This window comes from Erigeron canadensis, chromosome 8 (genome assembly GCF_010389155.1).
Source record: "Erigeron canadensis isolate Cc75 chromosome 8, C_canadensis_v1, whole genome shotgun sequence".
NCBI classification, from domain to species: Eukaryota; Viridiplantae; Streptophyta; class Magnoliopsida; order Asterales; family Asteraceae; genus Erigeron; species Erigeron canadensis.
In genome coordinates, this window is record NC_057768.1 from 42,335,826 (window position 1) to 42,453,298 (window position 117,473).

Here is a 117,473-nt window from a genome sequence, read left to right on the forward strand (position 1 = left end):
ATAAATTTTTCAAGAAAAACAAACCTTCTTTGAAAAAGGCTCCACTCTCACATCCCTTGAAAGCAGCTTCATTACCAAGAAAGACTCCAAAACAAAAGGTAATCATTACCAGACCAAGAAACTTGCCTGACAGCTGCAAAAACAAAAACCCCCAGACTTCTACAGTCCACACCAACTTATTTCCCAACACTAAAATGAATCTTCAACAACAACCCAAGGATCGAAAGTTTTCTGGTTACCCTAAACAATCTCTAACCACACCTAGGTGCACTTTAAAAGTGTTTAGAGATGAAGCTGTAGGAATAACTAGATACCAAGATCAATATGGTTGGTTTTCTTCCACTCCAAAGAAACGAGTGTCTCTTGTTCATCACAAACAGTCTCCTTCTAATTCTAAAACTGTTCATGTTTCAGGTGACTTATGCTTAAACTGTCGAAGTGTTTGGCTTCCTAAAGATAGACATTTACATGCATCTAGGAGAGTCAAGTCTGATAAAAAGTCACCTTCTGAGAAACAAGTTTGGGTTCGGCGTAGGACTAGTTCTCTAGATAGTTTCAAGTCGTGTAGGACTAGCTCTGATTAATTTTCATCCTTCTCAAAACATTTTAATTTTCATATGTTTGTAATTTGTATTTCTTGTTTGAACTCGCTTATGTGTGCCTTTATTTTTCAATAAATGATTACATGTGTTGTGTGCTTGTTATGCAGTTTATGAATATTTGGTCATAGTATGTTTTTGTTTTCATAATGCTATATCTTCCTGTTATCTTACTTCTTTATGCATCATCCTCTTACCAATTATGGACCCAGTTTAAAGTGGGGACCTAAACCCATACTTCTTGTTTTTACAGGAATTCCTTATTTGTGTCTGGTATATCGACTCCGGATGTTCCAGACACATGACTGGCAATAAATCTCTTCTTCGGAACTTTGTTGAAAAGTTTTTGGGCACAGTTCGTTTTGGCAATGATCATATTGCTCCTATACTTGGTTATGGTGACATTATTCAGAATGGGATCACTATCAAACGTGTTTCATATGTGACAACGATCTTCAAGTTCTTTTTAAACGATATGAGTGCAAAGTACAAACTGAAGATGGAATCGATATTCTCACTGGGTCCAGAGATGACAATTTATTTACCATAGATCTGAATTGCATTCCTTCTCCTACTTCAGAGATTTGCCTTCTGTCAAAAGCTTCAGCACAACAATCTTGGTTATGGCATAAACGTCTTTCTCATCTTAATTTTCATTCTATCAACGCCCTTGTAGAAAAACAACTAGTTGATGGTCTACCGGACTTCAAATATGACACCAATCATGTTTGTTCCGCATGTGCCGTTGGTAAACTTAAGAAAGCGTCTCACCGACCAAAGAAACACTTGAGCACTGATGCCCCTCTCCATCTTCTCCACATGGATTTATGTGGACCTATGCGTGTTCAAAGTATCAATAAGAAACGATACATTCTGGTCATTGTTGATGACTTCTCTCGTTATACTTGGGTTTATTTTCTTCATGAAAAGAGTGACGCACCACAAGTTATCACCGACTTCATAAAACGAACTGAAGTTAACCTTCAATCTACAGTTCGTATTATTAGCTCTGACAATGGTACCGAATTCAAGAATGCCACTCTTGAAACTTTCTTCAACTCAGTTGGTATCACTCATCAATTTTCTGCCGTGCGAACACCTCAACAAAATGGAGTCGTTGAGCGTCGTAACCGTACTCTTGTTGAAGCTGCAAGAACTATGCTTGCTCACTCTCGTCTTCCCCCTTACTTATGGGCCGAAGCTATTGCTACAACATGTTTTACCCAAAATAGATCCATCATCAACAAGAGGTTTGGTAAAACTCCATATGAAGTCATCAACAATAGAAAACCAAATGTGAATTTCTTCCATATCTTTGGTTGTGTGTGCTATGTTCTGAACGATCATGACAGCCTTGGAAAATTTGAACCAAAAGGGGATGAAGCATACTTTATTGGTTACTCTAGGGAATCAATTGCTTATCGTGTGTACAACCGTCGCACCAAGAGAATTCAGGAAAGCATGAATGTTAAATTTGACGAACTTTCAGGAATGCTTCTTGAACAAAACCGTTCCCTTCCTCTTTCTCCACAAACTTCCGCACCTAACTCTGTCTCCCCTCTGATGAACATCTTTCCAACTCCGACGCCCGCCGAGTTAGATACCGTGTTCGACGAATTCTATCATGATCATCCTTCTCCAACACTTCTGTCCTCATCCATGTCTGATAATTCTACCACAAATATCAATCAACATGAGAACTCATCTTTTGATCAACAAAGTTCCTCTCCCTTGTCTATCTCACCAGTGGTAACTCCTCCACAAATTGCAAATTATCCCACCCCAATCGCATCATCTTCTTCTGACTCTACAATGGCTTCTCCACCGTTTGCCTCATTTCAAACAAATAACATTGGATCTGAAACCATGATTCTACCTGACGAACCTACATTTGAGCAAGTTACTGAACAACACTCTCAAGGATTTACCAATTCTGATGAGGACAATGCACCGGCTGCACCTCTTCCTCACTCCCGAAAGTGGTCACGTTGCATGCTTCCTCATCTGCCTAGTCAAATTATTGGAGATCCTAATGCTGGTCGGACCACTCGAGCTGCTTCCGCTAACGAATGCTTATTTGTCAACTTCTTAAGTATGGTCGAACCTAGTAACGTCAAAGAAGCATTACAAGATCCCAATTGGGTGAAAGCCATGCAAGATGAATTATCCCAATTTGAGCGTCTTGAAGTATGGAAATTGGTTCCAAATCCGCATTCTCACAAAGAACCAATTAAGACAAAGTGGATCTTCAAGAACAAGAAAGATGAAGGTGGTGTTGTTGTTCGTAACAAGGCTCGCCTTGTAGCCAAAGGTTTCTCTCAACAAGACGGTGTAGATTACGATGAAACTTTTGCTCTTGTTGCCAGAATTGAGGCCATTCGTATTTTTCTTGCCTATGCTGCTTTTAAGAGCTTTACAGTCTATCAAATGGATGTCAAGTCTGCGTTTCTCAATGGAATCTTGAAAGAAGAAGTCTATGTTGAGCAACCTGAGGGCTTCGTTGATCCAAAACATCCTACTTATGTCTACAAGTTAGATAAAGCTCTTTATGGTTTAAAACAAGCTCCTCGTGCATGGTATGATGCTCTCTCTACTTATCTTCTGAAATCTGGATTCTCCAAAGGTACCATTGACACCACCTTGTTTATTAAAAAGCAAGGTAATGATATTCTGTTAATCCAAATCTATGTTGACGACATCATATTCGGGTCCACTAATCCTACATATTGCAAAAACTTTGCTGCTCTTATGGTTAAACATTTCGAAATGAGTATGATGGGTGAATTAAACTTTTTCCTTGGTCTTCAAGTTAAACAATTGTCAAACGGTATTTTTATTTGTCAAAATAAATACATTCTTGACATGTTAAAAAAGTTTGATATGTCTCACTGTCAACCGATTGGGACACCCATGGAGGTTCGTACCAAAATTCATGCTGATTTACATGGAAAACTATTTAACCAGAAATTGTATCGCGGTATGATAGGATCCCTCCTATATCTAACTGCTAGTCGCCCGGATATAATATTTGCAACATGTATGTGTGCTAGATTTCAAGCTAACCCTATGGACAGCCATGCTCAAGCTGTTAAATGGATCTTTCGGTATCTTAAGGGTACTATTAACCTTGGTTTATGGTACCCGAAAGAAACTGGTTTCGAATTAACGGCTTTCTCAGATGCAGATCATGCAGGGTGTAAGTTAGATCGCAAAAGCACTTCTGGCAGTGTGCAATTCCTTGGTGACAAGTTAGTTGGATGGTCTTCAAAGAAACAAACTTGTGTTTCTACCTCAACAGCAGAAGCTGAATATCTCGCTGCTGCTAGTTGTTGTTCTCAAGTTCTGTGGATGAAGACACAGCTCTCTGACTATGGTTTTAAGTATGAGCGCATTCTGATTTACTGTGACTCCAAAAGTGCAATTGCAATTTCTTGCAATCCTGTTCAGCATACAAAGACAAAGCATATCGATGTAAGGTACCATTTCATAAAAGATCACGTCGAAAAAGGTAACATCGAACTTTACTTTGTCCCTACAGACTACCAACTTGCGGATCTTTTCACTAAACCCTTAGATGAACAAAGGTTTAATTTTTTGAAAACCAAGTTGGGTATGCTCGATCTTCAAGCTTAATTGTCATCCTGTCATGCTATCTATGTTTTTCTTCTTTTTCAAACAATTGATGTATGTTTCCGTGACTTTACATGCAATATTTGAGGGGGAGAACAAGGGTAGATTGCATGCTTCTAGGGGGAGTAAGTCGATTTTATCCATTAATCTGTATGCATGTTCCTAGGGGGAGTTTGTATTCATCTATGCTTTGCTTCTGATTCTGTGTTTTCCAAAAAAAATTTCCCATCTTTTCCAAAAAAATTTCAAATCTAACCTATCTTTTCCATATTTTTCCACACAAAAAAAAAAAAAAACCGGAATTCTCAAAAACCGGTTTTGACCACTATATAAACCGGTTTCGAAGTCATTTGACCCTTTCGCAAAATTTTCTAAGTCTTCTTAACCTTCTCAAAAACCGGAATTCTCTCAGTCAAAACCGGCTTTCTCAAAACAAAATCCCGATTTTAGTTCTCAAAACACAAACCGGAATTCCCTCTGTCAAAACCCGACATTTTTCCCTACAAAACTTCGGAAAGAAACCCGGTATTAGTTCCCCTATTCTTCAAAACCGGCATTCAGGTTATTCCATTTACTTTTACCGGTTTTCTCAATTTTCAATGTTGTAATACCGATTTCCTATTGTTAAATGCATTTTTACCGGTTTCCTAAGTTTCAATGCATTAGAACCGGTTTCCTAATTTTCAATGCATTAAAACCGGTTTTTCCACTATTTTTCAAAATTGTTAATATATGTCTTCTGTGCATTTGTGTTTTATCTTTCAGGGGTGAGATTTCTCGTTTACGTCATTCATTACTGTCTTTCATCTTATTTTACGTACTCGGGTATCTTATTTCCTCTATTTTCATTTACTTTACTCAATGCTTAATTGTCTTATGTGTTTTTTATGTGATGCATGCCTATGTTATTATTTGCATGATTTTATGTGCTTATCTTGCTTGGATGTCACTCTAATAGTATTTTAGACTTCGCAAGTGCATCGATATCTAGTTTCGACTTGATATCTTGATGCTTTGCATCATACCGGAAATCAAAAACACCGGTATGCGTTCTTAAATTCACAATTTTATGAAAAGTCACTCTGCTCATTTTTTTTAATTTTTCAATTTTCAACCAATACTCAATAGTTTTTGTCACATTTTCAAACATTTTTTCTTTCACTCTACCAATAAAATTTTTCTTACTCTCTACATAAAAATTGTGTGACCTCAAAATACTTCTATTTATGAACAATTTGATGATCATAAACTCTCTTGGGTCCGCAGACACTCTTGTTACCATCTCTCTTTGTGTACATTCACTTTCTCGATTATCCATCTGTTTTCCTTAAGAAGCAAGGTATTGAACGCCTTGATGTACTACCTTTACATCTTTCGTGAACAACAGATGCATAATGATCATTTTTTTTACCACTATTCTACTTTTCATACATCGGGTTTCCTTTAGAAGCAAGACATTGAATGCCTTGATGTACTGTTTTTTGCATCTTCTGTGAAACAAGGTGTCTGACTAGTTCTTTTCATAAAATCTGTTTTTCATAATTATACATTGATTTTCCATAAGACGTGAGGTATTGAACGCCTTGTTGTACTACCTTTACATCTTTTGCGAAAATCAGTGTATAATCAATCTTTTCTAACCTTGGAAACGATGTTTCCCATCCGTCTACTTGTTAATTTCAGGATGGAGTTTCTTAAAGATGGAGCCACAGAACAAATGACGAATAACCTTCGTCTTATGATATCGTTTACTTGTCCATTCGGTATCATTCCAGTTATGCTCACATATCATCCACTGATCAATATCTTCACTATCACGGCCGAAGGCATTGAAGAAGAATTATTATATCAAATGTGGCGGACAATCGAGTATGTTCCTACAAGAGGAAGAGCTCGTCCATTCTTCTGGTTCTCCCTTCAAACAACAGATGATGCTTCACAGCAATTCACATTCAATCTGGATGATTTCCGAAGAATCCTTCGCTTTCCAGCTGTTGATTCAAGACCGGGAGAATCGAGCTTTGTTGAAACTCCACCAACTCTTGAGATGCTACATAGAGTACACGAGTTGGGTTATGATGGTGACGTCGCTGCTTTAAGAGACATTAAAAAAGGATTTTCATCCAATGTGGCATACTCTCTCCTCCATCATCAACAACTGCTTGTCACCATCAAGAAAAGGTCAAGACGACTTCACCAAGGCCACTCTAACATATCTTTTTGGAATCGCGTTCGATGTCTATCTAGTTTTTGCTGCCATTGTTTTTGATCATCTTCGACTCCAAGTTAACGGTAAACACACTGCTAACAAGAAATATATCGCGTTTATCCGTTTCTTGTCTGTCATTATGCAGCATTTTGTCAACACTCACAGCAACATCAAACGTTTTCCTGCTTCAAGACATGTAGTTATCTCCAGCTTTCGTCATATATATACAAACAATCGCATTGCTCACATCAATTTCATGTTAATTTCTGAATCTCTGCTCAGCCAAGTGCCCGTAGATAATCCTGATCTCAGGATTTACAGAGCGTACTTAGCCGAGCGTATGGCTACTCAAAATCGAGGTGTGCCCTCCCCACGCTCGCATAGGTCACCAAGTGAGGGTTCTAGGTCTCGAAAAGGAAAAGAGGGGTTAGAAGATGACTCTGCACCTGACTTATCTGTTCCTTCTTCTTTTTCTATTCAAATTCCTCAATCTTCCGCACCTTCACAAAAGAAACGAAAAACTTGGCATCACTCAAAATCAAAATCGAAAACATCTTCATCAACATTCTCTGTTCCTTCTCCTCTCACTCCTTCATCTTCTTCCTCTGATCCTATGTCATCACCTTCTCCTTCTTCCACTAACGTTATAAGATCTTCTCTTCAACCAATTCCAAAGGAATCACATGATGAACGCTCTTCCTCTGATCACAACAATATTAACGATCAAATTCCTTTTTGTGATAATGTGTTGGAAATTCCGGAGGTACAAGGTGGTCCTGAGGGAGGGGTTGAAAAACATACTGGAGAGGATGAGAGGTCAGGGCTAGGAATAGGGCAAAAAGAAAACGATGGCCCTCCGATAGTTCAAACATCTGGCCAGGATGACACCAGTAGGATAGAAGCCAAGGATTCCCCACCCTCGCCTGTTTCACTTACTCGCCACTCTGGATTCTCTTTACAGGATCCAGTTTCATTTTTGCACAGGCACCAACCACATCCACTATCAATTCCTCACTCGGAGGATGTCGATATTGAAGCAGCAGGGACTTTTGCCTCTCTCCCACTTTCTTTTTCTCACACAATTGAGTCTAGATCGCCTAAGTCACATGTGTCTGAGCACGCACATCCTTTGGATGTTGCAACAACAGACCGAGAGTCGGTGATTCCACCTTTTCAAGGAGTGTCTGGAAGTCCTGCTCATGATAATATGACAGGCGCTGGGGATACAATTCCCAGTACAACGGGCAATCTTGGAGAACCCGGAAGTCCCACCATCCGGAACGTTGAGCCCGACACTTGTGTTGAGCCAACTAGTTCTGAAACAACCAATGTAGAGCAACTGCTTCATAAATCATTGGGAAGTCCTGGTGGCCAATACCATTCAGGCCACACTCTAAACCCTACGGAGCCTACAAGTGTGCAAACGACATCTATGTCGGCCGCTCCTGCTCTTTCAACTCAACCGCCACCAATCGGTGTGCTCCATTCTCCTATTAATAAAGGAAAAGCCCCGGTCACTTCTCCATCCTCCTCTTCAACTTCTAGCCCTCCTCCAAATCCAGATGGCATTAGGCTTAAAGCTAATCCAGAAGAACGCCAACTATTTAAAGAACTTGAAGCTGCTGGACTTCTCCATCACATAAATCCACAACCATCTCCACCACACTTGTCACCTCCCGCTTTCTCATCTCATCACAACCATTCTCCTCAACACTTATCTCCTCAACATACTCAATCTCTTCGCTCAAATATCAACACCATGTATGGTGATTTGTATGCTGCTCTTATCTCTCTTGACAATCACGCCGATCCATTTGATAAAGCAATCCTTGCAACTCTCCAAGCTCGCTTCGACCATCAACATCAACTCTTGCTTCTAAATCAATAAGCCGAACAAGAGAAGCTTCTTGCTTTCGCTTAACTTGAGGCAGCACTGAAAAGAATTACTGAATTAGAAGAATCTTGCAAAGTGGCTGCAGTCGTCCATCGTAGACGTGATGAACCTGATGATCAGGATCAACACGAGGGGGAGAATAGAGAAGATGCGACGACTGAAGTAAGGGTTAGTGCTGAAACTGATGTTATTGGAAGCAATAAAGTTGTTGGAGATGAAGCTCAGTCTAGAGATGCTCCTAATGATGAACAAATGGATATAGAGCTCACTGAAGTAATCAATGTCGTTGAATCTGTGATCGGAACAAGTACTAATACTGAAGTTATACTTGGCTCAGCTGATAGGGATGATGCTATATCTCGAGAACTCAATATTGATCCCTCTGTGATTGTTGAAGATGTAAACGATGAAATTCAAGATGATGACACATTTGAAGTTGGAGGCAATGATGTTGATCCAAATGATGAAAATGATTCTTCTGACGATAATGACCTTCCACCTCCTGGCTTTGATAACTATCCAACTGTTCCTCAACCCAATCCATCTCTTAACCAATTAAACCTTCGCCAACTTATTCACCACCTTAATCATCCCCAATTTCAAGATCACACCAGAATTCCACCCATTCAAATTAATGAAGGAGGTTTTCAAGCAAATCAAAGAAGTAGAGTCAATTATCTTACACTTCATCCTCATTTGTTCAAACTGACTAAGTTTCTTGAAGAAAAGGCCTCTCAGATCTTCTCCCATAGAGAAGAATTAAAAAGGATCGACATTGACGAATTAAGGGCTCGTAGAGCATATGATGTAGAGCTTCATAGGGCAAAGTATTTGAAAGATCTTGTCACTGCCAAAAACATCAAAGCCAATAAAGAATGGAAGAAGCAGTTTGGTTTAAAGATTGTTGATGTTGTGGGAATTCACTTCAAAGAATGGCGTGATCCTGGATTTGCAAGACCTCCTGGCCTGATCTGGTTAGTGGTTCAACGTGAGGACAATCGTCAATATATGTTTGGGGAAGCTCGCTTCAATTATCTTTCTGCAGATGATCTTATCTTCCTTCTTCATTACTTTGCTCGAAAGCTTATTCAACCCGATCCTGAAAATCAAGAGGCTTATTATGCAGTTAAAAGGTACATGGATAGTCTTATTCTTAGCCAAACTCAAAAAGACTTCCAACTGGCCATTGAAAAGAGAAGGAAGAAAGTCAACCTCACCATACCAAATCAGAGAATTCATGGAATCAACTTAGAAAATTTCAGCAATGGTACAGTGTTTGACAACCCAAGAGGTTTTGTTTTTGAAAGCGATCAAGGTCATAAGATTTTTATAAGACTAGACGAACTTGCCAAATATTCTGATGGAACATTGAAGCTGTGTTTAGCCATGTTTGAAAGCCTTCATGAGTTTGAAGAAACTGAGAAAGAAAAAGGAAGAATGACCAAGGTTATTAATAAGATCAAATCAAGACTGGATCACAGAGAAAGATCAAGACAAATCTTAGCAGCCAGACTTCCAAAAGAACAAAAAGGGGTCATCCACGTTCCAGAAGGCACCTGGGTCAGATATTCACCAAACAAAGAACAAGGAATTCATAACATGCCTCCCGTTAACTTTGCAGACAACATTATCGAGCCACCTAACCGCCCTGAGGATCCAAAGTCTCTTTTTGTGCCAAAGAAGTTCTGGAAAGAATCAAAACATAAATATGAGAAACGTGTGTTCAAATCTCAGGCTGCTTCTCAAGATAAACCTGAATCATCCACAAAGAAAAGAAATAGACGTCAAAGGAAAAAGAAAAGAGCTCACCAATGATCATTTACAAAACAGCACTAAGGGGGAGATTGTTAGCTTTATAATTTGTAGTGCGTGTTTTGTATATTAACATTTGTCTTGTCCTTTATGTTTATTATGTTATGGTGAAGGGTTTATCATGTAATTAGACTTGTACTTGTTTGTAATTATCCAAGGGGTTTAATAGCAATTTATGTGGCTATATAAACCTCCACATGTAATGAAAAGTTAACCTTTTGATCAATTAATCTTTCATAGTTATAATACCTACTTTCTCTCTAAATACCTACTTTCTCATTTCACATAAAGGTTCAATACACATTTTAGCATAGTTTACACTGGTATATAGTTAAAGCATAGAGATTATGTAAAATTCAGGGAGGACTATATATGTTTATCGAATTTAAAGGTTTAATTTATATATTTTTTTAAAATGACAGTACATAAGCTTAGATAAAGTCTACAGTACGAATGATTTTCCATTTTTTTTCTTCTTATATCATGTGTTTATGTAGCCATGTTAAGTAAATGTTTATTTTGTTGTTTTCTCCTTGTGGTGGATTTCACCTTCTGACTAAATATTTTTGATGGCAATAAAATTTCGGTTGTTCCGAAAAAAAAATATATATTTATCGATTATTATATATAAAGCATTTAGAATACCAAATATTCATAATATAAAATATAAGTTTTAAACTCCCAAAAAAATTAAAAATAACAGTAAGGCATACAATTATCACAAAAAATATAAAAAGTAATTAGCCCACGGATTCAAAGTTGAACTAACCGATTCGAAGCGAGTTTAAAACATTGTTACATTACATGTTACCTAGTTATATAAGTAAATAGTGCTATGAAAATAAGTGGGGGCTGACTTGAGTATTCAATAAGGGTGGACGGAACGCCCTGAAGAGGAGACCGGTACCCATCTGGTACCGATTTGAGCACCGTGCTGACCCCGGTACCGGTAGGGTAAGGAGGGTATTGGTGACTATGATGCCAGTTTTGTTGCCGCTCCATTCGACCGTTACACAATAAAATAAAATTAAAAAGTAAAAAAGAAAACCATAGGGACCCACATGCAAGCAACGACTCACTCCCCTTCTTCTCTATTCTTTCTTTCTTTCATTCGTTCTGTTTTTTTTTCAAACAACAGCAGCACACACACATATATATTTATCAAACAACAATCATGAACCCTTTCTTTGAAAATCCTTTATTTTTTGAAAACGGCCCAACACCCTCAAATATGAAATCAGCCTCGAGTTCATCCGACGAGACGAAACGATATATTAATCTCTTCACAAGAAAGGGTTCATGATTGTTGTTTGATAAATATATGTGTATATATGATAATATATATGTGTGTGTTCTGTTGCTGCTTGAAAAAAAAATAAACAGAATGAATGAAAGAAAGAAAGAATAGAGAAGAAGGGGAGTGAGTCGTTGCTTGCATGTGGGTCCCTTGATTTTTTTTTCCCTAATGGTCGAATCAATAGGCACCACAACCGGCACCACGGTCGCCAATTCGCTCCCCACCCTACCGGTACCGAGGGGTTGGCGCGGTGTTCAATCCGATACCGGATGGATACTGGTCTCCTCCCCAGGGATCTCCGTCCAACCTTAAGGGTAGTACGAGCTACGGCTCTCCTAAATTTTTGTAGTATAAGCAGTTTTGAAAAATGATGTATTTTTTATTGGTGCTACAAGTGTAATAATTACAGAATACCGGTCAATGTAACTAACTTTAAACTTTCAAAATATTTTCTTATCAATATAAGTTATAAAGATGTATTTCTACAAATAAACTTGAGATGAATACGACCAAATGCGCAAAAAACTCTTTAAACCAATGAAAAATAGAAAAAAAAAATCCAAAAGTATGTTACGAGTTACATTCGATCTTGATTAAGCCACTGGATACAACAATAAGGACGTTAGACATAAGCGTCATTTATTATGTACTCCCCTGTCCTATATTAAATGTCTAGTTTTGACTTGTTAAGTCTTTTGTTTGCAACTTTGACCATTAATATATTTGTTTGTGTTATATGTTAGTTGATGAAAGTTATATCAATGAAAAGTACATTGAAACTCAATCCGTCCATATATTTTATATGAAGTGTTATATAATATAGACAAATATTTTTACAGTCAAAGTTTAAAGTAGAATATTTGACAAGTCAAAATTGGGCATTTAATATGGGACAGATGAAGTATAATACATGGGATACAAAGCTACTAAGGGGGTGTTTGATGGGAGGGAATCATAGAGAATGAAAATGTAATAGAGAATGGAAATAGTGAGAAAGAGAATGAGTATCTGGAAAGAGAATGGATTCCGTTGTTTGGTACCAACAGAGAATGAATATATATAAAAAATGAAATTTTAAATAATAATACATTTATTACATATAACATTTAAATTTTTTTTTTTTCCTTTTTCATTCTCACTCATTCTCTACAATTTGTAGAAAATGGAGAGAATGGAATTGATTCCCCTTTCTCCTTTCTCATTCCCTTTCTCTTTTTTCCATTCCATCATACCAAACACCCCATAAGGGTGTCTCATCAAAAGTTTTAAGGGGTTCTAAGGCTGGGTGTAGTAAGGGGTTCCAAGAACCCCCCTTCTTGCTTTTTTTTGTGCCACGTGTAGTTCCATTGAAGTTGGGGGATTCCTTTTGGAGTGAGAGGTTCCCCATAGCCCCTAATTATACAAGTTAAAAAAAAGGACCAAATAAGGACCAATAGGAAGCTAGTAAAGCTGCAAAGTGTGTGTGGTCCCAAGAAAAAGTAAGAAGAAAAGAGGCTTCCATAATCGAACCAGGACAATTTTTTGGCCCGGAAAGCCCCTGGGGGAGGTGTAGCAGGCGTTCCACGCACTTTTTGGGAGTTCCCTGAGAAAGAGACGCTTCACTCCGCGTTGCCCAAATATTTTTTTGTGGAGGATGTGATTTTTTTTTTACTCCCAACGAGAGTCATGAACACCTTGCTTAGAAGGTAGAAACACCACTTCTTAACAACTCTTTACTACGGAGTAATATATAAAACAAACTTTTCTCCCCATTTCAACTTTCCTACTTTTAAAATATTAAAAAAACCTTTTACTAATATAACTAACACTATCTATAATGCTACCGAATACCCAATACACCTAATTAATGAAATTAATTTACAAAATATACCCCTAATTTTTGAAATAGATACACTACCCTTTTTACATTAATAACCTACACTAAACATCGTCGCAAATCAGTCGTCGCCACCTTTATATGTCACCGTCATCATCTCGCTACCACCATCGCTGTCGTACCGTAGGAGTATTTGTCATGGTACTTTTAAAAACTAAAAAGAGATAACTATTCCACCTATCTTGCGCGAGCACTAAGTCACTAACCACTACTAGCCTCAGTAGCCCCACGTTTTACATAACTAGGCCACATTTCATAAATCAAATACAGTCCATTTTTCCTATGATTATTACAAATGAAATTTAACTAGTTAAAGATAAAATCATCACATATTCACTATCACACTTTTCTCAAATATTGTACCACCAAAATCACGTTATTTATAAAATAGTGCGTATATACTCTATACGGAACCACCATTGCGGATATGTAGTGTTCATTTTCCTTCTTAACCTTCATCTTCTTTTCCATAATTAAGTTAGTCTTATCAAACGTTTATTTTCCATAATTAAAATATCGAACGTTTAGGTGTCACCATTGAAAAGACCATGGCTTGATCCCTTCTTTTCAAGATCTTTTGAAATACATACAAATAATTTAACAATCACGTAGTAACCAAAATCACAATGAAAAGCATAAAGAGGTTAACATTTTATCAATATTATTAGTATATGATGAAGTTTGTATTGATTTTCCGAACTTGCTGCAGTCTTTGGTTAAGCTAATGACTACAATCGACGGCTTAAATGCAACAACCATTTGGGACCTCAGGCCAATCAAGTGTACTTGGCAACACCACAACCTCCTCAAACAACAAAATTTCAGCCACTCATGACTCATGTACTTTTTAACCGTAGGTTTCATGCCAAGACAATAATAATTGTTCAATGATATATTCATAAAAAATTTATACCATTTTAACTTATAAAATAAAATATCTTAAAAATATTACTACATGCATCTATAATGTATCTTGCCAAATTTATACACCAAATAAGTGCATAAAATTTTTACATGCTAAATTACAGTTTTAGATCCTTCTATTTTTTAGAATTATTTTGTTATATCAACTTAACTATTGTCAAAGTTAACTATTTTATTACTTAATTTTATCTAATCTTATACATGGTTAATTAAAACAAAGAAACTTGGTTTAAAACATAGTCAATATGGTATAAGTTTTTAAAGATCTCAATGAGGTGGATTTACTCATACACTTTATAATGTAATTTAATTATCATAAGTTAGTTATTAAATGATTAAATGAATTATAAAATGTGGTGTGATGAATATTACCGTACATCAAATATGTATGCTTAATTGTAATTAGATGCACATTGTTTGATTTTCTGGATTGACAAGTTGTAGGTTTTTCTTCGAATTATTTGTAATGACTTATGGTCTATATTTTGTAGTCTAAAGTACGTGCAAGACTTTATTGTTATATGATAAGATATCCTCTGATATCGTATACCGACTGACTGTTTTAAAAAAACATTTATATAAAACACGTGGATATAGTTAAATATATCCTATTGAGTTATTTTCACCATTAACATATTTAATTATTTCGAGATATTTCACCAACACAAAAATAAACATAGTTTTTATGCTCTCACGAGTTAGACAATCAAAAGCTGATAATTGATGAAGCCGGCAACTAGTCACCAATATCATACTTAATAAAATTAACAATTCTAGCTAGTAACTTAAAATGAACTGGTAAGTTGTGTCTACCACAAGTTTGGACTATCTATATTATTATCATATAAAAGTTATAGACCTCATTTTAAAAGAGTATTTTTTTAACATATACGAAATGATCGATATATCACTCTCACAACTTTTAAAATACGCAAACCTATTTTCTCTTTAAATCAAAATATTTACACTATTTACCGTTGTTTACACTATATCAGTAAACGCCTTTTTTATTTTGCCCTCAAAAGTTAATTAAATGAACAAATAGAATTTCCATTTGTGAGAACTACACCTGCTTCCCCATTTTAAAAAACACGGGAAAATAAAAAAAATATCTTTCTTAACAGAAAAAAAAGGGACATTACAACAGAAAAATATTTAAAGAGTTGGAGGCCACAATTAATATTGATATGTAAAAAATAAAAATATAATAATAGGGTGAGATACATGTAAAACATAATAAATTAAAGATACAGAGTGAGGAAGTGTGTGTGTGGTGAGAGACTAAAGAGGGATAAAAATGGAGACTGCCATTTGCGGTCGACTCGCTCCTTCTCCTAATCGTCGTCTTCTTCATTCCCATCCAGGTCCGTCTATATATATATTCATCAATTAATTATTTAGCTTCTTTGATCTTTTAATTTATTTTATATGTTATGGTTTTAGTTGATTCAACATTATTCTGTTTATTTGATCCACAACTATGTTAGTACTAATCATTAAAATTTTCGCCTATGTAGCAATTAGTAAGTTTATGTTTTTTAATATGTGTAACTAAATACAAATCATCACTAATTCTTTCTTTAACCATATTGGTAAATGGTAATCTAATCTAGGGTTTTGAAATACCTAGTCTGTTCTACTAGTATCGCCTAGCCGGTCTCCCGTTGACCGGGTCCATGGCCAACATGAGAGATATCATGGGGCGGATTTGAACGCCGGACATGTGCTTTTATGCTGCATGTCCCTCGCCAATCTGTTACCATCCGAGGACAACAGGGGTTGGTTATTATAAAAGTAAGTATGGAAGTAATTCAACTAGCACGATGATTTATAGAGTATAAGTGTAAACATTGTGCACAACTATGTTTGTACTAATTATTTAGCTTCCCTTATCTTTTATTTTATTTTATATGTTGTGGTTTTAGTTGATTCAACATTATTATGTTTATTTGATCCACAACTATGTTTGTACTAATTGTTAACTTTCACCTATATAGCAATTACTAAGTTTATGATTCTAATTTATGTAACTAATTACAAAATCATATTGGTAAATGGTAATCTAATCTAGGGTTTTCAAAATAACCTAGTCCGTTCTACTAGTATCACCCCGTTGACCGGTTCCATTGCCAACATGAGAGACATCATGGGGAGGATTTGAACTCCGGACATGTGCTTTTATGTTGCATGCTCTCGCCAATAGGCTATCTGTTATCATCCGAGGACAATATTATATATATTTTATAGTCCTATTACCCGTAAGATGTACGGTAACTAAATAGATTGTATTATAAAGAAATTCGGATATGCCTCATACATGTGAGTATGAAATAAATTGTGGTTAAAGTAAACCGATGAGAAACTAGCTTAAAATAAACAATAATGATAAATATAAGATATGTTTAGTTAAAGTTTTGGATTTACCTTAAATTTTTAAAATCACATCAAAATCGGAACTTGTAAGCATAGAGGATGACAACAAATAGCCTTGTGATTTCGGATCGTAAACTCAATTTTTTGAAGTCTTCATGTTATTAACTTATCATCTACCAATAAACTAAAACAGGTTTGACATATTATTAAAACAACATGTGGCGTAATCCTTGATCGACACGTATCCTTTTTAATTTATTTATTTTATTGAATTAGCTTTTTTAATTATAAATATATTCAAATTCCTTATTAGACTTATAGTTAAACTCTAACTTATGACTTATTAATAACACATTCAATTTCCCTATTAGAATTATAATTCAACTCTAACTCTTGGCTTATTAATAATACAAAAGACATAATAACCGTATTTGATTGATCGTTTTCCCATTAATAAATTGTCATTTGTTTCCTCAATTATTCAACTCTTATTATTTATATTACTTATAATAAGTTATTAACATGAAAACTTAAAAATTTTGAGTTTACGATCTGAAATCACAAGGCTATTTGCCGTCATCCACTATGCTTATAAGTACCATTTTTGATGTGATTCTAAAAATTTAAGGTAAATATAAACTCTAAATAAACATATATTATATTTATCATTACCGTTTTTATTATAATTTAATTTCGATCAGCGGTTTACTTTAACCATAATTTATTTCATACCAGTGAATGATGTATGAGACATATTCAAATTTCTTTTTGATACAATTTATATGACTACCGTACATCGTACGGGTATTAGAACTAGTAAGTAATATAAGTAATATGAGTTGAAGAATTGAGAAAAAAAAAGAGACAATTTTATTAATGAGAAAACGATCAATCAAATTATAATAAGGTTATAATGTGTTTTTTATCTATAAGTTAAGAGTTAGAGTTTAATTTTAACTCTAATAAGGAAATTGAATCTATATACAATTAAAAAAGCTATTTAATAAAATAAATAAATTAAAAGGACACGTGTCGATCAAGGATTACGCCACGTGTCGTTTCAAGAACATCTCAATCTTGTTATAGTTTATTGGTAGATAGGGGTTGATTATTATAAAACAAGTATTGAAGTAAAACAACTAAGGTAATATCTTGACCTTTGGATCATGATAAAATTGATGCATGATGATTCATAGCGTACAAGTGTAAACATTGATGCATGACGATTTTCATGATGCACAACGATTTTTAGTTAAGAGGAAAAATTATTTTATCTATTTTCCTTTGATATGAGTAGTTGTTTTATTTTAACCAAACCTATATACATATATACATACATAGCTATCTCTGTTAATAGATTTATATCTTTTTTTTTACTGTTTCCATCATTTATAAACTATGGAGTGTTTTATAATATTACAGGGGACAGATACTTGATTCATAAACAAACTACAAAATGGATCACGGCTATGACGATGGCACCTCCACGCCTCGAAAAGGGTGCCGGGGTCCTTGATAAACCCATTATAGAAAAAACTACTCCTGGCCGAGAGTCCGAGTTTGACTTAAAGTAATACTAAAGCAACTTTTGTTTCCCTTTACAGGTTTTGAATATATGAAAATGTGTAAGATTATTGATACTCTTTTTGTTTCAGAAAATCAAGGAAAATGGCTCCACCGTATCGTGTCATGTTACACAATGACAACTATAACAAGAGGGAGTACGTCGTGCAGGTGTTGATGAAGGTTATACCCGGAATGACTGTTGATAACGCGGTTAATATTATGCAAGAGGCGCATATCAATGGATTGTCTGTGGTGATTGTCTGTGGACAGCCAGATGCTGAAGAGCATTGTACACAGCTGAGAGGTAATGGGCTTCTAAGTTCGATTGAGCCTGATGGCGGAGGTTGTTAGAAAATGTAAGATATAGCTCTCAAGTACATGGTTCTCGAGTAACTATGATGGTTGTCGTTTGTAAGTACTAGGATTATGATGATATGTCAATAATTAAAAGAACACATATAATGAATGATATGCAACATGATTACCAGACGATATCTCAATGTTGGGTCAGACTACAAAAGATGTATAGTGTACTTTGTTGTGTTGATGGTGTGTTTTCTGTCATCACTTATGACCAGTAAATATATTGCCATTATCTAGTACTTCCCTTCTTTAAACTTTAAATGTTTGTGGAGACTGCTGAAATGCAGCTGTCCATGGTGCTTGTTTGATTGATGTTAATCATGTGTTATAGTCTCCACTCCTGATGCCCTTACGAGGTTGGTATGCCATACGTTAATCTCTGTTGTGGAAATGGAGATGGTTAACATAGTTGTCAAATTAGAGGAGGTCCCAAATTGTTCATGCCCCGTTGAAAAATACCATGTTAGTTGAGTGAACATAGGATGATTTGGCATCAGACCATATTAGGGATACGTTAGCTATTTAGTATGGCAAAAGGCATCTATATCGCAGACATCAAATTTTTATATGCTTGGTAAACCTTATGCTTCTTCAGACAAAGTATATACCTATTTTAGTTTTAACAACTAAAATTTGGAGTGAATTTGTTTCTTTTAAGATGGGACAGTTTGTGGAGTGGCCTGAATGTGGTTAGAAGTTCAGTGTATTCCATGGAACATCAGTAAGCTCGAATAATAGAGGTTGATAAGCAAACAAGTTGTTCACCTACCAGTTGGTGTCATCCCTTATATATCGGTCACTGGGTTGGTAAGCATTATGAATGGCTTCAGAATATATATGGTGGTACGACAATAGATTGAAAGCTTTGCTCACACTTTTTTGTTTTAACATCTTGAAACAAAACAATTGATTCAAAAAGGATAATCAGTGTAACCAATGACTGGATCCGAAGTATAGAATGTGTCATCCTCATCCCTCTTATATATGCTTATTAAGTGGAGCATCAAGCTCAAATCTTTTACGCAAATCAGGATTTAGCCAAGAACCAACAACCATAGGGTCCCAAACTGATGGAGTATTCACTTTGTTCTTCCATAACTTTCATTCTAGGCTCAGCCATGTGGCAGTATAGAATCCCATATTTGTTTAGTGATTTAGCTATGTGAAGACCTAAACCTTCTGGGTTCGAGTCTCCTGAATCCATATAATCCAGAAACGGTGAAGAGCCTGATGCCAGCTCTATCTGCTCCAATCTCATCAGCGACAGTTTTCACTACATAATAGTTATTAGAGCTTCTAATTAAGTCGATTAAAATAATCTTCTGATTCAATCAGTCTTATCTCGTTCATGCTCCTCACCTGAGAAGCATTTCACTAACCACCTGAGGAGCAGTAACAAGTACCTCCCTTGGGGTCGGGTAGCTACAGTCACACACAGTTCCTGTACACAGTAAGACAGTAGCAGCAGTAGCTACTGTAGCGTAAGACAGTCACTCTCACAAGTATTGTTTAAACAATGTTCTATCGGTTTGACCAGGTTTAACAAGTTTGAAACATAGGGTAGATGGTCTAGCTACCCAACTGTAGCTGCAGTAGCTACACTGTACCTCCTTAGCCGGTAGCCAGTAGCCAGTGGGTAGGAAACCTTGCCCGCCAACTAAAAAGAGCAATTGAGAGTGGATTTCAGGTTACGATTCTGTAATTAAGCCCCATGCTTGTCAGTTCGGTCATTTACTTGATGTTTCAAAATCTGCTCAATTAGACAGCCATGAGCTGCATGAATTTCAACCCATCGAATTATGTACATGTATAATTAGATCTCATCTTAGAAATACAACGTAGATAAATTGGTCCAAGTTTTTAAAAGGCTTACCGGCTTCCATTGCCTTTCTTGCTGCAACCTTGTAAGCATTAGCAACTACACTAACTTCCTCGGTATTTAGTCTTCGAGGTGGTAGAAAATGAAACATAACTTCCCCATTGGGTTTCCCTATAGGACTGCATGGTTTATTAGTTGAAGAGTCCAGTTGTCCTCCAGCACTCGGCACTTGGGTCAAGACCTACCTTTCGAAATTAGTAAATCATAGGATGACAATGAACACTAAAAGAAACAAGCAAACTATCTGCAATGCAATAGGGGATTTCCTTAGTTGTGCTGCTAGAGCCTATTAATCTGGTAGTCAAATGAAGTTTAGGGAAGCACTGTCTTAATATAAGATTTTATAAACAAACAAAATTTTTGATCAAAAAGCCTCCCAGGGTGCCAGAGTTGACAAAAGAAGATGCCTCCTTTAGCATGAACATCCTCCACAATGGGTTTCCAGGCATCATTGTGCTCCTTTGACCAAGTTCCAGGAATAGCCGTAATACTTAAACCATAACAAAAAAGAAAAGTTTCTTAGCTATATAACTGCATAACTAAATATGAATTTAGAGAGTCAGATCTATGGATAAGTTAATTTGTTTTACGGAAATCACCCTTGTACAGCACTGGAAATGGTACTCGCTTCAGATATCAGAAAACCGCCTTTGGTCAAGTTCTTTGAGTGTATGTAATATAAGGTAGCATATGGTTGAGAAAAACTGTGATAGGATCTAAACCTTGTCACGGGCGTGGGGCGCCTACACCATACCACAGAACATCATATATCAGAAGTCAACTTCTAACATATGAGAATCGCTGACTGATCAATGACCAGACCAGCTGATCACTGATCAGCGACCAGATCAATGATCAGCTAAACAAACGGAGTTTCATGTTCATGCTCATTCGTTTAGATGCATCTGATCAAACATAAGAATATGAACAAACATATTTGTCGCTAAGAGAATAAGGTTTCTTAGGCTCATCCATTTAGAAAATATATGAAAGACCATGAACATATATGAAAAAACACAAACATACAATCACAAGACTTCTTATATTGCTTTGTTGAAAGACAGTACAAGTATTTCCCAAATGACCAACATAGATTTTAACTTATTTATCTACATCAACCATGAAAGAAACATGAAGACAAACATTTGAAACCGCTATATAAATACAAGCAATCAAACTTAGAACTGTGCTTTTTGCAATTATTTGTGACATTTGACAAATCAAACAACGGTTTCAAGGAAAGGATAATCGGTGTAGCCATTGACAGGATCTTTGGTATAAAAGGTGGCTCTTTGATGCTTGTTAAGTGGAGCACCAAGCTCAAACCTTTTAGGCAAATCAGGATTAGCCAAGAACAAACGACCATATGCTACAAGATCTGCCTGCTCTCCGGCCACAGCATCATTACCATCATCCTTGTCATACCCCCCAGCCGCAATGAATGTACCATTAAAAGCGCGTCGCATTGGTCCCAAACTGTCAGTGCATTTGTTTGCATATTTTTTTCTAGGCTGGACCATGTGACAATACAGGATCCCGTATTTGTTTAGTGATTTAGCCATGTGAACCCCTAATGCTTCTGCATGTGAGTCTCCTGCAGATTCCATATGGTTTGCAAATGGAGAGAGCCGGATACCAACTCTATCAGCTCCAATCTCATTTGAGACTTTTTCAACTACTTCAAGGGCAAATCTGCAACGGTTCTCCAATGAACCCCCATACTTGTCAGTTCCATCATTGGCTTGATCTTCTAAAATCTGGTCGATCAGATAACCATGAGCCCCATGGATTTCAACTCCGTCAAATCCTGAATATCTTTCATTAGAAGTTATTAGAAAATTTGGATCGGGCTGAAAATCTGATCAAACTTCTTGAAAGACTTACCAGCTTCCACAGCGTTTCTTGCTGCAACTCTGAAATCATCAGCCACCAGACTAATTTCTTTCCTGCTTAGTGTCCTAGGTTGTAGAAACCAAAAGAAAAAACCTTTGCTTTTGCTAGGATCATTTGGATCAAAACCTGTTTACGGAATTAGATTATATGAGATGACACAGATGAGCACTTAACGGACTAAACCTATTAGTATGCAAATTGCAATTCAGTATAAGCCAAGTTATGTGTTAGCTACATGATTATACTTTTGGAAAATACTGAATTCCAAATAAAGCAATATGATAACAAAAGCATTACTTTCATCAGAAACTTTCCCAGGATAGAGTAGTTGACAAAAAATGATGCCTCCTTTTGCATGAACAGCATCCACAATGGGTTTCCAGCCATCTATATGTTCCCGTGACCATATTCCAGGAGCATTCTTGTATCTTAAACCCAAAAAAAATATTATTTTAGCAGTAACTTTTTAAAAATCTACATTATTTTCCAAAAAACAGAAACAAAAGACCAAGAAATATTTATTGTAAAATTGTTAATATGTTTTTAGCAATCACCCTTGGGGTGGGGGAGATATGGAAGCTGCTTCAGCAATCAAAAAGCCGCCTTTTGTGGTCCTCTGAGAGTAATATAAGACAGCATTTGACTGAGGAGTACCATTGTAAGATCTAAACCTTGTCAACGGTGCCAACACAACCCTGCAGATTATTTTTAACCAAATATGAAGCCAAGTACTGCAAATTAACAGATAGACTAAACTAACATCTCTGTAAATCTACATTCGTGCGTCGATTGCAAAAGAGAATGAAGACTATGATACCTGTGGGCAAGTTGGAATTTACCCATTTTGTAAGGGGTCAGAAGAGGGATTTGGTCTTCCATTTCTCTTTGTTAATGGTACTGAAACGAAATGAGATTCTTCTATTTATAGGCAAAAAATTCTCTATAAGAAAGGCTCTGGACAACGAACTCATATAAAATGTGTCAGATTTAATGCACAAATTACAATTGACGAGCGTCATTCTTATTTATATTAATGTAAAGTTCGACTTCAAAAGTATAAATTGCCAGCAAGTGGAGAGGTGTGATTAGCGTGTACTCAATGATCAGATCCAGATTTAAATAAAGTTATAAACTAATCGTCATAAAGCATGTTGCACTTCAAAAATGTTCTCTATATGTCATCAGATTAAGACAATGTGACATCATGAAACTGATAATACTCTTCAAAGTCATATTAACATTATTCAAGTTTGATCAGGTCTGTGATAAAGTTGTATATTCATGTCTGGTAATCATATGTCATCAGATTAACAGAATTTGACATCATGTAACTGATAGTACTCTTAATTAACACATACATTATTTAATTACTCTTCAAAGTCATATTAACATTATTTGAGTTTGATCAGGTCTGTGATAACATTGTATATTCATGTCTAGTAATTTGTAATTTCTGATGACTACAAGAATATAGAGCTACTATGCAATTACATATGAGATTCTATAATTGTTATATCCCCTGACTAAACATCGAAGTTTGCAGGGCCTGCAGAGTAGCTAATCAATATCAGTGTATTGATTAAGTATGATCATTTGTAACTTTAATTTACTAATAATAAGATTACTTAAGGGTTGTCAATGGGCGAGAAAAACCTTCGATCTTTAGATAAGCACCTGCTGGATGGGTAAAAGCCATTCCTTGCATGTAGTCCTTCAAACTCTGTGTATAAATTTGAGAGGCCATCCTTCTCAAGCAAGAATATGTGATACAATAGTTTACCTGAATGTAGAGACAAGAAAAATATATGGAATTGCAACTTTTATTACGATTTTTCAACATTGGATTCAATATTTCTATCATTAGAATGTTTTTTTATCGATCATTAATTTAATTAGCTCAGATATGTGTATATCTTCTTCTATACATGCTTGAGGTATTGTCTTTCTGTCAAAAACCTTCTAAGAGTTCAACGTTATTATTAAGTATCCGTGTACTTGCCAAAAACGCCAAATCACACAAGGGAGGTGATAAAAATGGATTGAGATATCTTATGTTCACTCCAACATGACAGGTCTTCTTTTGAGTTTTTGTGAGAGGCAAAGAAAAAAGAGTGGGACCATTACTTAGCAAGTGGTGCCTCTTGTTTTTTATTAATCATTTCCTGGCCGGTGAACATGGTCATATCATGTTAGAGTCAACCTGAATGAAAGATTCAGGTAAAAGGGATTTTACCCTTTGTAAGCTTTTGTATAACAAACTCTAAAACCAGGCAACATAGTATAGTAATAGGTTGACTTTACAAAATGTTCATGCACAATAGTGCAACATACATCACCTATAGTTAAAGACAAACCTGAATGAAAGATTCTATTTTGATAAAAAAAAATATATGTATACAATGATATATGGACATTTAACAACCTTCTTATTAGAAATTGTTTGCAGTAGATGCTTTTTAGGATGTGAAAATTATAAAAAAGGTGTTGAAGAAATAACCTCCCCAAACAAATACTAGTAACATGAATGTACACACTTGATAACATCTTGAATAGTAAAACAAACATGTCTCTTTTGAACTACATGTTATCAAAAAATGGATAATCTGTGTAGCCAACAACCGGATCCATTATATATATTGTTTTTCTATTATACTTATTAAGTTGAGCATCAAGCTCAAATCTTTTAGGAAAGTCTGGATTTGCCAAGAACAAACGACCATATGCTATAAGATCAGCATGTTCTTCAGCAACAGAACTGTTATCATCATCTCTCTCATATCCACCAGCAGCAATAAAAGTACCAATAAAAGCCCATCTCATGGGTCTCAGACTGACAGAGCATTCACTGTGCTCTTCCACTACTTCAAGGGAAAATGTACAACCATTCTATAATGAAGCCCCATACTTGTCAGTTCGGTCATTTACTTGATGTTTCAAAAACTGCTCAATCAGACAGCCATGAGCTGCATGAATTTCGACCCCATCGAATCCGATACATATTTAATTAGATCTCATCTTAGAAATACAACGTAAATAAGTTGGTCCAAGTTTTTAAAAGGCTTACCGGCTTCCATTGCTTTTCTTGCTGCAACCTTGTAATCATTAGCAACTACACTAACTTCCTCGGTATTTAGTCTTCGAGGTGGTAGAAAATGAAACATAACTTCCCCATTGGTTTTCCCTATAGAACTGCATGGTTTATTAGTTAAAGAGACCAGTTGTATCCTCCAGCACTTGGGTCAAGACCTACTTTTGGAAATCAGAAAATCATATGATGACAATGAGAACTAAAATTAACAAGCAAACTATCTGCAATGCAAAAGGGGATCCCCATAGTTGCCTCGCTATGAGCCTATTAATCTGGTAATTAAATGAAGTTTAGGGAAGCACTGTCTTAATATAAGATTATAAAAAAAAAAACAAATTATTTGATCAAAAAGCCTCCCGGGGTGCCAGAGTTGACAAAAGAAGATGCCTCCTTTAGCATGAACATCCTCCACAATGGGTTTCCAGGCATCATTGTGCTCCTTTGACCAAGTTCCAGGAATAGCCGTAATACTTAAACCATAACAAAAAAGAAAAGTTTCTTAGCTATATAACTGCATAACTAAATATGAATTTAGAGAGTCAGATCTATGGATAAGTTAATTTGTTTTACGGAAATCACCCTTGTACAGCACTGGAAATGGTACTCGCTTCAGATATCAGAAAACCGCCTTTGGTCAAGTTCTTTGAGTGTATGTAATATAAGGTAGCATATGGTTGAGAAAAACTGTGATAGGATCTAAACCTTGTCACGGGCGTGGGGCGCCTACACCATACCACAGAACATCATATATCAGAAGTCAACTTCTAACATATGAGAATCGCTGACTGATCAATGACCAGACCAGCTGATCACTGATCAGCGACCAGATCAATGATCAGCTAAACAAACGGAGTTTCATGTTCATGCTCATTCGTTTAGATGCATCTGATCAAACATAAGAATATGAACAAACATATTTGTCGCTAAGAGAATAAGGTTTCTTAGGCTCATCCATTTAGAAAAATATATGAAAGACCATGAACATATATGAAAAAACACAAACATACAATCACAAGACTTCTTATATTGCTTTGTTGAAAGACAGTACAAGTATTTCCCAAATGACCAACATAGATTTTAACTTATTTATCTACATCAACCATGAAAGAAACATGAAGACAAACATTTGAAACCGCTATATAAATACAAGCAATCAAACTTAGAACTGTGCTTTTTGCAATTATTTGTGACATTTGACAAATCAAACAACGGTTTCAAGGAAAGGATAATCGGTGTAGCCATTGACAGGATCTTTGGTATAAAAGGTGGCTCTTTGATGCTTGTTAAGTGGAGCACCAAGCTCAAACCTTTTAGGCAAATCAGGATTAGCCAAGAACAAACGACCATATGCTACAAGATCTGCCTGCTCTCCGGCCACAGCATCATTACCATCATCCTTGTCATACCCCCCAGCCGCAATGAATGTACCATTAAAAGCGCGTCGCATTGGTCCCAAACTGTCAGTGCATTTGTTTGCATATTTTTTCTAGGCTGGACCATGTGACAATACAGGATCCCGTATTTGTTTAGTGATTTAGCCATGTGAACCCCTAATGCTTCTGCATGTGAGTCTCCTGCAGATTCCATATGGTTTGCAAATGGAGAGAGCCGGATACCAACTCTATCAGCTCCAATCTCATTTGAGACTTTTTCAACTACTTCAAGGGCAAATCTGCAACGGTTCTCCAATGAACCCCCATACTTGTCAGTTCCATCATTGGCTTGATCTTCTAAAATCTGGTCGATCAGATAACCATGAGCCCCATGGATTTCAACTCCGTCAAATCCTGAATATCTTTCATTAGAAGTTATTAGAAAATTTGGATCGGGCTGAAAATCTGATCAAACTTGAAAGACTTACCCGCTTCCACAGCGTTTCTTGCTGCAACTCTGAAATCATTAGCCACTTGACTAATTTCATTCCTACTTAGTGTCCTAGGCTGTAGAAACGCGAAAAACCATTTGCGTTCGCTATCATCATTTGGATCGGAACCTGTGTATGGAATCAGATTATATGAGATGACACGATGACCACTTAATGGACTAAACCTATTAGTAGTATGCAAACTGCAATTCAGTATACTTTTGGAAAATACTGAATTCCCAATAAAGGATTAATATGAAAACAAAAACATTACTTTCATCAGAGACCCTCCCAGGATACAGTAGCTGACAAAATATGATGCCTCCTTTTGCATGAACAGCATCCACAACAGGTTTCCAGGCTTCTATATGTTCCCTTGACCATATTCCAGGAGCATTCTTGTATCTTAAACCCAAGAAAAGTAGCATTTTAACAGTAACTAGTTAAAAATCTACATTATTTTCCAAAAAATAGAAATAAAATACCAAAAAATATTTATTGTAAATTCGTTAGTATGTTTTTAGCAATCACCCTTGGGACGGAGGAGATATGGAAGCAGCTTCAGCAATCAAAAAGCCGCCTTTTGTGGTCCTCTGAGAGTAATATAAGACAGCATTTGACTGAGGAGTACCATTGTAAGATCTAAACCTGGTCAATGGTGCCAACACAACCCTGCACAAAATATTAACCAAAAATGAAGCCAAGTACTGAAAATTAACAGATAGACTAAACTACTACTGTCTTACATTCACATTCGTGCGTCAATTGCAAAAGAGAATGAAGACTATGATACCTGTGGGCAAGTTGAAATTTACCCATTTTGTAAGGGGTCAGAAGAGGGATTTGGCCTTCCATTTCTCTTTGTTAATAAAGAATAATACTGAAACGAAATGAGATTCTTCTATTTATAGGCAAGAAATTCTCTAATAAGAAAGGCTCTGGACATCCAACTCATATAAAATGTGTCAGCTTAGATGCACAAATTACAATTGACGAGCGTCATTCTTATTTATTATAATGTAAAGTTCAACTTCAAAAGTATAAATTGCCAGAGGTGGGATTAAGCGTGTACTCAATAGATCAGATCCAAATTTTTTAAAATAATAAACTAATCATCATAAAGCATGTTGTACTTTAAAAAAATTCTCATGTGTCATCAGATTAACACAATGTGACATCATGAAACTGATAGTACTCTTAATTAACACATCCGTTATTTAATTACTCCTCAAAGTCATATTAACATTATTTGAGTTTGACGAGGTCTGTGATAATGTTGTATATTCATGTCTAGTAATTTGTAATGCCTGATGACTACAAGAAAATCGAGTAACTATGCTATGTAATGCCTGATGACTACAAGAAAAAACCTGCGATCTTTGGATAACCACCCGTCATGGTTGGGTACGTAAAACCTTGCATGTAGTCCTTCAACTCTGTGTATAAATTTAAGAGGGCATCCTTCTCAAGCCAGAATACGTGATATAATAGTTCACCTGAATGTAGAGACAAGAAATATATGGAGTTGCAACTTTTATTACAAATGCTTAACAATGGAATTATTATCTCGATCTTTAGAATGTTCTTTTCTATCGATCATTAAATTAGCTCACATATGTGTATATCTTCCATACATGCTTGAGGTGTTGTCTTTCTGTCAAAAGCCTTATATCTATCATGGTAGAACCTTATTTGACAAATATACAATGTGATATGGACATTGATGCTTTTTTAGGATGTGAAAATTAGAAAAAAGTTGTTGAAGAAAAATCTCCCCAAACACATACTGGTAACATGAATGCATACATTTGATAATATCTTGGATAGTGAAACAAACATGTCTATCTTGAAGGTGTAACTATTAGTAACCATGCATACTTTAATACAAGTAGATTGATAAATGCCATGAATTTTGAACTACATTTTTTCGAGAAATGGATAATCTGTGTAGCCAACAACCGGATCTGTTGTATAGAATGTTTTTCTATCATACTTATTAAGTTGAGCATGAAGCTCAAATCTTTTAGGCAAGTCTGGATTTGCCAAGAACAAACGACCATATGCTATAAGATCAGCATGTTCTTCAGTAATAGCAGTGTTACCATCGTCTCTCTTGTACCCACCAGCAGCAATGAAAGTACCATTAAAAGCCCGTCTCATGGGTCGTAGACTGATGGAGAATTCACTGCGCTCTTCCACTTGTTTCATCCTGGGCTCTACCATGTGGCAATACAGAATCCCATATTTGTTTAGTGATTTAGCCATGTGAAGACCTAAACCTTCTGGGTTCGAGTCTTCTGAATCCATATAATCAGCAAATGGTGAGAGCCTGATGCCAACTCTGTCTGCTCCAATCTCATTTGCTATGCTTTCCACCACTTCAAGAGCAAATCTGCAACGGTTCTCTAATGAACCCCCATATTTGTCAGTTCTATCATTGACTTGATCTTTCAGAAACTGGTCAATTAGGTACCCGTGAGCTCCATGTATTTCGACTCCATCAAAACCTGTATATAATATATTTTGTCAATATTAAAATTTAAATATTTGAAAACAGGCCCTCAAGAAACATCTTGCAAGACTTACCTGCTTCTATAGCGTTTCTTGCTGCAATCCTGTAATCATTAGCAACCAGACTAACTTCGTCTGTTTTTAGCTTCAGGGGTGGTAAAAAATTAAATGTAACTTCCCCATCGTTTTCAACTACTGGACTACATTGTTTATCAGTTGAAGAGACTGGTGGTTGTCCAGCATTCGGTTCAAAACCTGTTTCCAGGAACAGATTATCATATGTGTACAGGAATAGGACAATATTTGCAAAGGAGATCAAAGGGCATAAAAATAAATAAAGCCCATTAATTGTTGTGTAAATCAAAAGCATACTTTGATCTGAAGCCCTCCCAGGATGCCAGAGTTGACAGAAAAAAACGCCGCCTTTAGCATGAACCGCATCTACAATGGGTTTCCAGGCCTCTATATGTACTTTTGACCATATTCCAGGAGCATCTTTAAATCTTAAACCAAACCAAAAAAAACTCTTTGACTAAAATGACCAGCAGTGATATTACTTTATTTAATCATACCATCTTATTATATAAACATATAGAAACTACAAACTTGTGTGTGTGTGTATAGCAGTGTTATATACCCTTGGGCAGCACTCGATATGCAAGTGGCTTCAGAGATCAGGAAACCGCCTTTGGTGGTTCTTTGAGAGTAATATAAGATAGCATGCGATTGAGGAATACTATCGTAGGATCTACACCTCGTCAACGGTGCTAATACAATCCTGCAAAAATATTAGAAAACCAGATGTGTTCAAGTCAGCTTAATTTTACTAGCTAGTTTGTAGTAACTCCAAACATATTATTCTTGAATACATTTAGATTTACAAAAGATAGACTAGAACACCAAGTTACCAATGCAGAAAACACAAGAGATTGAAGATTAACAGTACCTATGTGCAAGTTGGAAATTACCCATTTTGTAAGGGGTTGAAAGGGGAATCTGGTCTTTTTCTTGGTCTTCCATAGCTCCTTAATTAATTCGCTATTATGAAATGTAATGACTAATGATGTCTTACCATTGACATAATGTGTATATACCAACACTTTAATAGCAAAAAAGGTGTTGAAGTACATTCATATTTTAATCATACAAAATAAATTAACAAATTCACATTATATAATAACCACTAATAATACTAAATAATAAGCACTAGTCCATACTACATACTGAAAAGAAGTATTATTAGTATTACACTAATTGATTTATTTACGAAAAAAAAAAAAAATAACTCTCAATGCCGTCTCCCACGGATTTTGGGTCTCAATACCGTCTTCGACGGTGTATGAGGGAGGTTGATATGTAGACAGTCTTACCCCTACCAAAGATAGAGAGGTTGCTTCCAGGTTCTACCATAGGTAGAAAAGGACCTTCAACCTTGCTGGGCATGAGGATCGAACCCATGACCTCTGTTTCTAGAGGCATGAGCTCCAACCACTGATCCAACCAAGTTGATTTATTTACAACAATTTTACGGATTTATACGGTGTCTAAGTGTGTGTTATAAAAGTTATGTTTTATTGTAAACAAATCAACAAATCAACATTTATGCTACCATTATCAATTCCTGATATTAAAAACCAGTATTCACTTATTTGTTGAAACATTGGATTGTGCGTATTTTAATGCTTCAACTAATCTTAATATTGTACCCTATCATACTTTTTGGGAAAACAGAAAAGTATTTTATACACATATAATAACATCAATATTAGTCTTCGTTAACAATCTCTTTTTTTTCCGTATTCCAAAATGCATGAAAAATAAAATCTTCATGAGATATCCTTTCGTTATAAATATTCATCACCAACCATCTAAACCTTTATATACCAATACCAATCTATGCCACATAATATAATATTTGTGGAAAAGTCTTAACATTTTAACTTTTAAAAACTATGAAATTACTATATATACTACATTCTTTAAGAATTTCTTTAAATTTAAATTGTATATTATATACAGAAATAAAATAAAAAAATATGTTATAATACATTGCACTTCTCACACAAGTCTCTCAATGTTGTAAGACCCAGATTTGAGTTTTGTTAAAAGGACAAAATTTTATCCCAATTAAATGTTGTGTCTTTAAGCAGTTTAATTGCGGTTTTTTCCTTCTACAACGTATTAAGGGTGAGGGGACTCTCTAGCACAAACCCGGTTAAAACAATGTAAGCTAAATCTCATGCATGTTATGAGCAATTAATCCACACATATCAAAAAAAAGAAAAATATGTAAATATATCAACACGTAATACTTTAAGTATAAAGAATGACATAATATATGTTATTGTATTTTTATTTTGGGAAAGAAGGAAACTTTTTTATTTCACGAAATTCTGATAATCCGATATGATTTCGGTGAGAGTTGATAGCAATCTATATCTATACTCCCTTATAAAGCAAACTAGCTTTAAGTCATTAAGAACCTGAAAAGTCTAAAATGTCCCTCACCGTCCTTAATACATCTTTCTATACTCATCTCTATAGTTGGACTAAACTACCCCTGAATTTATCTCATTCTTAAAACAAAATTCCGCCGCAACGTGCGGGTATTATGCTCGTTCCCTTATAATACAAACTAGACATTCTATTTTTAGAATCTCTTAATCTCTTAAAACATTTATAATATACATCTTTTAACTACTAAATTACCTTCATTAACTTCATAAATCACATGAATTATTTTATATTAATTATCTATCTTAGTCGCCGGCGTTCCCACTACAAGTCGCCACCGCCACCACCGCCACACCGTCACATTACGCGGGTATTTATCTAGTGGAACAAAATATATATTTGGACGATTTTACATTTTTACTCTTAAAAGATAGAATCTCACCTCCCAATTATTCCTTTGTTTATCAAGTCATTTTGTTCTCTATATTTTACAATAATAAAATTTAAGTTAGAAAATTACAAATTTTATTTAGTAGTTATATGTCTAAATCAACGGGACCTTGTTTCTGTATTTTATTTTAATACATCATAGTTTAACTATTATGTAACAAAAAGTCTAGTTATTTTTTTTTTTGTTTTTTTTTTTTTTTAATTTCTAGCTAGCCGGCTACCGAACAATTAATTTTATGTAGGCTTCCAACTTTTATTTTATGATTTCTTGCCGGCTACCGAACAAGTTCATGTTGACTTTAACTTTACCAGATTGATTTTCTGTTATATCAAAAACATATGGTTCACATTAATTCTGATTTTAATTTCTACAGTTTGTATTCTTATTTGGGTTAAAGGCATGAGAGTATAACTAACTATAAACAAAAGGCTATGTAATGTACCTATCTACTCGACTTGATATCTAGTGTAACCAACTTTGATTTTTTTGGTTATACAATGTAAACAACCGGCTAAAAAACAAGTTACAAGTTATCACTTTCATTTTTTATTTTTTTTACCTTAGATACAAAATTTATTGATCAAACCTCAAACCATATAAAAAAGCTAATCACACATTCATAGCAAAGAAAAGAAAAACAATCATAATATCAAAATTCAAAACAATCTTTCTCATTTTCTTCCTGTTTTTCTTGATCTAACTGATTCTTTACTTGTTGTTCGGCATCTTTTTCGGCTTGCAAAATCAAAACATAGTAATCTTCTTCCCCTTTTTTATTTTCACTTTCTTGATCCGGATTTTCTGTATTTATAGGTATCTAATCTGTATCTATCGAATAATGATCTGGGTTTTGTGTATCTTTGGATTTTTCATTTGGGTATCTTGAATCTTTGGATTTTTCATCTGGGTTTTGTTTTTCATAATTTTTCCAGCAAATCACCATTTTTTCGGCGAGAGTTGGATTCGAAAACTTTTGGTCAGGGTTTGTGCGGGATCAAATTTTGAGTCGGTTGGTGGTAGTTTCACGTCTTAATTCGAGGAAACAACAAAGTTATCGTGATTTTAATTTTTCCGGCGAATCACCATTTTTCTGGCGAGTGTTGGATTCGAAAACTTTTGGTCAGGGTTTGTGCGGGATTAAATTTTGAGTCGATTGGTGGTAGTTTCAAGTCTTAATTCGAAGAAACAACAAAGTTATCACGATTTTAGTAAGGATGATGATGATATGGATACAGATACATTACATATAACCGGATGAAAATCTATTGTAACAGGTTGCTTGCATTGTATAATCTAAAAAACAAAGTTGGTTACACTAGATAGCAAGTCGAGTAAATTGGTACATTACATAGCCTTTTGGTCATAGTTGATTACACTCACATGCCTTTATCCCTTCCTATTTTGTTTGGTAAAATCAAGTGTGTAAAGTGTGATATATATATATATATATAGAAGTGAGATATTTTGAGACCACCTCTTATTTTAAGACCAACTAGGACCATTGATTTTTGTACACCATCATGATCTACTACGATATACAAAACTTTTTTGTAAAAACACTAAGACTTTCCGGCGACGGGCCCACAGAAAAATCATGTGTAAGTTAACTTACACATGTATATAAATTGATAAAACAAATAATTGATACATGGGTATTGTAATACAAGTTAACTTACACATGGGTATTGTAATACAAGTATTAAATAAAACAAATAAGACAAGATTTTGACCTTTAGATCATAGATAAATTGATACACGATGATTCACGAAGCAATTGATGCACAATGATTTTCATGATGCACAGTGATCTTCAGAGTAGAGAAACCTATTGTTTTATTTGTTTTACTTTAATACTTGTTTTATTTTACCTAAAACCTAAAACCTAAAACCTAATATAGTAACATGTTATATTTTGAAGTAGACATTTAGATAGAGATTTAATAGTTAAGAATTACTTTGCTCATCTGAGATCAAACTTGACTCTTCTTTCACAACACTTGCAAAGTCGCTAGCATTGGTCATCTCAAGAAAAGGATAATCAGTGTAACCAACAATAGAATCTCCAGTATAAAACGTATCTCTGTTGTAGGGGTTGAGGGCTGCATTTAGCTCAAATCTTTTAGGCAAATCAGGATTAGCCAAGAACATACGACCATAGCCTATAAGATCCGCATGATCCTGAGCTATAGCAGCGTTACCATTTTCCCGATTGTATCCACCAGCAGCAATAAAAGTACCATTAAAGACCCGCCTCATGGGCACCAAACTATCAGACCATTCACTTTGTTCTTCAGTTTCTTTGGCTCTCGGCTCCACCATGTGACAATATAGAATACCATATTCGTTTAGTGATTTAGCCATGTAAAGGCCTAAAGCTTTTGGGTTTGAATCTCCAGAATCCATGTGTTTTGAAAATGGAGAAAGCCTAATGCCAACTCTGTCCGGTCCAATCTCATTTGCAATGGTTTCCACTACTTGAAGGGCAAATTTGCAACGGTTCTCTAATGAACCCCCATACTGGTCATTTCGATCATTGACTTGATCTTTCAAAAACTGGTCAATTAGGTAACCATTTGCACCATGGATTTCAACTCCATCAAATCCTGCACATATATATATTTATCAGATTCTATTTTGAAGAATCAACAGGAGAAACTTGGTCAAACTGAAGATTTACCGGCTTTCATAGCGTTTCTTGCTGCAAGCCTGAAATCATCAACAATTACAGTGATCTCTTCAGGTTTTAGTCTTTGAGGGGGTATAAATTCAAGTAGGATGTTACCATTGCTATCTATAAAAGGACTACATGGTCTATTTGTTGAAGAGACTGGAGGGCGTCCTATATTTGGCTCAAAACCTGATTTCACAATAATTTTAATTGTGTTATATCACGAGACAAGAGCATTTCTGCACAAAAAGGATATCTCCAAAATAAACATTCACGTTAAACGTCAAACTTTCCAAGATTTAGTATATGTAAAGCAGGTTTGAAAGTGATTTACTCTATAAAACTATTGAACTAGTGTTTTTGGTTTTTGCTACAAGTTAACCAACCTTAGCTTGTACAGGACATGAAATTTTTGGGACAATGTGCAAAGTACATCACCATACTTCCCTTCTGATGCAACCAAAGATTATCACTAAAGTCCAAATGTTTTGCATTTAGGCTATCTCCAATGCTAGAGACACCAGGTGTTCTTAACTTGCCACATCATATCTATACAAATCCTTAAAATCCTTTAATTTTATCTTCAACCATACAAACATCCTTACATATCCTTATATTTCATATACAAACAAACAAAAAGTACTATGGATATCCTAAGGATATCTACAAACATGTCATTAACTATAGACAAATACTTTGTAGACAAGCAAGGACGAACATGCTTCAGTGCCATGAACAAGGAAAGACAAGCAAGGATATGGAAGGATGTGTAAAAAACATCCCCATTGGAGATAGCCTTAACACAAATGCACAATAGAAATTGCTTTTGCAATAAGATTTTTAAGTATGAATCTCCAATAAAAAGATGATCACTACCACATTAATGCTTCTGTTTACTCGAACCCATATAATTCGACAGTAATATGTTGATACTAAGGGAAGGACACTCAATTTGCAGTAGAGGATAATAAAACAGTGGAAGAAAAGAATGTACTTTGATCTGAAGCCCTCCCAGGATGCCAAAGTTGACAAAAGAAGATTCCACCTTTCGCATGAACACCATCTACGATGGGTTTCCAGGCATCAATATGTTCCTTTGACCATATACTAGGAGTATCCTTAAATCTTAAACCAAACACAAAACTGTTAAAATTCATGAAGAGGTTGTAAACCAAAAAAAAAAGGTCACATAAGATGTATGCAAGACATATTCAAATGATTTTTCCAACATGTATACATTTAAAATGTCATCATTAGAAATACACGTTCATAGAACATCATATGAAATGTTCCAGAATATGTTATGGGGTACTCACCCTTGGGCAGCACTCGATATCACGGTAGCTTCAGCAATTAAAAGGCCACCATTAGTAGTTCTCTGAGAGTAATATAAAGTAGCATGTGATTGAGGAAAACTGTTGTAAGATCTGAACCTCGTCATCGGCGTCAAAACAATCCTAGTTAAGATCAAATAAAACTAAGCAGAATGAGACCATGTATAGGTAGCCTGTATAGCCGATGGGGCCGAAGATATGAATTGATGGAGTATCTACAAGTTGTAAGTTATGACTTCAAATATATTTGAAGGTTAAAAAGAGATCAAATTGAAGGGAAGGAACCTAACCTGTGATGAAGTTGAAAATGCCCCATTTTGTAAGGGGTCAAAAGAGGGACTTGTTCTCTTTCTTGGTTTTCCATTTTGCCTTTCTACTGAATCTAAAATGAAATCAAGCAAATCTGTAAATTATTTATAGCATTATGTTTCTTGATTAAAGAATTTGAACTTCTTGTGACAGGGAATTACAGAAAAAGGAATGGTGTTGGTAGGCCTAATTATTATTGGGAGCAAATTTCAACCAAAAGAAGCAATATATTTTAAGTGGTCTAGATCAATCACTTCATTTGGATGCAGCTTCACATATAAGTATCTACCTAAAACCCATAAATATATACCCCAAAGTTGCTGGATTTTTTTCTTCTCACCTAAATTCATTAATAATGGATTTGTCTTTCAACAAAATACAAATAAATACACACACTGAAATCCATTTACATAGTGATATGCCTCATGGGTTGAGTTTGCCGGAAAAAGAAGCTGGAGGAAACGATGGTGTTACCAGTGACGACCATCAACTCGGAAAAAGCACTACTGGAGTAGATCAAGTGAGATCGAAAATCTGCCATCGATGTGACAATTGACTTCTTTTGTATAATGTTGGTGGAAGATCGGAATATGCTTTATTCGTTGGAAAAATAAGATTGGATTCCGGTCAAGCCATGAGGCCGCCGCCGCACGCTGCTGCTGCTCTTTGGTTTTCTTTTCTTTTGTCTGTCATATGCACTGCTGATGTTCGCTGCAACCTTTACAATCAAGGGATCGATTGTTTCAACTTGATGGATAGTTATCTTGACCTTTGGATTGAAATTAAATGTCAAGATTTAAAGATAATTTTTAAATTTTGAACTTAATTTTAATAACGGTCAAAATGTGTCTAGTTATGTTAGGCAACTTAAGAGAACCCCTCCTAGTATCTATACTAGTACATAAAACAAATTACTCAAAACAAATTACTCTTCTTCCTATAAGCAATTAACATTTTAAAAATATCATATAATCTCTCTTCTTTATTTATTAATTTAAACATTTTTATCTATATACCTATAATATCTTTAATAAAATAACTTACAACATATATCTTTTAACCCTTAAATAGACATATCTATCTCTCTTACATCAATTAATTTTACATTCACCGCCACCACCACCACTACTGACGACGTCACTAGTACACCGTCGTCGCTATCACCATCGTCACTATATCGTGTGGGCATACATCTAGTATATATAAATACAATCAATAATATAAAAAATTAAAGTACATGCACTGATATGTAATTAACATAAATAAACAAATAGTTTACAGAGGCTAATATGTAAATAAATAAATGTAATTAACAATAAATAAAATATTTTAAAAAATAGAATAGATCAATAGACGTGTTGCTTTCTTCTTCATACATATACATACATACATATATATATAAAATTTTCTACGGATCGTAACTAAACAAAAAAAAACCATATTATTGTGGGTCCTCCACTTTTTTACAACCAATCAAAGTCTCTCTCCCCTTTCTCTCCCTTTTTCATTTCGTTGGTGTTCATACCGATTTTGATCATCTCTCTCATGCGGGAAAATGGTGGCGGCAATATACTTGCGCAACACCATTAGCGGTGAACCCAAACCTTGCTTCCAGTCCCTCTCCTTTTAAGATGGTTTATTGAGTTAATGACATAAAATGATCATGTGGTTTGTATAAATTCGTGGTTTGGTTTTTTTTTTTAATTTATTTTGTAAATTTCATCCTTAATTCAAGTTTTTGTTAACAGTTTACATCTTTTCAATACCATCAAACTCTTTTTATAAATTCAAGTTTTATTTGTGGATTGAGTTTGGAAAAAAGAAATGTATATTTTTTCATTAAATTTATTTAATAATGTTAAAGCTGGTGAAATCAAGAGTGATTATTTAGAGGTTTTTTTAAAAGAACATATTTTTTTTCTTTATAAAATTTAAAAAAGAGTACTCGCACGATACGACAATGACGATGGTAGTTGCGGTGGTGTCGGGGATGAGTAGTGTATTTACTGATGTAAAATGGATAATGTATTTCTTTTAGGAATTAAGCATAGATGTTGTAAATTAGTTTTATTATATTTTAAGTATATATTATTTGTATGTCAAGTAGAGATATTCAAAACAATGAATACGTTTTTTTTTTGAAAAGTAAACAATGAATAAGATAGAGATGTATTTTATAGTTATCAATTTATTAGTTGGAAAAAAAAGGAATAAACATGTATATTGTAAAATATAGATGTAGGTAGATATGAGTAAAATGATACTTGGAAAGGTGATAATCGTACTTATTATTTACTAAACCAGTGCACTAGTAATATATTATTTCTTTATGTTTAGTGTTGTTGATTTATAGTAAAAAGAAAACATAAGAGTATGTGGCATGAGAAATTTCATAAAAGAGACGTCTTTCGACATGTGGAGCCATGTCAGCAAACTTAGCATCTTGTAAGGGTTGGACAACTTTAGTGGGTGGGGGGTTATCAACAAGTGTCAGAACATGAGTGATGGAATGCTAGAATGTTTTATGGTAAAAAAGAAAAGAAGAAGAAGAAGAAAGAGCGACAAGTTGGTCAACGATTGTGCCCAACTGTGGAGAACAAAGACAGGGACCGAAACGCCTACAGATTTGATGTAGAAGGCGTCCTCCGGGCGTTTTGGGGCGGAGAAGGGGGGATGACATCTTGTACCGTATAGTTTAAGATGTATGTTATAGAAGATCCGTCTCATCTAGCTAGCTTTTTCAAAGAGAGGCAATCGTGATTTTTTAGAAGTAACATTAAAAATAAAAAACGTGATTTTAAAAAAAAAGTTTTTATCTATAAAAAAAAAAAAAAACTCAGTTTTAAAATTAATTACTATACTTTAAAAACTGTTTTTTAGTAAAAAAGTAAAAGTTTTAAAAAGTTTTCAATAATTAAGCCCAATATTTTAAACACATTTTTAATGAAACTGGACAAAAGATTTTCTACAATTTAAAAAGGTAGTTATTGGAAATGGATTGCAATTTGACACATGATTTTTTTTTCTTTTCATTTAACAAAGGCTTAAAATGAGCCAAGTGTTTTGATGAAACAACATGACCAAAAATAATTCTTTTTGTAAATTAAAACATAATAAATTAATGATAATAACAATGAGGGTGTTTTTAAAAACAACTTTAAAAAAAGATAATTAAAGTAAATAGAGTTATAAAATTATCATAAAAAATAGTTGAGAAATTTTAATATAAGAAGTTTAATTTTTTTATTTTATGTTCAATTTAATTTAACCCTTTTTTCCATATAATTACAAGAAAAGAAAGAATTGAAAATCACGTCGGCATTGAGCCACTCGGACGTGTAAGTATATAGTAGTATCGTGTAGTGGATAACAAAACAGATAAGCCACACATTTTGGACCTCTCTTGACCCTTTTTTATTTCCTTCCATTTTTTTCTCTCACACTCTTCCTTCCTTCTTTCTTTCTTTGTTAACCCTTTATGATTCATACTCATCGAGTATTCACATCCTGCATTATATTATAGTAAGATCAATGGCTGCTGTTGCTTCACTTTCTTGCTGTGGAGTGAATCCATCATCATCATCTTCTGAAACAAAAATTCGAGCCCAATCAATTTCTTGGTCTCGCTCCCTTCTTTCCTTGAAGCTTCTTCCTGCTACTTGTCTGCACCCCATAAACATTCACTCCACTTCTCGACTCGTTGTTCAATGCATGTCCTCTACTACTACTGGATCAGGCAAGTTTCCTTATTCTAATTAATATCCTTTTAATTTTTCCGCACATATATATATTGACAATGTAGCAGTAGGGTATGTATTCATTTTGGTTAATTATCGTAGAATATTAACAAAACCCCCTTTAGGTATTGCACATTATCTATATCTATACTACGAGTATAATATAAAGCAAATTTGGGTTTTTGGTGAATTTTAAGTTTCTAACATTTACATTAAAAACCAAATTACATCAATAACCTACGCTGCTCGCCACATTGCGCGGGTACTGTTCTAGTTGATATATACATTTTGAAATTGTGTTGTTATAACTTCTGCAACAACTGCTATTTAAGGTTTTTTGTTTATAAAAAAAAAGCTTTTCGTTTGTTGTTTTTTTGACTTTACAACTTACAAGTACCGATTAAGGTTTTTCCAAAACTTATATTAAAATAGAATGTATCAAAAATAAGTTATGAATAGCAAAGAGGATGAAAGACTTATAGTATATTGTTATTTAATGTTAGTATGTTACTAATGGTGTTAGTGTATTGGAACTATATGTAACACAACAATTGATGAACGTTAGCTAGCCGGAGTGTTACTTTTGATGGTTGTATGTATTTTTATAGACATTGGATTTGTAATTCAGTTGCACCACCTGTGTCCGAGACCAAATTGAAATTTCTGACTGCTTATAAACGTCCCATACCAAGTATCTACAACTCCGTCCTGCAAGAACTAATTGTGCAACAACATCTCATGAGATACAAAAAGACTTATCGTTATGATCCCGTATTTGCTTTGGGTTTTGTTACCGTTTATGATCAACTTATGGAAGGATACCCAAGTGATGAGGACAAGGAAGCCATCTTTCAAGCTTATGTTAAGGCACTAAATGAGGACCCACAACAGTACAGGTCTGTCACTAAATTCTGACCTCGATTCGGCTCACAATTGACATAAAGGTCTTTAATTTTGACCGGTTTTATGACTCAAGAATTTATGCCATGAACTGCAGGGCTGATGCAGAAAAATTGGAAACGTGGGGACGTGCCCAAAACCCGAGTACATTGGTTGACTTTTCATCTAAAACAGGGGAAGTTGAGGACGAGTTGAAGGATATTGCAGAAAGAGCAGGGGGTAATGGGAGTTTCAGCTACAGTCGGTTTTTTGCTGTTGGTTTGTTTCGCCTTCTAGAGTTGGCGAATGCTACAGACCCTACCATCTTGGAAAAGGTAGTACCCATTCTATCAATTCTCATCTGGCCTTTGAAAGTTAAAATTTTACTTCTATAAGTATGCGTCAGTTCTTACAATGCAAAAATATAAGTTCCCTTTTTTAAAGACACACCAAATATGAAATATGTGTAGGATTTAATCTTGACTTATTATAGTTTATATTTTATGTTCTTAGTCATAGGTTACTAGTTTGAATTGGCATAGGTTTGACCGGTTTTTAAGCAAGTTCACATTGGAGAGTGGTTGAAAAACGTGGTCAGACTACTCCTAATATGTAGGTAGAAATGGTCATTAGTTGATGGCTTTTGTTCCTTAGTACGTTAGATGTAAGTCTATATATATATAAATATATATATAGGCACTTGCTTTATTGAGTTTTGTACCCTTTTATTTGAATACAGAAACCTTTCTCATTTTTTCTATCTTTCAAGTCTATTCATACATATACATATATATTGTGTTATTGTGAGTGTGAGGCCTGTGATTTCCAACAATATGTATGTGTAATATGTGTGTTATGGTATAAGTAGGAATAGTACTAATGCAAGAGAATAGAATAACAATGTGTTTATAGTGTTAAGACACATCTCTACAGAAGACTTCTGCATAAGAAATGTATATTAATTTTTGTGTTGTGTGGTACTTGAAATTATTGGTTTCATGTAGAAATGAGTTGAACACACTGCAAAATAATAGCTTAACCACTAGAGATTACAAACAAGTATTCTTGACACTTCAAGAATTTATCTAATCCCTAACCACTAGAGATTACAAACAATGGATTCTTGACACTTCAAGAATCAAGCCAAACTCTAACCACTAGAATTTTGTTTACACCCACAATCACACTCACTAGTGTAATTTAATACAAATTTATATTACACCAATATTATCCTCACTACAAATTTGAACCCTCTTGCTAATGATATAAAGATTTGAGATATGAATGAATGTAACAATGATATAATCTGAATATGAGCTCAAGAGGTGAGGTCCATAAGCACCCAAGTGTTGAATATATACCAAAATCTCTCCTTGTAGCCGTTTGAACCGGGCGGCTCTTGACAGAGGCCGTCCTCCAGGACACAAGATCCGTACCCTAAACAAAGGCCGTCCTTCACCTGGTTATTCACAAAAGCCTTGTATTCCTCCCATGTTTGTGTTAGCTTGCAAGAAGAGAAGAGAAAGGAGATGATATGCTTTCTCAAAGTGGAAGTGTTTTGGGAAGGGGAAGTCACAAGGTAATGTATGATAATGGGAAAGATAAAGTATAATTTCAAATATATCTCCAAAAACCAGATCTTGACCAACCCAATTTTGACTCTTACTTGATTTTGACTTTCATTGACCTTCAACACTTAGAAATATTTTGGCCTCCAATTTTGGTGAAAAATCAAAAATGTTTAGATTTGGATTTTGACAATGGCAAACACCTTAGAATGATAATATAGGACTTAGGAACAAGTTTCGGGTCATGAACTTATGTAACGAGCGATTGGTAAATCTCGCCAAAATGGACAGAGGGGGGACGACCTTTGTTCTGCAAGAGCCGTCCCCTAGACAAGAGCCGTGCTCTATTATACTCAGAAAATTTTCGACCCTCAAATTTGACGAAAGACGAAAGTTCTTATTTTTGAAATTTGCCAATTGTAAACATCTTAGAACATCAATATAAGGTTATGGAGCAAGTTTGGTGTCAAGGAAATGTTTAACGAATGCTCGGAGAAAAACTACTATACGGGACAGAAGCGGACAGCTCTTGCAGACATAGAGGCCGTCCTCAAGAGCCGTCCCCAGGTTTTAAGACGAAATGCTACATTAAATTAAACTCAAACTTGACATTTTCATCGTTTTTGGTTCGGAATTAGCGTATGTATGCCCAGATCATTATTTATACCATTTTACACATTCCATATATTGATATGGCACGCCACACATTGATCTAATGCTATAGATAGTGCTACTTTGCGTCTTTGAAAATCGTTTTTAAAAAGGATGTTCAAGCATGTAAGAATATATGTATGATCAATTATATTTAAGGCTGGCAAATCGTGTCTTAACAGGTTCAGTGCGCACAAAATTCTCAGCTTTCAAACATGAAAATGACTCATTTAACACTTGCCTTTGATGATTTGAGTTTGACAGTTATTCGTTTTATGTATAAAAAAAGTTAAATGTTGAACTTTAAAATATTAAAAACAATTATTTTTAAAAATAGAAAAGTTGCATAGTACATTTTTTGCTTTACAGGTACCCAGTTGCATAGTACATTTTTTTTAAATATAATTTATATTTAACACTTACTTTCATATGGTATGTTCTCAATCATCATCAAAACTAAAGAGTGCATTATAAATGTTATAAATCTATTAAACCACCTATGCACCAACAAAAACGAAATAATCTTTGTTATAAAAGCTATTGAAACTGTGGAAACATTGAATTCGTAGCCCTGAGTGAAAGATTTTGGTCTTTACGTTTGGACTAAACTAACAAATTACAACAACTTCTAACCCATTTGGTTGAGGTTGTGTACAGAGTATGGCAATTTGGGTAATAGAAAATTGGGCAAATGGCTGAATGGATAACTTTGGCAAATGATTGGTTGTTACTTTTTTGATATTCTGTTTGGGTAATGGCAGAGTGGGTATCGGCAGACTGAGTAATGCATAGAATTGGATTTTATTAGTGTAGAGCTTTATGATTGTTTGGGTTGGTGTATTGAGTTTTGTATTAGTTGTGAATTCTGCTTGGCTGGTTTATTGGGGATGTCCTATGTTACCATCAAGTAGCTATTTTTTATAACTTTGATGAAGATTAATATATTTTCACCTTTTGGAAAAAAACTTCTGACCTATCATGACCTTTCCAGCCCGGGCAACATCTGGCCCATGGTGACTTTTCTTCTGGGCTGCTCCAGATTGAAAGCTATACCTGTTTAAAGTTTTTGTTTTTATTTTTCTATGTGGTATCCATGCGTTCAGTGTATATTTTTGCATTCTGCTAGATCTGCCCATATCGTTTATGAAAGCAAAACTGAAATCCTAAAATCAGACTTGAAAACTTTCTCGTCTTGGGTAGATTTCAGTCTATTGTTGTAATAGTGGGAGCTTGAATGATTATTGCTCCAATACAATCTGCTTAAACTCAAAGGGATTCAAAGATGCCAGTCACTTGCCCACTACTAAGGGCCGGTCCTCAGTTTTTCAATGTCCTGGACAAGACGGTCAACCTATGCCTCTACTAAAAAATTTAAACTACACAAGCTCCCTGTCTTTTAACTAGAAGTTCTATATTTCTTTTAAAATGATCACATAATGATTTAGAGAGTTATGACTGCTAAAATGTGACTCGCGTACCAAAACTATTAAGCAGTGGACGTTTGACCTGATGTTGCTCATAAATACTTACAAATTTTACTCAAGGATCTCTATGAGACAGGTTTATGATATTCAGATCTTGGTGTAGCGTTTGGCCTTCTGTTCTCGTTCGTCTAGAAAGCCAACGCCTTCACTGGCCCAAAATAGTAAAACATAATATATTTGGCTAGAGGGTTTATTTGTTATAATGCCTGAATAAGCCTAGTATAGCATACTTTGAACCAAAATTTCTGATACCCCAGGTCTTGTGATGTGTTGGGCCGTCGCCTGCTTGGCCTGATGCCAAGGGAGGCCTTGCCATGGCTAAATGTTTTAAACCCATGTTATCCAACTCGTCTTATTATGAACTTCCCTCTAAAGGGAAAGGAATTCATTTTGTTGTCATATAGCTTATACCCTTCCATCGTATTTGTGTATCCAACGTATACCAAGAAAAAAAGTGTTGGACTATTATTTAATGTTCAAGCCTGTGTACTTCTGCAGGCAAAAAGCTTCCAAATATTAGTCATTATGAGTCAATTAGGAAGTGTAATATAGTAGTTGATTCTTATTGTCCCTTGATAATTGGCATGGTTTATACATTTCCTCTTAAACTTAATCACCATTATTTCTATTTTGGCATTCCAGCTTTGTGCAGCACTCAACATCAACAAGAAAAGTGTTGATAGGGACCTCGACGTTTATCGCAACCTGCTCTCAAAACTTGTTCAAGCAAAAGAACTTCTAAAAGAATATGTCGAGAGGTATTTCATATACTTTTTATAACACTGAACTTTATATTTTGCCATTATTATGACTGTTAACAGCCCTTAATAAATGAGACGAGAATAGTTATGTATATTGAGCCATTATGTTTTCTGTTTACAGGGAGAAGAAGAAGCTGGAAGAAAGAAGCAAACCTCAAACAGCTAACGAAGCAGTAAAAAACTGTATAGCGGAAAACCTATATGTCTGAAGATGGCTTATACAGGCTAGCTAATAAAAACTTTTAAAGATTTGCTTACTGTAAATTGAGCTATCATATTTCCTTTTGTATTTAATACCATATTTTTCTTGATACAGGTATTGTGAATTTTTTTTGGTAAGCAATCATTATACAAATCCTAACAAATATGTACTGTGCATCTTGATTTGTATAAAACTATATATTGTGAATCGGTCTAATGATTGCTTACAATTTTATGTACCACATTTACATATGTAGTATATTGATGGAACGTTATCATATCCATGGAAGATTTCATTTTTTGTAGCAAGAAATTTTCCTTTGTGAGATCTTAGAAACAAATTAATGAGACTGGTACGGTTCACCGGTCTCGGTACTGGTACGAGATCAAGATTTTTTTTGTATTCCACTGATTCCAGACCCAATCTCGAGAACCACCAAAAATGGATGCCGGTCTTGGTTGCATTTGAAAATCGTTACCTGTTCTTGATACTGGGACGGGATCAGGATTTGGGGAGCTTATTCCTATATTATAATGATGATGCCGATGATGATTGATGATTTAAGCTAGTGTCGGGTCTCTATTGGGTTTGAAAGCTTGAATACTCGTATTAATTAAATGAGCATAGTACCCGTGCGTTGCGGCGGTAGAGAAAGAGAGCAAGGGCGGAGGGTTATAGAAAGTCGATGAGAATGTGTAATGATTAAAAAGAATGGAGAAATGAGATTATATAAGGGTTTTATATTTAAGTAAGGGTATTTTGGAAAGAAAAAAGTGTTAAATTTTAAGAAATCCAATACTCTTTATAAAAGAGTATAGATAGATATAGATATAGATATAGAAGTATAGATATAGAAGTATAGATATTTTGTTGCATATTATATCTGGGTAATAGGTGGTTGATTCAATTACAATGCAAGGAATTTTCCCATTTATTTCTGTTTGTGAGTTCAGGAGCCGAGTGACATATAGCTGACAGGGTCAGTTATAAGGTAATTTTGTTGGATCTATCTTGATGTGTGGTTCTAGACAAAAGTGTATGTTACTCTTCTAAACTTATAAATAACAATTTTTTGAGAAATAGATTATTTCAGAAATAAAACATATAAGTAAATAAGACAATAATTTTCCTTACATCATTAACAACATGTGAGTTTGTTTATACTTTATAATTGTCTTGTAAAAGAAAAAGAAGTGATGTGGCATTGAATCCATAAAAGATCAAAACCTTTCATTAAAAAGGACATAAAAAATGCTACAAACAAGTGAAACAACTGAACAACTAACTAGTCCATGGCTCCAAGCTATTGATTGATTTTTCTATTGGGCTATTTTTGTTGGGCCAAAACCATTTCTCATCTGGAAACTAAACTGAAATACCATAAACTTTAATGACTGTTTTTTATGTGAAATTATATATCCTCTTAATAAATATGATGTAGCCTCCTCCTAGAAATCTTAAAACATGAGTAAATCACTCATTTTTTTTTCTTCTAATATTATCATTTGATTCTAACAAGTGTTATGATTTCATTATTAGGGGATAATTTAAGAGGATTTATCATTTTCCTTCTTTTTATTCATACAATTCATTTTATTTGTTTTATACCTTATTCAGGTTATCAGACTAGGTCCTATCTCTTTTTTAACTAATACATATAAATGGCATTTAAAAAAAAAATTATAAGCTCTCGCCTCTGGCCAGAGGCGTGCCTAGTAGGGGGCAAGGGGGGCTAATGCCCCCTTCCAAATTTAGATTTTATTATGTATTTTTTAATTTTTCATAGATTTTAAAAATTTTACTATAGGTTTTTAACATTTTGACCCCTTCTAAATTTATATTTCATGAATTTTTTAATTTTGCCCCCTCAAAGATTTTTTTCTGATACCGCCTCTGCCTCTGGCTGTAAGAACTGAAATCTGTGTGCGTGATGACTGGTTCTTTTAACTTCGATAATTGATGGTTTGCGTTTTATGCATATTTAGATAATTGTGAAACGAAGTTAAATTTTATAACTTGGGTTCCACAATTTTTGTATAGATAGAAAATTAGAAATATAGATAAAAATATATAATTTTTTTTAACGGCAGATATAATAATCTAATACGGAATGAGTAATATATATAATAATGTTCATGCATATATGAATTAAAAACTAGACTAATGACGCAATGGGCGTTCTTTAGGGGTCAAATAATAATTACATTTTAATTAACATAATCTTTCTAGATTGTATATTAAATTATAGTAATGCAAGTCCATGCAAAATTTCCACACGTATGATGTCACCATACACACACGTATTTGCATGAAGTTCTACCACGCACGAAATTGGGGGTGCTTATGACAAATTTGATATATAAGACCCGAACTGAATAATATTCATTGTATGTAACGTTTTCTTTTAATTTAGGTCGATCGACGATCATGTGAATTGTATTTTATCTTTTCAAGTTACCACGTACAATTATGATGAGATATATAGATGTTAGATACTCCGTATTATGCATAATGCATGTCATTATCCGTTTGATTAACATATTAGAAGAAACCATGTATAATAACTGCATATATATATATATATATATATATATATATGGGTTGGATATTGTAAAATAAGTATTAAAGTAAAATAAATAAGACAAGATCTTGACCCTATGGTTAAATTGATGCACAAAGATTCACGAACTAATTGATGCACAATGATTTTCATGATGCACGGTGATTTTAGTGAAGAAAAAGCTATTGTTTTATTTGTTTTACTTTAATACTTGTTTTATTTTACCTAAAACCTATATATATGTATATATATATAAGTGAAATATAAGATATGTCTTTTTAAATAATGGTATGGAGGAAGATATATATAAAAAAAAATTACGATGTGCAAATTTTTAATAGCACTATAAAGTCTATAATGTTTCGATCTGAAAACATCATACCTTTAATATGCACTAGATTTTAGACCCGTGTTCAACACTGGACATGAGACTTACGATATTATTAATATCAGATTTTCATACATACAATTAACTATTTAAGTCATAAAAGCTTACAATTTTGAAGAAATACGATTCCAAGTGTTATACTTTGCAAGTTGTAAATAATTACATGAGACATATTGATGGATTTGTTTGCCATAGTTACTCCACAAGACAAACGTTACAATATTTTCTATATTATAAATTTTTTTAAAACCAGTTACACTCATAATGTGATATTAAACATACTTGTAAAAAATTAGAGGAAAATCGAGAGTTGTGATTGGTCAATAAACAAACTAATTAAATGATGAAATATTATAAAAAATATTCTCAAGTTGATGGGACTAAATATTATAAAAAGTATAAATTAAGTATTTAGGGCTAAAAAATATAAATTATTGATAGAAAACAAAAAAATGTAAATTAGTGAGACTTTTGCTAGAAATATTAATAATGATTATTAGTATTATGATGACATAAGCAAGAATCAATTTGACGAAATTGAGCGATGTGATTGGTCAATAAGTCATTAGTTCAACTGTTTTAGGCTCGTGTCTAATACACGGGGCTTATGATGTTATCAATATTAGCTTTTTTTTTTATTATAATTTAAAAATAATATACAATTTTGAGTAATAAAAATTGATCGGTATATCAACAATTTAAGTTTTATATTAAAATATTTTTTTTCAAATATATTCATCGAAGTTGTTCTTAAAATGCTAATATATTTACATCAAATTTTATTTGTTTTTAATTAATTAATTGTATGTTTATATGATAAAACATACTATTGGATATATATTAGTTATTATTCAATTGGATATATATTAGTTATTATTTATTGGATAAATATTAACTATTATTTTATTAGATATATATTAACAATTATTATTTATTTGATATATTAAAATTATTGGGTAAAAAGTGTAAATTTGTGATGGAAAACAAAAAAGTGTAAATTAAAGTTAAAATTGAAAACAATTGTCAACTTTAAAAAATCGAGAGTTGTGATTGGTCGATAAGTTATTAGAGCAACTGTGCTTTGGTATAATAAAAGATTAAATATATGATTAATTAAACGTCTTTTGGGAGCAATCTCTATATATACATCTTAATTAACATCTTATCGCTTTAGTCGATCTATATGATTAGATGTCATTTTTTTCTTAATAATAAGTTGAATATATATGTTGAAGGGATAATGACATCAGAATGTAACCAACTATGACCAAAAGGTTATGTAGTGTAGTGAACTACTAAACTAGCTATGTAGTGTAACCATCTTTGTTTTTCAGGTTATGTCATGTATGCTACCGGGTAACTTACAGTTATAATAGGTAAATGCCACATCACCCGCCACTTAAGATGCCACGTCATTTCATTCATCTTCTTTATTTACTGTATCTATATCTATGATATAATATATATAGATAGATTTATAATATAGACATAAACCAAGAAAAAGGCGGTGGCTGACAAGCCAAACATCTCGGCAGTGAGGTGGAGGAGAAGAAGGAAGACATGAGTTGACAGATCGATGGTGTTGATCGTACCAAGGGAGTTTCCGGTGGGGTGTGACCAGAGGTGAGTCTACGGTCAAGAAAATCATGTTGAAATCTAAAAAAAAAAAAAGGAAACTGCACTTGCTACCGAAATTATAGCACATACAGCTGCTTTCGGAAAATCACGTGACCGGAATCTGCACTTGCTACCGGAATCTGCTGCTGCTGCTGCCGTTGAAACCCGCCCTGTCATAACAATCCACATTCGAAACCTACTAAAACCAGCTTCGGCAACGATTTTAACTTTCCAACTATACAACAATACAGGTGTTCAATTGTTTCCCCCTTTCTTATTTTCCCTAAAACACTAATCAATTAAAAGCCCATTTATGTAAATCTATCATCATCATTCAATCAGAAAAAATTAAAAATCTATTTATGTAAATCAAATACAAATATACAAAACCTATTTTAAACCACCAGAGATTGGGATAGGTTCACCATAAATTGTGTAGAATGGAGTCACCGGAGATAGGGATCCTGTTCGTGAACTGGTGGTGTTATAGACACCTGAAAAAGAGCAACAAACAATTTATAGATCGGGTAAGATATGATATATATATACACACATATATGGAAGATATATTTATACATACACAATTTTAAAATTATGATATAAAGAAACAAAGATGAAGCATGTGGAAAGGAAGAAGAAATGAGTCGTCTGATTTGTTTCTAGTTTTATTCTTTTATTTATTGTCTCATCTACGTATTTTTATTTTTATATATTAATAAATAATTATTGTAAGTCCACATCATCTTTCTCACGTGAGTCAGCATGCCACGTGAGTGAGTTTTTTAAATGAACATAGAGTTGTAACTAGTTACCTGTTCTGCCGGTCACCCGTTACAGTACATAACCCGACAAACAAAGATGGTTACACTACAAAGCTAGTTTAGTAGTTCACTACATTACATAACCTTTTGGTCATAGTTGGTTACATTCTGATGCCATTATCTCTATGTTGAAATATATATATATACCAATATAAATCAAACACATATAAAGCGTTATATATATATATATATACCAATATAAATCAAACACATATAAAGCGTTTTTTTCTGTTATATTGTCAAGAAAATTTCTTTTAATATGAACTAGAATGGTACCTGCGCGATGCAGCGGTATAATGCCGGTGGTGGTAGCGGCAGTGGTGGCGGCGGCGGCGGCAGCAGAGAGTAGTATGTGTAGGTTATTGACTTAATGTAGTTTAGATGTATCTTACATTATGCATTAGCATGTGTATATTGTTAAATGAAGGGAGAAGTGGGCCCAACTAAGGTGACTCGATGTTACAGAGGGGTTTGACCTAACAGACTAAGAGGTAAGTCGATGAAGGGAGAAGGGCAGGATACCAAATGCTCCAAAGGAGGTCCCTGGCGGAGGACGTGCACAAGGGGCGAAAGGCATATGAGATTAGATTATGTAAACTATTTACTTAGACTTTTTAATTAGACTTGGTTTTTCTGTGATCTACGTATTGGTTTTGGCCTTGTGTAGAGGTAGACCTAAACCGAGGGGGGAGGTCGCACTAGGCTGACCCCAAAATGCTTGTTTGTCGGAGGACATGACCAGTGAGAGAGGATTTAGAGGACTAGAATTAGTTTAGGGGTTTGAGAGTATATGTAAGGAATAGGATTTAATCTAGCTAGGCAGCCTTAGTACTTTGTTTCATAGGGTGTTTAACACCAATTATCTTTCTTGCATGGTTGGTTCCATTTTTATTTGCATGTATACTTAGGTGTTTCCATATCCCTTGTTGGCTAGCATATATGTATTGTCGAACCTGTGATAAAGTATGTTAGGTTGCATGCTTACTACTCCCCCCACGCTAACAGACAGGTATTTCCTTCTTTGCTATCGGCAACTGTCAGGTATGATAACTAAACCCTTTACACTTTTCTACTTTCAGTTCTTTGTGGCCGGAGGTCCTTATGGAAGCAGTCTCTCTACCTTTGGGTAGAGGTAAGACTGTCTATAGCTCACCTCCCCCGTACCCTGTCTAGGGATTGGGTCTTTATTGTTGTCGTTGATGTGTATATTGTTGAATGTTGAAAGTTTAAAACATATTTCTTTATATTATAGTATATATGATATGTATGTGTATATATATATATCTATACTATATTATAAAAGAAATTGCCTACATGTTGAAAGTTACATGGGGAAAATGGTCTAAAAATCCCTTAATGCTTAAGTTACAGAATCAGTTTTTTTTAATTTTAAATATCTTTATTAACCCTTTAAATCAATTATTTTTACGTCAATTGTCTACAACACTCGCCGCCACCTCCACCTCTAACAATCGCCGCCACCTCCACCTCTAACAATCGCCTCCACCACCAACAGTCGCCGCCCTCACCACAGCGTCGCCGTCATGACAACTGCCGAATTGCGCGGGTACCGTACTAGTATATTTATTATAATGATCATAGAAAATAATACAGTGAGATTCCAAAGTGTGCCTAGCTTGGAAGACAACCATATATATTGCTACATATATCGGCAATAATCAGGGGCGTCTCCAAAGTGGGGGCATTGGGGTCAATTGACCCCACCCCAAATTTTATATAATTTAATTTTTTTTTATTTAGGGGTATATTTAGAAATTTGCCCACACAAAAAAATAAATAAATAAAAAAGTAAAATATATATCTTTATCAGTGTCACATACGGATTCCAATTTTCATTTAGATCTCAATCTTCTGATGATAGTAACTATGAGAGCAGATAATCTTTATTCTCCTTCTCCATAATATTTTCTTCTTAAACATATAATATTACCTTTATTTGTTCTATCTTAATAAAAAAATTTATATATCAATATATGTTTTTCCCAATTATTAGGTTTTTTTTTTCTTTTGACTTCAATTGAAAGGTGAACTGTGATGATTAAAAAGAAGGGTCGAACAGTCAAAGGGGGGTTTTGGTTTTGGAGAATCTGAGTATCTCACACAGAATACACTGAGCAATATATTATATGTTATCTTTTATTGATTTTATAGAACTTATTATTAAATATATAAATGAGTAGATATATTATAATATAATATTATCAACTAGACAGCTAATTATCTAAAGGTTGTGTATGAACTTGGATTGTTGTTTTAGTGCAGTTTATTTATTATTCTGTATTGATTTTTTAAATGTATTCTTTTTTATATTTATTGTTTTTACTTATGTGTATGTTTTATTGTTTATATTCTACAATAAATAGGTTAGTTTGGTTAGTGATGAATATATTTCTAGTTAAAATACCCATGACATATTCTGTACAAACACCAATTAATGAGAAAAGTTTGAAAAGGGCAGTGACAATTATACGATGAAGTTGTAGTTGAATCGTCATGTTCTCTTTTGGCATGGTTAAAGAAAATGTTGACATGGGTTGTCTAAGCTAGTGAACAGTTAGTGCTTTTGGTTATACGACGAATTGTAGTTGGATTGTTATGTCGTCTTTTGGGTACGCATTTTAGTTGTAATTGGATGGTTATTATTTTTGCCGTATATGAATTTATCGGAATTAGATCGTTATATCTAAAAAAAATTTTACCTACATAATGTTTTAAATTTGCCCCCTTATGATAAAATTTCTGGCTCTGTCCCTGGCAATAATCCAGCATTTATTTTTTATTTTTGATTTTAACAGAATAATCCAGCATGTGTTCGTTTTTCCTCAATTCATCATCATCCAAAATAATTGATTGAGAAATATTAATTGTGTTATAAATTTGTAGTTATTTGTTTAAATCCTTTATAATTTGTCGATGTTCTTCAATAATTAAAAACTTGGTATTTAATTAAGATGGATGAATGGCTAGCCTTGATCCACCATTCTAATTCTAATTAATTTAGCTATATTATCAGAAATATATAGTATGTTTTATTTAGATGTCCATGTCATAATATTGATAAGTTTAGATTTTAATCATTTTTTTTATTTCCGTGTGTCATTTTCATTAAATAAATCGGAGTGACACTAACCGACAAATAGACTTTCAACTCTTGTTGTGATGAACTATGTGTAGAGGAAAAGCAAGCCATACTACACCACTCTTAAAGTGACATCTGGTATCTTTCAAAACTTCCAAATATATGTATTCTGAATTATTAATTTATGTGGAAGAAAACAAGGTGCATAATGTGGAAACATGAGACATGCATGATAATATTTGTTAGTATTATCATTATATTATTAGTATTAGCTAGTATCATCAAATCTCAGTTGACCTGTGTTCCTTGGCCTATGACAGATTGACAGATATCGCTATAGGTTCTTTTTATGATTATTTAAGCTATACTTATTTTGCAAACGAAATATAGGCCATAAGTTTTTCTGAAAGTTTTTGTGTCCCATCAATTACTATAATTCAACAGTCCAGCTCTACGTACTTAAAAATTATAATCTTTCATCCTCTCAAAAGTTATAATCTTTCATCCATATATATATATATATGGTAAAGTTATTTTGAGAAACTTTTTTTGCGAGAACTTTTGAGAACTTTTCAAATCAAGCCCCACCGATTATTGTTCTTTACATGAAAATTGTTTTTTGATTGTTTTCTGAACAACTTATGTGTAATTTTAAAGTTTATAATTGTGTGGAGGCATTGATTATCATCCGTTATACATATATGTGAAGATTTGAATTCTTGATCACAAGTGCACATATATTGCTATGATCACATGTATGCAAGTCGATCACATGTAATCATAGCAATATTCGTGCACATATGATCAAAAATCCAAATCTCTATATAATTGTATAATGGATGATAATCTATGCCTCCACACAATTATAAACTTTAAAATTACACATAAGTTATTTAGAAAACAATCAAAAAATAATTTTCATGTAAAGAATAATCATCGGTTAGGCTTGATTTGAAGAGTTCTCAAAGATTCTCGCAAAAAAAAAGTTCTCAAAATAACTTTTCACTATATATATATATATATATGGAAAAGTTAGATTGGGAATCTTTATTTTAGGGACTTCTTCTACCTCTTTCTCCGACCACCACCACCATGATCATCTCTGACCACCACCATGATCCTCCGACGACCATCTCCGGTGAGACTTACACATGTGTAAGTAACTTACACATGTTATAAGTATAATTTTGTTTAGGTAAATCACCCATCACCGATCACCTCTTATGACCTATCACTCTCTATGACCTATCACACTATAACCTATCACTCTCAATGACCTATTACCACCACCAGCTTTGGTTTATAAATATCCTTAAGGGCGAAGCCCGCTCCGAATCATAAGTTTTATTCAACATATACATGTGTAAGTTGTACTTACACATGCGTAAGTCTCGCCGAAGATGTCGCCGGAGATGAATATGGTCTGAGATGTGGTTGGAGATGATTAGTGGTGATTAGATCTGATAAAAATGGACGGTCTAGATCGAGTCCCTAACAATCCCTAGATGATTAGGGATTGTTATATATATATATATATATATATATGGGAAAAAGTGAATGTAAGGTTGTCGGACATCTAAGCTTAGGTGTGGAACCCTTCCATATATAGGGGAAAGATAATTTGAGACCAACTAAAAAAAGTCCAAAAAAGGACCATTGATTTTCGTAAGTTACACACTACCATCATGATCTACTACGATATACAAGACTTTTTTGTAAAAACACTAAGACTTTCCAGCGACGGACCCACAGAAAAATCATGTGTAAGTTAATTTACACATGTGCACATGATTTTCTGGTGGGCCCGTCACCGAAAAGTCTTAGTATTTTTACAAAAAAGTCTTGTATATCGTAGTAGATGATGATGGTGTACAAAAATCAATGGTCCTAGTTGGTTCTAAAATAAGAGGTGGTCTCAAAATATTTTACCCCTATATATATATATATATATATATAAACCACTATAAGTGTGGTTAAAATTTTTAAGGAAAAGAAATCATAAATAGTCACATCAAAAACATACATTCCAACTTACATATATGTTGAAGACTTATCATCCTTATACATCACAATTTAGGGAAAAACCTTTTTTTGTTTGTGACTGATATAATGATTATCTATATTATATGTTATATTATAAAGTAAATAGGGTATTAACTTTCAATTTAATATTTACTTTCCCAAAATGTCCCTTCTATTAATTATATATTACCAAACACCATTTCTCTCTCATCAAATCTCAACCAATCATTTTTTTCTCTCTCTCATTCATAAATCATTTATTCCTCCAATTCGTTCAAAATCTTTTATCTCACAAACCGTACATCGATAAATTATAAAAATTATATGAGTGTTTTTAAAATTTCATGCTCTTTCTTAGAGATGTTATTCGATATACTTTCGACGAATTTTTAAATTCGAGGGCGGAGCCCGTACGGCTAAGACATTTGGCTATCACAATCTATGACCTATCACCCCCATCATCTCACCGCCGCAATGCGCGGGTATTTACTCTCGTATTAATAATATCAATATCAATTATACATGGAAACATTTGAAGAGAAATCGGCAAACATATTACATCTGAATACACTATACAATATTACCGCAGAGGATAAAATCTGTCTTAACTTACTTCAATTCAAAAAACAAAAGACCTCTACCAAGTGGCCGGGATAACCGCTAATTAAGCCATGTTGGCAAAAAGTTTATTATTAGCTAGAACAAGAAGAAACAGAACAAAACTAGCCGTAGGTGATTAAAGCATCCAACAACCCTTAACTACTGTTAATCCTTATACTTTCTAAAAGGTCAAACACAATGGAGCTTCAATTCCATCAAAATATTTAATTTAATTTATCAATTTCATAGGCCCAATGAACAATGAGATCAAATTTACCTTTTTACTTTAATACATAACATACCCTTTGGTATCCTTTCTTTTTGTCCCTTCCAAAACTTTTGATCACTTCTTCTTTTCCCATCTATCACATATATTTGTGTATGATCGAATGTATAGTATGTGTGCATGCATACAACAAAGAGAGAGAAAGAGAGAGAGAGAGGTAGATTGTAAAAAGAGGCTACCACCAAATAATCCTTTAATTTGACAGTCGTCCTTCTGACCTCACAACCATATTAACATATTTATTTCTCATGTGTATATATATACATGTAGCCATCTAGCTTCTTATTTAGAAATACAACTTTCACTTTTTTCTTTAAGAAATCAAGGAATAAGCTCGATCAAGTTTCCATCTTAATTTTCACCAACACCTATATCTTTTTTAAAGCTAGTTCACGAAGGACGTCCCAATATATTGATCGAAAACAGGAAATAATTAATTAAATTATGGGAAGATCACCATGTTGTGATAAAAGTGGACTTAAGAAAGGGCCATGGACACAAGAAGAGGATCTCAAACTCACTCAATACATTCGGATACATGGACCCGGCAATTGGCGAACACTTCCCAAGAACTCTGGTGAGTGTTCGTACGTACATGCCTGCCTATATATATGTTACCGGCCAGCCGTTTCCTTTTAGTTTTTATATTTCAAGGTTATTAAGTTAACGTTTTAATTATATGTATATATATAGGACTTGAACGATGTGGAAAAAGTTGTCGTCTACGATGGACAAACTACTTGAGGCCTGATATCAAGAGAGGAAGATTCTCGTTTGAAGAAGAAGAGACAATCATCCAACTACATAGCGTTCTTGGGAATAAGTAAGTTCACACAATTAATTCAATGATTTTTTATGTGAGAATTTATATATGTTTTTTGGGTTGGGAAAAAAGTTATGAGTAAAAGTTGATAGAAGAAAAGGATTAACCATGGAAACCATTTCTGTTTCTATATATATAAAATATACGGAATAATGATTTGGAACATGAATCGGCGAGTTGTAATTATCTATTCTATTATAAATCTACCCTAAAGAATTGTATAACTTGAATATCATACTTGAAAAGAAAAAGAAAAAAAGATGTATTCCATAACGAATTGTATAACGTACAAGTTCTCATATTTGAAGAAAAATGAACTTGTCATTGTTAGCCAGCTAGCTAGTGTAAAAATTGATTATTTATACATATATATATATATCCAAAAATTTTACTAACAATTTTAACTTGATAATCCGGCCAATAGGTGGTCAGCAATTGCTAGTAGGTTGCCAGGGAGAACCGATAATGAAATCAAGAATTACTGGAACACCCATATCCGTAAAAGGTTACTCAAGAATGGAATCGATCCAGTGACTCATCGTCCTCGGCTTGATCTAATGAACCTCTCATCAATACTCAACTCAGCATCTTTCAATCTCTCAAACCTCTTGAACATCCAAAACCTTGTAAATCCACAACTTTTGGGGCTCGCCACCCTCTTGGCATCGACATCATCGTCATCAAATTATCAAGATAATATAGATCAGTTGCTTCGGAATAACCTCGTATACCCCATGAACCCAAACTTTAATGATGGGGCGCAAATACAAAACGTCGTCACTGATTCCATTCCTTCGAGTTTTCCTAGCAATCAACATCAGAATCAAACATTCGGCCAATGCTTGTCAGAGAACTTAGTCGACAAGAATAATGGACAAATTACTCAAGATAACTCGATACCTTCTTACTTATTAATTGACGATTCTTTTATCCTTCCAAATTACAGCGACGATCAATTTACAGCACAAGCATCAGATAACTCCAGTTTCCAGCCATCAAATACTGAAAACAATAATAATAATAATAATTTCGATCTAGATTCTATGTTTCCAACACCCATCTCAAGCCCATCACCATTAGATTCGTCATCGATATTCATAAATGGCAGTACTACTACCACCGAAGATGAGAAAGAAAGTTACTGCAGTAGAAACTTCAAGTTTGAGATCCCAGAGAGTTTGGAGTTTGATGATTTTATGTAAATTAATTAAGATTATTATTGTAAACTAGACTATTACGTGAATACATGGAATCATGTAATTATTCTAGCGTTTTGTGTTTTGTTTTTTTTTTTTTTCATGGAAATGTTATCATTTATACAACTTATTCATTTTAATTTCCTATACAATTTTACTTAATTAATTAGCACGTACTAACAATGTTTAATTAGTTGATGCAGTTTTTATTTGTCGAGGTTTTTTAAACATGAGGATTTTCTACCACGTCATATATAACTCGATCGTGAAAAAAAGTACTTCTCATATACTGATCACGAAATTCACACGATATTAGAATATATATATATATATATATATATGCCTGTATTTGATAAATCCCTTAACAAAAATATATTACTGCAAAAGGTGACATGCCTATTCCCATATATACGGATTTTCACAATTTGAACTCACTACAAATCATATTGCATTTGTTCATATTTTTAGGTGAGTATGAATAAATTAAAAATTTTGTCACGCTTTTTAGTGTGTAGAAATATATTGAATTAAAAGTGTATGAAAATTTCTCCACACTAAAAAGTATGTATAAATAAAAGTTCACGCTTTTTATTGTGAACTTTCATAGTTATTTTGTCACACTTTATTTGTTCATGGTAACTTTTTTAATTACGGTGGACAAATGGAGTGTGACAAAATAATTATGAAAGTTCACACTAAAATGTGAACTTTTATTTCTACACACTTTTTAGTGTGGAGAAATTTCCACACACTTTTAATTCAATATATTTCTACACACTAAAAAGCGTGACAAAATTTTTAATTTGTTCACACTCACCTAAAAGTGTGAACAAATGCAATATGATTTGTAGTGGCTCTCGGCTTTATTTCTTAGCTAGTCACATTTTCGTCTTTATTTAGCTTACAATGAATTTCCATCGACATTAATTTCTAACCGCGGAATTTTTTTTTTCCGTGTCGCGATTTGACAACGAGAGGTCTAGCATACGTTGTCTTAACCGGGTCCACTCTAGAGAGCTCTCTCGAAGTAGATATACATATTTCAAATACCCAATGGGGGAAACCCCATACTAATCCGCTCGAAGACACGACGATTAATAGGGATAAACTCTGTTGCCTCAGACTTTAATTAACCTGTAGTTTTGTTGCTCTAATTAATCCATCATGCGTATCACATATTAATTAAGAGAAGACAGCTTTCTAAATATATCGCAATTCTAATGTAAACCAAAACTCTTTTCTTACTATTAATTTACCAAATGCGATCTATAAGTTATTCCCTGGTTTATTCAAAAACAATTTGTTGAATTTAAGTACAAAGACAACTTAAACAACAAGGAGTATATATATATATATATATATCAATTAATATTAATACTTGTAGATAAAATACAGCGCAAATGCTACATACAAAACAACAATTAGCATTTTCTCGAATGTACATATACATTTAGTATGGATCGATCGAGTATTTATTTTGAAGGTTGTACAGTAGTGAAATATCCTGAATTTCGTGATCTTAGATGAATAACAAATTAATGTATATGATCACATTCTTAATTTCTTAGGATATATTATAGAAACATTAATTTTCATGTTTAATTATGTATCTTGAACTTTTATACTCAGCTCGTATAAGATTTAACAGAGCAGGTAAGATGTACGTAGGTTGACCATGTTGGCTAGAAAATGTCAACATACATGACAAGCGTATTTGACAACACAATAAAATCACTACAGATATGGTTGATGAAGTGATTACCAGATTTTCAACCATTATCTTCCTTGATCCATTTGGCTTTCTAATTAATAATCCTATATTTAAAAACGTAGAGTTAATTAGTGAATTTTCTATTCGATCACAAGAAAATGATCATAAATTGATCTAATGCGTACCATATATCTCGAGATTGAACTTTCAATGTTTTAAAACTCAGTATTTTAGTTGAACTTGCTTGGTGTTCGAACCCGATTAAAACGTCTGATTGATCAACTATAATTGTCTAGACAGCTTGTATTTTCATAAATAAAATAAAATCTATATCCAAGATCCAAAACCTTTTAAACATTAAAGCTTTGACACATTAGTTTGGTATTAAATTTTAAGTGGATACTTTCACAATATAATAAAATGATAAGATTTACAATTTATATCTACCTCAAAAAACGTTTTTGTCTTTTAAGTTTATCTTTTATTTACCAAAAAACCTCAATTTTAATTTTTACAAACAGACCAGTTCAACTGGAAAACCAGCTGATTGAACTTAGACCAACTAAAGGTCTACAAGTAAAACGATTTATCGGTTTGGAGGTATTGATATGAACCGTATGATTTGAATTAATCCATTAATTTTTGAAAAATTGCTAACTCTTATTAGCGAAATTTCTTTTTGATTAATTAAGATGGAAGTCAATAAGTCATTAATAATTGATGACTTAGATATTATATTGTTAATTGAATCAATGCGGGCTGGGTAACAGCATGACAAGGGAGAACAATATCCAGGTTTTATTTTTTAAGGCAACTGATTTCTAAATTATTTTTTTACTACCCAGCATTACATGTTCAATTAATTACCTATTTGAATATATGTAACCTTAATATATACTCGTATTAGATAGTGATCGAGCTGTCTTGGTAACAGCAAACACGGGGACACATTATATTAAGATGAGGCTTGACCTAGTGATTAAAGTATAATGATGTTGATTAGAATTTAGTAATCTAAAGAAGAGTATAATTTGGTTTCCTCCTAGTAATAAACAAAATGGACACGAATACTATATAAATAAATGTTCACTTGAATATATCCATTTGTTAGGTAATTGCTTCACCTAAAACTAATTATCCGTATAAAGTTAGTATAGTACGGACATAACTTTTAATTAAATCTAGCTACTTATGAAATGCGAGTTTATAGAAGGATGGAAACACCTGAGGAAGGCCATATATAGATCGATGCACGAGTTATAAAATTACTCTATCCGTCTCAATTTAAATGTTATAGTTTGACATTTTTGATTTTTTTTGTTTTAATTTGACCGTCTATAAATAATTATTAATGTTATGTTATACTTGATGTAATATATATGAATCGATTAAGTTTTAAATATATTTTATAATGATATAACTTTGGTCAAGTATTATAAAACACAAACAATAATATTAATGGTCAAATTTATGAAAATTTGACTTGGTCAGTTAAACTTGGACATTTAAATTGAGACGGAAGAGTAATTTAGTACTTACATGTACATTGCCAATGCACAACTGTACGTTGCAGGTGTACGTGGATCTCCTACAAACCTAACCGGCCCTTATGATCTTGGGATCTTTTCTTATATGCCTGACATGAGTAATTATAGTTCTAGCTTCTAGAAAAGAAGTGGTGAAAACATAGTATATAATAGCGTAAACATTTAGGGCAAGCAAGATATAAATTAAATGACTTTGGTTTCAATAAAATAGTCAACCCAAATGACGATCGTCACAAGATGGTTGATGAACCTGACCTTTAATTTTATGACTTTGAATTGTGTTACTCTTTACTGATCACCTGCTAAACTTATACTCCAAGAAAAATCAAAACTTCAATATTACTTGTTCCATTTGCACTCCTGTTCGGGTGTAAGTTAGTTAATTAACTAACTTAAATTTTGTACTTGAACGCAGGTATAATTTATTGTGAAACTGGCAAACCATAACACCGGGTATCACTTTTTTTCTTTTTTTTTTTTTTTTTTTTTTTTTTTGTCACTGCATGTCGGATACACACTTGACAACAACTCGAATGACTAGTAGGCTAAAACCGGCATTGCTAGCTAGCTAGTTCCGGATTGAGGTGATTTAGATGAAAATGACACTACGTATATTGTGTTTTAAAAAAGAAAATTTCACAAAAAACTTGTTCGCGGAAAAATTCCATAATATTGTAGTCGAGTTTAATGTCAAATAAAAGTACACATTTACAAAGACACACACATTACATTACATCTATCAGTTCAATTTAGAAGAACATGTTATATGAATCATGAGTGTAAGCCTTACTTAGATTACTTGAATTGGTTTCAAGAACTCCACGTACTAGTGATACACAATAACCACTCAACTGATCAAGTTTTTGAACATATATATAGCTAAACCCGATTGGTTCTAATATCAATCCAAAATGATACCAAATATATAGTTTGTAAATTATTTTTTTCCGCACACCGGCCAAAAGGAATTTTAGGGAAGGCAAGCAACGAGATGCACATGAGAATACATTTGACCAAAAACTAAAATAGTTAGATAGATGTTTGATACATTGAGTACCTGATTTTCAACGGCTTTGAATTATGTTACGTCTAGTTGTACAAATGTACACACTTTCTTAGAAAAAGCGTTAAAGCTTCTACTTTAAGGAAGAAAAATAGAGCCAAAGGTTCGTTATACACTAATTAATTTATATTTACTCCTCTTTTTGTAGAGTTAGTTAACTAACTGCCCTATCCCTCTAACAAATACAGTATTTTAACTTCAAGATGTTTAGTACATTTTTAAAGCTTAAATTATTAGTTTCACGGAATGCATGATATATTTTTGTCGTCTACTTTTATGATAGTCGAATTGAGACTCGCCTCCTAGCTAAACGTGAAAGCCTACTCAAATTACCAGAATAGTTGAATGTTTTAATCGGACTCCAATACATCTAACGTTGAATAAACGTGATAAGAGACTATCCCATGTGTGTATCATTCAAGTGCATACCACGAATTAAACTCCCCTCTCTCGGTAAAACTTTGATGACTCAACACTTGAGCCATCAATCTTCGGAAACCAATTAAACTCGACTGCAATTATATAATTTTTTTGATATGATAAGATTTCAGTTAGTGGCGGCCCTGAAATTTCGAGCACCCAGGCCGAGTCGAGAAAAAATATACCCCTAGCTCTTAGAAATTCAAATAAATATAAAACTTTTTTAATAAATGAGACTTTATAACAGTAACAAAATTATACTGTAGTATTTATAATTCAGTTATTAACTAGTTATTGAAATCATATATGTCTATGCACATAACGCATTTATACTTATATATATATATAATATGAAGAAAAAATTTAACAATGTGCCCTGTTCAGATCCCCCTTATATACGGTATATATTTACTAGTTTATCATCAGATTAATTTAATCACCATATAACATCACGATCAAATGAAGACCATAACAATGTAGTTCGTTATCAACGCAGCCGTATATTTTTTAATGAATTGAAGTCAACACTACCATTGTTGTATATACTTATAGTTACACGTAAACAGATACTATATATTTTTCCAACAGCTCCATATAAAAAATATATATAGTTTAGGTGTGATACGATGCATGGTTTTGCTGAATGGCATCCAGAAGATACGAATAACTATAAATGGATAGCAAGAGGCCAGGTGGTGATAGTCGTTAAAACCTTATCACCATAAATAATAATCTTATATTAATTAGGTGTTTAAAAAATAATTGCCATATAACATACACGCCGTAGTCGGTCGGCGGCCGGGAAATGTTGCGTCTGATGCTGGACCACGTGTTTTAGTGACGCTAGATACCTTATTTCTCCGACAGCCATAACTTCTTCTTCTTTTATTCTTTCTTTTTAATTTGAAAGTTAATCTTCAGTTGGAGAAGATCAAATATATGAAAGATCATAGGTGTTTAACACGTTAAATGTTTGAGACCATGCATATCCTTTATTTTACTCTTACCTCTCTACGTACATGCTGGAGTATGTATTATTTATAACGAGAAATGTTAGCTGTTACTATATATTTAGCTATTCTTAATTAAATTAGTATTTAATGTCGATATTCGGGTTTGAACGCGAGACTTAGTCAAAGCCTCATATTTCACTTCCCCCTTAAACCACCTGATCGACTAAGAGCTCATTGGCACTTGATCTACATATGTACGTGTTAAAGCGAAACGCAAAATTAAGTGAAACGATAAATAAATATATGAATTTAATTCGTCGTCTATGTCAAAAATTTTATCTTTACTTCTTTATAAAAGAAAGGACTTCTTTTTTATTTTAAGTAATTTTATCTTTAAATTATCAGAATTATCCTTAACTTTTTATATTTTGCTCTTAATTAATTTATAATTTACACTTTAAACCTTTATTTTACTAATTAACACTTTAAGCTCTTATCTTTTAAAAATTTTCACTATCACAATTATATCAACCTAAACTACTTGACACCGCCACCACCACCAATAGTACCATCACCGACACCATTAAACCGTATTCTCCACCACCGCATTGCGCGGGTACCATGCTCGTATACAACAAGGAAAATAATGGTTTTTTTTTAAACAAATCATTGTGAGATGTGTTCTTTTCTCACTTTTATATCATTTTCAGTATGTATTTACGCATTGTTTCATCTATTTTATGTATGTATCTAATCTTCCGCTTAATTTCTTTTCTTCTTCAGTGTAAATAAGGAGTTTCATTATGATTTGTACGTTACAAATTAAGATACGTGTAATCTTAAAGTGAGAAAAGAAAACAGTTCATAATGAAAGTTACATATGATTTAAAGTGAAAAGTGATCTATGTTATTTTTCATGGCTTACGGTGGGTTGCATGATTTTTTTAAAAATTATACGGATCGAGTCGATAAAAATAACATTTTTCAATTTTAAAACACAACAATGTAGCATATATTCTTAATTAAAAGTAAGAGTAGGAAGGCAGCGTTCAAAAGCTTTTCTTTCTCGACGATCAACCTGGTGATCAATTTTTTGTACCCATATATATAATGTGGATGAAAGCTAATGTAACTTAAATCACGTACGTAAGTATATGACTTAATTTCAGAATCGCTCTCCAATTCAAAAAGAGAAACAACTAATCGCCTAATTAAGATGACATGAAATTAAGTTGTTTGTGTAATACGAAAGAATTTGAAGAAACACCCATGGAAACAATTTCTCCCAATTGGTAGAGGATCTAACAACCCCTAGCTACCCACCATCATCTTTTCATTATTTAAAAGGTCAAACGATGGAAAAAAGTCAGTCCCATCAATCACTCGACACTTGTCACAACCATCCAATCACCTTTAACTTCATTTGGGTTCCCTCCAAGCATTTTTGTTGATGACAAACAGGAAACACCCAAATACAAACAAAGCCTATTTTCAACTTTTTTTTTCACTTGCGTATAAAAAAAATTAATTATTAGAGGCTGCTCATTGACAAATCGAGTTGACTTATTTATCTCAAGCCACTCATCTATATATACGGAAGTAATGATCCTTCTCTTTGCGGTATCACAACTTTCACTTTTTTCTTGCCAAAAATAAAAGGAAGAGCTTAATATAAATCTCTAAACTACACGTACGTATATATATATATATATATCGATCCTAATAACACCCTTGTGCAATAAAATCAATTGGGAATAAGGGAGTAGTAAGAAATGGGAAGAACGCCATCTTCTGATAAAACTGGACTCAAGAAAGGGCCGTGGACACAAGAAGAAGATCTCAAACTCACACAATACATTCAAACGCACGGACCTGGCAATTGGCGAACACTCCCAAAGAACGCCGGTAAGTATTTGATGCATGTATCTCTTCTTGCATTTTTTTTTTCTTCCTCTGAAAACATGCATTGAAAATTACATGGTTGGAACCAATTACCAATGCTTTTATTGTTACAGGACTTCAACGCTGTGGAAAAAGTTGTCGTCTTCGATGGACAAACTATCTCAGGCCTGATATCAAGAGAGGAAGATTTTCATTCGAAGAAGAAGAGACCATTATCCAACTACACAGCGTTCTTGGGAACAAGTATGTCTACGTACTACTCTAATATATATTCAATTGCCAATATTTAATTAGTTTTGTCCAAGCTAATTAGTAAGTGTTTGATTGAAGCAAGTTTGGCCTAACAAGTACAGGACAATAATATATATAATTTAAAAGCTAGCTACTCCCTCCTTCTCATTTTAAAATTCTTTGTTAAACATTTTCAATAGCAAGTATTATAGTAATATTAGAACTAACGGTCCTCACGCGATGCGACGGAGTAATGACAGCGACGGGTGGTGGTGGCGTGCTGCGGTTGTGGAGATGTAATGGCAGAGGCAGTGGTGGCGGCCACGACGACGAGTGGTGTAGTTTATTGATATAGTGTGGTTTTGAAGAATTGTTGAAACTTAAAAGTCTAACAAAAACTCAAACTTAATGTGTTTTAGACGTGTGTTTTAGTGGTATATAACTTTTATCAAGTTTTATATAAAACAAAAAAATACATTTAAAGTCAAAATTTAAAAATACAATAAAAAACTTCAAATATTAAAAGTAAGACACTTTTAATGGAAAGGAGAGAGTAGTACATATATAGAGATACATACGGTTAGCGGCATCATATCATATATAGTAATCTCACAACTATTTTTGTTCTAATATAGTTTAACCTTGATATGACTAATTAATAGATGGTCAGCAATCGCTAATCGCTTGCCTGGAAGAACTGACAACGAAATCAAGAACTACTGGAACACCAACATCCGGAAAAAGTTACTCCGAAATGGAATTGATCCTGTGACTCATACCCCACGTCTCGACTTCTCAGACCTTTCATCCATAATAAACTCAGCACAATTCAACCTATCAAACCTTCTTAACCTCCAAACTCTTGTAAATCCAGACGTTTTACGGCTTGTTACTCTCTTATCGTCATCAAATCAAGGGAGTCCGGAAACATTACTAAATAATAACTACCTAAACCTCATGAACCAAAAGCCTAATCAACAAACCTCAAACTTTGCAAATGATGGCCAATACTTTTCAAAACCTCTTATTATAAACTCCAATGACCATATTAGTCAAGATTATATGGCACCTCCATTCTGGACCAACAATTCTAATTCTATGCCGGCCCTCCCTAGTTACAGTCCGCAATTTACAGATTTGAGTAGTTGCCTGCCATCAAATATGGAAAATAGTACTACAATCCCCGCCAATAGCCAAAACTTTAACTTTGAATCATCTACTGTTACACCCATGTCAAGCCCTACACATGCAAATTCGTCATCCACGCTCAATAATAGCAGCATCTCTGAAGACGACAAGGGAAGTAGTCACTGCACCAACATGTTTAAGTTTGAGGCTCAAGAGAGTTTTGAGTTTGATGACTTCATCAACACATTGCTGTAAATTTTTTGTTCATATATATAAAAACATATACAGTACTAGTAGTTTTTTGTACATTTTGCAACTTTGTATTATAGATGTTTGGTATAAAGGATAAACATTATTATCGGATTTTATACCTTCAACTTAATTTTATTTCTTCAATTCTAGCTAGCTAGTGATCCTTCATTTCAACCAACTTTGCATAATATTTGATGCATAGGATTCTTTTGCCCTCTCGATTATTGATGCAATAGTACTAGTGATTAGACTAATGCCAAGGACTACTTATTGGCTTTTTCTGATACTGCTTATATACTAGTGTTGATGGGTCGGGTTAATTGAGTTTCGGGTTATTTGGTTCGGGTTATTCGGGTTTTAAATAATTATAAGTTAACCCGTAACCCAAACCAAATAATATTTGGGTTATTTGGGTTTGGGTTGTTTGGGTTCGGGTTTTTTGGATCGGGTTTTGGTTAACCCAAATAAAATGTCATTGAATTTACGTGCATTAGTTACACAATATTGCAACAATATAATTTGAATTTCAAAAACTTGAATAATAGTGATACTTATATAGACTAAGTTCTTTATTTTCAAATGTGTTGAAACACTTTTGATTATGCGTTTTTTGAATTCTTGAATGAAAAAATGATAATATTATTAGAATAAAAGTCATAGACAAAACAAATAAATTACAAACTATATAAAAATATAGAAACTACTGATATTAAATAAACAAATTTTGACAATATATAACTCTTTTTATATTCATATTCTTATCATCTTTTATTAGTGTATTTTTTAACATCCATTATTATTTAACTTTGCATATTTCTGATTTTGTTTATAAATGAAAATTTAATATTCAAATAATATATACTTTAAACAAATTTAATGTGTTATATTAGTGTATATATATAAACGCATCTTATTTGGGTTATTTGGGTTGACCCAAACAATAACATTTTCACCCACAACCCAATTCAATTAAGCTTTGGGTTATTTGGGTTAACCCAAATGACGACCCACAAACCAAATAACCCAACCCGTATCAACCCATTCGGGTTGGGTCGGGTTATTTGGGTTTGGTTATTTTCAACACCCCTATTAATATATAGTGTGCGCGGATATTAATATAGTATAGTATTAGTAGTCATGGCATATATAACACAATTAGTTACACAAAAATGTAATGTAGTTTGATAATTTAATCGATTACTGGTCAGATGGGTACATCCACAACTAATAGGATAGGGGCCGGGTGCTGATTTGTGACGTGTTGACGCCTTCATATATATAGTAAACTACTTGATTGATTTACTAGCTATATGTTATGAGTTTTACTTAGTCGATCTGTCTCGTTAATTTTAGGAGGGAATGTAACATTTATCAATGATTTGTCATTTCTTTCACTTGATAGTAACGTACTACACACAGCAAACCTTAATACCCACAGTTGAAGATGGAGGAATAAGAAACAAATTCCATTGATGCTTCGGGTCCACTCTACGAATGGTTCTTTAACTTTTTTTAACTTATCAAAAAACCGATCGAGACATTTGTATGACCTAGTTAATTAATTGAGTGTGCTCATGCATGATAGCATTTTGGTGCACTCTGTTTTCATATATATGAAAGGTGTATAAAACTGGGGAATATATATCTCTGTTGCCTTTATCATTGCTTAATTACTAATTAACAAACCTTTACAACGGCTTTTCGTGATCCTGAATTGAATTTTAACTTTATTCTAGTAGAAGAGACGTCTGACTCTAGGTGGAGGAGGAGGAGTCCTACGTCTGACTTTATTATTTCTGCAATGTTCAACTATATACGAATCATAAAATTGTCGTACGTGTTTTAATTAGGCATGTCGTTTGATTGAACTTACTTAATATTGGGCCAAACAGTGACGGAGCCAAGTTTTATAGGCCAAAATAAGAGGTAAAAAACGAGTTAAGTCTATTCGAGAACTATCCAAATTTGATTTGTAAAAAGATCGTTTCAAACCGAGCCTAAGCTCGAACTTCAAATACGTAACTCAATTAAGTTTGCGAGCCTAAACGAGCTACATATACATTGTTTAATATATTTATATATAGTTATCTATACTCCTTTATAAAAGAAATTGAATCCTCCCTCCTTTAAATTTAAAAACTTGATATGTCTAATTTAAATATATATATTGTATATATATATGAGAAAAATGCGTATTGGGCTATTATGCATCCAACTTTGATGAAAAATCTCTCACATACCAATATTTTAATACTTTGAATATATGTTTGGCCCCATGATTTTTATGGTTTAAAAAAAAAGTATATGAGGGGTTTTTCACCAAACTTAGGTGCCTAACAGCCTCATATTCCCTTCCCCATATATGGGGGATGGAAATATAAGGCTGTTAGGTATCTAAGCTTAGATGTGGAATACTCACATATTCTTTTTTTAATCCATAAAATTCATGAGGCCATGTGATTTATTTAATATTCAACAAATATTAAAAAATTAGTATGTGAGAGGTTCCAAACCTAAGCTTAGGTGTCGGACAACCTTATATTCACTTTTCACATATATATATATATACTAGTCTTAATACTCGTACAATGTACGGTAGCTATAGAGATTGTATTATAAAGAAATTCGAATATGTCTTACTCATGATTCGTGAGTATGAAATAAATTGTGGTTAAAGTAAACCGTTAATCGAAGCTAAGTTATAATAAACAGTAATGATAAATATAATATATGTTTAGTTAGAGTTTTGAATTTAACTTAAATTTTTACAATCACATCAAAATCGGAACTTGTAAGCGTTGTGGATGACGGCAAATAGCTTGTGATTTCGGATCGTAAACTCAAAATTTTGAAGTATTCATGTTAATAACTTATTATAAGTAATATAAGTAATAGGAGTCGAAGAGTTGAGAAAGACAATTTCATTAAACGAACAATCAAATAAGGTTATAATATGTTTTTTTTATCTATAAGCAAAGAATTAGAGTTTAATTCTAAGTCTAATAAGGAAATTGAATCTATATACAATTATAAAAGATAATTTAATAAAATAAAAAAATTAAAAGGACACGTGTCGATTAAGGATTATGCCACGTGTCGTTTCAACAACATCTCAATACTGTTTTAGTTTATTGGTAGATATGTATATATATAAAGTAAAGTGAAGTAACTCCCAATGTCGTCTTCCACGGGTTTTGGGTCCCAATATCGTCTTCGACGGTGTATGGGGGAGGTTGATATGTAGACAGCGTTACCCCTACCAAAGGTAGAGAGGCTGATTTCAGGTTCTACCAACCTCCAGCCTTGCTGGGCATGAGGATCGAACCCATGACCTCTGTTTCTAGAGGCATGAGCTCCAACCACTGATCCAACCCAGTTGGTTTTTGCCCCGTGCGATGCACGGTTCTTGAATTATGTTTTCAAAACTTTTAGTATTTAATCAATAAAATTTCTAATAAGCAACATTTAAATAAAAAATTATATAAAATTAATTGAAAGTATTTAAAAATCTAATATTCAAAATTTTTTTAATATCAGATCCACTACATTAATGAGTGGAAAAACAAAATATTAGAATACATACATACATTTAGCAATAACAATTTTGTGAAATAAACTTGATATACTGACTTAGGCACTTCGTACAAAGCACATATTGATATAGACGTATTTATAGGTTAGTAATTAGCAAACTTATATATTAAAAAAGGTGCTAGCAATTATTTATTTGGAAACAAATAAAAAGTTGACTATTTTATTTAATATATTGTTATTTTATTTTATTGATATTGTAACGAAAAAGAAATGTAATATATATTAAATGGAAAAATTCATGGAGATGACACATAGAAAAAATCTTATGTGGCAAAGTATAAAAATAGTTTTAAGTTGAGTTGGATGGCTTTAGAATGCTAGGATAACTACTGTTTTATTAGATATATAGATATAGATGTATGGGAGCCTTATTTTGAGAAACCATTTTTTTTTTAAGAACCGTAAGAACTCCAAAATTTCATATTGGAACACATGTTGTTTTTATTCATTCACATGTGATACGTTATAAAATCATATGTTGCAGAAGAATTTTTTTTTCAAAAACTTATATATAGTCGTTTGTTACATGTGAACAAAAAAACATGAATAAATTCATTCACAAGTTCACAAAAGGCTACTTTGAAGGTTTCTTAAAAAAGTTTCTTCTAAAACATAGATTTTGATATCATTTCACATGTGAATGAACAAAAAAAATATGTAAACAATTATATAACTTAAGAGTTCTCATAATTCTTAAAAAATGTATCTCAAAATAAAGAAACTCTATATATGTATGTATATTGAGTTATTCAAGCTTAGTTTTATCACTTGCTGAATTTGAGCTCTAGACAAACTCAAGTAAAAGATTAAGAAATCAATATACATTTGTACCTTTGTTAGATTTACACAATAAAAGGTTAATACATCGGCAACCACACGACATCACGCCACCCCTGATGACGATGGACGATGTCGGCTGGGCAATGAGCGATGCTGAGGTCCTGATTTCATTGGCCACGTCACCGCGTACATCTTCGGCCCCAATGGTGAAGCCACATAAGTCCTTAGACGGGCCAAGGCCCACCCGAAACACATAACAGTACTAATATTTACATATGGAATTTTATAATTAAGATTTTGATTTTTCGGTGTATTTGGCCCATCCCAAAATAATATAAGAGACCCCTTATTCATTGAAAATTTTTTTTTTTTTTTTTACTCTCTTACTTAAAATCACATATTTTTTAACCTTGGGATTCATGACTCCTTTTTTTTTTTAATCTCTATTTAAGTTTAGCGTCATACTTATTCATATAGTTTATAACCGTAACAAATTCGTATACTTATTTATATAATTTATAACTGTTACAAATTCGTAAGTTTTTTTTCTCTCTCGTATTTTGTTACTTAGCATCGTATGTTTATACAAAAAGTTTTGGAACTCTTTTTTCCCTTTAGTGTGAAGTGCGTGTGAACCATTATATATATAGGGTGACAATCAAATGAGAACCAACTTAAAATAAGAACAAATGAGAACACTTAAAAATTACATTTTGATGCATTAAAAGTCTATAAAACTGACATAGTGCATAACTAATTATCATTATTTAAGTGTTTAACAACACATGGATCCGTCAAAATAAAAAAAATCACGTTTTTTGTTGGATGCATCGTTTTGATAATATGCATTGGATGCACAAAACTAAAAAACGTAATTTTTTTGATTTTAAAGGATCAATGTGTTGTTAAACACTTAAATAATGATAATTAGTTATGCATCATGTTAGTTTTATGGACTTTTAATGCATCAAAATGATGTTTTTAAGTGTTCTCACCGTTCTTATTTTAAAAGTGTTCTTACCGGAGTGTTATCATATATATATATATATATATAAATATTTTAAATTGTTAACCATAATTAAATATATTGATAATTGTAATTTTTTTTGTAGTGTAATCGTATATATGCATACTGAATATACCATGATTTAGAGTGATATCATAACTCAAAAATAGATCTCGTTGAGAATCTTGTATATTTTAGCTATTGAGAATCTTCACATATATAAAACATATGGCATCGTGCAAGATATTTTAATTTTCATGAGATATTAGGGGTTGGCAACAGTAGCATTATAGACGAGTGGTCATTCCGGCACCACGACGGAACACCGCCGCCAACGCCTGACCACGCATGGCGGGGTGAAAACGAGTGGTCACACCACGCGGTCCACCACTCCATTTTCGCTGGTTGGTTTGCATGCAACGGCTAGTTAACAGCCAACTTTGTTTTTTTTTTTAAATGTGTTATGGGAAAATAATGTTCGTACATCATTTTAATGTGTTATGGGAAAATAAGATTTTAAGAACTTTAAACTTATAAATGTTCTTACATAATTAATTAAAAAAAAACCTAATAAAAACCACCTAAGAAATTGCATGGCCCGATTGCACTTATATTTTTTTGGTTGCAAAAAAATTATTTTGTCACAATATACCTAGCTTTAAATATAAAAGTAAATAACTTCATGGAGCGTGTGAGGCTTTTTAAGGTATACATAACCTTCATGTCAAAGCACTTCAATGAGAGCTAATTCATAACAAATGATGCATTTACACACAAAGGTATATATAATTTGATTAATCATATCAAACAATCTTTTAAAATAAATTAAAGAAGTAGAAAGCAATGCTATTATACATACCTTCAACTCCATGCTATTATACAGCCTTGAGTTCAAAGAAGTATAATTCTTAAAATTAAAAATTTATATGTTACAGTTTATATTTATGAGCATATAATAGAATAGAATAAAATTAATATATAAAACCCAAACACGAACGTAGTTAGAGTTCAACTTCTATACCAATTAGAACATATAAGGATTTATTATTTATATATTTCTTTATTAATTTAAATATTCTTATTTATTATTTAAAAAGGTTTTTTTAATGATTAATATTAAAATGACACTTGTCATTTTAATGTTGTGTCACATGTCAATCAATAAAAGCTACAATCCCGTTTTAGTTTATGGATAGATTAGAGGACCTTTTGGGCCCAAACTCCAGAGTATCGGAACCGCCTCTCGAAGACGTACGGTCACTCAATAACTTGGTTTAAATACTAGCGAGTAACAATTGCTAAATCATAGAATTGAACCCCGTATAGTCCCGTACTCCCGTAGGTTATTATGTTTTGCTAAGCAAAAATATATAGAAAGCACAAAGTACTTAACCCTCGAAACCATATATAGCCCATTTATACAATTGAGCCGGGCTTTACTTAATTTAACCCAACTTAGCCTTACCGCAGTTCAAGAGGGATAAAACCGTAGCATAACACAATTTTTTTAACAAAACCTGAAATAAAGTCTTCGAGCCATTTGTGTCTTTAACTATTTATTTTGGCTGCATAACTAAATTGGCTGATGTGTTACATATCTGTTTGAGTTGGATGTTATGTCAGTATCGATGTACAAAAGAAACCAAGTGGTACAAGGAACGGGCTCTTTGTTATCGATGCTCAATGAATATCTACTATCCCAGACAAGTTTGCCATTGGGCGAGTAAAGTTTTGGATCACTAATGTAGGCGAGCAACGATTTTTTTTTCTTTTTTTTCGATTTTTTGTTAGCAGTATTGGATATTCTATTCCTACAATTCCTTAATTACTGGCCTTAGGTTCATGTCTTTCCATTTTTGAATATTGTCTTTCTTCTTTGTGAATATGCACGATATTTTGTTGGTTATGTGAGACTTTTGCGTAATCTGTCCTTTTGGTAAGTGTTGTGGGCTTGTGGCTCTTGTTCTCCGAGTTTCATTGTATATATGTTTTGGACCGGTGTTGTCCAAGGATACGAATAAATATGTTTAAAATAAACATCCATTATATGGTTGCCTCTTAATATATTTTTTTTTGTAAACGCCTAAACAAAAAAATTGTTTTATAATTTTGGCCAAAATAATCGGCATTTTGTGTACCAACTTATATGGTTTTTATCTATTGGCAGCCGACACAAAAGCTCAAAACCATCGTAGTCAATCACGTAAATAAAAAAGTTATACAGAAGACACTTTGAGATGAAATAGAAGGCATTTTTACTTTTATTTTTTAAAAAAGAAAATTTATAAAAACATATCATAAGGTTATTCTGTTAAATGTTAAAGCATAGGCTTTTTGTAATTTATATTTTTAAAACGTTTAAGTCGATTTAAACATTTGAACAATAAGTTTTTAGAGAAAATAGCCTAAATAACAATAAGTTTTTTCGACGTTTAAGCAATTAATACTTTTTTCTTTTACACTTATAGTAATTATTGTAAAATATATATATATATATATCCTTTTTTTGTATATGGCCCCCATTTTTTACATTCGATCTTGCACACGGACATTAAAATTTACTTGTCGGGCATGACCCGACCCAAACGAAACCGAACCTTCACAGGGCCGGGTCACGAATCTATTTTTCATGCTCTCGCGGGTCATGGGTCATTCAAGTTCGGTTCGGGTCGGGTTAATTTTGACCCGTGAACATCGCTACACCGATTGAGTAATTCTCAAGGACATGTGTTAGACACATTCACCTGCATATGGACACGTGAACTTGAATTCAAACCCATGACCTATTTTTACTAAAGTCTTTCCAATGACCTCATGAGAGAATGTTTGTAGTGGCGGAGTGATGTCGTTGGTTTGAGACACTAAGGCCTCGTTTGTTTTTCTTAAGAGATTTACGTCTAAATTTAAATATCACTTCTGAATGTTAAGAGGTGGATCAAAGGCCTGAAATCTGAATAAATATAGTGTTTGTTTTTTTAAACGTCTGAATACTTGTAACTTACGAAAATACTTCGAAAACTAAATATAATTCATATGTTTATTACTTTTATAAATGCATTTTTCAAAAATTTCAAATATAAACTTCTTTTATAATGATTTATGTATAACTAAAGTTGCATAATTATAAAGTTAATAATTATAACTATTAGTTAAAATTATGTAAAAAACAAGTAAAGATAACTGAAGACAAAAAATGTTATCCACACAAGTTTTAATCAAAGTCATAACATTACCGTTGAAAAATGTGACCACACACAAATTTTATACGTTTATTTTTTACCCTTTTCTTCATCCATCTTTTTTGTTCTTAATTATCTACTCGCTGACACTCTTCCAAATTCATAGCATCACCACTAGGGGTGTTTATCAAACTGTTAAACCGTCAAAAGCGGACCAAATCGGCGCACTTGGATTGATTTTGTCGGATTGAGTTGCTAAAATTTGATTCGGCGGTTTAAGTTTTAGAAAAACCGAGATCCTTGGTCCGGTCACAGTTTGAGAAAAAACAAACCGTCAAAATCGGACCGGGCCACAAAGTATGTATATCTATAAACATTATAAAACAATAGTTATCTTGACATTTTAAAGGCATCCACCTCAACTTAAACCTATTTTTAAACATTGACACGTAGGATTATCTTACATGGCATCCCCATATTTGTTTCCCACAATATGTTTATAAATAATAATAATAGGATTTTTCCTACATGGCATCCCCATATTTGTTTCCCATAATATATTTATAAATAATAATAATAATAATAATATAATAATAATAATAATAATAATAATAATATTTTATTTGCTATTGTTTTCAATATATTATTATCTTCTAATAGTGTTACCATAGTTATATAAGTGCCTTCTTAGGTGATTGTTGCTTTTAAAAGTTTTTGAAAAGTGATTTTGCTTACTTTTTTAAATGTTACTCTACAAATTTTGTTTCATATATTATTATCTTCTAATAGTGTTACCATAGTTATATAAGTGCCTTCGTAGGTGATTGTTGCTTTTAAAAGTTTTTGAAAAGTGATTTTGCTTGCTTCTTAAATGTTATTCTACAAATTTTGTTGTCAAATGATGTATTTTTTACTAATATATATTTTATTTGAATGAGTGCGGTGATACATATTGATTTACAAAAACAATGGGATGTTATAGTCTTAACTTTCATTACACCTTAACTAATTTTAGATCTATCAATAGTGCATAAGATATAATATCTAAATCTTTCATATCATTTGTTATTTGAAAGGTTTAATCTATTGGATATATAATTAGATAAAAAAAAAAAAAGTTAAGTATGATATTCATAAATAAAATAAAATAAAATTTAAATCAAACCTCAAATATAATTAACTAACTATTTAATCATTGTCATCAAAAATCAAAGACTAAATAATGCTTCATTGTCATCTCTTCATTTTAGCTCGACATGTCTTTGGCTTTTCACTGTGTCAATCAAAAGGCAAAGCGATAAAAAACAACCATGTTGGTATATACGTTTATTTTGGTTTTTGACCGTGCCAAACAAATATTGATTGAAACTACCATGTCAATTTATATGTTTATCGTGAACTAATAGTTGATCTTTATAAATTGGGTTGTTTAACTGAATTTTAAGAATTTCGTAACCTAACATATTCTCACTAAAATTTCGTATCATTATATGTTAATTATGCAATAAATATTTTACTTTTTATTCATGTACTTTTAGAAAAATAAACATAAATATTACTCCATATAATAGTATGCTAACTATACAAAACTTAATTGATAATATTAAAACTTTAATAAAATTTAAATTAACAACCGCACATCGTGCGAGTAAAAAACCTTGTTTATATATATATATAAGATTTCACATATATCTCGAAGTTACCGGAGATATTTAACGTTTACATATTTTAACAACATGTGCAATAGATTATGAGATATTTTTGTTCACATATTTTGTAAATATCTACTAGATATTAAGATAAACAAGATATGTTAATAAGCATCCGTTTATTTATACAGTATACTTGTTTTTACTTTCATCCTAGTCTATTTTTAGTTTTTTACTATATCGTTTTATTTTTTTTATCTTCATTGCTCAATAAGTATAAAGTACAATCTATTTGCAACTTTTTCAATGGTTTAATTAGGGGCAAGGGTGTAGTGCCAAATTATTGAAAAATTGGCAAGTTTTGACAAGTTTTCCACCAATAGAAGCATGCCAAGTGTTCAAGCCAAAAACAAGCCAAAATTAGCCAAAACTAGCCAAAAAACATTGTGTAGTGTGTTTGTTGCCAATTTTTTGGGAAAAAAAAAATAATAAAAAAATGCACACTCCCACATGCCTTTGTCAGCCAAAATGGCCATGTGGCTTTGCTCAACGTTCACTTTCATCGGCCAAAACTAGCCGATATATCTTGTCAATGCTTGCCGATAAAAGCCGATGTATATGCTATAGTATAGCCGATGCTTGCCGATGGTTCTTGCCGATAAAACAAACCACCTACACCCTTGCTCCTTAGTGTTAAGATTATAGTTATGTGATAAAAGAAAAAAGTTATCTGGAATATACATATAATTATATGGAGATAATAAGAAAGAAAAAATAACTCGAAACCGTAAAACCGACCAAACTGGACCGGCTTATATGGTTTGGGTTGGTCCGGTTAGACAACATACTTAGTCTAATTTGGTTTGATATATGTTGAAACCGGATTTGTCGATTTGGTTTAAAATTTAGTCAAAAGCGGACCAAACCGGACCACGAACACCCCTAATCACCACTCATCCATGAGTTCATGACCACTCACCAACACTAATAATATCGGAGTTTGGTAACAAAAATAATCAGTTTGCTATTTAATCATAATTAGCAACCCACTCTTCCAAATGGACGAAGATGATGAATGATGATACATCACTATTTCTGTTAATTTAATATCATTATTTTCAAAACAAACCCTATAATATTACATATATACAACTTTAGTAGTTACTTTAATAAGTTTAAATGAATTATTATTGAAATAAGTTTGTTTCTATTTAAAGTTGTTTTTATATAACTTGTTTATATAAAACTGTTTTTAAACAATTTATTTATATAAAAGTGTTTAGTTTAATTTAAAAAGAAAAATAAAAAATTTGGGAGAGTTGAAAAATTATGGAGAGCTAATAAATTTTATTGGTTAATTTTGAGAGAGTTGATAAATTTGAGTTTACCACTCCTAGTCACCATAGGGGAAAGGGTGTAGTTGGCAAAAACCTGCGACAAAAACCATCGGCTAATTCGGCAAATTGGAAAAACTATAGCACACAAATCGGCAAGTGTAGTCGGCAACTTTTGGTATGCTACATCGGCTAGTTTTGACCGATGAAAGTGACGTTGGGAGCATCCTTATTGACCCTTTTTTTTGTTTCTTTTTTTCAAAATTGAATGTTGGGAGCGTGCTTCTTTTTTTCTTTTTTTTTTTTTTCCTTTTCCAACTTTTATATATACATACACATATTTACATATTTATCAAACAACTATACTATCACATATAATAAAACACAAATTATCAAATTTCGTAAGGCAAAATGTCTGACGATGAACTACCCGTGTATATAATCCGTGAATTCTCGTCATTGTTATCGTCTTCTGACGGCTTCGAGTTTTTGGCTTTTGTTGCTCTTGTAGCCTTAGAAGAAGACACTGCATCTTCTTCTGCACACACACACACGAAGATATATTTGGAGAGATCGGCACTCGACTCATGAAAGATTGATGAACATTTACTTTGTGGATGAGCCGATGTTTGAGGACGATGTCTTCAGTATGAGATATCTTATGTCGAGAAGGTTGTTTTTGAAAATCGTGGAAGATATCACTGCATCATTTCCATGGTTTCGCTCTTCGGCGAATGCAGCGGGTATTAGAGGGTTCTCGGCAATTCAAAAGTGTGTGTGCGCGCTACGGCAACTAGCGTACGACAACCTTGCCGACAACTATGATGAGGGGTTGTCGTTTTCTACTAGAAAGGCACGTGAGTGTCTAGACAACTTTTGCATCGCCGTAAAGTATCTTTATGGTGAAGAGTATTTGCGTTCTCCGACTAGCCACGATGTTGCGCTTTTATATGAGGCGCGTGAGCCCGACATCATTTTCCTAGCATGATCGGTAACATCGACTGTACCCACTGGAATTGGAGAAATTGTCCACATAGTTTGCGTCGGCAATACCACCGGAGTGATCATGAACGCCCGACTATTATACTTGAGGCCGTTGCTTCATATGATTTATAGTTTTGGCATGTGTATTTCGGTGTTTTAGGGTCGAACAATGGCATCAATGTTTTGAAGCAATTGCCATTGTTTATTCCCGAAGTGAATGGGAAGTCTCTTGAGTACGGCTTTACCGTAAACGGGCGCCGTTACAACAGAGGATACTATATAGGGGATGGTAGTTACCCACCTTGGTCTTGTTTTGTGAAGGCGTATGCTTACTCGGTCGCTCGTAAGGAGAAGATAATGAAGAAACTTCAAGAGTCCGCGAGAAAAGACGTTGAGCGAGCATTCGGGCTTCTGAAGAACAAGTGGGCTATCATTGATTGACCGACACGGATGAGGGACAAAGAAAATGTAACACCCCAAAGATTTTAAGGTAAAAGAAATTAACCCCTTTTCGTAGTTTTGACATTAAAATAATTTCCTAGTATTTTATTTTTGGATATGGGGTTAACTTAGTTGGGACTTTAACGGATAGCGGGTATAATACCCACAAATTTTGGAAGTGGGTCGTGGCACCCATAGAGAGTGCCAGCCACATACATTCTCCTTACTCATATTTTCACTAAACTCTTCTTCATTTCCTCATGCAATTCCATTCATTTCTTTCAAAATCAAAAGCTTAATTCTCTCTAATTCAAAAAGGGAAATCATTATACTAAGCATCACCATCATATAATCTTCATTCAAGAAATTGAAAAGCTAGGGTTTGTGGGTTTTGTGTGGTGGTGGCCGAAAATTTCAAAGAAGAAAGGGGAAAAGAGGATTTTCAATTTAAGTCTTGAATTAGCTCATTGAATCTTGAGGTATTGAATTCCCTTAAATTAGTGATGTGTATTTTCTAGTCTTAAATTTATGAACACGAAATACCTAGCTACTGACTACTACACTCTTGCGGGCAGTGAACCCGTTCGTATGCAGTATAGTTGACTTGGTAAACCGAGGTCGAACACAAGGACTTAATAAGCAATTGTTACAATAAAATGATTCAGATTAAAAGGGGGGTTTTGTGACCGAATTGTCACGTTGCAAAGTTAGTGAGAAAAGTCAGTAATCCCGTAGGATTAATCGCAAAAGAATTTTTTGATTGTTGAATCTCAACACAAATTTAAAAGGAACACCTACTTGGGTCAGCTCACATATCAATCATCGGGTCTAAATATTACTTGCATTTGTTGAACGACTCAAAAAGTAGACAAGATGAACTCCCGTTATACTTGAAACTTAAACTGCTCAAAAGATAATTATTGCTCCCGCACTTAATTTCTCCTCTAAACAGTTAAGCATTAAATTCCTAAGTTGATTTTATGATTTAATCTTTTGAAAGCTTTCTCCCGAACTGCTTATTCGCCTAATCAGATCCCTCTTTCATAAGCGTTGACACATTCAAAATGAATTTAATTGTTTTTAATCTTTATCGTTGATTTCTCCCGAACTCCAACGATTTCCGGTTAATTATAGACCGATTAACCATTTCATAAATCAATTGACAATGACATAGATTTCTCCCGAACTTCTAATTACAATTATCAATCAATAAATATAAAAGTTGAAAACAATATTTAAATCCAAATAAATGTGGATCTTCGATTAAACATATAAACCTTGTTCAACATTTACAAGCAACATCAATTCGACCCTATGACATGCTTACTACCCAAGCGGGTGCTAAAGATTTAGCTATTCATATTAAAAACACAAGAACAAACAAATAGAGAGGAAATCATATTATACCAAATGAATGATGATAATCCGGTAACAATGATGATTACAATCCAAAGCTGAAAATAGGTGAAACCCTAATCACTTGTTTGCTCCAAAATATTCCTAAGTATGAAAAAACTAATGAAATTTTTGCCAAGAATTCGTCCAAAAGTGCAGAACCCTAACTAATCCTTTGTACAAAACACGCGTGTAACGGCCGTTAGTGGGCTAACGGCCGTTAGTATTATACTTGAGGTCTAACGGGGGTTACTGGGGTAACAGCGGTTACTCTTCAGTTGATAACTAACGGCCGTTAGTTCCCTAACTGCCAGTTACAGGAGAAACCACAAACCACCTATGTAACGGCCGTTACTGGGCTAACGGCAGTTACAACTTCCAGATTTCGTTTTCTTCATCTTTCGCGTGATTTCACCCGAATCTTTCTCCCGTTTCTTCCTTAACTCATCAAAATCGACCAATTCATTCGTCTAATCAATTTCCAACCTGAAAACACTCAACACACCTTCAAAGCATCGAAAGTTGGATATAAAACTATCAAAATGACGAATAATTGGTTCTAAAGTCACGTGGGAAATGGTATAAAATATGACACATCAATTAGTTTTTTGAAATTAGGGTTCATGGATGAACCAAATTGGGGGTTTTGCTAGAAAATGATTTATGGTTAATTTTTCCCAATTCCTTAGTTAACATAGTTGTCATTGAGTTAATCGATGTGTTTAAGTATGAAATTGATAAGTTCAATGCGATAAATTGAGTTTGTAAGAAAAGATGAATTTTTGTTAGTTATTGAAATATGGATGAAAATAGTAGGATGAACTACCTAATGTTGTGTTAAAGATAAAAATAACTCAATGACAAATGGGTTGGGTTTTGGGTTTAGAAAAGACTAGTGATTGAGAATGGCTAGGTTGAACTAGTCAAGTTGGGAATGTAAGCTTATGCATTTTATGATATGATTATAGGTTGAAGCTTGCTTGTGCTTAATTGTTTTTAGCATTGTTGTCATTTTTGCGGAGGAGGTGAATATATTTGCATACCTTTATGTTTATGTTGGATCAATTGACCACATCATGTTGAAGCCTTTTGTCCATGGTGGTTTTTACCATTTCATGTTGAATTTTGTAAATCCATGTGTGGTAATTGTTGTGGCATAAGCCCATGTGGGGCATTGTGATTATAAGGCCTAAGAACCTCCGAGGCCTAAGAATCCCGATAGTTGATATGATATGAGGCCTAAGAACCTCCGGGACCTAAGAATCCCGATAGATGTGATTGTTATGATTGTTTAGCTTATATGGATCCATATATGTGTTGTTAGTGTACAAGGTGAATATGTAAATGTGACATGACGATGCCATAGGTTACATGTAAAAGTCCTTGTACTTTGCCCTCCTTCGTATCCGTAAATGTATGCAAGTATATTCACTAAGCCTTTGCTTATATTTTAGATGTTTACTCTTTTATAGGTAGTTCCGGAAGAAGGAACTAGTGTGGTTGAGTTGAAAGATTTGTTAGAGCTTGAAGTTGAATTTTGCAAGACTTGAAGGTATTAGGTCATTCTTGGATGAATGGCTACTTTGGTTTTAGAGGCTTAAAAGTCCCTCTCCCTTTGGCTCTTGATACATTTTGTCTTGATGGTCTTGCCTCTGTTAAAATTGTGCAACTGGTCATGTGAAAGTCTTTTGGAAAGGTTGTAAATTGAGTTTTGGGCGAAAATTATGTCAAATTGGGTAAATGACCCATTTGATGATCTCATTGGGATTTGAAACAAGTTATGTTGTATTTGTGTTTGAAATGTGTCTATAAGAGCACCCCTTATATATGTAGTATTGCTCCGTATTCAGTAACCAATACGGTCCACACCATTGGGTGTGTGCCGTATTCAAGCGTATTCCCGGCGTATTCAAGTGAATCGTGGTAGCCACCACGGACGTATTCGAGCATCTTTTGTTTTTTTTTTGTTTTTGCTTTTTTTAATTTCCTTCTCCAATATATGTATATATATGGTGTGTGTGTGCTGTTTATATATCATAGTGAAGAAGGTGAATGTTTTTGCTTTTTCCGGCGGCTGTACGTATTTCAGGTGATGGGGAGGAAGAGGATGACTCTTACTACTGTTATTTTCAATTTAGTCCTTATAGTTTCATATAAATATTACTATTACCCTTATATATATAAAAATATTATTACTACCCTTATCATTATTATTATGATTATTTAGAGTGTGAAAATTAAATATTAATTAAAAGTGTAAAATTAATGTTGAGTGTATTGGAATATATTGGATGTATTGGATATTGGGTGTGAATTAGAGAAAATGTATTGGAAAGAGATTTTTCTGATGTGACGCTGATGTGGCAATGTATTGGTTAGTATTGGGTTCACCCATTGGGGGTGCTCTAATGTTGTTAGTAACTTCTGGAATGTAGTTTGTGAAGTTCATGTTGATATGGGAAGGTTGCAATTTGGTTTAAGTGTTAAAATGGTTTGATTTGCTGATCAGGGAACCCAATGCGGCGCAGTGGGGGTGGTTTTGCCCACTGCCGCGCAGTGGAATGCCACGGATTTAAATCTGGTTCCTCCCACTGTGGCGCAGTTGGGATGGTGTTAAACCCACTGCGGCGCATTGGGGCATGTTCAATCTTTGGCCGAGGATTCCCACTGCGGCGCAGTGGGGAGTTCTCGACCCACTGTGGCGCAGTGGGGATGTAAAAAAAAGGTTTTGTATTTTTCGGTTTATCGAGTCTGGTCCTTTCAGAAAAGATCATTAACGCGATGTATGCGTGTGTTATTTTACATAACATGATCCTCAAGGACGACGGCAACGCGATATACCGGTGTAAATCAAAGATCCTCCTAACGATCTTCGTGCTACCAACTCTAATTTTCTCTATTACTTACGTAACGAAAAGACGCATTACATGTTACGTCGTGATATTACGGAGCACGTAGGAGATCTAGATATCGATGTTTAGTGATCTTGTTTTTTTATTTTTAAGTATTTGTGTGTTTTATGTTTTAAATAAATGTAATGTTTTAGTTAGTTGTATTGTGAGTTTAATAAAAGTTTAAGGTTTGTTTTGTAATTTTGCAATTGGCAAATTGCAAGAATTGACAAAAATTGACACTATAGCATGTACTTGGGCAATTTTTGACTAGTTTTTGACAAAAAAAACTTCGGACACGTGACAACTCCTTATTGTTTGGTTTGTTGCTAAAACTTATCAAATTGTCACAAGTTTTACAATACACCCTTGCCTTTATAAAGGAAAATAAGGTAATGACGAGAGGTAGCGAACACTCACAAACAGCCTGCAGAAAAGAAGTTGCAAAAGGTAGTGCCAAAAAATTGTGGATGCCCGCTTTCCCCAATGACTCAGTTATAGCTAGTTGTCCTGTGCTTTGAGATTTGTTCAACTTTTCATACTTTTGCATTTCCCAACGTTAAAGGTGTTGTTTTTAAGAAAAACCACTTTCAAGTTTTACATTAAAATATCTATTTTCACGCAACATGTAGCGAGTAGTAATATTATTCGATTTTTATGGGATTTGAGCAAAGAGGATTTATTTATTTTTTTTTTTTTTAAAGGCATTGAGAAAAGAAGAGTTAAGGGTACGTAGGGCAAAAATACCTACACCCGATGAGAAATTCAATACCCAAATCCGGCCAGGTTTGATCTTCCCGAATTGACCGGTGATGGAGACGGTTATAGGAATGTAATTCTAATACCCGATGAAATTGGAGACAGGGATGGAAAACCATAAATCACCGATCCTTAACTCGGACAAAAAAAAACTATATATATTTATTAGAATATTCCCTTTTAAGTTCTTTTTTATTTATTAAAATTACTTTAAGTTTATAGCTTTTTATTCAATACTTTTCATGTGTTACACTTTGTTTATCAGTTATTTAACATAAATATTAATTTATACATAGAAAGAAAATGCCGAAATACATGTTTTATTAGTTATTTTTACTTCAATGAATTTATGTTTATTCAAAAAAGATATTCCCGATACCCGATGGAGACAGGTACGAAGATGTAACTTAAATCCCTGAGAGAGATGGGGATGAAAATTACAAGTATTAATCGGGTATTGGAATAGAGATTGAGATCCCCAATGATACTTCCCTGTTACCATCCCTAGTTAAGGGTGTATTTGATCGCATTAAACCTAATGTTGTTTGGGATGAAATACACAAGGATTAATATGGTAATTAGAATCAATTATTAATATTTTATAGATTATTTGGTTGTTTAGAATATACGTATATGATGACAAATATAATAAAATTATAACTCATTAAAATATATGATAATGATAAATGGTCATGAAGGTATACTTGTATATTGCTATTATGCTATAAAATGATACAAGGAGGATCTGTCTAATGCATTAAAAAAAAGTTGTTACAAATGAAATATGATCATTGATGAACTTAATTATTACATTTTATATCTTTTATTTATAGTCATTAGATTAAATTTAATTATTTTAACTTTATTAAATGACAACATCAATATTTATATTTTAATTATATGATTAAACAAAAAATACATTCTTAGTTATTATAAACCAAATAACAATCTTTTAACCATATGGATGGTTTATTATATTCCTCCATTGGCAAAATATCTAAAACTATAGTAATATTATTCGATTTTATGGGATTCTAGCAAAGAGGAATAAAGGGTGTATGTTATCGCATTAAACGTAACGATGTTTGGGATCAAACAAGCAACACTATAAATAATATTATACAATAATTATTTACATTATGTGTTTATTATTATGTTGAACTAAAAGGTTGTGAAAATTTATTCATACCGAAAATTGTGGTATTTAAAAAATTCATATACTTTTTAATGTAAAAGTTTATATATAATTTGTCACATCATATTATGCAGACATTCGTATAGTGTAAGTATAACGCATATTATCTATATCTATAATCCTTTATAATAATTATCAACTCATAATAAACACCCTTAATAAAATGGTTAGATGCAAAAATACTAAATTACCCTTAATAAACACCCTATATGGAAAAAGTTATTAAGATTACCAAATTTGCTCTTAATGAATTAATTTACCTTTTAGAACCTTATCTTGCTAATTTGCACTATAAGTCTTTATCTTGTAAAATATTTTCACTATCACAATTACTTCAACTTACATGGTTACACCGCTCGACACCAATTGTATGTCATCATCACCCGTCACCGACACCATTAAACCGATATCACATCACTGTCATCGCCGTCGCATTGCACTGATAACATGTTAGTTATAATAAGAGTTAACAATATACGATCTTAAATAAACCAAAAATCACTCAAAGTTGTTTTAGTTATAAAAAAAAAAAAACCAAAAAACAATCATGATTCCAATGAATATACTTTTTTCACATCTTTTAGGTACATGCTTTCTCTTTAGCAAAAGAGCGCACACATTCGCAAGTTGAAAAAGATTGACAAAAGTAAGAATGAGCAAGAAAAAGACGTTACCCCTCTCCCCCACCTTCACCCACCCCACCCGACCCACAAACATCCAAATTCTCAGACAGACACAACACAACACACCATATCTCTTTTTCCTTAACCCACGAATCTTTCTTTTCCGTCAGCTAGCTTCATCCATTCAAATCTCCTAAAACATCATCATCACACCACTTTTCAGTTTTTTACCCTGCTGAGCCCCAAAACTTTCTTATTTCCATTATCTCTCAATATGAAAAAACCCACATTACACTTTATTATCATTATTATTGCAATATTCTTCCTTTCCAATTCTTTCTTTCAAGTCTCCAAGTCCGGACCGGTCCAACCACCAAATGATGACTCATCTCCAAACACGGTCCCAGCATTCCCGGTTCAGACCGAGTCAGAGCTATGCCGTCTAGATTTATCATCCGAATTATTCGGAGGCGTAAATGCGGCATGTGGTCGAAACCTAGACAGGAGCCGATGTTGTCCGGTGCTGGCGGCGTGGCTGTTTGCAGCACACGCCAGGTCAGCACTTGAAGTCAACGTTTCGGCTCCTGCTTCTAGTTCATCTATTTCTGACGAATTGCCAATAATGCCTGATGATTCTCAAAATTGTGTTAACTCATTGCAGACTTCGTTACTAAGTAGGAATATACGTATACCTCAGCCCAATGCATCCTGCGACCCTGTTTTGTGTTTTTGCGGGATCCGGTTGCATCAAATCGGGTCACTTAGTTGTCCCGGTGCTTTTAATATTACAAACTCGTCTAGGACCGCTACTCCAACTGCGGCGGTTAGGAACCTAGAAAAGAATTGCCGGAATTCATCGTACGCCGGTTGTACCAAATGTCTCGGAGCTTTGCAAAAAGTAAGCTTTTTTTTTTATTGCCATGCTACTCATTTTTTATTTTATTTTTTTGTTATTTTTGTATATGTGTGGAGTGACCAAATTAACCTTTTTGGAAACATATTATATGAATACTTGAAATTAATAATCATATGTTGTACCAGTTGATATTTGGTAAGTATGTCCAAAAGTTATACTAATAGAGGTTTAGGATGATATGATATTAAATAATCGTCACAATTATTGATTCGTGCACATGCATTATGCATGTTCCTATCAACTAAATATATTGTTGATATCTTTCATCTTTTGTTCTATATACTTTTTCTTTTTTTTTTAGGAAGGGCAAAATGTTGAGATGGTAACATGAATTTTTCACATGTTTTATTTCTCAATTCACTTTTTATACAAGTGAAAATGATGTTTGATGTCATATTTAAACAAGTATGATGTAAAGAAAGTTAAACCGGTTAAAAGTGTAAGTTCTTTACAACAACAAATTTAGCCAATCCGTATGGGGAGGTAAGCGGTAGACAATCTTACGTCTACCCAAAGGTAACGGAGGAAACTCAAATTGCTGATTAAAGGGAGTCCCATTACGTATTCATTTAACTTGTGTCTTGTATGTTGTAACTTCGATTAAAATTTCAGTTAACAACTAATTAAAAAGTAAGAATTACATTCATTTTACACCCAATTAACTAATTCTACTAACTACATATATAGATCAACTGGACTATTCAAACAAATGAAGTTTCTTTGACGTGAAGAAAAGGTAATGGAGGAAACTTTAGTCTTACTGTCTTAGTATACAATTGGATATTCATTGACTCATCTGGTATAAGTCATATGATACCGATAAAATACATTTATCATAATCCTCACATGATCTAGGGATCTAAAAACATGCATATTTAAAGTTCACATATGAGTCTATGCTTCATTTATCAACTTTCTTTGATATAGATTACAATTTGATATGGATTACAAAGTGTGTGTATATGCTCCAATTATTATATTTGGTCAAAAGAATTTACCTTTTTACCTAATTATTATTTTATTTAGCAGATTTGTTATTCGTGGCCCCAGATAATTACTTTTCTTTTTTTTTTAATTAGTTTTTTTATAATTATTAAATTTTAATTCCACGTACGCAAAATTCTTTGCCTAATATTCGAATTAAACAAAAGTATAGTTAGTTTAAATGAGTAAATTGGATGAATGAAACGGTTGCAGTTAAACGGGGATGGGAAGAACGGAACAAGCAGAAAAAGCAGCCATAATCATGAAGGTGGTGACCGAGCAAGTAAGATAATGACACGTGACTGCCAGCTAATGGGGCTGACATGGCTACTCGCAAGAAACAAGACGGCTTACATACCCACTGTATCTGCTGTACTGCGTGCCATCATGTACAGTTCACACCCACCCCATGACTCCAAATGCAGCCCTGATCAAGAAAACATGCCATTAGCCGTTGATTCTTTACAGTTCGATAAATCTATAGCATCCTCAACATCCATTTCCTCCTCACATGTCACTCTTGCTGTAATGACTATCTTGCCCTTGGTTATACGGTTTGTCTAGTCTTGTTTGTCCTTTTCATTTGGACGGGAATTACTAATTTATTTTTTTTCCTTTTATTGTAAAGTGCATGTTACTTGGCTATGATTTTTCTTATTTTCTTGTCAATAACAGGATCACGTGAAAGATTAGTGAGGGGATATATTTTTGTATTTTTGTGTTGCGGGTACATCTGTATAATTTTGGGGATTTCTAAGTTTTGGATCCTAGTTAGGAGGGAATTTCAAACTTCTGTGTTTTTTCTTTTCTTTTCTTTAACCAATGCAATGTTAATTCTACTGACTTTGTAAGTTTTAGAATTAGAATTCAATTATATATGTTTTATGTTACATATAAATTTTTTTTACTATCTTATAAAATAAACTACTTTCTTAAATAATGTACCAATAACACCAAAACATCTCCACTCAAGGGTTAATGCGAGAACCAAAACATGAAAGAGAACTGTAAAAACCGCTAGTTTACCTCAATTTTTCTTGTTTTTAATGTGGTTTTTAATTTTGAATTTTTTTAATTTTCTTTAAGGGAGTTGAAAACGTATGAGTTGCGTGTTGAAAACGTATGAATACGGTACGGACGTTACCCTTTCCGCTTTAAAGGGGGTTATCACCGAACGCATATGAAATATTAGAATTTGATGGGCGACGATCTAAGAGATGGTGGCGGTTGGATCTTGGTTTTAAAAATCGCGCTTTAAGCACGATTAAGCGCTAGTTGAAACGCTTTATTGTACAAAAAGTGCAAGGCGTACAAAAAGCAAGCGATTTTTGTGATTTTTAGCGCTTTTTTAATAAGTGTTAGGCCCTAAAAAACGTAAGATTTTTGTACAAAGAAGATGAAAATGGAGGATGATGGTACATAAAGCTTTTTATGTTGTACATAAGTTAAGGTACATTCTTTTTGCATCACATTTGGAATTTCCTGCTCCGATGAATATGGTTTGGATCTCAGATTTGTTTTTGTGTGTGTTTTTTGGAAGAATAAGAATGGAGATGAGAGGGTTATCATTATTTTCACACCCAATTGAAGCTTTTCTGAATTTTGTATTTACGAAAATGAATGAAACTACAAATATATTGATGACAAAAGGGTGTTTTGATCTAAACTTCCAAATTTTAGATGTAAAAATATTAATTTTGAAGTATATATTATATATAAATAATAAATGAACTTATATTAAAATTGAGCGCTTCGCGTACGAAAATCTCGCCGATTTTCCGCTTAACGCTTCGGAAATGAACTCTATCGCTTTTGTGCTCTTAGTGCTTTTTAAAACCAAGGGTTGGATACGGTACGGATGTAGCCCTTAATTCCAAGGGCTAAGCCCTTAAAGATGATTAGTTGGTCGTTCTCATGGTTCTTACAATTATTTTGGTTTCATTTGATCACTTCTCCTCTACCTAATATACATATAGAGTTATTTTCACGGATCGTCCCTGTGGTTTACTCAAAACATCACGTTTCGTCTTTATGGTTTTAAAAAGACACGGGTGATCCTTCATAGGTAGATAAAGTTCTGATCCAGTACTTTGAGTTAACGTTCGTTTACAAGACTCTGTTTTCTCCCTCACGTGCATCCCACGTGAGGGTATTTTCGTCTTTTCTCATCGTAAAGGACCAAATTTGATGTATTTTGTCTTCCTTTCTTTTTCCATTACCTTTAACCTAAAAAACTATATCAATATTCATATACATACACAGATATAAAATATTCATATACATACACAGATATAAAGAAACACATCTCCATATATTTCATATTCATCCTAATTAACCAAACTCAGATCCAAAAGAAAAATAAATCAGATTTATCCCAAATATTTCATATTCGTTATAATTGAGTACACTATGTTTCCAACTTTTTTCATTATTATAGCCTTGCATGTACCCTAAACAACTAATTTTAGCCAAACAATATGTTTTTATATACGGTATAGATTTATTATTTATATAGAGGATTCGGTTATGGTTATTAGAAAACAAATATTAAAAGGAAGCAGATAGGTTAAGATCTAAACCAATAAATCATCATAAAATTTATGCATGAAAATTTTCATGACGTACATAAATATTCAATTTAATAAGATAAATGGATTGTTTTATTTGTTTTACATTAAGTTTTTTTTTATTATTTCTTTTAAAATTGACAATTTGATTACCCCAATTTATCTTTATAATTTATGAACAATTATGGAAATTATCAACTTGAAACTTAATATAAGCTCTCAATACCTAATACTTTTCTATCAAAAAAAAAAATACTAAAACCTAGAAACTCAAATATCCTCTTACACATATATCCATACATGTCACCGCCAAAATCATCTATCACCACCATCACCAACCAACGCCACCACTTACTAGCATGAATAATCGTTGTCACGCCATTTCACGTGCTGCCAATTATCATTGCTGCAATATGCAGATATCATGATAGTGATGAGTTGTGCTAAGAAACGATATTGAAACAATGTTGTTCGGCTTTATTTTCCATCTCTCTAACAAACATTATCTGCAAATGAAGATCATTTAAGTTATATGATGGATTGGATGTAATCAATGAATCAAATGTGTTACTATATATCCAAAAATCCCTGAAATTGTTAGTATAGTATACGTACCACTAATAATACCACAAATTAAAAAAGTGTTGTTCACTGGTCTACTGATAAATAAAAACAAAAAGGAATCAATATCAAAAGAGGATACCCATAATGTTCAATAAAATGATAAGAAGAAGAAAACATACATGGTTCTCTAAATTTGACTACCAGATGGCTATAACTTTTTAAAAGCATTGCCGTTTTTTTTATTTAAAAAGTTTTTATTTTTTACTTTAACGGCTAAAAATGTATCAACTATATATGGTAACAAACAATATAAATGAATTTAAAACTTCACAATAGTAGTTGTAGGAACTCTCAAAGTTCAAATAGTAGTCGAATTCAGTAAATTTACTAGCATATATTGACTGTTGGTGATTATATGTGTGGTGGGGTAGGACCGTAGGATACGACTCATACGAGATTAGAAGACAAAAGTAGTGCTAATTCAGAAATTCAGCCCAAACACCTCCATCCAAAGCCCATCCCAAAATTAAGTCTGGCCTGTTGTTCGATCAGCCCGTTAAAGCCTGGCATGTCTCGTTAATCGTGTCCGAGGAAGCACCGAAGCACTACGTATTACTAATATACTCTAACAAGTACAATGGATAAAACGAATCGCTGCGAAAAACATAATACACTTGAGAGGCCCGTTAAGATACCGTACAAAAGATTTAAGGAAAAATTTTATAAGTCTGCTTTTGATTCTTTTTATAACAATGAATTATTATATAGTACTCCATAAATTTGGATAACTAAACATGGAACAGTTTAGCAGGATATATAGCAAATGCCAAAGAAGAATAATAAGAAGAAATCATAACTATGATCGATATATGTAGTTAAATCCGACCATCATCGAAAAGGAATTGAAGGTTAAAATGGTATTTAATAAAAACAATTAAAAATGGGTACATTACATATGGATTTATGGTAGACATACATTGATTGAGTGGGGTCTTTATTTGTTTGAAAAAGATGTTTTGATCGATCATTTGGATTTTGGAAGGGACCAGATCAATTAGAAAACATGGTCTGAATTCTTTATTTGTTCTATTTGATGTTGAGTTGTTTGAAGGGGGCATATATATATATATATATATAGTCCCGAAAAAATTGTATAGAGTAGATACTTTCGACAAAGCTTTGAACAAACAACCTGCAGTATTAGCACAATCCAACCTTTGTTTACCATCATTTGATATGAGCTGAATTCTTTTGACGTGTTCGTGAAATTTGCTTGCTTTTCGTTTAACCTTGCTAGCAGTACACCTTGTCCTCGTATTATTTAATTGAGTTTCAAAACCTCAATTTCTATTGACAAATTATAACTTTGGACATCTTGTACAAGCTTTTTCATGGTTTAAATCAACAAATTTATTGTTCAAACTGTTAAAATATGAAGACATAAACATACATATAATCACGAGTAAGCGCAACGGAAGAAATCAAAACATATATGCAATCAAATTAATTAACAAAGAGAGAATCGAAACGTGTACCTTATGCAAAGCTCCAATAATATAATAATAATAAGATTATTATTATTTTAGGGTTTAAAGTAAAACTCCTCTACGATCGCACAATAGACACCGATCACGAACCAAACAAAACCCTTTGTTTATCAACCTTCACTCGAAAACGCATGAACCAAACAATAGATGTCGACTTATCTATAAACAAGACTACATAATTAATAATGTATACATTAATTATTATGTATTTGTAGTCTCGTGTGATTTCGAACGGCACCAAAACCAAAACCTTTGAAGGGTTTTGGTCGAACCATATTGAGAAGGTGAGAGGAGAAAATTTCGAAGGAATGATAAAACCCTTGAATTAAGCCCTTTATTTATAAGGATTAATTAGGGTTTAATTTACTTGGTGAACAAGCTAGATTAAGGCTTACAAAGCCTTATCAAAACCGGCCCCCTTTGAATTAGGGTCCATCACCAATTTCTTTATTTCACAATTTAATCCTCTATTTAATTAATTAAATATAATTAACCCCTTAATATATTTAAATTAATTAATATATTACTTTAATATACTAATTAATAATATAGAGTTACTGTGTCATTTCGTGTGACCCCGTAGGTTTAAACTATTCCCGGACATGCGATTTATAATAAAATGATCACATTCCAACACAAACAAGTTTTTATTTGTATGGAACAAAACTTTTTGATTGATTTTAGGTCAACAAATTAAAAATTTATTGTACGGAAAAAACTTACAAATCTTTTGATCTTTTTTACAAGTAATTTTCGAATATATATAAACAAAACTCTTCTTCACTGTCAAATGGTGGGATACTAACTTGAAAAAAATAATCGGCTGTCCAAATCGGATTCCGTCACCGCCGAGCAAAGTTCAAAAGAAAAACCCCTTTAATTAAGTTCCTTCTAACAATTGAAGATTAATAATATAGTATGAATCCACACAACATTTCGCCACATAAGTAAACTTTGATATGATGTCTCACCACTTGAACAATGCGTTATTGACTTCAAAACATTCATTCTATCGTAAAGCATATATAAGTCAATATCAAGTTTTGTGGTGGACATAGTCCATCTATGATCGAGGGTTTGACTTGATTATACTCAGGTTCAAGTATGAGGGGCATGATTTACCTATAATCGTCGTGTTTTGCGAGCAGATTAGCAGGGCTTTTTCCCCATCAAGTATTTGAATGGTTTTTCCCCATCATGTATTTGAAATATGCTATTTATTTTGAAAGAGCTCTTTAACCCGGACACAGTTAAAAAAACGTATGCTAGACCTCTCACTGTCGAATTGTGACACAAAGTTTCAAACGAAATTCACATTTGAAAAAAATTAAGCCATTATATATAATCTATATAACTTAACTAAAACTCCACTAATGTTACAAAGAAATAACTAAAACTCCACTAAAATAGTAACGTGAATTCTCATATTTGATATATCTTTCATCTCATTTAGTTTATTAAGATTCAACAATGCTAAGTATGATGCTAAGTATGATTTGAAAAAGAAAAAGAATTTTGCATTTTTGACGTCTAATATGTTATATGATCTAAGTGCAAAAAACTCTCGTATTTGATTTTTAACTAATTAACTAGAAATGTTCACCCACGCCTTTCATGACCATCCGTTTTTTCAACACAACATTATATCAAAATTATTTGTAATGAAGAGAATATGATATCGAAAACCACTCAATCATAAAATCGATCATATCAAATTTATATGCATTTAAGGTCAATATAATAATACTAAAATGGGACAATTATATATCGGATCGTAAAAACTTAAGAGCAAAAAAGTTTTTACTTTGTTATCGATACTAAATTTATATGCATTTAAGAGCAAAAAAGTGTTTAGTTGTTGTAACCAAAAGGTTTGGTACGATTTGATATTGTAAGAAAAAACGATCTTTAAAAACTGAACCAAACCAAAAAGATATGTTTGATTAATTTATTTTATACTTGTTACTCATTTTTTTTAGATCCATTAATATATTTTCTATTGACTATATAAAACAAATTCAATTATCTATATATATTTAGGTGAATATATATAGTTATGTAAAATCAATTGTATATATTGAGTTTCTTTACTATAGAACCTGTTTAACAATTCATGCATGTATTAAGTCCTAACTTGATCAGCTCATGGTAGTAGTATAATCAATGGGCATAAAATTTTAACGTTTTTAGCCGAAGTGGCCGGTCTAAGCGAACAAGTGTTTAAATCCAACTAATAAAAACCGAACCAATATAGGTCCAAACGGAAAAACCGACCATGCATTTAAAATCATATTCGATTGTTTTGGTTATCAAAAACCGATTAGTTTCCGTTTATTTTTAGGTTTTAGCAAAAAAATCGACCCAAACCGGAATATAGACATCACCCCAAATTTTAGTCATGGTTCGTAGAATAGGGTCAATTATAAAAAAGCAAATGTAATTTTTATATAGTTGTGTGTAAATCACACTTATATTATATATGTTCGGTTAGATAGAAAACTATTCTGTTAATATTAGTTATGCATGGTAGATGATGGCTTTCTATTTATTTTTATTTTTCGTTTGTTTTACGCAGCCTAAATTTGTTTTCTTATGTTCTTTTTTATTTTTCGTTTGAATGCTTTTCATTTTTCCTCATATGTGTTTCACTTTCCCCCTTAATAAAATATGCGTTGCACCTTCACCTTTTAAAACAATATTTTATAAGAAAGCAAATCAAAGGTCACTTCGTAAGATTAACATCTTCTTAATTAAATTCAAAATGAAATAAGTTATTATATTGAACTTTTGTTAGAAAAGATATATATATTAATAAATGAAAAATAAACCAATGAATTCTCCACATATCTTTTGTTCTTACAAGAATCTGAATCTCAACATACCTATGATCATGTTTAATATAAATTTATAAGAATCCTAATCCTATTTCATACATTATACCTTAGTGACAACTATATACGTATGTGTGTGAAACTAACTTATAGTTTATTCAATGGAAAATAACGTACTTTAATTTTCATATCTTAATTTATAAATTTCTATAAAACAGGCTATTAATAGATGACGCGCTATTATTTCGTTGCTATCATATACCTACAGTAAATTCAAATTAAGAGTATGAATTATATAAGGCTATAGGCAGCCAAAAATTTGAGAGTTGCTGTGACTTGTGAGAGACCGAAAGAGTGAAATGGATGGTGGGGTGAGCAAGTTATCAAAGTATATATATATATATATATATGACGTATTGACGTCTTTAGTGTGGGATATATTAGTTTTATAATGTGAAGTACCCCATGATATCAATACCTTAGTGACAACTATATATGTTACTGTAATACTAGTGGCGAAGCCCAGGATTTTATACTGGGGTCATCGAATAGTATTTTATGATACTAATAAGTGTAAAATTAAATTACAAAATTAAATTACTCTAGTTTAGGATTGTCAATTACCTTAAAACTAATTAAATACTTAGAAATAATACTAGAAATATGTAGTTTAATAAAAATTGTGGAGTTGTCATGGCCACCCGCGGCCACCACGTAACTCCGCCACTGTGTAATACTATTTTGTGTAAAACTAACTTATAGTTTATTCACATGGAAAATAACGTACTACTTCAATTTTCATATCTTAATTTATAGAAATTTATATTCTATAATTCAGGCTATTAATATATGACGCGCGATTATACAGGGCAATTATTTCGTTGCTATCATACCTACAGTAAATTCAAATTAAGAGTATGAAATTATACAGGGCTATAGGCAGCCAATAATTTGCGAGTTGTTGTGACTTGTGAGAGACCGAAAGAGTGAAATGGATGGTGGGATGAGCAAGTTATCAAAGTATATATGACATCTTTACTCTTTAGTGTGGGATATACTCCGTATTAGTTTTATAAATATTTCATATGCATGCACATGGGTTCTTACTTAAACATTATAATTTCATATATACGTATAAATATAACGTGTTACATATATAAATATATCTGATTCTATTAGTTAAGTTATAAATTAATATTATAATTTTGTTATTGTTATAAAATCTCATTTTATAAATTAAAATTGTATATATATATGATATCATAAAGAGCTAGGAACATTTTTTTCCCCCGAATCGGCTTAAACAGTTGAATTTCTCAAGACTGCCACCAATGAGTTGAGAAATTTGATATATGCGTGAACCATTAGTTAGACTGCCACCAATAAGTTGAGAAATTTGATATATACGTGAACCATTAATTTCTATATATACATATTATATAAAGAAAATTTTAATTAGTTAACTAACCCCACAATTGTATAAGTGAACAAATTGGTTTATATGACTTACTTATATTAAATATTACATATGTCCGAATCAAATGAACATTACAAACAATTATTAAAGTAAAAAAAAAAAAAAAAATAGGTTTTCCTTCACAAAAAATCACCATGTATCATGAAAATTATAATGCATCAATATATATATTTTTTTTTATTTTTCGTGAATTTTCGTGCATCAATTTTAACATGATCTAAGGATCAAAATTTTGTCTTATATATTTTATTTTAATATTTGTTTTACAATAATCAACCTTTTTACCTTATATATATATATATATATATATATAATTTTCTTATTTTCAGAACCATCTTTTTTGTAATAACCATGAGAACTCTTAAAATATATACTCGTATTTGTTTACATATTTTTTGTATTCATTCACATGTGAAATGATATAAAAATGTATATTGTAGAAGAAATTTTTTAAAAAAGCCTTCAAAATAACCTTTTGTTAACTTGTGAATGAATTTGTTCTCGTTTTTTGTTCACATTTGACAAACGACTATATATAAAGTTTTGAAAAAAATTTTATTTTGCAACATATGTTTTTATGAAGTTTCATATGTGAAAGAACAAAAAAAAAATATGATCCAATATGAAATTTAGGAGTTCTCACGGTTTTTATAAAAAAAATGGTTTCCCCATATATATATATATATATATGTTTTAGGTAAAATAAAACAAGTAGTAAAGTAAAATAAATAAAACAATAAGTTTTTATTCACTGAAAATTATCGTGCATCATTAAAATCATCGTGAATCAATGTTTTGTGAATTTTCGTGCATCAATTTTATCATGATCCAAAGGTCAAGATATTATCTTATTTGTTTTACATTAATACTTGTTTTACAATAACCAACTCCTATATATATATATATTAGAAAAAATGAGTATGAGGTTGTTATGCACCTAACTTGAGTGAAAAAACCCATCACATATCAATATTTTAATATTTTGAATAAATGTTTGGCCCTCCATGATTTTTATGGTTTAAAAAAAAATGTATGTGAGAGATTTTTCACCTAACTTAGGTGCCTAACAGACTTATATTCCCTTATCCCTATATATATATATATTTATATGTGTATCCATGTATGTATAAAGTTCACCAACAATATTCTCGATCTAGTAATTAAATTAAGTCTCCATGCGTTAGTAGCTAGAATTATTAAGACTTATATATTGCATGGATGGCGACTCATAAGAGATTCTTAATTAATTAGTGCATGTATATATAGGTTCAAACTAACCCATAGGCATATATAATAATAATAATAATTAATTAACCAAAAATATATAATTGAGATTTTGGTTGTGAAAAGTATATATTCTACACGAGAAAAAGATGGAAGAGATTTAATGAGTAGTTGTAACAAATACATTTCGGAGTGGATCTCATAAGTTACACCCTCATCTGGCAACTAGCTAGCTACGTACATACTCTATCACAACGTACATTTTATTATAACATGAGTGATCGATCGATAGATGAGCAATTAATTAATAAGAAAGCTCACAAATTAATTAGTCTAGATATTTAATACTCGTATTAATTAATGAACTGGTCATTGAAGTCATGAAGATATGAATCCAAGGAAGACCCCAAAAACTCATCGGCCATGGTCGTCATATCTTGATAAGCAGCTTGGTAGGCGGCTAAATCGGAAGGTAAAAACAAGTTATGATCACTTGACAAGATGCTATCACTGTCTGATAAGAAGGGCTCATTCCAAAAGTTATCGATTGGGGCGCAATCAGCCAATTGTGGTGTGTGATCATCACTACTTGATCCTGCTGCGGCGGGATCAAAGCCATTATTGAACCAATAGTTACACGATGACGATAAGTTTGAGCTTGAAGTGGATGAGTACAATGGTGACTCTGCAAGTAACATTTCGAAGTCTTTCTGGAGCTCTAAATCATCTGGGTTTTGGACCACATTTTCTTTATTATTAATAATAATGTTATTAGCAGCTTGATGATGATCATCAGGTTCATGGGTTCCAATATGTTCATTTTCGAACGCCTCGGTGGTGGTGTTTTCTTTTTGAGCTCGTTTTTTTAAATGTGTGTGCCAACGATTTTTAATTTCATTGTCACTTCTCCCCGGCAAATAAGCAGACATTTCTGACCATCTACACATATACATACAAAAATATATTACCAACACATAGTACAGAATTAGTTACTAGTTAATTTCGCACTTTAGTTATTAAACTATATAATTTATTATTCCAATGAAAAACAAATAATTAAACTTACTTGTTACCAAGCTTTTTATGTAACTCGAGAATGATATCTTCTTCTTCTTTTGTAAAATTCCCATGTTTTATGTTCGGACGAAGATAATTCACCCATCGTAGCCTACAACTCTTGCCACTTCTCGACAAACCTAAACAAGAGAAATCATATCAATACTAACAGCTCGTTAAAATTTTCCAATAATTTTATTTTAACTGGCTACATATAAATATAAGCTAGGATCCCCTAATTAAATATACCGGCAAACTTGGGAAGTAAACGCCAGTTCCAATGGCCATATCTTTGGATGTAGGCTCTTAGCTTGTGGTCTTCATCTTCACTCCACGCACCTTTCTTCACGCCATTTTTGTCAAAACTTGGCGTCTTCACCATTTTTTCCTTCTTTCAACTCTCTCTAAATATATAGTATCTATATATGTTATTGGAAAGGAATATATGTAAAGCAAGCGAGTCACCAAGTTTATAGACTCGACTACACTCTTATTTATAATACCAGAGCTTAGAATTCCAAACGTGTTCCATTAGAATATTATAATTTCCCATGGAAAATTAAATTAAATTAAAATAAATAATGGGTCTGCATACGGAGTAACTATAATCAAGTGGAATTAAATCATTTGGTTATTTTATATACCGATGAAGGACCCAAGTAGCTTGGTCCGTCGCCACCTTTTTATTAAACTATGTATCAAAGGGACCACCAAATACGTTCTATGTTGCAGCTTTTTTTAAAGTATTATATATAGTGTTCAATTCCCAATAGAATGATTGGAATATTGATTAATCTAAATAACAAAACTTTGAGTTAATTGTGAGGATGGTCGATCTTGGTTCAAGTTTACACTTTACAGACAGGATCGAGGGGAATATAGCATAACGAGTTTCTTCTGATATATAAAAAGGCAGGTAAGTTACTTAACCCAAGTTTATCTTTAAAAAGAATTAAAATCTATAAGGATTAGTGTTTCTCATTTACGATCTTTCTATAAGTAGTATTAATGCTGGTGGTCCTTTTTTTTTAATATTTATTAAGCTAATTGCACGAATGGTCCTTGTGATTTGATCATGATAGTTTTTTTAATTATATAAAAGACTATTATTCTCAGGTATAGAAGACATGTGAGAATATTTTAACGAAAGCAACAGACAGATGGTTAAGAAAAGGACCACCAATGATAGTTTACTCTGTATAAAGGATCATAAATGACATTTCAGAACTAAAAGGACAACCAATGAGCATTTGGCAATACCACAAAGACCAATGGTACAATTAAGTGAGTTGGAATATTAGGAGAATTAGGCTATATCTAATGCTAAAGACGTTTAGATGTTCTTGAGCTGCCACATCATATTCTTATAAATTTTTATACATTCTTATAAATCCTTCAATTTCTATAATTTTATCTCCAACCATACAAACATCCTTAGACTATCTCCAATGTGGGTGTCTTTGGGTGCCCTTAGATGCTATTGGATATTTTTTGCTGTTGAAGCTTGTCCAAACTTAAGATTTTTTAAGGACGTCCTTACCTAAGGGCATGCCCTTACTTGTCCTTACCTAACATATCCTTTTCACCTCCAACTAAAAACAAAAATATATTAGGTAAGGACATGCTTTAAAAATCTCTTAGTTTTGGACAAATTTCATCAGCAAAGGATTTCTAAAGGCACCCTCATTGGAGATAGCCTAAGGATATGTAAGGATATTTGTATGGTTGAAAATAAAATTATAGGATTTGAAATATTTATAAGGATTTGTAAGGATATGATGTGGCAGCTCAAAAACGCCTAAAGTCGTTCTTAGCATTGAAGATAGCATTGTACCATGTTATTAAAAAAAAAATCTAAGTATGTTTCTTTTTTAGTGTTGTTTTATTATGTATTCTTAGCAAGGGTAAACAAAGTTTGTTTTGTGATATAATTGTAGTAAATTATAATTATTTATATTTTATGAAGCACAGACCAATTATAAAAGTTTGTCAGGTAATATGCCCTATTTGAAATTAGACGTTTTATTGAATCTAATCTAATTGATCAAAAGTATGTTTGTTTATTAATACTAGCATGATACAAGCGTAATGCGATGAAAGTCATGGAAGCGAAGGTGTGGTGGTGGGGCGACTATTGGTGGTAAAAAAAGGCGTCAAGTGGTGTAGATAATTGACATAAAGATAATTGATGTAAAGTGTTAATGGATATATTTTAAATAATAAAGAACTGAAAGTGTAGTTTAATCATTAAAGATATTTTAGACAATTCCTCCATGTAATTTTCAACAAGGAGCTATTTGATCAAAAGCCTAATTGGTATTCTTAAAGATAAACCTAATAATAAGATGATGACACCTTACATGATGAATGATAAAGATTGTGAGAAAGAAAACTTATATGATATGTGTCAAAAATATAAAACATTAGACATATATTTAGGTTCATGTTTAAGTCTATTAATCATTTTCCTTTTTATAATATAGTATATATTTGCATATAAGATCATCAAATAAGATGACTCAAATGAAACGTTTAAATAATTAGTTAATTGAGTATCATTTGCAGAGTATCAAATTACCAACTCCACAGTTAGCTAACAAGTTTTAAAAATATCGAGTGAATAGTGTAAAATATTCAAAGGCATCAAATCAAAACGAATCTATTGTATCTTTTTAATATTAAATGGGTATAAAGTGCATCTTATATTCAACATTTAATTGTGAATACTTACAAACATTGATTATACTCACTCATGTTTTCGATCACAAATATGTCAAGCAATGAGAAGTAATTGAATACATTTTAATTTCCACATGTTGTTATCTTTTTATAGATGATGATGACATATCATCAAACCAATTTATAATAATAATAATGATAATATATATAATATAGTACTAATATACTCTATAGGTATTGGATTTTTATGTCCGCCACAATATTCTGCCTCGGATATACTCTATTATATGGTGTAGCTAGACAACCCAAACAGAATAATTGGGTGGCAAAACAATTGGAATGAGATATATATAATATAAGTCTGAAGTTTCGTATACTTCTGAACTTTTAAGCAATTGATTAGGGTCATCTTTGTACGTATCGTGCAACATATTTATTTACCCATACCTCATAATACTATTTTCTTTGTCATTGATGATTAGAATTTTAGTATGACGTACACACTTTGGAAAATAGCACTTTATTAGCTTTTAACGTTTAATCGAATTCTAACTGCAATCACCCACTTTGATGTTATGCTTAAAATAAAAATCCACCAATTAAGTTAATTATAACTGAAATGAAAGATCGAATTATTGAAAACACTTTTCATGTACGTATATCTGTTTACTTCTAATGAGAACACTCTTAATTTCATATATTTCATAATGTGCAAATTATGAGTAATTAATAATCGTCTATTTAATCTAAATGCATAACAAAGTAACAAACAAGCGACTACAAAGATAGTCCTCGATCATGGGACATTAAATTAAAATAACACATTCCAAAATATATACGCATTGATCTGAATAGGTCAGCATTGGTATCAATACAAATAAATCATGACTAATATATGATCAGGATGCAGGTCACTTCCCCTGATCAGCACAATTGGACGTTAATCAGATTTCATTGATCAACCTAGTCACTAGCTTAGACTAGCGCCAACGGGTGTGCCGCTTTTCTCTTCAGTCTCCTCGATCACTTGGGAGACACCATTGGCGTGACTTCTTCAATCGGCCTCTTCGGTTTGTTTTGTTCGGTTAATTAAGCAACGAGGCAATTGACGAAAAGGTTGGGTCCAAATTAATTAGGCGTATATGTGTGTGTAAAATAACTAATTGATGAAAGGATGGTCGGTTTTGTTGGCAGGGGTGTTATAAATGTTGATGTGTCGCTGAGTTTGACATGAGTTACTAAGGAAGTGAAGAGGCCGGGTTATGTTTGGAGTAGCCTTATAGTAAGCTCCTGATGAGATAGTCCCTATATCTAATCAACAAGTGCTAATTAATCTGCTTACTAAGGACACATGCATATATAGTATGTGATTAGATTACTGATCATCAACTAGTGTACGTGCTAATTATATATTCTGGGTGCTTGGTTAACTCCTGCGGTACACACTGTTGCGGTTGCTGTACCCTGGGAACAGACGGGTTTACTTGGGTGGGGCCCAAAATCTGTTTTAAGGGCCTTTGTCTAATTAACAAAATCCTCAGTTGGTGCCCTTTTATTTTGTTCTTGCTTTATGTTTTTTGAATAGTGTAATCATAGTTTTGTGCTGGTTTTCTAGTTATGTTTATTCTGTAATTTGAATATGTTTAATTATCAATAAAATCTTGTTTTTGTGAATGATGTTCCTACAGATACATATATATCAACAATCTCACTCAGTCAGTGAGAACCATACAGTACAGTAGTACACTCGCTGATTTCAACTGGTCCCAAAACGGGTTTGGGTTAGGCAGGAGTCTTATACCAAGAAGATCGATACATGCCTACCGGAGGAATGTGAAAGTTGTGTTGTTGTACGTAGTAGTTGTTTTAAAGTGCTCTTTAATTAGATGGGCGCTTTCTTTTGACTTAATTGGCCGGTGTGACCACGAGGGGAATTTCCCCATACCCCGCCAGGAGGGTTACGTACCCTTAGACCCGAAAGGAGCACAGCTACTGTCTTGTCCAATTTGGGTCCAGATCGATCCAATTATTGTCATTTATATATTTATTTTGTACGAGTACTAGCTAGCTACTTAATTGTACTACATGCATCCAACTCATTTTCATGTCTAAATATGGCCATCGATTATATATACCAGATTTAGATTAGCAACACTGGCTAAAGATGACGTGGCGTTTAAAGCTAGGCAAAGTGGGTTTACACGTGTATGATGATTTGGCAAAAACTGGAGGTGCTGATGCATCTTAATTATGTGGATGATGAGCATATATACATACACGTATAGTACATGGAGGTCGTATACATGTTTTAACTCAGGTCGTTGCAAGCTATTGATCAATTAGTGCACTATATATAGGATGCATGCAGTATACAAATCAGCACCTGCAGCAGGTGGATCAAAGCAGGGAGTACGTTAGCCTAGTGCCCAATTAAGTTGATTACATTAACATTTGGGCACGTCCATGATTATATATATTGATCAATTCGATCGATCAGATCAATAAAACATTTCACCGCCAATTCCTTACGTGGGGACCAGATTCTGGCAGATCGCAATCTTAACATAATTCCGAAAAAGGATGCTAATTAAAGACATTTACTAATAAGAGTATGGATATATATAGTTCAACTAACAACAATGATCACTTTCGATCATTCCTGGTTCAATTTTCCCACTTTTACAAAGTCTAAAAATCTTTTATATATATCAGGGAGCTAGTATATATATATATATATATATATGATCACCAGCTTTTTAGTTGGCAACACATGCACCTATACTAGCTAAGCTAATAGCTAGTCTAATACCTTGTTATCTAACCAGATCTCAATATATATATATATATATATATATATAAATATATATAGTTCATATATATATACAAGGAATATATACTTCTCCAACTCCGATTCAATCGGCCACCATCCAGCTCTACCATGTGGTAATTAAGTTGACGACAATTTGATTTCTCCTTTCTACTTATGACAATTTTAGTGTCTGGCCATTTTTTTCCTCCCCCATGCATATATGTTGTGGGCCGGTGTGTAGCTAACTTTATAAAGAGCAAAATTTGTCAAAAAGTTGTGATTGTGTAATATTTTATAAAGAGTAAAACTTTCCAAATCTCTATATATGGGAACAGATATCTTTAATGCTCATATGATACTTCATTCGTCACACCATCATTTTCTTACGCGTAATATGTGGGCTTTTTCTTTTATCAAAAAAACAAAGACAAAATTATAACTCACGACCTTTAATTTATAATATCATACACAAACCACTTGATCTAAGCTTAAAATCTGTTTTTATTTATTTAACTAATTAAAAAGATATCGATAATATAATTGTCAATCTTTATAACTTATCTCTTTGTATTTATGTTTGTTTTTAATTATCTTTGTACGATGGATTTTTAATTATTTTAATATAATATAATTAAACTAGATTATATTGATAATTATATTTTATGTTATACTTAACGATTATACGGTAAGATATACTTTTTTCCTTGTTTTAATCTACCTTTTAAATTAGATACTTTATTTTATCAATTTAATACGCATATATTGATATTTACTTTTATATTCGATTAAATTTTGTCTAACGCTTTATATCTTCTTCTTCTTTTATGTTTTTCTCTAGAATCTACATTATGTTCTTTTAAGATTTTACATACATATTATGAGTATATTATCCCAGAACCCTTTGTTTTATTATAAAGTTAATCCATAAATAATACAAACAACTTTTTTAAAGTGTTAAATGCTAATATCTTTTATTACATTTATTTGGTCTTACATATGATTTGATTTATTATTTGATAGAATAAAACTCGTAATTACTTTATACTTATGGTGTATCTGTTCATCATAAGGATATAATTTATTTAATATTATATACGGTGTAAATATGACTACCTGATACCAAATCGAAGGAACACTCAAAATTTTTGGCTGGTCCTTTTCTTCTCAACAAGCACATTTGTTGTGGGTGTGTAGCTAATTTTATGAACAAAATTTTGTCAAAAAGTTGTGATATTGTAACTGTAACATGCTTTACGAACAACAAAATTTATCAAAAAGTTGTGGTTGTGTAACAATCTTTATAAACGGTAGTTTTTGACAAAAAAAAAAAATAAAAAAGAAAGAAAGAAAAAGGTACGGAGTATATCAGTATATGTGTATATCGATATCAGTGAAGGCCATCTGGCCTGCTTTTTCCTTTAGTATTTTTTTTATAAAGCCCATCTGGCCTGCCTTTTTTATCTATATCTGGCCCAGACTACCCCAATATTTTTTCAAGTATTGGTCCATATCTCCCGATTTGATGCTCCTCCCGAGTCCCGTCTTTACTTGGTTATACATTTCATGGATCATGTAATAAAATCTTGATAGAAAACTACAAAAACGATTGTAAATTAATTTAAAGGTTCTTATGCAAATGTTGATAATAAGTTTTTATTATTCACTTCTTAACATAAATGTGAGTTTTCTTGTATGTTAAGCCATTGATTAAAATTTACAAAAGCTATTTGGTTCTTGGAATGGTACTTTTGGAAAACAAATGAATTTAAGTTTGTATATACAAGTTGTTTGATATATGTGCGAGTTGATCGAACGAATTTGTATGGTTTTGTTTTGGTGTCCATATATTGGTTGCCTTGCAAAACATGATAAGTATATCAATAAAAGAATCTTAAACTACTATTTCTATTACTTAGAGATTTGATTTATATTTTATGGAGTATCTGCTTAAAACTACTATAAACTTGTGCGTTAATCTAATACTAACAGCACATTTGTTAAAATTTGTTAAAGTTATTTGTTTCAAATAATTAATGATGATTCTTATCTATTTATCCTGCATAAAAGAAACCTTTAACAAATTGTGAATGTGGTAGTACTGTTTTTGATTATACGCATTTAACTATCAGCCAAAATCTATTGATAAAAATATGATATTCCTATGCTATAGCGATTAACATTTTAATAAATACTTTTTTAATGACAAATTTGATCTCAATAGCATGCTTTTTCATGTATCCAACTCTAATTTCAAGACAATTTCTTAATTGCTCACACCAACATTTGAACCCAACACAAATCTCAAGTTACAATAAAAATATGCACTATGCAGCTTTGTAAAATTAGTGCGACCGTGTGTTCTTTGAGTGCCATCAACATAATACCAAAATAATTAATTTTTTCTTAAAAGAGTTAGAGCCATCTATCAACCTAGTTTACTCCTTTTAAGTACCGCCACTGATAAAATGCCAAATAAATATACTAATTGCAATATATAATAGAATATAAACCTCCATGTGGCCAATATATATAATATAAATGATATATACACTAGAAATTTAAATATCGACATGAAGATTTTCATGCAGTAAATGTCAAAGCATAACAGCGTGTGAATAATTGAAGTTTAGTTATATCTTTCCTACACTATGCTTGTACTTATTTCAGTTGGTCTATCGTAAAATCATGGGCAGCGGTGGTGTGGGGAATAATAGACAACTCAGAACCGATTGTTCAGAGGTCTAAATTTAAACTTTAAATGTATGTCATTCGTAATCTATTATATAAATAAAAAACAATTGTGATAATATAAGATTTTTTTAAAAATTGTATACTCTCATGCATCCTTTTAATTAATCATAACATCACATACTTTATTAATTTAAAAATTAAAATATCCGTTCTTTTTTAAATATATGTCATTAATATAAATTTTATTAAATGCTCACACTATTATATATGTAATATTTTAATCACATTAATTTTTCGTTAATAGGGCGAAAACTATAATGTCTTTTAGGATAAGTTTATTTTTTTGTTTCTACCACCCGTATCTCGTTTCATCCATGTGTCTACAGCTACACAAGTTTAGTTTCCGTTTAGTTTCGTCATTTACATAATAACTTACACATCTTTACAATATAATAACGTTGTTATTATACATATTAACATGATAACATATTTTAAAGTTACCCGGATAGAATTCGGTTTATCTGTAAAGCGTTTATAAGTTAACCCAGGTTGAACCCGTGTTGATTAGCTAGTTTCCATATAATGTACGAATTGTCTATGTAATTATTGTAATTGATTATTTTCCTTATATAAAGTAAAATATAACAAAATAAAAAAAATAATGTACATTGTACAAAGTTTCAAATCGTTAGGAAAGATGATAATACCAAAGGGGAGAGGGAGTGGAAGGTGATATGGCTCGCGAGATGGGGAAAGGTTGGGCGAGATAAGGGAGCTTCGGGTGCCATTGGAGCGAGCTGGGTGCGAGATCAGGTGAGCGAGCTTCTAACTCACGGGAGGTTGAAGAAAGGTCGAAGATGCAGGGACTAAAGGTGACATGTTTGGAAAGTGAGGAGTAACCGTTACAAGGACTAGAAGTGGAAGAAAACAAGCGCCAGGGACCAAAACTGTAAAGTTGGGCAAACTTTTATTTTTTATTTTTTTCCTTACTTTTTACTTAATAATGTTCTTTTTTTTCCTCCAACCTTTAAATTCAAAAACAAAAGCTTTTTTTATTTTTATTTTAACTCGTTATAAAATTTTTTTGTTTTTTTATTCCAACTTTTTTTTAACATAGTATAAACTTTTTTTTTTCCAATTATGTAGTGTTTTTATTTTTATTATGTAATGTGTTTTTTAATATTATGTAATGTGTTTTGTTATTAATAAAACATATAAATTGAGAAAAAAGTTAATTATGTAAAGTTTATAATGTTGAGGATAAATTATGAAAATTTGAAAAAAAGGTTGGGAGTTTCGATTGTCACTAAAAAATGTTGGAAGGTTGAAATGAAGTAGAGTAATTTGATTGGATAATTGAAGGGAGTTGAGCCCTCCGACTCCCTCCCCTAATATATACATAGGTCTTTTAACTACTTTCATGAAGAGTAATGTTTATTAAGATAAAGATTATCTTCACATTCAATTCATACGGTAAACATATGTGATTCATCTCTCTATATAATTAAGAGAGGATATAAAATAGCCTATGCGACACTGTTTTTTGGATGACAATTAGGAGTTTTGCTTATTTGTCAAACTCTCATAATTTTTGCTTACTTTTGATATTTTAAATTTAATTTAATATTTAATATTAATATTCTTTTCCCCTAAAATAATGTTGAACGTATATTAGATAATAACTATAACTAAATGTCATAAACAGGTGATACATATCTCATGATTAAATTAAGATTATTCGAATTAGAGTATATCTTTTCATACCAAAACAATTGTTGGCCGGCTTATTTTAATGGTTTATATTAATTTATTTACAGCTAAATAGAATTTACATTTATTTACAAGTATATGTATCAATGACTTTTATATACATTTTGTATCGGTTTTATTGTGTATTGTTATAATTTTTGCTTATTTTAAATTTAATTTAATACTTAATATCAATACTTTTTCTCCTAAAATAATGTTGAATGAATATTAAGCAATAACTAAATGTCAAATAAATAGGTGATAGATATCAACATTAAATTAAGATTTGATTTAGACTATAGCTTTTCGTACCATAAAATTTGTTAACGGTTTTAACATGTGCAAACTATCCATCTTTTAGTTATATAGGGAGAAATTTCTTTTTATAAACCTAATTAAAGTAGTCATGCTTTGACATAAGTAACATTTATCTTATTATTTAGAGTCGCAATCTAATAATTTTGTATTATTATAAATTATGAATAATAATATAACCATCAATTACTTTTTATTTACATTTGTCGTTAGCCCGTACAACGTACGGGTTTAATCTAGTTGATAATATTTCCCTTTCATCGTATATTTTATAAATTATCTAGTAGTTGTCATGTCCCAAAACAATCACCGTCATAACTTTATTCACTAGTTTCACGGTGTTATTAAAATCGATGATGTCATATGCATAATAAATATGTACTCACTTGAATTTTAAAAATTGCAAATTATAACGTCGAATGTGATTTAGATTTTCACATAAAATAAATTGGTGTGGTACGTACGTGTATAATAATTATAAGCCTAGAATAATTTGAATATAATTTGTTTTTTTTTAACATTCGTGTCACGGGACGGCTAGCCGTTACATCCATTCGGGCAGGCAGTCACTAGCGACCGATCCACGAAGTCAAGGACCACAGGGGAAGAAAAACCCAGCAATATAACCGCTACAAAAGGCTCGACATTAAATTGGAGATAAAACCTCGCCTGCTCAGACTCGAACCCTGGTCTCCCAGGATCCAAACATCATTGCAGTACTTCGGAATGTCACTGGGTTGCTCACTTGTTTGAGACGAGTTTCGATTAAATTTTTTTGCATTAAATATGATTAACTAATTTTTATGTATATTAGGTATTAGTATTGCATTTAATTTTTTACTTATATTAAATATATCAAAATTTTGGTGATAATTCTAATGATTAGTGACATGTATAATCCCCTGACAATTCAAGTATCCAGACCTAGTCGGGTAAAAAAATGGAGTAGCTCTTAGGAAATCTAGGTACATATGTAATTTTTTTATAAATAATTTTTATAACAATAACTAAATCATAGTATTTATAATTTATAATTCAATCACTATGAGTTATTGGAATATATGGGAGGGAATATGAGGCTATTAGGCATCTAAGTTGGGTGAAAAACCCCTCACATACTTTTTTTAAAACCATAAAAATCATGGAGCCCAAACATTTATTCAAAATATTACAAAAAATGGTATGTAAGAGGTTTTTCACCTAAGTTGGGTGCATAACAGCCCCATACTCACTTTTTCACACACACACACACACATATATATATATATACATATATATATATATAGGGTGACTTTTCAGTGAGAATATGTTTAGAATAAGAACAGGAAGAATAATTTATAGCCTTTGGATGAAAATAACTAATGGTCATGATGATTAATGGCATATTTGAAATTATTCATATAGTTAGTGGCAAGGAAAGGTTTTTACATGTGTATTAAAGGATTAATGGGTAATTAATTAAAAGAATGAAAAATACAACAAAAGGAAATGTATAACACGTTAATGGTAGTTTGAAAAAAAAGTAGAAGCAGTTACCATGTAGTTGGTTTCATAAAATTGGATGAATGTCGAATTATTAAAAAGGGAAGAGATTGGATGCATTTTTCTTGTATGAAAGTGGATGCACTTCTGCTTTTAATAAAATGGATGCACTTCTATTTGAAAAAACAGGTGGATGCATTATTTATAAATGGATGCACTATGTATTCTGCATCCATTTTATAGTCAGACAATATTCGAATTTAGCCAAATTAATAAGAGGAGTTCATTTAATAGACGAATGTATCTGAACAAAATCAATTAGTATAATCAATTAGATATACTAATATTGAATAAGAAATCTGGAAAGTGAATAATATAATGTAATTAAATGATCCTTAAACACTTATCACCCTATTTTATTGAAGCCGTACTAATTATAATTTAGATTTAAATGGCAGTTAATTTTATATATAATCTAAAACTGCTTGAAAAAAATTATAAATTAATTGTATTTGCAATTGTCTTAAATACCCTTTTTAAAGTTTGATGATTTGGAAATCTCCTATTGATTCTTACATGTTTATATTTTTTTGTTTTTATTGGATCATCACTCTATTATATATATATAAACCTATACAATATACATAGAAATTTTTGAACAATTTTGTATTTTTTCAAATATGTGTCCAGGTTCCACGCTTCCCCTATGTATGATCATGATTTCAGATGATTATGATATGACATGAATGACACGTATTAAAATAAATGAAATTGAAATCTTGTCTATATTATTCATGGTCATTTTACATTTTATTGTCCTTACCAATACTAACTAGTCCGGTGCCCGTGTATTGCGACGGCTTTATGGTGATCACATACGAAACATTCAGGAAAAACAAAAAAAAAACACCGGTGGGATCTGATTCCGGCGTCGGAGGCATCAAAAGAAAAATAAAGAAAGACAGCGGTGGGTTTTTTGTTTGTATGGATATGTGTTTCTAGGAAGGATAAGTTTGAAACTTTATAAATAAAGTAAAGGTATTTTAGAAACAAAAATTATACTGATTTTCTTAAACTCAATCCTCTTTATAAGGGATTATAGATAGATATGTTAGTCTTACTTTTTATTTCCATATTTCAGTATATTATTTCCAGTAAGTAGTTTAAGAAACGTCTTTGTCTTACTGAATTATTTATGTCTTTAAAAACAACAAGTACATAAGTGTATATATAGCATGTGCAAAGCATTATACCTTTAAAGAAAACGCAAAATGATTTTGGAAATTCTTGTGAACGAAAATAAGAGGGAAATCATATTTCTACAACAACTTTTAACCATCTACAACAACTTTTAACCATCTACAATAAATGTTGCATAGTACAGTTCATTGTACATTGTGCAATAAGTTTTGTACTATTATTGTAGATAGCTAAAACTTGTTGTATAAATATCACTCCCCAAAATAAAAACATCATACAACTCACATATATATAACAAACCTGTTTTTTTTTTATTATTATTAAACTTTAAGTTTTTTGATATGACTAAAACATCTTTACATAAAAGCAAACATCTTCACACATATTTTATATGTCATAAGTGCCCCTTTTCATTAACTATACTACATTTACATTAATAACCACACCGGTAACGTCACCATCATCCGTCGTTGCTGCTCTACCGCCGCATTGCGCGGGTACCCCTCTCGTAGTAAAAAAGTTTGTAAAAGATCGAATATATTCTATCTTATATATTTGGCATTGACAACACCCTTAAAATAAGAATAACCTGAGAACATTAAAAACTTCATTTTGATGCATTAAAAGTTTATAAACTAACATAGTATATAACTAATTATGATTATTTAAGTGTTTAACACATTGATATGTCATAATCAAGAAAATCACATTTTTTGTTTTGTGCATCTATCTTTGATGCATATTCATCAAGATGGATGCATAGTTTTTAAAAATGTGATTTTGTCAGTTTTGATAGAGCAATATATTATTAAACACTTAAATAATAATAATAATAAAGAAGTTTTTGAGTGTTCTCACATTACTCTCATTTTTAGGTTGTTTTTGCTATAAAACCAACCACCTTATCTACATATATACACGTGACGGGAAATCGAGTTTGTAAATCTATGATAATGATGTGATTAGATCATCCATAATATATCACATTATCTTCATAACCTAAAAATATAAACCACATTTTGTGTTTGTTCGACGATCATACATTTTTAAACGTGCCTTTAATTAATCTACACATAAAATATATTTTACACTTCGTATATAATAATAAAAAGAGAGGACTTTTTATTTGTGGTAAAATGCGGTTGTGATATGAGTTATATGCATTTATACATGTGAGTATAGTCGAATTCAAATCTCTCATACACGTATTGTTTAGATAAATTGTTACATGTCGATTAAAGAGTAGGTAGATAGATCGATATGGTTAGATTTGGATTAACATTATTTTATTAATTATAAAAATCAATGACGGGTTAATGCGACCAGTCGACCACCCATATAATCAGTGGGTCAGAATGTCAGATTTAAGTTCACGCTTTCCACATGATTAATGAGTTACGAAACGCTACATGAATCCAATTATCCGCACACGATACGGAACGAGGGCCCCGTTGGGCGTTGTTATATCAAAGTGAACTATAAAGCCCATTGGGTTTGGATATCAATTGTTGCATTGAACGCAAAACGTCCAAAGACCCAAAACGATTTTTACTATTTTTTATTTGTAAAATTAGATTCAGACGTATTGAAGACAATTTTAGTCGATGATTTGTTGTACCTCCAACCTTCTCTTAATGAAAAATACCTTGAGATGAGAAACTCAAGAATCAAACCCGAGACCTTAAGAAAAACTCACATCCAAGACATACATAGTGGATTTAAAACTTAGAAAACACCCCTGACTAACCCATCTCATGGAAACATTTTTACTTGGTGACCTGATTTCACTCTTTTTAAGTTTTTTCCATCATTTTTAAAATCTGAGATTGATGACTATAGTAAAAAATTAAATAAAAAATGGGTAGAAAGACATGAAATTTCGTAACTTTATATGAAAATTTCAAGTTAGTTTACAAACTATGCTGCTTTCACTTTTATTGAATTGAATATATACACATATATCAATAGAATTATGTAAAAACTTACTTCAATTCAATTTGAGTCGTTCATGTTTATATGCAAGCTTTATTTTTCAAGTCATAAACGTTCGAAACCAAACATATATATTCAATCTTTTATTATTATTATTATTATTTTTTTGAACGGCGGGTGGGAAGGTCGTTCCATAAAGCTGAGCAGTGACATCCAAACAGGGTTCGAGGCGCCTTACACCGCTGGTACCCTCAAAGGGAACCCATTTTACGCTAAAGAGGTAAATGTCTGAGGTCAATGGGGAATACAAGATTCGATCCCATGACCTCCAAGCCAATATCCCATCTCGCCAAAATAACCAGAAGGTACCCCGGCTGGCCACTACGCCAGAAGCTAGGTGGTCCAATCTTTTTTTTATTATACCAACTAATTATTCAATTACAGCTTTCGATTTTTTAAAGTTGACTTTTTTTTTTAATTTTGACTTTAATTTACACTTTCTGTTTTTTGATCACTAAATTTATAATTTTTAACCAAAAATCATCTTAATATAATAAATAAAATAATAATAGCCAATATATATCTAATAAAATAATTTATATTTTTTAGTTTTATATCACAAATTTAATTATGATAACGTTGTAAGCTCGTGTATTGGACACAAGCCTAAAATCTAGTTAATACTGAACAATCGATCATGCATGCAAGTGTATTCATTTATATT

General features: G+C 32.7%; 10 protein-coding genes and 3 pseudogenes across 13 annotated transcripts; 6 read left to right on the forward strand and 7 right to left on the reverse strand.

Moving 5' to 3' along the window:
* Positions 1-15,469: 15,469 nt before the first annotated feature.
* Positions 15,470-18,782, forward strand: LOC122580445 (ATP-dependent Clp protease adapter protein CLPS1, chloroplastic). Its single transcript, XM_043752716.1, has 3 exons — positions 15,470-15,605; positions 18,037-18,184; positions 18,270-18,782. The coding sequence occupies exons 1-3, from the start codon at positions 15,539-15,541 to the stop codon at positions 18,529-18,531; spliced, it is 477 nt and encodes a 158-aa protein (XP_043608651.1). The 5' UTR covers positions 15,470-15,538; the 3' UTR covers positions 18,532-18,782.
* Positions 18,783-19,454: 672 nt separating this feature from the next.
* Positions 19,455-20,871, reverse strand: LOC122610901 (annotated as a pseudogene).
* Positions 20,872-21,616: 745 nt separating this feature from the next.
* On the reverse strand, positions 21,617-23,194 carry LOC122580446 (12-oxophytodienoate reductase 1-like). The gene is made up of 5 exons (XM_043752717.1): positions 23,133-23,194; positions 22,870-23,010; positions 22,613-22,743; positions 22,307-22,441; positions 21,617-22,229 (listed from the first exon to the last, which is right to left on the reverse strand). The coding sequence occupies exons 1-5, from the start codon at positions 23,192-23,194 to the stop codon at positions 21,643-21,645; spliced, it is 1,056 nt and encodes a 351-aa protein (XP_043608652.1). The 3' UTR covers positions 21,617-21,642.
* Positions 23,195-24,892: 1,698 nt separating this feature from the next.
* On the reverse strand, positions 24,893-26,354 carry LOC122610902 (annotated as a pseudogene).
* A 224-nt stretch (positions 26,355-26,578) lies between these two features.
* Positions 26,579-28,121, reverse strand: LOC122580447 (annotated as a pseudogene).
* Positions 28,122-29,114: 993 nt separating this feature from the next.
* Positions 29,115-30,817, reverse strand: LOC122579250 (putative 12-oxophytodienoate reductase 11). 2 transcript variants are annotated; one of them, XM_043751376.1, is made up of 5 exons: positions 30,725-30,817; positions 30,416-30,556; positions 30,151-30,281; positions 29,854-30,033; positions 29,115-29,774 (listed from the first exon to the last, which is right to left on the reverse strand). In XM_043751376.1, the coding sequence occupies exons 1-5, from the start codon at positions 30,796-30,798 to the stop codon at positions 29,185-29,187; spliced, it is 1,116 nt and encodes a 371-aa protein (XP_043607311.1). In that variant the 5' UTR covers positions 30,799-30,817; the 3' UTR covers positions 29,115-29,184. The 2 variants fall into 2 exon arrangements, with proteins under 2 accessions (XP_043607311.1, XP_043607310.1); XM_043751375.1 differs by having other exon boundaries at positions 29,854-30,281.
* A 3,444-nt stretch (positions 30,818-34,261) lies between these two features.
* On the reverse strand, positions 34,262-37,718 carry LOC122580017 (putative 12-oxophytodienoate reductase 11). Of its 3 annotated transcripts, none has more exons than XM_043752287.1 (6): positions 37,469-37,718; positions 36,976-37,067; positions 36,668-36,808; positions 36,346-36,476; positions 35,361-35,540; positions 34,262-35,286 (listed from the first exon to the last, which is right to left on the reverse strand). In XM_043752287.1, exons 2-6 carry the CDS (start codon positions 37,047-37,049, stop codon positions 34,628-34,630), a joined length of 1,185 nt encoding a protein of 394 aa, XP_043608222.1. In that variant the 5' UTR covers positions 37,050-37,067; positions 37,469-37,718; the 3' UTR covers positions 34,262-34,627. The 3 variants fall into 3 exon arrangements, with proteins under 3 accessions (XP_043608222.1, XP_043608223.1, XP_043608220.1); XM_043752288.1 differs by having other exon boundaries at positions 37,405-37,718; XM_043752285.1 differs by having other exon boundaries at positions 37,335-37,718.
* A 2,699-nt stretch (positions 37,719-40,417) lies between these two features.
* LOC122611327 (protein THYLAKOID FORMATION1, chloroplastic) lies at positions 40,418-46,492 on the forward strand. Its single transcript, XM_043784341.1, has 5 exons — positions 40,418-40,730; positions 41,360-41,627; positions 41,729-41,945; positions 45,956-46,071; positions 46,196-46,492. The coding sequence occupies exons 1-5, from the start codon at positions 40,526-40,528 to the stop codon at positions 46,281-46,283; spliced, it is 894 nt and encodes a 297-aa protein (XP_043640276.1). The 5' UTR covers positions 40,418-40,525; the 3' UTR covers positions 46,284-46,492.
* Positions 46,493-58,114: 11,622 nt separating this feature from the next.
* Positions 58,115-59,695, forward strand: LOC122611134 (transcription factor MYB41-like). The gene is made up of 3 exons (XM_043784107.1): positions 58,115-58,247; positions 58,364-58,493; positions 58,918-59,695. Exons 1-3 carry the CDS (start codon positions 58,115-58,117, stop codon positions 59,693-59,695), a joined length of 1,041 nt encoding a protein of 346 aa, XP_043640042.1.
* A 7,460-nt stretch (positions 59,696-67,155) lies between these two features.
* On the forward strand, positions 67,156-68,899 carry LOC122610903 (transcription factor MYB41-like). Its single transcript, XM_043783857.1, has 3 exons — positions 67,156-67,288; positions 67,399-67,528; positions 68,179-68,899. The coding sequence occupies exons 1-3, from the start codon at positions 67,156-67,158 to the stop codon at positions 68,897-68,899; spliced, it is 984 nt and encodes a 327-aa protein (XP_043639792.1).
* Positions 68,900-81,036: 12,137 nt separating this feature from the next.
* Positions 81,037-81,863, forward strand: LOC122610904. Its single transcript, XM_043783858.1, has 2 exons — positions 81,037-81,397; positions 81,583-81,863. The coding sequence occupies exons 1-2, from the start codon at positions 81,037-81,039 to the stop codon at positions 81,861-81,863; spliced, it is 642 nt and encodes a 213-aa protein (XP_043639793.1).
* A 7,043-nt stretch (positions 81,864-88,906) lies between these two features.
* LOC122578799 (uncharacterized GPI-anchored protein At4g28100) lies at positions 88,907-91,318 on the forward strand. The gene is made up of 2 exons (XM_043750838.1): positions 88,907-89,624; positions 90,840-91,318. Exons 1-2 carry the CDS (start codon positions 89,001-89,003, stop codon positions 91,188-91,190), a joined length of 975 nt encoding a protein of 324 aa, XP_043606773.1. The 5' UTR covers positions 88,907-89,000; the 3' UTR covers positions 91,191-91,318.
* A 9,668-nt stretch (positions 91,319-100,986) lies between these two features.
* On the reverse strand, positions 100,987-102,344 carry LOC122578816 (transcription factor MYB10-like). Its single transcript, XM_043750861.1, has 3 exons — positions 102,142-102,344; positions 101,903-102,032; positions 100,987-101,775 (listed from the first exon to the last, which is right to left on the reverse strand). The coding sequence occupies exons 1-3, from the start codon at positions 102,272-102,274 to the stop codon at positions 101,190-101,192; spliced, it is 849 nt and encodes a 282-aa protein (XP_043606796.1). The 5' UTR covers positions 102,275-102,344; the 3' UTR covers positions 100,987-101,189.
* Between the last annotated feature and the right edge of the window lie 15,129 nt (positions 102,345-117,473).

Bases quoted from the DNA above. Each gene is read 5' to 3' on its own strand.
- LOC122578816 (XM_043750861.1), bottom strand. From the start codon at position 102,274: ATGGTGAAGACGCCAAGTTTTGACAAAAATGGCGTGAAGAAAGGTGCG. The intron at 102,033-102,141 runs GTATATTTAATT...TCTCTTGTTTAG, and splicing joins TTTACTTCCCAAGTTTGCCG to GTTTGTCGAGAAGTGGCAAG. The intron at 101,776-101,902 runs GTAAGTTTAATT...GTATATGTGTAG, and splicing joins CATAAAAAGCTTGGTAACAA to ATGGTCAGAAATGTCTGCTT.
- LOC122610903 (XM_043783857.1), top strand. From the start codon at position 67,156: ATGGGAAGAACGCCATCTTCTGATAAAACTGGACTCAAGAAAGGGCCG. The intron at 67,289-67,398 runs GTAAGTATTTGA...TTATTGTTACAG, and splicing joins AACACTCCCAAAGAACGCCG to GACTTCAACGCTGTGGAAAA. The intron at 67,529-68,178 runs GTATGTCTACGT...ACTAATTAATAG, and splicing joins CACAGCGTTCTTGGGAACAA to ATGGTCAGCAATCGCTAATC.
- LOC122579250 (XM_043751375.1), bottom strand. From the start codon at position 30,798: ATGGAAGACCAAGAAAAAGACCAGATTCCCCTTTCAACCCCTTACAAA. The intron at 30,557-30,724 runs GTACTGTTAATC...ATATTTTTGCAG, and splicing joins AATTTCCAACTTGCACATAG to GATTGTATTAGCACCGTTGA. The intron at 30,282-30,415 runs GTATATAACACT...GTTTGGTTTAAG, and splicing joins ATATCGAGTGCTGCCCAAGG to ATTTAAAGATGCTCCTGGAA.
- LOC122580446 (XM_043752717.1), bottom strand. From the start codon at position 23,194: ATGGAAGACCAAATCCCTCTTCTGACCCCTTACAAAATGGGTAAATTC. The intron at 23,011-23,132 runs GTATCATAGTCT...AATAATCTGCAG, and splicing joins AAATTCCAACTTGCCCACAG to GGTTGTGTTGGCACCGTTGA. The intron at 22,230-22,306 runs GTAAGTCTTTCA...AAAGATATTCAG, and splicing joins AAGAAACGCTGTGGAAGCTG to GATTTGACGGAGTTGAAATC.
- LOC122578799 (XM_043750838.1), top strand. From the start codon at position 89,001: ATGAAAAAACCCACATTACACTTTATTATCATTATTATTGCAATATTC. The intron at 89,625-90,839 runs GTAAGCTTTTTT...AAACGGTTGCAG, and splicing joins GTCTCGGAGCTTTGCAAAAA to TTAAACGGGGATGGGAAGAA.
- LOC122611327 (XM_043784341.1), top strand. From the start codon at position 40,526: ATGGCTGCTGTTGCTTCACTTTCTTGCTGTGGAGTGAATCCATCATCA. The intron at 40,731-41,359 runs GCAAGTTTCCTT...TTTGTAATTCAG, and splicing joins CTCTACTACTACTGGATCAG to TTGCACCACCTGTGTCCGAG. The intron at 41,628-41,728 runs GTCTGTCACTAA...CATGAACTGCAG, and splicing joins GAGGACCCACAACAGTACAG to GGCTGATGCAGAAAAATTGG.
- LOC122580017 (XM_043752287.1), bottom strand. From the start codon at position 37,049: ATGGAAAACCAAGAAAGAGAACAAGTCCCTCTTTTGACCCCTTACAAA. The intron at 36,477-36,667 runs GTGAGTACCCCA...GTTTGGTTTAAG, and splicing joins ATATCGAGTGCTGCCCAAGG to ATTTAAGGATACTCCTAGTA. The intron at 35,541-36,345 runs GTACATTCTTTT...TTGTGAAATCAG, and splicing joins TGGGAGGGCTTCAGATCAAA to GTTTTGAGCCAAATATAGGA.
- LOC122611134 (XM_043784107.1), top strand. From the start codon at position 58,115: ATGGGAAGATCACCATGTTGTGATAAAAGTGGACTTAAGAAAGGGCCA. The intron at 58,248-58,363 runs GTGAGTGTTCGT...GTATATATATAG, and splicing joins AACACTTCCCAAGAACTCTG to GACTTGAACGATGTGGAAAA. The intron at 58,494-58,917 runs GTAAGTTCACAC...TCCGGCCAATAG, and splicing joins CATAGCGTTCTTGGGAATAA to GTGGTCAGCAATTGCTAGTA.
- LOC122610904 (XM_043783858.1), top strand. From the start codon at position 81,037: ATGAACATTTACTTTGTGGATGAGCCGATGTTTGAGGACGATGTCTTC. The intron at 81,398-81,582 runs GTGAGCCCGACA...TCGGTGTTTTAG, and splicing joins TGCGCTTTTATATGAGGCGC to GGTCGAACAATGGCATCAAT.
- LOC122580445 (XM_043752716.1), top strand. From the start codon at position 15,539: ATGGAGACTGCCATTTGCGGTCGACTCGCTCCTTCTCCTAATCGTCGT. The intron at 15,606-18,036 runs GTCCGTCTATAT...ATAATATTACAG, and splicing joins TCTTCTTCATTCCCATCCAG to GGGACAGATACTTGATTCAT. The intron at 18,185-18,269 runs GTAATACTAAAG...TTTTTGTTTCAG, and splicing joins GAGTCCGAGTTTGACTTAAA to AAAATCAAGGAAAATGGCTC.